This window comes from Schistocerca nitens, chromosome 7 (genome assembly GCF_023898315.1).
Source record: "Schistocerca nitens isolate TAMUIC-IGC-003100 chromosome 7, iqSchNite1.1, whole genome shotgun sequence".
NCBI lineage: Eukaryota > Metazoa > Arthropoda > Insecta > Orthoptera > Acrididae > Schistocerca > Schistocerca nitens.
Window position 1 is genome coordinate 201127428 of NC_064620.1, and position 144179 is coordinate 201271606.

The window sequence follows — 144179 nt, forward strand, 5'->3', positions numbered from 1 at the left end:
GTTATGTGCTCGAATGTGGAAGACGACAGCTGCAAGAATTATCGGGGAATTGAGTATCGCACTCACGAACCCTGTCAGCACCAGGAAGGGAGCTCTGTGAGCAGGGAATTGTGGAACTAGCTACAGTTCCGAAACCACTAGTCAGTGACGCAAATGCCCGTAACAGGAAAAATTGGTGCTGGAGCCCATAATGCCCGGACTATGGGGCAATAGAAGAAAGTCGTCTGTTCGGATGAGTATTGTTTCACACTGTTTCCAACTTCTGGTCGAATTTGCGTCCCAAGAGCGAAACATGGAGGGGCTCTGTGGTGATTTGGGTAAGGTCGTATTTCTGTCAAGGATTATGTAATCATTTTGGCTGATGAGCTCCATCCCATAGGAAAATGTTTGTTCCCAATGCTAATGCTGTGTACCAAGACGACAGGGCCCCTGCCCACACGACTCGCATCGCCCAGGACTGATTCTGTGAGCACCAGGATGATATGTCGCCTCTCCTCCCGCCGCCATGCTCGCCAGATCTCATTATTATTAAGCTTTTCTGGCCTACTATAGAGAGAAGGGTGCGCGTTAGCAATACACATTCGTCATCGTTACCTGAACTTGCCACTAATTTGCAGAAGGAATGGTATAAGAAAACCCTGGAATCATGCAGGACCCGTATTTATCCATTACGAGACCACTGGAAGCTGTTTTGAACGCCAAGGGGTTTCCTACACGCTATTAGGCATCGTAATATGTTTTTTTTTTTTGTTTACATATTTTTATCCTTGACCCGTGTTTCCCGTTGTCGTAACCATTGGCTCTGAAAGTGGGTCCGCCCCAACAGCTGAGTGGTCAGTGCGTCGGACTGTCCTGCCGAGGGGCCCGGGTTCGATTCCCGGCTGGGGCGGAGATTTTCTCCAGGCTCTGAAAGTGGGTCCACCCCAACAGCTGAGTGGTCAGTGCGACGGACTGTCCTGCCGAGGGGCCCGGGTTCGATTCCCGGCTGGGCCGGAGATTTTCTCCAATCGGGGACTGGGTGTTCTCTTCATCATCATCATCATCTCATCCCCATCGACGTGCAAGTTGCCAAAGTGGTGTCAACTCAAAAGACTTGCTCCAGGTGACTGCTCTATCCGACTGGGAAGCCCTAGCCACACGAAATTTCCATTTCCATTTTTGAAAGTGTCTTGCACCACTACTTCTGTGTGCCTGCTTTGTTAACGGATGCAGGCCGCTTTGGTTGGTGATTGGAGTTGGCTTCTAAGTATTTGTCAGAAAAGGTAGATTTCCTATGCGCTCTGTGGCCGAGTGAGCTATTGCACATCGCCAAAGGGAAGCACGCCGGTCGAAAACTTTCCAATGTGAACTGAATATTGACATGCTGTGGACTAATATGGCGGCGGAAGTTACGCAGTTATTTTACACCATAAGGCCAGATGACAACGGTGTCATCTAGGTACCGTAGGCAGCAGTTGGGGCGCATCGATGTGGGCTGCAACACTGATTCTTTGAACGTCTGCGTATGGATGTCTGCTGTAATTTCTGTGGTCGCGGGAACCCTTGGTAGCGCCACTCCTCTGACTACGTCTTGGTTTCGTGATCATTAATGTGGAGCTAGATTTCATTTATAGTTGGCAAGAGCTCTAATGTCCCTCACATAGCTCTAGTTGGTAGAGTCCACACCCGTGGAAGGCAAAAATCTCGGGTTCGAGTATTGATTCGGCACACACTTTTAATCTGCCTTGTGATTCCGTACCAGTGCATACGCCGCTGCAGGGTGAAAAATTCATCATGGGGATCTAGTTTATTGTTAATAATGAAACCAGAATACTCTCGGCAGTTATGCAGTATCTTGTCTATCATTTTACCAGGTATCATTTACCAGGTATCATTTTACTAGGTATATCAGTTTATGCATATGATTACTTGTTGCTGGATTCGTGGATGTTGTGGGGCGCCCACTGCAAGGTTCAATTTCGACGGTGAAATTTACAATCTTTAAACGAAACACCCAGATTTTGAGAACGCCATAGGAAACATACTCGTACTTCTCCTTCAATGTTTGTGATATCTCAGTGTAAATGTCTGTTGCAGATTTTCCCTTGACAAACAAAAAGTTCAGGGCACCTCGTAACTAGCTTGTGCCTTTGCTATCTCACGTTCTTTGTTCTTCCTCTCATGATGTTATAGCTCTGCATGGATCTTAGCCTTTTGAACAAGTTTCCTCTATTCTGTCCTCTCCAGCGCAGTTCTCTGCCATCATCTAACTGACAGATTTTATATCTTCTTCAACATCGTCTATACACCGATTTCTTAGCTTTCCTCTCTGTCTTCTCCCTTTTGACCTCCATTTAAAATCATTTTAGGTGTTCTTCCGATATCCATCTAAGGATACGTCGAAACCAAACTATTCTCCTATTTTTTATGTTCTTACAACCTCAGCTCTTTGTATAAGGCGATCCAGCTCAGTTTTCGTCTCAGATCTCCAGAAACCATTGTTATGCTGAACTACTCATATCATTACATCATTGACGTCGATTTGCAGTAGGGTTTTGGAGCATATACTGTATTCAAACATTATGAATCACCTCGAAGGGAACGGTCTATTGATACGTAATCAGCATGGTTTCAGAAAACATCGCTCTTGTGCAACGCAGCTAGCTCTTTAGTCGCACGAAATAATGGCCGCTATCGACAGGGGATCTCAAGTTGATTCCGTATTTCTAGATTTCCGGAAAGCTTTTGACACTGTTCCTCACAAGCGACTTCTAATCAAGCTGCGGGCCTATGGGGTATCGTCCCAGTTGTGCGACTGGATTCGTGATTTCCTGTCAGGAAGGTCGCAGTTCTTAGTAATAGACGGCAAATCATCGAGTAAAACTGAAGTGATATCAGGTGTTCCCCAGGGAAGCGTCCTGGGACCTCTGCTGTTTCTGATCTATATAAATGACCTGGGTGACAATCTGAGCAGTTCTCATAGGCTGTTCGCAGATGATGCTGTAATTTACCGTCTAGTAAGATCATCCGAAGACCAGTATCAGTTGCAAAGCGATTTAGAAAAGATTGCTGTATGGTGTGGCAGGTGGCAGTTGACGCTAAATAACGAAAAGCGTGAGGTGATCCACATGAGTTCCAAAAGAAATCCGTTGGAATTGGATTACTCGATAAATAGTACAATTCTCAAGGCTGTCAATTCAACTAAGTACCTGGGTGTTAAAATTATGAACAACTTCAGTTGGAAAGACCACATAGATAATATTGTGGGGAAGGCGAGCCAAAGGTTGCGTTTCATTGGCAGGACGCTTAGAAGATGCAACAAGTCCACTAAAGAGACAGCTTACACTACACTCGTTCGTACTCTGTTAGAATATTGCCGCGCGGTGTGGGATCCTTACCAGGTGGGATTGACGGAGGACATCGAAAGGGTGCAAAAAAGGGCAGCTCGTTTTGTGTTATCACGTAGTATGGGAGAGAGTGTGGCAAATATGATACGCGAATTGGGATGAAAGTCATTGAGGCAAAGACGTTTTTCGTCGCGGCGAGATCTATTTGCGAAATTTCAGTCACCAACTTTCTCTTCCGAATGCGAAAATATTTTGTTGAGCCCAACCTACATAGGTAGGAATGATCATCAAAATAAAATAAGAGAAATCAGAGCTCGAACAGAACGGTTTAGGTGTTCGTTTTTCCCGCGCGCTGTTCGGGAGTGGAATGGTAGAGAGATAGTATGATTGTGGTTCGATGAACCCTCTGCCAAGAACTTAAATGTGAATTGCAGAGTAATCATGTAGATGTAGATGTAGTCCATAGAATATGCGCAGAACCCTGCGGTCAAATATCCTGAGCTGCTACTCATCAGTACTCGTTAGCGTCCATGTTTCACATCCGTAGGCTACAAATGGCCTGTGACCTTATAAATTTAAAGTTTGAGTCTTCTATATAATAACTTAAAGGCCAACAATTCCTCAAAAGTATGGAAACATCTATTACCACTTAGGATGCGCTGTTTTATTTCAGTTGACGTGGAATTTGGACATGGAGTATGTCCTATTAATGTTTGAACCCACATAGTCAAAGTTCTGCACATGTTCAAAATTAAAAGCAGCTGCTAGTAGGTTAACGAAGTTATTCTTTTCCTTCCTGGTGAAATACTTGTACATAGTCTTCAACTTCACGTTCTGCTTGGAGTTAAAAATAGTTATAACAATAGGAAAGCGGATCAAAGACGTTAATACAGATCTGAGGGAAATGGAAATAACTAAGGAAGAAATAGGAGACAGAGAAAAGTTCAGAACGAAAGTAGAAAGTTTCAGGGCTTTACATAAGACCACAAAGGAAGAGACAGATGCATTGTGGACAGAAGAAAGAAGAATTAAAAACTGCTAGAAAGGAATAGAGGAGAAAAGAAAGAAGACATAATTTATTTAATGTGGTCCTCTGTAGGATTGACCAATAAAAAAGAGGAAATGTGTGACAACTACAGAGTTACGTAAGACTTAATCGAGCTTTCATATTGTACCAAAATTATTTTTCAGTTTGAACGGAAACGTGTCAAAGTTAGTTCCTCCTCGACCACAAAATCGAAATTGCACTAGACAGCTTACGCGACAGGTTCATCTTCAGTAACGAACACGAACACAAAGAAGATGAACACTAGGACACAAGGTAATAACGTATACAAATCCGTCTAAAATACATACAGCTAAACTTAAGGTAATTAAAGATCAGGGCGCAAACATCATCAAGCGTCGAAGTGCAAACAAGATAATGACGGGAGTGAAAGGTGATATGGTGAGGAAATAACTTTTTAATGGCTGTTTAGATAACAATGGTAATAATAATTACAAATCAAGTTCAAAGAAATAGAAAACAGAAAACCTGGACTAATAGATGAAATTGATTCAGCGTTAATTAAGTACGGAGACGATTACTGCCATATCTGATTTCAACATCTTGTTGAAACATTGTGGCAAAGATGTAAAATCCCAAACCCGTGGAAGGCGTCAGAAGTCATCTCTTTGTTAAAAACTAGCAGCTCGTTGAATTCTGCATACAGTGTCCATTAAAAACCGTTGAACAGTAACAGTTCTACCTCAGGCATTTTTCCAAGATGATTAAAGGGAGTTTAGAAAAGGATATACCTGTAGCACAAAATTTTTACAGTAGAACGACAAAAGAGCTTTGATAGATTTTTCAGAAATTTTTCTGTCGAATATATCAAACAAATTATGGTCAATGGTGAGTGCCAGTGGCTATCAACGCGCCTCATAAGCTCTTATGCTTGTATCATGAAATAAATACAGTACTAAATACAAGGGAGAATAGGACAAATGAGATAACAATCAATTAAGGAAGAAGACAAGGGTGTTCTCTCTCATCCACTCAATGTCGGTGCATTGAGACACGACCATTGAACTGATGTAGTTATGAACGTGATTCATCCGATCGGGCGACACGTTTGCATTGATCCACAGTCAAATCTTGATGAGCCCCGGCCCATTGCAATCCTATTTGACGATGCTATAGGGTCGACAAGGGAACCCACAGTGGTTGTCTGCTGCGGTGTTTAACAGTGTGTGCTGGACCCTGTGCTCTGAAACACTTGTGCCTGCACTAGCATTATACTAAACTATGTGATCAAAAGTATCTGGACACCTGGCTGAAAATGACTTACATGTTCGTGGTGCCCTCCATTGGTGATGCTGGAATTCAGTATGGTGTTGGCCCGCCATTAGCCTTGATGACAGCTTCCACACTCGCAGGCATGCGTTCAATCCGGTGCTGGTAGAATGGCAGCCCATTTTTCACGGAGTGCTGCACTGAGGAGAGGTATCGATGTCGGTCGGCGAGGCCTGGCACGAAGTCAGCGTTCCAAAACATCCCAAAGGTGTTCTACAGGATTCAGGTTATGACTCTGTGCAGGCTAGTTTATTACAGGCATGTTATTGTGGTGTAACCACTCCACCACGGGCGATGCATTATGAACAAGTACTCGATCGTGTTGAAAGATGCAATCGCCATTCACGAATTGCTCTTCAAGAGTGAGAAGCAAGAAGGTGCTTAAAACATCAATGTAGGCCTGTGCTGTGATAGTGCCATGCAAAATAACACGGGCTGCAAGCTCCATCCGTGAAAAACACGACCACACCATAACACAATTGCCCCCGAATTTACTGTTGGCACTACACACGCTGGCAGATGATGTTCACCGCGCATTCGCCATACCCACACCCTGACATAGGATCGCCACATTGTGTAGTATGACCCGTCACTCCACACAACGTTTTTCCACTGTTCAGTCGTCCAATGTTTACGCTCCTTACACCAACCAGGGCGTCGTTTGGCATTTAGGGCGTGATGTGTGGCTTATGAGCAGCCGCTCGACCACGATATCGAAGTTTTCTCCCGCCTAACTTTCATAGTACTTGCAGTGGATCCTGATGCAGTCTGGAATTTCTGTGTGATTGTCTGGATAGATGTCTGTCTATTACACATTACGACCCTCTTCAACCGCCGGCGGTCTCTGTCAGTCAACAGACGAGGTCGGCCTGTACGCTTTTGTGCTGTACGTGTCCCTTCACGTTTCCACTTCACTATCACATCAGAAACAGTGGACCTAGGGATATTTAGGAGTGTGAAAATCTCGCGTTCTGACGTGTGACACAAGTGACACCGAATCACCTGACCACGTTCGAAGTCCGTGAGTTCCACGGAGCGCCCCATTCTGCTCTCTCACGATGTCTAATACTACTGAGGTCGCTGATATGGAGTACCTGGCAGTAGGTACCAGCACAATGCACCAATATGAAAAACGTATGTTTTTGTGGGTGTCCGGATACTTTTTATCACATAGTTTATGTCCGCACATCTGCTACAGACCGCTATCTATTCTGCCTCACAGACCAGGCAAGCAACTGACCTCTACGACATGTGATGAGGCGTGGACGTCCAACACGTTGTCGCCTACTCGTGGTTTCACTGTCCTTGAGTCACTTTCCGTAGATGTTCACGTCAGTAGCGTACAAACAACCGACCAGTCTCGCGGAGATGCTCATTCTGAGCCTCCAAGCCATAACAATCTGGCTTTTGGCAAAGTTTCTCTATATGCGGCCCATATTGTCGCTAGACTGATTGCCTTTTCGTCTCTGCTCTGCCTATATACTTTCTCTAACGCGTCACGTGTCTGCAGCACCACCAGATGACGAGATTCATGTCGGACGATCTGGGTAGCCAACTCGTTTCCACGAATTATCCGGAATGCTCTTCAAATGAATCACGAACAGATGTGGCTCAATGACGTGGGTATCGTCATACATAAAAATTTCATAGTTGTTTCCATTGAAGTGGATCATTGTGGATTAATGTGTTTAAACGATCTTCATCAAGGTCTTCCTGTACGTGGAGAGTTCAAAAAATGGTTCAAATGGCTCTGAGCACTATGGGACTTAACAGCTGTGGTCATCTGTCCCCTAGAACTTAGAACTACTTAAACCTAACTAACCTAAGGACATCACACACATCCATGCCCGAGGCAGGATTCGAACCTGCGACCGTAGCAGTCGCGCGGTTCCCGACTGCGCGCCTAGAACCGCTAGACCACCACGGCCGGCCTACGTGGAGAGTCACTAATGTCAAAACGACTCTCTTTACAAGGAGAAAACAATTTCTTGGCGTGCTCTGGCCAATGGCATTATTCCCATACACGGCGCAAATGTTTCTGGCTGCCTCTGTTGCTGTCACCCCTCTCCTGAACTCAGACAGAAAAATGTGTTGGAAACTTTTTGATTTCTCCACGTGGCACGCCATTTTCTAGTGTCCACAGATCCACTCACTATCCCAGAATCACAAAATGACAACATGTAAACTCAAATAGCAACATTGAACTACAAATAAATAATTACAATCAATAAATAAGCTCAAAGCAACCGAAATACCAACGTGCAAAACAATTACGCTACGAACTTGTGCACCAACCTAATAGATGGAGTTATAGCACCAAATGAACTGTTATTTTGTCCAACATTTTTCTTTAGAGACAGAGCATCCGCAACTACCAGTATTTTTACTGAATGGCAGGACTTGTTACACCAAAATCTCCCTACGACCGATTTCGGCTCTTAGGCTGTTTTCAAGTATTCGAAACCGGACAAGAGGCACCCCTCAGTTATTTGCAATGCACGAGATGCACGAGGGGGAATTGTTGGTGGCAGTTATTTGCTCACGAGTTGTGGCGTCTGAGGCGCTGGGACGTGGGCGAGTCTTGGCAGAGGCTCCTCCCTGGCGACATTGCATCAGGCACTCGGCGAGTCACGGCCATTGCGCCGTGCATCCGGCACGCTCTGCATCTGCAGTGCGTATTCCCGTGGCGCGGCCAGCAGCAGGGATCTGCTGACGCTTCGCCGCTTGCCTGGCTCCAAAATACACAGCCGAGCACGCTCTTCGTAGAACAGTGGAGCCACGTGCGTGTCCTAGGCTATAAAGCGAGCCCCATTTCACAACTCGCCACCATCTCTCTGTTGTACCTCGTTATCTTGGAGCAACACAGTTGACGCTGACAAAAGATGACGCGTGTCTAGACACTGAGAATACGAAAAACGTTGTTCGTCGTTGATATTCGAGAGCTACAGGACGTGTTTCATGCCATTTGTACGTATATCGTAACGAAAATGGAATCAAGTTATCGAACGAAATGAGTTTAGATGAGGTTCCGTACCAAATATTACATACGTATTCAGACAACAGAAAAACTGGCAGATTAAAACTGTGTGCCGGATCGAGACTCGAAGTCGGGACCTTTGCCTTTTGTGTGTAAGTGCTCTACCAACTGAGCTGCCCAAGCACGACTCACGGCCCGTCCTCACAGCTTTACTTCCGCCAGTACCTCGTCTCCTACTTTCCAAACTTCACAGAAGCTCTCCTGCGAACCTTGCAGAACTAGCATTCCTGGAAGAAAGGATATTGCGGAGACATGGCTTAGCCACAGCCTGGGGGATGTTTCCAGAATGAGATTTTCACTCTGCAGCGGAGTGTGCGCTGATATGAAACTTCCTGGCAGATTAAAACTGTGTGCCGGACCGAGACTCGAACTCGGGACCTTTGCCTTTCGTGGGCAAGTGCTCTACCTTACTATTGTGGGAATGCTAGTTCTGCAGCGGGGCGTGAGTCGTGCTTTGGTAGCTCAGTTGGTAGAGCACTTGCCCGCCAAAGGCAAAAGTCCCGAGTTCGAGTCTCGATTTGGCACACAGCTTTAATCTGCCAGGAAGTTTCATATCAGCGCACACTCCGTTGCAGAGTGAAAATCTCATTCTGGAAACAGAAAAACTGATTTAACAACACAATTAAGCATAGGATTCTCTTTCCATATATGGACTATATATGCCCAAACAAATACTTTTTCAGTGGAGTACAAGAAATTTTGCAGGAGAAACTTTTGACTTGAATCTCAACTACAACTGTGCTGTCAGTCAAGCATCTTGTGCATTAAGAAAACGATCAAAGGTTTTTTATAGAATCGTTATTCACCACTTCGTAACTTACAGTTTTACTGAAGAGTAAATGAATGTCATTTTTCCAAAAATAATGTAGTAACGTACATTGTTATTCTTTCTGAACGGTATTGAGTTATTTATAACACATTCCCTGAAAGGAATCAAACAATGGAAATTCCAGGATGGAATATAACAATGTTATGAGAAAGATATCACCATATAACGGAGATGGTGAGTCGAAGATGCCCACAACAAAAGGACTGTCAGAAAGTGAGCTTTCGGTCAACAAGGCCTTTGTCTAACTTAGACAACACACACTCATGCAAACGCAACTCACACACACATGACCACAGTCTCTGATAGCTGGAGCCAGACTGAAGAATGTACTTTGTATTCCTGAAAGAATGTATTTACAGTCTGATGCTGCATATAAGATACTTAACTACTTAAACAGCTGTCTACAAGACCATCATGGGAAAGCATTGCATTATTTTCTTATCACACAATTTGCAATGTAGAAGAAAGTACTTAACGACGAAATCCACATAAGCAATAACTCTCTGATCATGTTAGCCACTAAAACAATGACAAACAGAGATCTGAAACATAACCAGAATAAATAATCAATGAATATTCCTCACTCCCCTTCTCTCTCTCTCTCTCTTTCTCTCTTCTCTCTCTCTCTCTCTCTCTCTCTCTCTCTCTCTCTCTCACACACACACACACACACACACACACACTCACACACAAAACAAATGAAAAGTATCAAACGACATACACAATAGAAACAAAAAAGGAAAGATAAACACACAGCGACAGTTGTCAACAGTACACACCGTAAACACTCACATGTTGATCACAAAATGTAAAATGCAAGTGATACAAGCGATGTGTTATAGCAAATGTGGGTGAATGAAATCCAGAACTTGGCCAGCTGGAGCATGGAGACTAGTGAAGGCATCTCCAGGACCACACATGGGCTAACAACGCTGGAAATCGTAACACAGAACGATAATTTCACCTCACGAAATTTGTGATACAAAAGCTGATTCTAATCTGAAAAACAAGAGAAAAACATGGCAAAATGTAACATAGTAATATGTTGTAACTACCACATAATACACTTATTACACACTACTGGCCATTAAAATTGCTACACCACGAAGATGACATGCTACAGACGCGAAATTTAATCTACAGGCAGAAGATGCTGTGATATGCAAATGATTAGCTTTTCAGAGTATTCACACAAGGTTGGCGCCGGTGGCGACACCTACAACGTGCTGACATGAGGAAAGTTTCCAACCGATTTCTCATACACAAATAGCAGTCGACCGACGTTGCCTGGTGGAACGTTGTTGTGATGCCTCGTGTAAGGAGGAGAAATGCGTACCATCACGTTTCCGACTTTGATAAAGGTCGGACTGTAGCTTGTCGCGATTGCGGTTTATCGCATCGCGACATTGTTGCTCGCATTGGTCGATATCCAATGACTGTTAGCATAATATGGAATCAGTGGGTTCAGGAGGGTAATACGAAACGCCGTGCTGGATCCCAACGGCCTCGTATCACTAGCAGTCGAGATGACAGGCATCTTATCCGCGTGGCTGTAACGGATCGTGCAGCCCCGTCTCGATCCCGGAGTCAACAGATGGGGACGTTTGCAAGGCATCAACCATCTGCACTAACAGTTCGACGACGTTTGCAGCAGCATGGACTATCAGCTCGGAGGCCATGGCTGCGGTTACCCTTGACGCTGCATCACAGACAGGAGCGCCCGCGATGGTGTACTCGACGACGAACATGGGTGCACGAATGGCAAAACGTGATTTTTTCAGATGAATTCAGGTTCTGTTTACAGTATCATGATGGTAACATCCGTGTTTGGTGACATCGCGGTGAACGCACATTGGAAGCGTGTATTCGCCATCGTCATACTGACGTATCACCCGGCTTATGGTATGTGGTGCCATTGGTTACACGTCTCGGTCACCTCTTGTTCGCTTTGATGGAACTTTGAACAGTGGACGTTACATTTCAGATGTGTTACGACCCGTGGTTCGACCCTTCATTCGATCCCTGCGAAACCCTACATTTCAGCAGGATAATGCACGGCCGCATGTTGCAGGTCCTGTACGGGCCTTTCTGGATACAGAAAATGTTTGACTGCTGCCGTGGCCAGCACATTCTCCAGATCTCTCACCAATTGAAAACGTCTGGCCAATGATGGCCGAGAAATTGGCTCGTCACAATACGCCAGTCACTACTCTTGTTAAACTGTGGTATCGTGTTGAAGCTGCATGGGCAGCTGTACCTGTACCCGCCATCCAAGCTCTCAGTGCCCCGGCGTATCAAGGCCGTTATTACGGCCAGCGGTGGTTGTTCTGGGTACTGATTTTTCAGGATCTATGCACCCAAATTGCATGAAATTGTAATCACATGTCAGTTCTAGTATAATAAATTTGTCCAATGAATACCCGTTTATCATCTGCATTTCTTCCTGGTATACCAATTTTAATAGCCAGTAGTGTATTTCTTGATGACTCATGTTGTATCCTACCAACCTAACACTTCTTTTAGTCAAGCTGTGCCATACATTTTTTCACCCCGTTTCGATTCATTATATTCTTATTAGGGTTTCGATCTACCCACCCAGTGTTCGGTATTCTTCTGTAACTTCACGTTCCCTGTCTACCCACCCAGTCTTCGGTATTCTTCTGTAACATCACGTTCCAAAAGCTTTTATTCTTTCTTTGTCTGAACTGTTTATCATCCACATTTTATTTCCATGCATGGATACACTCTAAACAAACTTCAGTTTATATTCGATATTAAGAACTTCATTTCTTTCAGAAACGCTGTTTTTGCTAATATTTGTTTGCATTGTAGATCTTCATTTCTTCTACCCAAATAGAAAAACTCGTCTACCTTTTCAGTTATTGTCTCTCTTTTACGCCCTTTGACTCCTTGTAACTGCAACTGGTTCCTTTCCTTTCTATATTTTACCTCAGGTGACTCAGGAATTCAAAGAGTGTATTCCAGTCGACATAGTCAAGAATTTTCTAAATGTACAAATACTGTAACTGTTTTTACCTTTCTTCGAACTATGTTCTAACAACAGCGCCTGCTTGTCATCACCGATTTCTGCCAAATCCATGGTACGCGCGAGTCTTGACCAGAAATGGAAGTGGCGGAGATGCGAGATGGCAAAGTGTTTGAAAAAAAAAATTGGTGGTGGTCGGGGGAGGCATGAGTCATTTACATTAGCGACGAAAATAAGTTGCCGGTGGCGCGGCGGGAGCAGTGCAGAGCAGTATTCTGATGTCATGGGATCGAATCCCTCTGTGGACACTTTTTTTTACGTTACTTGCACTGCAAATAAACCGAGATGATGTACATTGAACTGTGTTTGATGAAATCAAACCCTGCGTGGAGGAGAATAAATTCTTTCTGTTGACTCGTATGGAGCACAAACTGGTCCACAATTACACAACGAGAGTTTTCAAGATGAAAATGGGTTGCCATCCTGCAGTATTAAAGAGATTCCCCTAAAAATCATCCCACTAGTGTTTATTTTCATCGTCACGTAAAGAATTTGATGAAAGGCTTCAAAATTGCTCTTAACTCGTCGAGACAGAAAAAAGAAATCACATCCGGAGGAGACTGGACCGAAATAGTTTCCGCTGTACGCCTTCAGATATCCACCCAAATACTTGGGGAAACCATGCGTTAGGCAAGGTTTGCTACCAGAGTGTGCGATGAGAGAGCATCTCTTGTGAATGTAGACCAAGTTTATTTATCTACAGAAACTTTAAAACAACCATGTAATTGAAAAAAATTGACATTTAGATGACGAGAAAATTAGTGCTCCCCCTGTTTAGTTTATATTACCTCAGGATGTGTAAATACATCAAATGTGAAGCAATTAAACCGTCTAATTTTATATAAGAAGTTGTCTTGTACATACTACAACCCTTCCTGGAAAACAATTGGTAACCCAAATTTTCATTTTCCATTCCTTTTCATGCCTTTTATGAAAATATTGATGAGTACGATATACTGAAATTTATTTCGGTGTATTTGCAGTGTGTGTAACGTAAAATTTGTGATAAAAAGTTTCCGAATAGATAGACGAACTCACGATCTTCGGTTTACTGTTCTACATTCTTTCCCATACGCCAATCATTTTCTGAAAATTACGCTAACATAAATGGCTCATGCCTCGCCAAACCCCCGCCAAAAAGCTGTTTTTTTTTTTAATTTTTTTAACGGTTGGCCTTCTGGAGCATCCACTTCTGTCAGTTTCATTTTTGGCCAAGACCTGCACGTATCTTAAGTTTGGATTACATCAGTGATAACGAGTAAACGAGTAAACGCGGTTCCGTTGTTAGTCGTACGGTCAGTACTGCTTCACGTGTATGGCACACAGCTTCATTGTTACGTACAAAAATCTTGATGAGTAAGTGGTACTTCACCTTTGGAAACAACTGACAGTGATTTGGTTGCGGTATGTGGGCTGTGCGCCAGCATTTGCCGCGTCTAGGACTGCAGCAGCTGTCTGCCAAGAACAGTTTGTTGACTGTGTCTGCCGTCAGGTAAAAAAAACACCACGCTAGAATATTCCTCGCCATTTATTCCGGATAATCGATATCAGTTTTAATATTCCATGTTAAACAACTGAATTGACAATGAGGGGTTCGAGCAAGGGTTCCTTGCCATGGTAAAAGATAACAAAAAAGAAGAGGTTCCTTGCCATTAAAACAAAAGCATTATTACACTGCTGGCCAAAAGCGGGAGGGTTAGTAAATAACGAAATTTTATTCATCGTGCGCAGGCAGCATGGTAGGAAGAACACGTGACTGAATTTTCATGTGAATTGGGGGTATATAGTGTAATACACAGAGCTGACACACTGGCCACAACAACGGCTCTTACTTTGCTAGGCTCTCAGGCCAGCTGGCTTTGGATGACACATACAGCTGCGTCATTCCAAGCTGCTGGAATTCATCAGTCGTAATGCCTGGTGAATGAGGGCAATTCATGGGCAGATGTTTTCAGTGGGTGAGAGATCTGGAGAACATGCGAGCCAAGGACGCCCTCTTTACCGGGGTAGATCAGTAACGTGCAGTGGTGCATTATCTTGTAGAAAGGAAACGTCATGGAGATAGTGCGAGCCGCTGATCTTAACACGCCGGAAATGTAACGACTGCTGACCAAATTACCCGCTATGCGAACGAGACGCGATCCTGTTTTGTGCTCAGTGGTACAATACCATCACTTTGGTTCTGGGCCCGTATGACGACGACGAATAATTCGATTCTCTTCGGAGTCAGTATCACGAAATCAGTATGAGTTGTGAAATTTAAAAAAAATTGAAATAAGTGTATCATGTAAGAAAATAAGAGAACGATGACTCGTTTGGAAAGATGACGTGGTGCAAGTCCTGTGACGAGCGTTGACGTTGGACGCGCTACTATTCGGCGCGCCTGCTTCTAGCCTATGTACCTTGGCGCGAAGGGAACCTGTATCAGTGGTCGCCGTGGTGACAATCGGCGGTGCTCCAACGTCGTTGCATAGTTCAAGGCGATACTTATTGCACAACATACAAGCCCATTTCCTGGCTCAAGGTATGTAATATCCCTGTACGAGGCTGTATGGCTAGGCAAGTATAAGGGGAGCATTCAATAAGTAATGCAACACGTTTTTTCTCGTCCAATTTCGGTTTAAAAATGCAGAATTTTTGTGGGACGACTTGGAATATTGCCGCTTCAGCTCCTATGGTTTCATGAAGTTCCGATACGTGACAGCGCAATATATAGCCTTCAGAATGCCGTCTGTAAACGAAGGTGCGTTCCAAGCAGAGAGCTGCCATCGAGTTTCTTTTGGTGGAAAACCAGAGCATCGCAGATATTCATAGGCGCTTGCAGAATATCCACGGAGGCCTGACAGTGAACAAAAAGCACGGTGAGTTGTTCAATGAGACGCCTGTCGTCATGGCAACGAGGTCGCTTGGATCGATACCGGCCTCAGTCACAATGCGCTCCAATTTCAAAAGTGGGCATTCCTTTCAAGATGTCCTACGTCAGGGAATTTTATCTCGCACGCAGTTACGTCTTGGAGGCGGCTACATATCGGGACACGTCGGCTCGTCGGACCTATGAAGCTCTCCTAGGCTGTCCACCAGCGCACAAGCTGGAAATACGAATGCCAACGGTCGTCTGGAAACAGGTATAGGCTAATACTAACAACCCATTCCTGCCATCAGACATCAGTTCGCTGTGGTACAGAGTCGTTAATGACACCTTTGCGACTAAGCAGCGACTAGCAGACATTCACCTCAGTCAGACGAACGAATGCAGCCAGTGTGTAGATACCGACACCAGAGACCACCGTACAGAGTGCCGCTACGCGTGGAGAGTATGGGAGTTATGCCGATTGACGGTGGGGCTTATCAACCGAACTGCACCTCCCAGTGTGACACCAACGTGGATTCTCTTTCCTGACTTTAAACTGCACCCAAGAACGAAGTGCAACGCGGAGGCTGGCTACTGGGACACACTGCCTACGCCATTTTTGAGTTGCAACAGAGTGACGCCGTGCAGTACATGGCCTACATGTGGGAATGTCATCAACGATTGCACCGTTCACCGAAGTACAGCGAACATTTTGCCAACACTTTATCAATTGCGTTACTGTGTGAATATCAGAGGATGTTTCAGTTACAGTGAGTACTTTCGCTAGAAGTATCTCTTTATTTCTCTTTTCTCATGAGAGTTTTCCATTTTCTCTTACTTTCTTACATGATAAACTTATTTCAATTTTTGTTTAAATTTCACAACTCATACTGATTTTGTTCCATAAAAACACAGGAGAACTGCCGTGAGTCTGTAACATCTTGCCACGATATTTCGGCACAAAGTCTTTTGGCCATCTTCAGGTGAGTACAGCTGTAGAAGTACTGGCGAATACGCGCTGAGCTCTGCTATTTAAATCCAAAGGGGGCTGCATTGCGCATGCGCTGCGCATGTACTGCTTAGCGTGCGCGTTCACAACTCCGTGCGCTGCGCCTGGCGCCCTCCGCGGTGAAAACTTGGCATTTCGATATCAGATCGATCTTCATCTGCATACCGATAACTACGTTGACTACGAAGTTTCTCTACAACAGGATTCCAAGCGGAATTTAACTGGTAACCGCTATCTCGATTGATAAGAGTTTCGCTGTCTGACAATTTTATTTCTATGGATTCATTTATAATTGAACTCCAGAAATTTGATGTTCAAGCCACAATTTTTGTATCATTGTAATTCATAGAGTGGCCAGTAGAAATACAATGTTCAGCGATTGCGGACATGGTAGGTTGGAGAAGGCGAGTATGCCGCTGGTGTTCCACAATACGTTCCTGCACCGTTCTTGTTGTCTGCCCTATATATGACTTGCCGCAATCACACGGAATCTTGCAGACACCTGATTGGCGTAGGGCCAGGTCATCCTTAACGGATCCCACCAGTGATGATATTTTAGGAGGAGGGAGAAAGATGACTCTAACTTGATGATTCCTCAATATTCTACCTATCTGTGACGGGATGTTCCCAATGAAAGGTAGATAAGCCGTTGACATGAAGATCTCTTCTTCTTCCTTGTTGCGTCGTTTGTAGGACTGCATAGCTCTGTTCACTTGCTTAGTTGAAAAACCATTCATCAGGAATTCTCTTTGCAGGTGTTTCAGTTCCGCTTGAAGATGTCGACGTCAGAAATAGTATGGGCACGGTGGATTAAAGTTTTAAGGACACCCATTGTTTGTGCTGGATGGTGGCAACTGGTAGCTTGCAGACACAAATCTGTATGGGTAGCTTTCCTATACACCGAATGACCAAGTGTGTCATCGTACTCAACGTAGTTATCGGTATAAAGATGAAGATCGATCCGATATCGAAATGCCAAGTTTTCACCGCGGAGGGCGCCAAGCGCAGCGCACGGAGTTGTGAACGCGCACGCTAAGCAGTACATGCGCAGCGCATGCGCAATGCAGCCCCCTCTGGCTTTAAATAGCATAGTTCAGCGCGTATTCGCCATTACTTCTACAGTTGTACTCACCTGAAGATGGCCAAATGACTTTGTGCCGAAATATCGTGGCAAGATGTTACTGACTTACGGCAGCTCTCCAGTGTTTTTATGGAACAATCAGTACGCCGGGAAAGTTTCAAACATCACATACTGATTTTATTAGAATTGTTACCAAAAGCTCTCTGTGAATAACTTGTCACACATTTCAATTGTATTTGATTTAGTTCTGTTTTCTTTAAAGGATTTCGATTATGTAAGATATTGACCTGTTATTCAAAATTACATTTTTCTGTTCCTGTATTGTTGTAATGATGTTATGTTCATAAATAAATTAATGAATTAAAAAAAAAAACATTTCCGATCTCCCGCGTGCCTGCGGGCCGGACACATCTGTGATTTTTGGAATGTTACAACATGTGGGCACACTCACTTGAGGTGATCGACGGATCACAGACACCTCGCTGTTCAGCTGGATGTCTCTGTTGGTAGTGCTGACCAACTCATCCACCTGTTGGGGCATTTAAAGGTGTGTGTCAACCGGATTCCTCGCCACCTAATAGAAGACTTCCATCTGTTTGGCCCAATGAAGAATGCACTCAGTCGTAAGCACTAGGTGAGTCAAGGGAAGACGATGGCTCCGCCGTGGTGCTATGTGGGCATACAGGTCCTCGCAGGTAACGTGGCACAAAACCGTCACATTGAACGGAGATTATGTTGAAAAATATGGCTTTGTAGCCAAAATAGTGGGGAATAATAAGGTGTATTGCACCACGAATAAAACCAACTTGTCTTCAAAAGAAAAATGTGTTGCACTGCTTACTGAATGCCCCCCTTATGTCTGTCATCTCGGATACGAGTCGCGCGGGACCTCTGAGATCCTGTGTGATGTTGAGTATAATTCTGTTGAACCCATCGATTCCATATCCGCACGGCAGTCGTGAGATTGGGACAACGCTATCAGAAGTAACGTTTAATGCACTACTGGCCATTAAAGTTGCTACACCAAGAAGAAATGCAGATAACAAACGGGTATTCATTGGACAAATATATTATACTAGAACTGACATGTGATTACATTTCCACGCAATTTGGGTGCATAAATCCTGAGAAATCAGTACCCAGAACAACCAACTCTGGCCGTAATAACGGCCTTCATACGCCTGGGCATTGAGTCAAACAGAGCTTGGATGGCGTGTACAGGTACAGCTGCCCATGCAGCTTCAACACGATACCACAGTTCATCAAGAGTAGTCACTGGCGTATTGTGGCGAGCCAGTTGCTCGGCCACCATTGACCAGACGTTTTCAATTGGCGAGAGATCTGGAGAATGTGCTGGCCACGGCAGCAGTCGAACATTTTCTGTATCCAGAAAGGCCCGTACAGGACCTGCAACATGCGGTCGTGCATTATCCTGCTGAAATGTAGGGTTTCGCAGGGATCGAATGAAAGGTAGAGCCACTGGTCGTAACACATCTGAAATGTAACGTCCACTGTTCAAAGTGCCGTCAATGCGAACCAGAGGTGACCGAGACGAGTAACCAATGGCACCCCAGACCATCACGCCGGGTGATACGCCAGTATGACGATGGCGAATACACGCTTCCAATGTGCATTCACCGCGATGTCGCCAAACACGGATGCGACCATCAATATGCTGTAAACAGAACCTGGATTCATCCGAAAAAATAACGTTTTGCCATTCGTGCACCCAGGTTCGTCGTTGAGTACACCATCGCAGGCGCTCCTGTCTGTGATGCAGCGTCAAGGATAACCGCAGTCATGGTCTCCGAGCTGATTACTCCATGCTGCTGCTAACGTCGTCGAACTTTTCTTGCCGATGGTTGTTGTCTTGCAAATGTCCCCATCTGTTGACTCAGGGATCAAGACGTTGCTTCACGATCCGTTACAGCCATGCGAATAAGATGCCTGTCACCTCGACTGCTAGTGATACGAGGCCGTTGGGATCCAGCACGGCGTTTCGTATTACCCTCCTGAACCCATCGATTCCATATTCTGCTAGCAGTCATTGGATCTCGACCAATGCGAGCAGCAATGTCGCGATACGATAAACCGCAATCGCGGTAGGCTACAATCAGGCCTTTATCAAAGTCGGAAACGCAATGGTACGCATTTCTCCTTCTTACACGAGGCATCACAACAACGTTTCACCAGTCAACGCCGGTCAACTGGTGTTTGTGTATGAGAAATCGGTTGGAAACTTTCCTCATGTCAGCACGTTGTAGGTGTCGCCACCGGCGCCAACCTTGTGTGAATGCCCTGAAAAGCTAATCATATGCATATCACAGCATCTTCTTCCTGTCGGTTAAATTTCGCGTCTGTAGCACGTCATCTTCGTGGTGTAGCAGTTTTAATGGCCAGCAGTGTAGCTCACGATCTTGCTGCTGTCGAATTCTTACACTTGCTGGAAACCTTTATTTTTTTACACGAGGCACAGCACGATCTTCTCACAAGTAACCAGCATGTAATGGAATTTCCGGATAAAAAAACCTTCTCTGTAATCTTTCCATATATACAGACTGCAGATTTAATTACTCCCAACAACTTTGAGACGCTGTGCAGGAATGCTAATCATTTGATGTAAGCATGTATTATACTTCATGACGTTTGATGTTCGTCACATGCTGTTTTCCTGGTGTTGCAGATTTAATGATCCTCGATGTATCAACAAGTTTTGAGTTTTTCTCTTGATGACATTTGTACGAAGACATTGGAGGCTGCTCGGCACATTGTGCAACTCTTTTCATTTAACGCCACTTCGGCGACTGCCCGTCGACAATCATGAAGGTAATTCAACATCCACTCTCTAAAAGGATAAAATCTCCGCCCTACTCGGAAATCGAACGCGGGGCCCCATGATTTGGAGGTAGGAACTCTAACTAGACCACGAGCTTCGAGATTGAGTTTCGTAGAGGAGGTCGTTCTTAAGTGCCCGAGTTTCTTCTTCTGTTGCAGTGCAATCCTGAAATCATTTCGTTATTCTTTACAATTTATGAGAAAACCTTTGTCGTCTCCGGTGGATCTTTTCTGTGAACTTCAGTCATCTCTTTCGTAATAAAGTGTACATCTAATTTCTGACAACCAAAAATGTATGTAACCTATTGATTTATTTATACATTTATTTTATCTGGCAAGCAAGAATAGTTGACGATGTTAACTACCATTGTACAAAAAATGCATTGGCAGTTAAAAGCCCGACAGCTTTGATATTTTTTCCTATTCTATCATGCAAATTCCTTCTTCTATCTTGGAATTCATAACAAATTTTTCTGATATTAAGAATCTTAATAAAATTTCAGTTTGGCGATAGTTTTCAGCAGCTGTTTCTCTTTTCGTGTGCAGATAACGAGTCAAGAACTAACTTCCCGTATGGGAATCGATGTCACTTTTTTCATTTAATTTTTTGAAAACCATTGATGCCGCAGCTGACTTGTGAATTTTAGCTAATTATGCAGACAACAAAGGAAACGGCAGTCTCTTCAATTGCGAAACAAAAATTCTTCTTTGATTTTTGTTAGACTCGAGTCTCTGTCTTGCGGATAACCTCTGTACATCTCAAACAAATGTTTTCATTCTGAATTAAGTCTTTATCTACTGACATTGCGACTTCATTTTACCTTAAACTGTGTACAGCAGTTATACGAACACGGTGTGCTGTGTATCCCTGCGAGCCTTATTTAGCGAGAAGATATGAGATCTCATTTTATCATTAGATAATGCAATGCAATGAATATATTGACAGCATATGGACGCTAAAGCGTCGCGGGACACCCGCTGGTGGCAAGTGAGAGTTAGTTCGGAAGTGAACAAGATTACCACCAGAGACGAGGTCATTAGAGAAGGATCACAGTTTGGAACTGGAAAGAAATCAGACTTGTCTTATTCAAAGGAAACGTCCCAGCATTTGTATAAAACGTTCTCGGCTTATTTGCCGCGTCAAATCAGGGTAAAATCTCTATATTTCGATGAAATCTTCCATCGTCTTTGTCAGGAACAACTGACTAGCGTGGTGTTAAAAAAAAAAAGTTCAAATGTGTGTGAATTCCTAAGGGACCAAACTGCTGGGTCATCGGTCCCTAGACTTACACACTACTTAAACTAACTTAATCTAACTTATGCTAAGAACAACACACACACCCGTACCCGAGGGAGGATTCGAACCTCCGGCGGGAGGCACCGCGCAATCCGTTACATGGCGTCTCTAACCATGCGGCCAATCTGCGCTGCCATAGAAAGGTTGTGACTGGTCGGCGTACGTTATCGTTACGTCATATTATCATAGATCATGTTCATGACAGCAGTGGTGATGTCACCGCAGTAATTGTTAGGAGAAACACTGAAAATTTTAGCAGCTGTAGCACATAAATCACCTTCAGTGCATGGACGTTAACAGGGAGAAAACTGAAAATCTGGCACTTGGTTTCGCTGGAGGAAACTTGTTGACCGATATGTTACTTCCGAGGAGAACGCGGCAAGTACCATAACCCGACTTATCAGAAACTTCGCTCAGTGGAAATGGGGAATACGTACCTCAGCTTATCCGCAGATAGTCGACCATTTCTGAAAAAACGACTGTCAAAGTTTTCAAGGTAATTTCGAGGTACTTCATGTGTCTTTTACCACGTGATATTGTCGCAGGAGATGGTGACACAGTGGTTAGAGTTACGGCCTGTTAATTGTGCTGCCCATGTTCGAAACCCGATTATTACTTCAATTTTTGTTTTTCAGTTATATACTCATATCTGCGGAAGATTACAACACGAATGTTTTCCAGTGTATGCTGATACAACGTTGTCCTTATTCGTCTACTAATTGTATGTCATCTGAATTAATTAAAAAAAATAATGTGAAAATTATTTAAAATTGTGTTCGGTGAAATCCCTGAAGTATATCATGATTCATAACCAATTGCAAGCGTCAGTTTTCGGAAAAATGATCCGTTATGCATGGTTTGCCGAGAAATTATCGTCAGCGGGCGAAATCTTCAGCAGTGTTAACGACATCTCTTTCCCGGGTGAGATTCATACGAAGAAATGTCTCTGTGGCAAACATACTTTCGCACGATTTTCATGGTGTTCGGAATATCTGTGTTTCGAAAGTTTCTACGATCAGGTATGCACCAAATTTTGCTGAAGAATAAAAATATGAATGAAGTATAAGAACTGATATGAGAATGAAATATCAGAGCATAAAAATTTAAAAAGATTGTAACCCCTCAACATAGCATATATATATATATATATATATATATATATATATATATATATAATTAACGTACAGCCGGCCGATGAGGCCGAGCGGTTCTAGGCGATTCAGTCTGGAACCACGCAACCGCTACGGTCGCAGGTTCGAATCCTGCCTCGGGCATGGATGTATGTGATGTCCTTAGGCTAGTTAGGTTTAAGTAGTTCTAAGTTCTAGGGGACTGATGACCTAGACGTTAAGTCCCATAGTGCTCAGAGCCATTTGTAACATTTTTTAATTAACGTACAACACTTAATGTAAAATCAAGTTGTAATTTTACAATTAATATAACAACTTTGTATCCCCGTAATTCGATAAGAAGCATTCGTGCAGTAACCTTCAACGGGCACTGGTAGATAAATGAAAATTATAAAAATAGAATAAAATGAAATAAATAAAAACAACAATCAGGTTTCGAACACGGGGCGCAAAATTAAGAAGCCTCAACACTAATCATGGAGTCAACATTTCAACTGTGAGTATTGTACCATGACAAGCACATAAAGTACCTCGAAAACTTTGACCGTGGTTTTTCCAGGATCAGTCGAGTATCTGTTTATAAGTCAAAACATTTGTTCCGTATTTTGACTCCTTCTCCATCGCGGAAAGTTCCTGGGAAATCGGGTGATGGCGCTTACTGTGTTCTCCTCGTTAACACGGAGGTAGTAAGTTTAAGTAACACACGCGATCCACAGGTCAAACAAGGCAGCAAGTCTTCTTCACACACACACACACACACACACACACACACACACACACACAGACACCACTCACGTTTGTTCCGACTGACCGACTACTGCCTACAAGGCAGAACGACGGGCGACCTACGATCCTAGGATATGTGATCAGGATGTCACCAGTTCCTCCAGTAAATGAATCCGGATGATGCCGCTACGAGTTTAGTCAAACAGCTTCCCAGTTGGCCTCAAGAGGTTGAGTGGACCACATTCCAGACCCCTCTACCTTAGAAAATTCGAGATACCGGTAACAAAACCTGCTCCTTCCGCACCAAAGGCAGCGACACCGACTATTCGGCTACGAAGGCCAGTGTTCTGTAAATATTAAATTCGAACGCATTTCATCCTTTTCACATTTCCCTCTACTAATAGCTTCGTATGATGCGGGGTTTTCAAGTAAAGCATCATTTGTCGCCGTTAAATCGATGGTACCCTAAGTAGCCAGCTCCTAACGGAAATATTGTAGCAGTTATAGGAAGACATTGCCCTAGACATAAGGTAATCCATGTAGTACCAAAATGGTACACATAGTCCATTCTGTACACATATTTGTAGACCGTCTCAACAGAACATTTAGAGGTCGTTCGAGAGGTCGTCTTGAGAAATACAATATAGTCTGCAGTTGGACTTTTACCTGAAGGGGAAGTTACAACAAGAGATCTGCAACAAAAACAAAAGACAAAAAATGCCGTATAAGCTGCAATACGCGCAGGTGAAATACAACGTGCATTATTGTCTGTCGGAAATAGCTTTATAACATGTATTATTGCTCAAGATTAACGTTTTGAGCACTTGATCTGACAGTCATAATACAGGGAATGGACAAAAATATGGAAACACCAAAATCACAACGCATTACAATGCCTCATACGGTGCAGCAAACCATCAGCATTCAGTCATATTGGTATGGATAAATAAAGATCCAGGAAATGTTATGCCATTCTTTCTGTAAAGTATTGGTGGATAGCAATCTGTCCAAAGTAGAACACAAAGGCTCAATAATGTTGAGATCCTACGAGTGAAGCGCCAAGAGGAGATGCGACTATTCATCCTCGTGCTCACAAAATTAGTCTTGGACGATGCAAGCTATGTGAACAGGAGATCTGTCGTCTTGGAACTCAGCGACACCACTGGGGAACAAACAGTAGCATAGGGCGTAGGATGGACTTTATCAGCCAAAATGTTCACATTATCCTTATCAGTATTGTGAACTTGCAGAGTAAACATGGGGCTGATGGAATACCGCGATATGGCTGCACAAATCATCACCGGACCCTCGCCATGTTTCACTCTTGCGTTATAAGCTCACCCAGAAGTTGAAAACAGTGCGAAACAAGACTCATCCGACAAAATGATGGCCTCCCATTGCTTCATAGTCCCGTCTTTACTAACTCGGCACCACGTTTTTTTATTAAAGTCATTTGCATCACTGATGGGTGGTTTTGGAATTCTAGCTTACGCTGTAATTCCAGGCCTGTGGAGCTCCCTTGGTGTTGTTTCGTGTTGACAGGTTTTACGAAAGCGACATGAGTTCTGCAGTGACTTTTGCACCTCTTTCCATCATATTTTTCGTCACAGTTCTCTTCAAGGACCATCTGGCACGATCAGGACTATCTGCCACGATCACTCAACGCACACTTTCGTCCGAGCTGTAACTCGGCGGATGACGTTTTTCAGCTTTCCCCTTACGCGTTGTAATTTTCCGGTGTGGTACCGCTTGAAACACCAAACAGTTCGGCTACCTTGTTTACAGACGCATCAATCATACGAGCACCACAGTTTGCCTGTGTTCGAATTTTCTTAACTCTGACGTAATGCACCCACAGTCACGTAGGATACTGTTCTGATGACGACTGATACTTGCAACGTACTGAGGAAGTAGAACACCAGCAGGTGTGCCTTTCGTGGTCAAACAACACCGCCAGCTACAGGCTTCGCTAGCATGTCCATTTATGTTCAAGCATGTGGTCCTCTGGCCGTGCGGTCTGACGCACGGCTTTCCGGGCGGGAAGGAGCGCCTGGTCCCCGGCACGAATCCGCCCTGCGGATTAATGTCGAGGTCCGGTGAGCCGGCAGTCTGTGGATGGTTTTTAGGCGGTTTTCCATCTGCCTCGGCGAATGCGGGCTGGTTCCTCTTATTGCGCTTCAGTTACACTATGTCGGCGATTGCTGCGCAAACAAGTTCTCCACGTACGCGTACACCACTATTACTCTACTACGCAAACATAGGGGCTACACTCGTCTGGTGTGAGTCGTTCCCTGGGGGGGGGTCCACCGGGGGCCGAACCGCACAATAACCCTGGGTTCGGTGTGGGGCGGCGGAGAGGTGAAGTGGACTGCGGTAATCGTCGTGGGGTTGTGGACCACTGCGGCTGCGGCGGGGACGGAGCCTCTCCGTCGTTTCTAGGTCCCCAGTTAACATACAATACAATGCATTCCTCATTGTGTACCCACGTTTTTATTCTAACCCTATGATTAACACACGGGACGTAGGTGTTTCAGTTTTTTCCTACATTTGATGCAGTAGGGCAGACGTTTCTCTGATCACTTTTGCCTGACTGCGGGTCAGGGGTTTGTGGCGCTGTTGTATTGGAACTGTTTGATCAAGTTGCACAGGTAATACGTTAATGAAAGTCTCTTCGGAGGTTCTTTCAAATGACGAGAAAAAGGTATGTAGCTCCAACTTTTTTTGAAAAGGTGGGTGACATAATTCAGCAACTTTAAACGTATTTTTTTTTGTCTGTGCTTCAGAACGTGCTACATTGTCTTCGATAACTTTCGTAAAACTGTACCTTGATGTAGTTGCTCGTTTTTGGGTATTTGGGATGGTCTTCCGGCTTAGCCGCCTCACCTTGTATTGGCTGTCACTCTCGGGACTATTGAGGAATATTGGCACCTCCCAGCAGTGTATCTTAGTGGCTCGTCCCGACCTACACCAGTATCCACAGCCAGAACGAAGCCAACGACCGAGCTCGCGCTGCCTGTGCGAAGAGACACGGCCCACGCGCCTCCGTCACTTCCACAAGGATCAGTTTATGGGCCATTGTACTGCCAGCTACAAAATGTGTATAAAACTTGAGAGTTTTGTTGTACGTCGACTTTTCAGACTACAGCAGCTGTTGTCTGATCGCCTGTCGAAAGTAGCAAGGAAGAAACGGAAAGGAAATTTCAAAATGCGAATAAAAGTGCAAGAGAAAACAGACACTAGCATTAAAATCTTCAGCCGATAGAATCATTCTGGGTCCGCAGCTCGTGGTCGTGCGGTAGCGTTCTCGCTTCCCACGCCCGGGTTCCCGGGTTCGATTCCCGGCGGGGTCAGGGATTTTCTCTGCCTCGTGATGACTGGGTGTTGTGTGATAGGTTAGTTAGGTTTAAGTAGTTCTAAGTTCTAGGGGACTGATGACCATAGATGTTAAGTCCCATAGTGCTCATAGCCAGAGAATCATTCTGGTTGAGAGAAATAAACGCTGTTAAACGGAAAGAACAGCCTAGTTATGAGAGAAAATTTCAAATAACAGAAGACGTTAACCATCTGAGTGGTTTCAAGCAGCCCGCCACTACTTTCTGTCCTGCGTCAATCTGTTCATGACGTACACACTCAACTTACCAGTTTCGGTCGACTCTTTGTTTTTTGCCCTCTACGGATACCTCTAGTTCGATAAAAGTTAACACATGTTCTGTCATCCTGTTCCATCTTCTGATCAGTGTTTTCCGTGTATTTCTTTCTTTGTCCTTTCTGTGAAGGGCCTCTTATTTCTTATTTTGAAAGCTTGCCGCTCGTCATTTGCCTTGTTCTGTTGAGCTTATTCATCGTCTATTTCTCATTAAGTTACCGTGTTTGCTGCTCCTACTAGAAATGTTCTTTGATCAGATTTGTAAACATCAGGCCAGAAGCAGGTGTTTGGGCTACAAGTGTACACAGTGAATACCACGGGGCACAAACATGAATTTGGCATTACTGAGACACGCACGCGGCTCCATTTGTATTTTTCTTATTGATATGAAATGGTTATTATTAATAAAGGGGATAAGCCCCCCGAAGTAGGATACAATCTGGCATAATGTCATAATTTGAAGGCTGATTAACAGTTTGAGGAGCCGGCCGCTGTGGCCGAGCGGTTCTAGGCACTTCAGTCCGGATCCGCGCGAACGCTACGGTCGCACGTTCGAATCCTGCCTCGGGCACGGATGTGTGTGATGTCTTTAGGTTAGTTAGGTATAAGTAGTGTAAGGTGTCAGGCAAACCCAACACATTCCATGAAAACCCTGACATGATAAGCAAATCCAGTAGTATGTTACATAGCTCCGAATAAATCGTTACATTAAATTAACCAAAGTAATACGAATAATGAGTGAGCAAATGGAATACCACAGACTAACACTAAACTGCCTAAATGCATGTCATACCTTCCCACCATGGGACAGACGCAGTTTCGAGGGGAGAAACGAGAACAGAAGCCGAGAGCAGAACCGTGTTAAGCTGGAAGGCCCTACGATAAGGGACGGACGGACACCCACGTCGCCAGCTAACCGCTAGGACCACACCACCCGCAAGTTTTAGCGTGAGACTTTTTCGCGTCTCTGTTACGTCAAGACCACCCCCCAGCCAATGTTAAAAGCTAGAGCCCTTCAGAAGAACAGTATAGATCTTACGATAACACAAAAAGGGCTACACCACCCGCAAGTTTTAGCGTGAGACATTTTCGCTTCTCTGTTACGTCAGGACCACCCCCCAGCCCATGTTAAAAGATAGAGCCCTCCAGAAGAACAGTATAGATCTTACAATAACACTAAAAGGACCACACCAGCTGCAAGTTTTAGCGTGAGACTTTTTCGCGTCTCTGTTACGTTGCAAACTTTAAAAACATTGCCCCACCACGAAAAGTATAACGTTTCTCATTGGATGGACAGAATTTTTGTAGGCAGAGCTTAAGGTTAACATTGAGACCTTGATTGGTCAGATGAAAACACAGCCAGATTGTTTTTTTAAACCAACTTCGGTAAATTGTAGTAAGGAGAAGTTAGGAGAGAGTTGCTTCGGAGACAGCGAGGTGAGCGGAGCTGTGCTGCCTGCCACTCCCTGACGAACACCGACAAGGTAATGACCGCACGCGATGCCGCATAACAGTGCATAAAGCTTCACTCAGAACTGCAGAAGTCTCATCTGTTACACCCCCTTTTTGCGTAATAATAGTGTCGATCGTCAATTAAAGCTCACGATATTCACATTTGCCACTTGAAGTAAAAATCTGAAACGCGATGATTTTTCTGTTATATAGTTATTGAGAAGCCACATCAGCCACTGTAATTTACGACAAGTTAGATAAGTAATTAAAGATAATTGAGGGTCACTGTAGACCATTTTGATGGTTTTCTCTTTTGTGAAACTTAATGTAAACCTAGATTATAGATGTGATATGGCATAGGCATCCTTCGATCCATTGTAGAACTTGGAAACCCATTCAGGGAATATTCGTTCACATTTTTGTTGAACGCAGTTGGTTTTTACCATCCTGTATTAAAACACTTCCTTTTATCAATAGTGCAATTTATAAACGATGTTTTGTGAGTAGAATAAAATTTCCAATGGTAAACGTAACTGCTTTTTCGACGTTATTTTACCAGCTAACTAAAAATAGGAAAGCCTTGAACCCCTTCCACTAAATTTAGTTAGTATTAAGATTCTTTTACAGGGAGTGCAGTGGAGCTGACGCTGAAATCATTAAGTATTTGGTTATATCATCGCTAGTCTCACTGAAGTCTTCTGAATTCTACATGTCATGTGTGGTCTGACGTCTCCTTACCAGCAACAGGTCCCACGTTCAAACTAGTCAATTCCCTAAAAAACACGCTCAGAGCGTCGTTGCGCGAAAGTGGTAGGGAGACACGATATAGAACAAACAGACACCACGCAGAATGTTAGAGTAGTTCTAAGTGTAGGGGACTCATGACCTCAGATGTTAAGTCCCATAGTGCTTAGAGCCATTTGAACTATTTTTTGAACACTTTGAGGAGACTAAACATCTAAGGTCATCAGTCTGTAATCACCATTCAGGACGGAATATACGTGCATCATCCGCCTACGTTTAGAATTCGACCTACAGAGAGCCGAACGGAAACACCTTGGTGTTAATTCAGGATTGCTTGTGGGAACCTGTGAAGCGTCAACGGCGCTAGTAAGTCATTATTATAGTCCAGTTATTTATTCACACTGTTTATCAGTGCTCGTTCTAAAGCAGCAGCCTCGGCCGTTGCTCATTCAGTACGCGTTGCATTCTAGCCGACGTCCGTCGAGTCAGCTCAGCAGTTAACGCGCCCAGACGAAGATGTCACCGACCCTGCCGCGTCGGTGGATTGCCGGCGAGCAGGTGCCCGGTAGGAAGCGGTTCTCATGCTCACTGCTGGAGTATTCTCTGTCACACTCAGAATTTTACGATGACCCCTGATGATCCATCCGCGATTTACCTGGTGTCGGTAGCCATGTGGTTGGCTGATCTCTTCCCTGCCCCTGGTAAGTTTCAACACCCAGAGTCGCCTGAGTGTTGAACAGGAACGTGGACGCAAAGAGGCTCTGTTGCTGGCTTCCACACGGCAGTTCTGTGCTGGCAGCGCTATGCAAAGTTGTTTTATCAGGAGATAATTCAAAATGGTTCAAATGGCTCTGAGCACAATGGGACTTAACATCTGTGGTCATCAGTCCCCTAGAACTTAGAACTAGTTAAACGTAACTAACGTAAGGACATCACACACATCCATGCCCGAGGCAGGATTCGAACCTGCGACCGTAGCGGTCACGCGGTTCCAGACTGAAGCGCCTAGAACCGCACGGCCACACCGGCCGGCTGTCAGGAGATAGTCAGTTCCTTCATCAGCAGATGGTAGACAGCGAGCAGCACGAAGTTCAATCAGTTCACCATCTTGAGTACTTCTTCGGCTAGTTCATAGACTGTGATGGAGCCTCTAGGACACATATTCACTACAGTAATCAAGCAGTCCGCAGCTCGTGGTCTAGTGGCTAGGGTTGCTACCTCTGAATCACGGGGTCCCGGGGTCGATTTCCGGCCGGGTTGGGGATTTTCTCTGCCCGGGGACTGGGTGTTTGTGTTGTCCTCATCATTTCATCATCATCCTCATCATTCGTGACAATAGCTAGATTGGACTGTGAAAAAAATTGGACTGTGAAAAATTGGTCTTTGTATGGGCGCTGATGACCGCGCAGTTGAGCGCCCTACAAACCAAACATCATCATCACCAGTAATCAAGCTATCGAGAGCTGTTACTGGGAATGCCATCGAGCCCATTCAAGACAAGAACTGGAGAGCTGGCGGTGTTAATAGGGATCTGGCATGAGGCTACGACACAAGGCTTCGTTTGTAATGGCCACATTTGTTCTCCTTATTCTCCTTTATTCACTTAATAGGCTGTTAACGTCTGTGTCAGTTTCCCGCAAGGTATTCTTATGAAAGAGAGTTTCTTGTAGCATGTCTTAAGAGCTAAAGAATATGCTTGCCTCGCTTCCATTGGTTTCCTTTCTGCTGAATGCATATCCTCACTCAACAGATAGTGTCATATCAATGACCTGACCACCTGCTACATGCTGACTCATTTCCTACTTCTGTCTCTGGAATGACTTGAGTTTGCCTGAGACAATGTGAATGAATTTTAATAAACAATTTTCTAATTTCTACCCATAAGTATTCTGTGCTGTAACAATCTTTTGTGCAAGTGTGAGAACGTGTTCTAAATGTCTGCATAATATGTATCTGAGGGGTATTTGGGAGGAAGGGGAGATTAGTGTTTAGGGTCCCGTCGACAACGAGATCATTAGAGACGGAGCTCAATCTTGGATTAGGGAAGGATGAAGATGGAAATTGGGCGTGCCCTTTCGAAGGAACCATCCCACCATTTTCGTTAAGCGAGGGGTGTTTGGGAAACCACCTAAAAACCGCATCCAAGCTGGCCAGGACTCCAGACCAAGCCGATAATCCACGAGGCGAATTCGATCCGGATCAGCACGTTAACACGCACCACTGTTCGGGTGAGTGTAATGTAAGGGAGTTTCCTTAACTTTGAAGCACAATGTTAGTATGTCGATAACGTGTAAGCTGAACAAAACGGACAATGGGTTAACAGTGATATGACGAACCAGGCGGCCTTTAGGCGTGACGGTGAGTAATATGCATGGCCCATCGCTACGAGAAAGAATTAATACATTTATCTCTTTAAGCACCCATGACTTGGGGCAGTATCAAGCGGCGCAAGAGAGACAATGAGGGGATAAACAAGGAAAAAAAATCATTCGCGCATCATTTCGCATGCACGGTAAGAGTAAAACACGATTCCTCACCACGGCTAGTCATCTCACAAGGGAGAGTGTTCCCTCATTCCATGGGCAGCCACGAATTTTCTAAAAGAAGTTAGATCGAATTTTGAGAAACTGAAGAAAATTATAAAAGTATGTACAGGGTTTGGACAAAAATATGGAAACACCACGAGAAATGTCCGCTTGAACCTAAAATGAACATAGTAGCCAAGCCTGCAGGTGGCACTATTGCATTTGACCAAGATCGACACCCGTGCTCTGCCCTCAGTACGTTGAAAGTGTTATTCGTAGTCACAACAGCGTCCAGCGTAGTTGTGAGTGCACTATGTCGCAGCTTAATAAATTCAGTACTGGGCAGATTGTTGCTGCGTGCATGGTGGAGCTTCAGTAACCAAGTTAGTCGAAGTGTTTGGTGTTGTTGTAAGAAACGGTATAGAAGATTTACAACGCATAGGGGGAAAGCAGAAAAACATCGGGCATCGGGCGCTAAGTGACAACGAGGACGAAACTATGTGGCGTTTGATCGCATGAGATGGTCATTGCAGAGGAATGTGACGAAAAATGAGCGGACAACAGCTTTAAATGTAACTGCAGAACTGAATGTCGCACTCGCAAATTTTACTTTCTCAACTTGATCCACTTTTTTATATTGGTTTTATTTTGCAATGGGATGTTCTGGGGTTCGTCAGCGGTCGTGCAATTTGCTTGCCACTCTCACGAAATCAGCAAAACAAGCAAAACTCTGCCAGCGATTTCATGGCTTCAAAAAAATTAATGAGATCTCTGCTCATTGAATAATTATTCATACGGAATATAACAGTCAAATCTTTCCACTGAAAAGTTCTCAAATTTATGTCAATGGTGATAAATGTATTGCAAGGGATCGCCAGCACAATGAGAATTTAGATTAAAAGAAACAAATGTGACTGAACAAATTTATGAAATTTTCAGTAATAAAGGGTCGTTTGGCCAGAGCAGTGTGCGATTTGCAGGGGGGGATGGGGGGATTACCCCCCCCCCCCCCCCCTCTGCATCAGACCATCCCGTTCTCTGGTTTTAGTTGATGCATCCCAACCTGGGATGTTTATTTCCCACGCACTGGAGTAAAACTTTACATATCATTTAAATTTGTGGAGCCGAACACTGAAAGTTTTTAGTAAGTCTTACTATTAATACTATTCATATGTTTCAGTTTTCTAACATCAGAATAAGTACAGCTTTTCACAAATGTGCCTCTACTTTTTGAATTCCTCTCGTTTACCTGTATGTAGATGATTTTGTAAATAAGCTTTACCTATAATGTACTTTTAAAGATATTGCATTGGGGCTTAATTAAAATAATAAAAAATGCAAATAATTTTAATTTTTTGATTTAGTAGCTGTCTGTTCGATTACGAAGTCTCGTAAACGGTTGGCCCTGACTAGTATTATTACGCTATCTGACTGCATAGAACAATAACAAAGAATGAAATGGAAATTTTCATTAACACAATTAATTAATTAAGTCCCCAGCAACTATAAAACCTACGAAACCAAAGCACAAGTATAACTGTTCTGTGTGTGGAAGTATGACTCAACGTACGCATCTGGCACGGTTCTTCTTCAACAACACAAGAAATTTTAAATATCATTTATACTGAATTAATTAAAGGAAATAAAAATACCATAATTACTCAAGAAAACCAGAATTACACTCTAATCCCAGAACACAAGCCAGATGCTTTGTTGACTGAACCTGTAATGAAGCATTATTTACGACATTAAATAATGAAAAATAAATCAAGTTTCGTTACCTTCATATATTGACCAAAATCACTCTAATCATTACAATATATCTCCACACCGACTCGCTATTACCACATCTCAACAAGAACTTTTCAGTATCACATCTCAGCAAGCACTGCCTACTAGCTCATCTCAACAAACACTCCTCACTACGACATCTCAGCACTGACTACCACGAGTTCTCCCAAAGCACTGCCCACTACGAGTTCTCAATAATCACTGCCAGTGGAGGCGGCGGAACAATACTCTCTAGCGCGATCTCTGGCGCTGTGGTTCAGTGTAGCCACCTTTCAATATAACAAGAGATGGCTTTTCTGATAGTGCATACGCGTGAATAGTGAGTTTCGGCATTAACATGTATTTATAAATAGCTGTTTAACCATGCGTAACGCCACGGTCCAAGCTAGTAACATATATAATTCTACTAAACCCCTAAGACATCCCCCCCCCCCCCTCCCACTGGTAAAAGCACAAATCGCACCCTGGCCCAGAGCAATGAAGTTGAGCGAAATAAGTTAAATGGGTCCCTTTTAATTAATCTAGTTTATTTAGTTGATGTAGAATACAGAATATAATCTGATGTCAACGATACTCATAAGAAGTAGAATTTGTTGGAAGGATGGTATAACAAGAAAAAGTTAGCTTGACACTAACAATCGTGGAATCTTAACTATCCACAAAATGCTCAAAGATTCAATAACTTGGGTGAGCAACACTGTTAAACTAATTCTTAACGAAGCTTCTTCACAAAGAAGATCGATTTATGAAACCAAACAATTGATTGTTAACACACAAATTACCATGGATAATACCCAAATTATATACGAGCAATTGAAACTAATAACAAGGAAGACAGCTAGCGGAAGTGCTAGGAACGTTTCAATGCATCTGAACAGTTCACGAAACTGTTGAAAACTAAATTCATGTTTGAATTAATAACACACAGATTACGGTTTAAAGTTATGAGTTGCTCAGAGGTAAAGAGACTGCGCTGCTGCGAAATTGTGACCCTTACTCAGACAGTAAACCCTTCCAAGGCTGCAGGCCAGCGTCTCGTCGTTCGAAAATCGGACCTCGCGGACCCACGCCGATCTCCACTCTCTCTATCACCACACTGCTCCAGAACACCAGGTCCTCGATGGAAGAGTCTGTTACGATAACCAGCCTGACAGGCCAGGATTTCTGCTTCCTGCACAAATGGCAGGGCAGAAACCACTATAACTCTTGAACAGCACCCACTGTGTGTTCCTTAGCTGTCTGAAAGTTGACACCCGAACTGCTTACTCGTCGCCCATTCGATAAACCAAAAATAGAGGAGGGTGTCTGCTGTAGCTCCCAGAATACGATTAGTTCTCACGCGGTGGAAGCACTCGATGGAGGAGACGCATACTTCAACTCCCTGCAGTGAGGGCAGATACGTCACGCCTGCGAAAACTTCCAGGATACAACGGAACTTCCTGGCTTCAAATGGTGCGCTGTGTTTTGCCGGCAAACAAGAAGGGCTATAGGCGTCCTGTGGGTTCTTGGAATTTCGCGACCCTTGGGAAGCTTAGGGAAAGAAGCCTGCGTTCCGAAGCGACCAACCCTCCTAGGTACGATGTTGACGCTTGAGCATATGTTATAACTTGGCTCAAACAATCACCACATGTGTCTGTTCTCCCAGCACAGTTAAAGAAGCACCAGTATTTTCAGATAGACTGAAGATCACCTAGCGACATCTAGCAGACCAGTTATGTTACACCCTGTCTGCACCAAAAACGACATGAAGGGAGCTTCATAAGCTGGGAACTGCAGGCTCCAGGGCGAACTCGAATCCCAAAACCACACACCAGAGACGCAGATGTCCGTAATACGAGAATGTGATGACGAAACCATAAGACCTAGTCTATGGAGCAACAGTTGGATGGATCATGGTTGGTTGGTTGGTTGTCTGGTTTGGGGGAGGGGACCAGACAGCGTGGTCATCGGTCCCACCGGATTAAGGAAGGATGGGGAAGGATATCGACCGCGCTCTTTCAAAGGAACCGTCCCAACATTTGCCTGAAGCGATTTAGTGAGGTCACGGAAAACCTAAATCAGGATGGCCTAAATCAGGATGGCCGGAGGCTGGTTTGAACCGTCGTTCTACCGAGTGCGGGTCTGGTGTGCTAACGACTGCGCCACATCGCTCGGTGATGAATCTTGTTTCACACTTCTGGCCGAGTTTACGTTCCAAGACTGAAACATATCGAGGGTTCAGTGATGATTTGAGCTGCCATATCGTGGTATCCCATGGGCCCCATGGTTGCACTGCAAGGCCACATTACAGATGAGGATTATGAGACTATTTTGGCTGTTTCGTTTCATCCCATGGTAAAATATTTATTTCACAATGATTTTTCTAGTTCCAAAGCGATAGGGTCCCTGTTCACACAGCTCTCATCATCCAGGAATGGTTTCATGATCACAAAGATGAATTTTCGCACCTCTCCTGGCCACCACAGTTACCAGATTTCAATATTATTGAGTCTTTGTGGTCTAGTTTGGAGAGAAGGGTAAGTGACCGCTTTCCACCTCCATCATCGTTGCCTTAACGTACAACTACTTTTACTTTGTGCGAAGACTTGAAAACCATACAGGACCTGTATTTACCCATTTCGAGGCGTCTGGAAGCTGCTTTGAACGCCAACGGTTTTCCTGCACTTTATTAAGTTTGGATTCCGTAGAAATGTTGGAACACATGAGGCAATACTGACCCCAAGACTTATCTTAGAAGACAGATTAAGGAAAGGCAAACCTACGTTTCTAGCATTTGTGGACTTAGAGAACGCTTTTGACAATGTTGACTGGAAAACTCTCTTTCAAATTCTGAAAGTGGCAGGGGTAAAAATACAGGGAGCGAAAGGCTATTTACAATTTGTACAGAAACCAGATGGGAGTTACAAGAGTAGAGGGGCATGAAAGGGAAGCAGTGGTTGGGAAGGGAGAGAGAGGGTTGTAGTCTCTCCCCAATGTTATACAATCTGTATATGGAGCAAGCAGTAAAGGAGACAAAAGAAAAATTCGGAGTAGGAATTAAAATCCATGGAGAAGAAATAAAAACTTTGAGGTTCGCCGATTACATTGTAATTCTATCAGAGACAGCAAAGGACCTGGAAGAGCAGCTGAACGGAACGGATAGTGTCTTGAAAGGAGGATTAAGATGAACATCAACAAAAGCAAAACGAGGATAATGGAATGTAGTCGAATTAAATCGCGTGATGCTGAGGGAACTATATTTGTAAATGAGACAGTTAAAGTAGTAAATGAGTTTTGCTATTTGGGGAGCAAAATAATTGATGATGGTCGAAGTAGAGAGGACATAAAATGTAGACTGGCAATGGCAAAGAAAGCGTTTCTGAAGAAGAGAAATTTGTTAACATCGAGTATAGATTTAAGTGTGAGGAAGTCATTTCTGAAAGTATTTGTATGGAGTGTAGCCATATATGGAAGTGAAACGTGGACAGTAAATAGTTTAGCCAAAAACGGAATAGAAGCTTTCGAAATGGGGTGCTACAGAAGAATGCTGAAGATTAGATGGGTATATCACATAACTAATGAGGAGGTATTGAATAGAATTGGGGAGAAGAGAAATTTGTGGCACAACTTGACTAGAAGAAGAGATCGGTTGGTAGGACATATTCTGAGGCATCAAGGGATCACCAATTTAGTATTGGAGGGCAGCACGGAGGGTAAAAATCGAAGAGGGAGACCAAGAGATGAATGCACTAAGCAGATTCAGAAGGATGTAGGTTGCAGTAGGTACTGGGAGATGAAGAAGCTTGCACAGGATAGAGTAGCATGGAGAGCTGCATCAAACCAGTCTTCGGACTGAGGACCACAACTGCAACAACTTTAAGCATGGTAATGTCTGTGCTGTTTCCATTTTTTATGTTTTTTCCCCGCCACCTGTAGGTATTTGTTCCCCGTGGAAAACGACATGTTATTCGCCGAGTAAATAACTTAATGTGCTCATTGGCGAAACAGAAGTACATGCACCTCCTCTACGTAGATTTCACACATGGTTATCGTGGTACCAACATTCGCAGCAGATGTTCGCTTATTTTGTTTGATTAAGTGCAAGGAAATGGAAACTTTTAGCAATTAAACTTTCGACGAGAAAAAGTGATTATGATGGACTCGTTATCACTCGTGGTGGCCATGAGGAAGAAAAAATTTGTATTTCACGAATTTTCACGAAACTTGATTAAAACTGGCTTATTTATTTATTTACTCGAGTCAGACACATACACGTAGGAGTCTACAAATGTATAGTTTCAAGCAAGGAAATAAGATGAATTTATATTTAACACTCATGAAACGTTTAAATCAAATAGTTTTCATCAAGAAACGAGCAGTTGCAGCATTTTCTTGTGGCTTTAACAACTCCTCCACGTTGTAAGAACCAGGGCAACGATGCCACAGACGTTTCGTTGGCGCCACATTCACACAGTGTTGCCCCTTGTAAGTATCAGCATGTCGCTAGGTTGTTCTTTGATTTGCCAACGCCCATTCGTCACATGTTCAGTGATCTCCAGGTTGTTGTCCCTTCGGTTTCTGCCTTGTAAGCAATACTTATTACGATTGCCCACGGTTACGTCTATGTAGTGGGGGTAACGTCTTTTCTTCGATTTTCATGCTTTCGGCATTAAAATTGGTAATGAATGCATTGTTAAATAAGCACAGAAGGCACATGTATCTGAAATTTGCTGGACAAGCGACTGGGTTAGAAATCATTCAATACCACGTGGGGAGCCATTGAACAAAGCGTCAAAACCCTAACATAACAATTCGAATCAACTTATGCAGAGGTAAACTAACATTGAACGAACCGATGAGCCTCACAACAAACTTATTCCGGAGATCAATTTAGATAGGCATGACCACACCGTTTTACAACTTGTCGTAGCGGCAATTCGGATCAGATAAAAGCGCCCTCGAGTGGTTCTCATTATCTATAGTCAAGAAATTTTAAAGAAGAACAAACACAATAATTCTCTCTAACATTGCACATCTGAAAGAAAAATGTTTAACATTACGATTACTAATAAACGATACCATAATACCTAGATCCAGAACGTATGCGGAGTGTTCACAAACATACGATCCAATACTCGCGGCCGCAGACCAAATACCACGTATCAGTTGCAGAGGACTTGCCGATGAAAAGTTGGTTGAGGTTTGTAAGCCAAAGAGGCACCTTGTAGCCCCTGGCCAACACAAGGGTCCGAATGCTAAGCCGGCCGCTGGTGGCCGAGCGGTTCTGGCGCTACAGTCTGGAACCGCGCGACCGCTACGGTCGCAGGTTCGAATCCTGCCTCGGGCATGGATGTGTGTGTTGTCCTTTAGGTTAGTTAGGTTTAAGTAGTTCTAAGTTCTAGGGGACTAATGACCTCAGCAGTTGAGTCCCATAGTGCTCAGAGCCATTTGAACCATTTTTGAACCGAATGCTAAATTGTCCTTGGTATGCACTATGGATGGAGACAAATCTCTGCTTACTTCCATCTCTGGTTGATAGAACTACTACATCGTGATACAGGTCATTGGAACAACAAAAAGTTTTATGGCGTGATAAGTCGTAGATAAAAATGGAAGACCAGATCAAAATTAGTAACCAATAAAGTACTCGGCTCAAAACGGGTGTAAGACAGTATACAGTCTCTAGCCAGTGCTGTTCAATTTATACATCGAAGCAGCAATGTAGGAAATAAAAGAAATGTGAAAGGACATAAATGATAGGAAATAAATGATAAGATTCGCTAATGACATTGCTATTCTCAGTGCAGCACCTGTGGAGCAGAATGAACAGTCCAGTACCTAAGGAATACAAATTGAGAGAAAACGGAAGAAATACGAAAATAATGAGAAGTAGCAGAAGAATTGAGGACCACAAAGTAGATAAAGTTAAGGAATTCTGCTACCTGGGAAGCAAAGTACCACCTGATGGACGAACCAAGGAGGATATAAAAAAGCAACCTAGCAGAGGCAAATAGGGCATTCCTAGCTTGAAGACATTTACTAATATCAAATATTGGCCATAATTTGTGGAAGAAGTTTCTGAGAATATACATTTGGCACACATCATTGCATGGAAGTGAATTATTGACTGCAGAAAAGCTGGGAAAGAAGAAAATCGAAGAGTCTGAGATGCGGTACTGTAGAAGAATATTGAAAACTAGGTGGAGCGATAAGAAATGAAGTAGTTCTCTGTAGAACCCGCGAGGAAAGGAATAAGTACAAAACACTACTAAGAAGAGGGGACAGGACAACATCACATTTGTGTTGATACTAGAGGAGCTGTAGGGGGTAAAAACTGTAGAGGAATATAGCTAACAAATAATTATTGAGGACGTTTGTGTAAGCGCTGCCCTGGAGTTGAGGACATGGGCACAGGAGAGGAATCATCGTGGGTCGCATCCAGCCTCTCATAAGACTGTCATTGTACACTTAGCAAAGAATATTTAATCGTAGTTTTAAGCAAATCATTTGGAATTACCAGCATCCTCAACGATCCGACCTGAATCCCACGACTGTGCCTAGGTCGAAGCAAAGCTTTGGCATCATGTCTCATCAAATCACCCAAAAACCAAGCAACAACTATTTATCTTGGCTCATGACGTAAAAAAAAAGAAAGAAAACAAATCCCGCTTTCAGAGTTTCAGAATTTACTGCAAAGACTAGCCAAAGATTAAACACTGTAGCTGTAGTAAAAGAGCATCCTGTGCTCCGTTAGTTATATGGTCAATGTCTTTGGAATGAACAGCTGCTTGTCTCATCAGACTTTTAGCTGCGTAGTGAATGTGTGGTTGCATAAAATATCTTCCGATTTCTTTACATAGTTTTGTCTGAGTAGACCATGTTCGCAACGAACATCTGCGCATCTTGTTTACAGTAGTGAAACCTTACAAAACTAAAACCTTCCAACCACAATGCAGCATTCGCATGGGGCTATATAATTGTTTTGTGAGTGCAGAATGTTTTCTGGCTAAGACCAAATTTAGTAAATTTGCTTTTAAGATATTTTTTCTGCCTAGTGCTATTATTTCGGATGTTATAAAAAGGAAAAAGGTCGGCATGAAGTAGCTGGACAGAACAGTGGCTTCCGATGATCACAGTACAGATCTGTCGAAACGGGTAGTCAGTAAAAAGATTAACAGAACAATATAACGATACAGATAACCCCAAACATATACACCACAGTTCAGTTACATTGGATATACTTAATGCCAACTATGTATTTAAGTTGGTTGGTTTTGGAGTGAACGGCTGCGTATCTGACGATGGCGTCCTTGAGAGAATGGAGTTTTACAGAAGGGTGAAGAATACAATGCTCAACATTTCGAAACGTGAAACAAGTGAGGATCTACCCTTTATTTTCACTGGGGATGAAGCATTTACACTGTGAGATGAATTCATGAAACAGGAGAATTTGACAAAGGACACTCGCCAACTACTTCTTGTCAGTGACTCGAGGACTTGGGGAAAACGCCTTTGGAATTACAGCCGTTTCATTAAGAATTTTCCACACTCTCATCGCCTTGAACCAGAAAACATAAACAACGTTGTAATGGCATGCTGTATTGCGCAATTTCTTGCGACAAATATGTGTTTCTGTTTACATAGTGGCACGGATCTTGAAGCTTCTGTTGCTGAGAAAAATCCTGTAGCTCGATTAGGAACAGGACAAAATAAAAATTGTTCAAATGGCTCTGAGCACTATGGGACTTAACTGCTGTGGTCATCAGTCCCCTAGAACTTAGAACTACTCAAACCTAACTAACCTAAGGACATCACACACATCCATGCCCGAGGCAGGATTCTAACCTGCAACCGTAGCGGTCGTGCGGTTCCAGACTGTAGCGCCTTTAACCGCTCGGCCACTAAAAATTGTTCTTCAGTACCTAAGCTTGTTCGAGAAATGTTTGTTTCATTTTACAATAAATACGACTGAGTGATTTGAATTCTCTTACGAACATTGAAATGAGATGTGTTTATACTCACATCAAAAAAAGTTCCGAGAGTTCCGGAACATGTACAGAAAATTGGAATAAAGATCAACATAAACATTATTTCCGCACTTTTTACTGCTCATGAAAACCACACATTGCATGTTGTACCGCCATACAGCGAGACCTTCAGAGGTGGTGGTCCACATTACTGAACACACTGGTACCTCTAATACCCAGTAACACGTCCTGACTGTATCCGTCGTGGCATACTATCCACAAGTTCATCAAGGCACTGTTGGTCCAGATTGTCCCACACCTCAACGACGATTCGGAGTAGATCCCTCAGAGTGGTTGATGGGTCACGTCGTCCATAAACAACCCTTTTCAATCTATCCCAGGCATGTTTGGTAGGGTTCATGTCTGGAGAACATGCTGGCCACTCTAGTCGAGCAATGTCGTTATCCTGAAGGAAGTCCTTCACAAGATGTGCACGACGGGGGTGCGAATTGTCGTCCATGAAGACGAATGCCTCGCCAATATGCTGCCAATATGGTTGCACCATCGGTTGGAGGATGGCATTCACATATCGTACAGCCATTACGGTGCCTTCCATGACCACCAGTGGTGTACGTCGGCCCCATATAATGCCACCCCAAAACAGCAGGGAACCTCCATCTTGCTGCACTCACTGGACAGTGTGTCTAAGGCATTCACCCTGACCGGGTTGTCCCCAAACATGCCTCCAAACACGTCTCCGATGATTGTCTGGTTGAAGGCATATTCGAAACTCATTGGTGAAGAGATGTGATGCCAATCCTGAGCGGTCCATTCGGCATGTTTTTGGGTCCATCTGTACCGTACTGCATGGTGTCGTGGTTGAAAGATGGACCTCGCCATGGACGTCGGGAGGGAAGTTGGGCATCAAGCAGCCTATTGCATACAGTTTGAGCCGTAACACGACGTCCTGTGGCTGCACAGAAAACATTATTCTACATGGTGGCGTTGCTGTCAGGGATCTTCCGAGCCATAATCCCTCGGTAGCTGTCAACCTCTGCGGTAGTAGCCCCTGTGCGTCCTGAACGAGGCGTGTCATCGACAGTTCCTGTCTCTCTGCATCTCCTCCATGTCCAAGCAACATCGCTTTGGTTCACTTCAAGACGGCTGGACACTTCCCTTGTGACCTTCCTGGCACAAAGTAACAATGTGGACACGATCGAACCGCGCTATTGACCGTCTAGGCATGGTTGAACCACAGACAACACGAGCCTTGTACCTCCTTCCTGGTGGAATGACTGGAACTGATCGGCTGTCGGACCCCTCCGTCTAATAGGCGCTGCTCATGCTTGGTTATTTACATCTTTGGGCGTGTTTAGTGACATCTCTGAACAGTCACAGGGACTGTGTCTGTGATACAATATACACAGTCGACGTGTATCTTCAGGAGTACTGGGAATTTGGGTGATGCAAAACTTTTTTTGATGTGTGTATATGTATATTGTATATACACAGAAGCGTCAAAGAAACTGGTATAGGCACGCGTATTCAAATACAGAGATTTGTGAATAGGCAGAAGGCGGTGCTGCAGTCGGCAACGCGTATATAAGACAAGTGTCTGGCGCAGTTGTTAGATCGGTTACTGCTGCTACAATGGCAGGTGATCGAGATTTAAGTGTGTTTGGACGTGGTGTTACAGTCGCTGCACGAGCGATGGGACAAAGCATCTCCGAAGTAGCGATGAAGTGGGGATTTTCCCTGACGACCATTTCACGAGTGTACCGTGAATATCAGGAATCCGCTAAAACATCAAATCTCCGACGTCGCTACGGCTGGAAAAAGATCCTGCAAGAACGGGACCAACGACGGGTGAAGAGAATCGTTCAGCGTGACAGAAGTGCAACCCTTCCGCAAATTGCTGCAGATTTCAATGCTGGGCCATCAACAAGTGTCCGCGTGCGAACCCTTCAGCGAGACATCACGATATGGGCTTTCGGAGCCGAAGGCCCACTCGTGTACCCTTGATGACTGCACTACACAATGCTTTACGCCTCGCCTGGGCCTCGTCAACATCGACATTGGACTGTTGATGACTGAAAACATGTTACCTGGTCGGATGAGTCCCGTTTCAAATTGTATCGAGAGGGTGGACGTGTACGGGTATGGACACAACCTCATGAAACCATGGACCATGTTCAGCTAATCTCCTGCATCCATTCATGTCCACTGTGCATTCCGACGGACATGGGTAATTCCAGCAGGGCAATGCGACACGCCACACTTCCAGAATTGCTGCAGAGTGGCTCCAGGAACACTGTTCTTAGTTTAAACACTTCCGCTGGCCGCCGTACTCACCAGACATCAACATTATTGAGCATATCTGGGATGCCTTGCAACGTGCTGTTTAGAAGAGATCTCCATCCCCTCATACTCATTCGGATTTGTGGACAGCCCTGCAGGATTCATGGTGTCAGTTCCTCCAGCACTACGTCAGACATTAGTCGAGTCCATGCCACGTCGTGTTGCGGCACTTCTGCGTGCTCGCGAGGGCCTTGCATGATATTAGGCAGGTGTGCCATTTTCTTTGGCTCTTCAGTGTGTTTTTGTGGTTTGACGTAAGACAGCATTAATCATAAAATTTGCTTTCTTTTGTACAACTATATTTGTAACGTATTTATACTTGACTACAGTATATTAATTAAATTAGTATATTACAATCACATAGACAAAGTGACACACACTATGTTGTGGTGGTTGGTCCATGTTTGATACTGATGGCTGTGGCAGTTCTTGATCTCGTAGGAAGGACAGCAGACCATAATACCGCTAAGCTGGAATGTACACCTCATCACTTCCAAATTCTGAGCGCTTAGACTGCTGAACTTCTTTTCAGTTTCCTTTTGTACGAGCTCCGAATGTTGACCATTCATTACAATGATCCGCATCATGTTCGAAACCAATTTCTTGTAACCTGAATTTTTTATTACTATCACTACATTCTCTAAAGGTTTTTTAAATTACTGGTACCAGTCACAAACTTTGTTGACTATTGTATTATTTATTTATTTAGCGGCATATTTCGAGGGAATACCTCATCTTCAGGCTAAATGACATTACAAAAACAGTTTTACAATAACTTCATAGTGATGTTACATAGTCTTTTCGTAAATGCTGTGGTTATCCTGTGGAAGAAGATAAAACTTAGTAAGAGGCGATGTCACTTTGGAAGCTGAACTGATGTTTGCATGAAAATGTTTTGTAAAGGTCACTCGCTTTGTTCTTCTGGCGTTCCAACACAACGAGACTGCCACGCCAGAAGAACAAAGCGAGTGACCTTTACAAAACATTTTCATGCCAACATCAGTCCAGCTTCCAAAGTGACATCGCCTCTTACTAATTTTTATCTTCTTCCACAGGATAACCACAGAATTTACGAAAAGACTATGTGACATCAGTATGACCTTACTGTAAAATTGTTTTTGTAATGCCATTTAGCCTGAAGATGAGGTATTCCCTTGAAACATGTTGCTAAATAAATGTTGTTGTTATTGTGGTCTTCAGTCCAGAGACTGGTTTGATGCAGCTCTCCATGCTACTCTATCCTGTGCAAGCTTCTTCATCTCCCAGTACCTACTGCAACCTACATCCTTCTGAATCTGTTTAGTGTATACATGTCTTGGTCTCCCTCTACAATTTCTACCCTCCACGCTGCCCTCCAGTACTAAATTGGTGATCCCTTGATGCCTCAGAACATGTCCTACCAACCGATCCCTTCTTCAAGTCAAGTTGTGCCACAAACTCCTCTTCTCCCCAATTCTATTCAATGCCTCCTCATTAGTTATGTGATCTACCCATCTAATCTTCAGCATTCTTCTGTAGCACCACATTTCGAAAGCTTCTATTCTGTTTTTGTCTAAACTATTTACTGTCCACGTTTCACTTCCATACATGGCTACACTCCATACAAATACTTTCAGAAAAGACTTCCTCACACTTAAATCTGTACTCGATGTTAACAAATTTCTCTTCTTCAGCAACGCTTTCTTGCCATTGACAGTCTACATTTTATATCCTCTCTACTTCGACCATCATATAAATAAATAAGTAATACAATAATATACAATAAATAAGTACAATAAAAGAATAATACAATAAATTATTAACACAATAGTCAACAAAGTTTGTGACTGGTAGCAGTAATTTAAAAAACCTTTGCAATTTCTTAAGACAGTTACGGTCGAAAAATAGTCAAAATGGCTTCAAACTACGTTCTCCGTTAAACACTTGATAATGGTGCATACAGTTATAAAAATTCAGCCATAAATGCAGGAGTATAATCTCACGAAGAATTACTCACAGCTACACGTCAGAAACAGCAGCACAGCACAACGCTACGTCACTAAAAACAAGTATGAGGTTTTTGTCTGCAGCATCACCTGCGTATCATTTACTGTGTATGCTCAAGACGTGGATAGATTTGCTTGGACATGGTTTGCATCAATTCAAGCACCGCCAGAATTTGAAGTCGGCGATTAATTTACACTCAACGATTGGTCTGTGCGAACACTGTCTGTACTGACCAATCAGTGCAAATATCTCAGCGCATAAAGCACCCTTAACATTCCTCAAGAATAATAACAAACGAAGTTCTTCCACTCCGGAATGTAGTTCTTAGTCGAGCAGTGAGCAAACTGTTACGTACTCCTTGTACAGCAGTTTGAACCATGAATGACTTACGACAGGAAATTTCAAAAGTGGTAGTTCATTTCGCAACCTTAAATGGTAAGCACAAAATTGTGGATGCACTACCAAGAAGCGACAGAAAAATCAGTTAATCATTTCGAAATCTTTGCGCGTCAATTCAAAGACATTCTCTCAATATGTTAAAAGCAATTCATCTTTTTGTTTACGAAAAGACTGACAGATTCTTGATCTAGTATATCCTCTGTTTAACCAGATACTGTTCAATATTCATCAGTGAGCAGCGTATTTCGCCCAATTTTGTCGTGCCGCTCACACGCAGAAGAGAACGGAGTTGTTACGAAACGAACAGTACCCCCGCGCGGGAACTGCTGCACTCGCCAGCCACTTCCTCTGTTCCCCCACTCTTCTGTAAAGGTCTCGGCGTGGCAGTGGAAAACCGAGAGAGAGAAAGAAAGGAAGAGAGGACGAAGAGAAGGGATACGAACGGCCAAGCTGCGTCCCTGAACCCGGCAGCCAGCAGCATGCCGGAAGAGAGATACAGCAGCGCCACGGCGAACAGGTGCGGCCGACTGGCACTTTGGAGGCCGGAACAGCCTGCTGCCTGCGTCGCGGCCATCTTGTGCGATTATTTTCCACCAAAGAATCGTTTGAACATATCATCTGGTTACAATATGTTCTTGCAACAAAAGTGGTTACACGCCAGTTCTTTCAACGTGGTACGTTTGCTTCATAGATTGCATGCAGGCGCTACGTCTGTAACACGGAAAATACACACGCAACTCTTTTTTTTTTTTTATTTCTGTGGCTTGTTAAACTTAAATTCTCCAGTAAGGAAACGGTCTTATGTTATTGTCTTCTCAAATTTCGATTCAGCCGGGTTCCCTTCCAGGCGCGATGGTACTGTACGTACGAAATGCGTTGTTAGAGGGAATTTTCATTCACGGTTTCTCAGGGAAACAAGCGCGAATCGCGGAGGGAGGAGAGTCGTAATTCATTACTGGTCATTCCCCTTCCCTCCCCCTCCCTCTCCTCCTTACCCAACCCCGCTGAAATGGACCTTGCTTCAACTGTGCTAGCAAGAAATAATAAAGTTTACAATCCGTGCGCCCAGGATAGGGAATTAAATGTGAAGCAGATCTTATGAAAATAAATTGGAATACGAAGTAGAGACAGAATCTGGGAACACAACTTTAAATGGCATTACTGTCATTGGTAAAATAATAAGAGCAATCTGTATCACTGAACAGCTAACCCGGTTCGGGAACAGGATTCAGTCCCCCCGCGGTCAGGGAGGGAATCCTATCCTCCCGTTCAGAGCGTGTAGTAACATACATACTTCTAACTGAAGTTGTAAAACATTTTTCTGTCATAAGTAACAATAAAAGAATCTGATTATCCTGTTGTTGCTTAAATATAAATTAGTGGTTTCTGCACCAGTATGGTCTGATTTAACTCGAATAAATTCCATCACCATTGTTTTTTTTTATATATTCATAGTCTCTTTCAGCACACTATCCATTATGTGCAACTGATGTTCCAAGTTTTGTATGAAACTGCATGTCTCTTTACATCAACATCTGCATCCATGGGCGGTGGCAAGGAGGGGGGAGGGGCTGTGGGGGCTATAGCCCCTCCCTCCCAAATGGAGTACCGTAGTACACTGGATAAAATGACTTCAGAAATCAGCGAATATATTACTTCAAAAGATTCACTCATTTTTTTCTAACGATGTAGCAATACAGGTTGCAATGTATCTCAAATACATTTTAACAAAAGAACAAGAGCGGCAAATGGCTTGCTATCTAAACCAATACATATGATTTAACTTACAATGAGCATCTTATTATTTATTAATATACATTGGATGTACACTTACAATAATCAAGAAAGCTAAATATGCTGGGTATGCTTACCAACACTTAAATTCCTGACCCCAGACAAAAACTTCAAAATCGCTGGACATCTGGGTCAAATCATATTGTTTTTCAGGGCACACACATTCTGTAGACACGTTTCTACCCTGGACTCCAAAACTGTTACCAAAAACTACTTTAAGCAACACCAAATTTTACCAATTTGTCGATGGAGGACCCCCAACTCTCCTTTTGTTACCCCCCCCCCCCCCCCCCGCCATTAGATCCACCCCTCTCCACCTTGACCGACTTCTAGAATCGCCCCTCTCTGCATCTATGCAAACCATTGCGAGGTGGATAGTAGAGGTTATGACGTCCCATTGTGGCAATTGAATCACTGATTGGAAAAAGGAAGAGAGTGGAAGGAAAAACCAGTAATAACGCGGAAAGTACAGTTAAAGTTTGTAATTAGTCGAATAGAGAAGACCGTCCTGACATTCTTCTGTTTTCCACTCACTAGTGTAAGAAGTATCACCAGATGTCGGGCAAAGAATGTTACAACAATGCTGCTAAGTGGCACTTACATTGTTTCAGTTTTACTGTTCCAAATTACCGTCAGTGTGTTTACGTTCATAGACTCGTAGCATAATGAGTGAAAGTGACTCTGGAATTGAAAAAATGCACGGGAAAAGAAGAAGTGTAAAAATGTAGAAGACTATGTCAAACAAAGACGCAAGAGAGCTAGATCACTAGGACAAGAACACATAACCTCTAAAGGATTAGTTGTGCCAGCTAAACGATCTTGTCCACCATGCAAGTAAGTTTTATATAAATGTTTTCGTGTGATATTTGTCTTCATTTTACTGTTAAATATTTAAGTGAAGTATATTGCATCTTGCTCCAACATTCGACATTTGTGAAGAAAGGTACATACAGATTCTTTGTTATGAAACAGACCGAAAGAATACAGGTACGTCGCAAAGCATTTTGCATTTTGCATGCTATGAGTGATAAGGCTGTTATAGGCTTAACATCGCTCCTTGTTAATGGCCAGTCTCCAGATGACCGTAGAGGAAAGCATACTATCAGGGACATACAGTTGAATCTGATTTCATCGCTAAGACTGATAATCATATTCGATCTTTCCCAACCCACCAATCACAGAACAGTGGCAATAGAATTGTATATTTGGATTCCAACTTAAATATGAAAAATATGCACGACTTCTTATGTGATAAAAACCCAGAACTGACAGTGAAGTATGAATATTATCTCAAATACTCCAATGAAAATTTTCATTATAGATTCGGTCGCCCACAAGTAGATGTATGTTCTGTCTGTGAGGACCTTCTAGGCAAAATTAAATCTCCATTCCCGAATGAAGTTGCAAAACGAGTGCCTGTCGCAGAATTGATGTTCCAAAAGCGATGAGCATTTAAGTTTTTTCTAAAACTTAAAAAAAAAACAATAAGAGGTGATAAAACTGTGTGCTGAAAGGAATGGTGTAGTCGACTGGGTGTTTGATTATATGCAAAATGTTCCCCTTTCTTGTCTTCCTGTACAGGAAATGTTCCGCTTACAAAAACTGTGGCTTTTTGTATTTGGAATCCATAACCTGAAAGACAATACAGCACAGTTTTACTGCTACCATGTAGGACAAGGCAATCGAGGTCCAAATGAAGTGTGCACATTTCTCAATGACTACATAAGTGGACTATTTGACTCAGTGAAAGAATTATAAGTGTTTAGTGATTCTTGTGCAGGCGAAATAAAAACAACACGGTCGTACGGTACCTGATGTATCTCGCAATGACTGGGAAATTTCAGATAATTCAGCGTTATTTTCCTGTTGGAGGTCTCTCCTTCCTCCCATGTGATAGTGATTTTGCCGTAGTGAAGAGAGTCATACAACAACAAGATAGAATCTACTCTGTCAAATAGTACATTGAAATGATAGTTAATTCAAGAAACACACTGAATTCTTTTCAAGTCAAGATTATTGAACATAAAGATATTATTGACTTTAAGGAATGGTAGTCACACCACTTTAAAAAGTCTTCATTTTCTATAAATTGTCAAGGAAAGGAAAGATTTTCGCTTGCTAAATTTCAGCATTTGATCTGTAAGCATCAGAATCCAGGGTATGTCGTCTGTTCCAAATGGATAGATGGACTGCTTCTCAATACGTACAGGATTTTTAAAGGAAAACAAATACCTGATTATACCAGAACTATGGGATAAAACAATAACATTCCTATAAATACGAAGAAGCTGCAAGATCTTAATAAAGTAATGAAGTACATTCCATTAGAATATGAAGTTTTTTAATAACATTCACCAGGAAATAATGATTTCGAGTCTGATGGAGAAGATTAGGGCTTCCAAAAAGACAACATAGTACAATCTGATGAAGAAGATTAAAAAGTGTTAAAGAATATTGTACGTTATTTTTTTTATATTGTATCACAGTACATTGTTGTTCTTCAGTGTTTTGAAATGGTTAGTAACATAAATAAAAATAAATCGATGTGTAAACCTATGTTACTGCGACATTCTTTGCAAACTCCCCACGAGAGGATCATTTATTGGAAAAAGGACGAATGTCCACCAACTTCCAACCAAGCTTCAAAAATATTTACGTAGTGTGCAGGAACGACTTATCACTGTGTACAGATAACCTAGTTCCACAAGTTTGCAATGGATCACAAAACTGTAGGAACAATATTGTAAGTGTTAACAAGTTGTTTTTTAGTTTTCTCTAAACAGAGGTGACTGGACTTTCTTCCTTTTTCAATCAGTGATTCAATTGTTAGGGCTTTTTCCACGTCCCATTCCACTGTTAGTCCTATTTGGTACGGGTCCCACACACTTGAGTAATATTCTAGGATGCATCCCACGAGTGTTTGGTATGCAGTCTCCTTTGCAGACTGATTGCATTTCCCAAATATTCTACCAATCAGCTGCAGTCTGCCACCTGTCTTACTTGCGACTGAGACTATGCGATCGTTCCACTTCATACCCTTAGAAATTGCTACTCCCAGGTATGTATTTGAACTGATCGATTTCAGCTGTGACTCACTGTTATTGTAGTCCAAGGATACTACGTCTTTCTTGATTTTGTGAAGTGCACAGTTTTACTATTCTGAACATATAAAAGAATCTGCTAATCTTTGCAGCACTCTGAAATATTAACGAGATCTGACTGAATGTTTGTGCAGTTTCTTTCAGATAGTACTTCACTGTAGATAACTGCATCATCTGTGAAAAGTCTGAGGTTATCATTAATCTTGTCTGCAAGATCATTAATATACAACATAAACAGCAATCGTTCCAACACACTTCGCTGTACACACCCAAAGTTATTTCTACATCTGTCAATGACTCTCCATCCAAGGTAACAAGCTCCGTCCTTCTTACCAAAAAATTCTCAATCAAGTCGTTCGTCGTACTTTTGATAACAGGGGTAGATGTGGTACTAAGTCAAATGCTTTTCGGAAATCTGGAAACCGTGCATCTACCTTACAGACTTGAGTAATGGCTATCAGTACTTTATGCGAGAAAAGTGTGAGTGGGGTTTCACATGATCGATGTTATCGGGATCAATGCTGGTTGGGACGGAGCAGGTCAAGATACAGCATTACATTTGAGCTCAGAATATCATCTAGGATCGTACAAGAAATGGATGTCAAAGATATTGGCCGCTATCTTCGTGATCAGTTCAACTACCCCTCTCTTAGACTGGTGTGACCTTGTCTGTCATTCAAATACTGGGTACGGACTTTTTTTTTTTTGTACAGGGATCTGTAGTTAAAAGTGGGTTTAGCTCAGACGCAAATTCAGTATAAAATCTACTAGCAATTGGATTCTGGAGCTTTGTTCAATTTTAACGATTTCAGCTGACACTAATATACATTTACTCACCCTCTCAGCAGCGCGGGAATTAAATTTAGACAATATTCTGGGTTTTCATCTTTAAAGGAATGTTTTGAAACGGAGTTAAGCATTTCTGCATTTGCTTTGCGACCCTCAATATCAGTTCCTGTTTCGTCCTTGAGTAACTGCACACTAACTTTGATGCCACTGACAGCCTATATGCACGACCAGAATTTCTTTGGGTTTTGTGAAAGATCTCAACAATTAGGTGGACGATTAGTGAAAGATCCTGTATTTTCTGCAAAATAGAAACTACTCAGCTACGGTACCCAGCGATAGTCGTATGCTTTGTTTTACATCTATTATGCAGTAGTCTCTGTTTTCTTAGAAGTTTCTTAATACTGACGATACGTCATGGAGGACCTCTCCAAGAGCAAACTGATCTACTGGGTACATATCTGCCCAGCGCTTGGCCAACTACTCTCTTAAACTTGAGCCTTAGTTCCTCTACGTACTCCTGTCTTGAGTTAAAAATTTGAAGTTCGTCATTGATGAACATCAACAAAAGCAAAACGAGGATAATGGAATGTAGTCAAATTAAATCGGGTGATGCTGAGGGAATTAGATTAGGAAATGAGACACTTAAAGTAGTAAAGGAGTTTCGCTATTTAGGGAGTAAAATAACTGATGATGGCCGAAGTAGAGAGGATATAAAATGTAGACTGGCAATGGCAAGGAAATCGTTTCTGAAGAAGAGAAATTTGTTAACGTCGAGTATAGATTTAAGTGTCAGGAAGTCGTTTCTGGAAGTATTTGTATGGAGTGTAGCCATGTATGGAAGTGAAACATGGACGATAACTAGTGTGGACAAGAAGAGAATAGAAGCTTTCGAAATGTGGTGCTACAGAAGAATGCTGAAGATAAGGTGGGTAGATCACGTAACTAATGAGGAGGTATTGAATAGGATTTGGGGAGAAGAGAAGTTTGTGGCACAACTTGACTAGAAGAAGGGATCGGTTGGTAGGACATGTTTTGAGGCATCAAGGGATCACAAATTTAGCATTGGAGAGCAGCGTGGAGGGTAAAAATCGTAGAGGGAGACCAAGAGATGAATACACTAAGCAGATTCAGAAGGATGTAGGTTGCAGTAGGTACTGGGAGATGAAGAAGCTTGCACAGGATAGAGTAGCATGGAGAGCTGCATCAAACCAGTCTCAGGACTGAAGACCACAACAACAACAACATTGAGATATCACTCTACTGCTTCTTTATCTAGCTTCCTGAACATTACTTCATTCAGCTTGTTTGAACTGCCCTTTGTAATGTGTACTTTGTTGCTAAATCGCCTCATGCTCACTGATGCCAGCATCAAAGTGGACATCCTCAAAGGGGTCACGTCTATTTGTTGCCACGAGATCTAGTATACACTGCCGGAAAAAAATTAGTATACCCTTTTAGAGGTTTCCAATTCACTGAAGATTTATTGTTGTAACAGTGCATATGGAATACATGAAATAACTACATTTACAAATCAATAGCACAAGCGGTTCTGAGGTACCAGGTATCAGTCCATGCTGAGACACCCATATCTACATCTACGTGATTACTCTGCTATTCACAATAAAGTGCCTGGCAGAGGGTTCTTCAAGCTGTCTCTCTACCGTTCCACTCTCTAACGGCACGAAGGAATAACGAGCACTTAAATTTTTCTGTGCGAGCCCTGATTCCTCTTATTTCATCGTGATGATCATTTCTCCCTCTGTAGGTGGGTGCCAACAGAATGTTTTCGCAATTAGAGGAGAAAACTGGTTCAAATGGTTCAAATGGCTCTGAGCGCTATGGGACTTAACAGCTGAGGTCATCAGTCTCCTAGAACGTAGAACTACTTAAACCCTGTGAGACCTTAACTTTTCCCGGCGAATCGAATGTTCAAATAACTTGGTCAGACAATCAGGACTGGTGTATTGAACATAAGCGTCACACACGCTTACAACAGCCGAGCAAATCCGCTATTGCAGAACATTGCCTTGACACCGGTCATCCTATGGAATACAACAACACGGAGTTTCCGGCTTGCACGTCCAGCTATTGGGATAGTGTTATTAAGGAATCTGTTGAAATCAGACTATCAAGCAACCTTATTAACTGAGATGGTGGATTTTGTTTAAATGCAGCTTGGAATCCGGCTCTGTCTCTCATCAAAATAACAGAGGGACAGAATTGGTGCTACCTCACCTGTTGATTAATAGCAAGTATCGATATTTCTGATGTTGGTTATCTTTGGTTGTGTTGACACTTCTTCTGTGTGTGGTGTCTTCCTTGTTTCTCCTCTGTGAACCGAGGTATTAAATTTGCTTGCACATTTTTTCTTCCTTGCAATTGTGCCTTGAGAATGGCAGGGTGTGCTCCTGTCGAAATATCGACGGCGTTCGACGACGTCACCCGGCAGCAAACCCGTAAGTTATTTGTACTTAAACCTAACTAACCTAACGACATCACACACATCCATGTCCGAGGCAGGATTAGAACCTGCGACCGTTGCCGTCGTGCGGTTCCAGACTGAAGCGCCTAGAACCGCTCGGCCACTCCGGCCGACAGAAAAATGGTGATTGAAATTTCATGAGAAGATCCCGTCGCAACGAAAAACGCCTTTCTTTTGATGATTGCCACTCCAGTTCACGTATCATGTCTGTGACACTATCTCCCCTATTTCGCGATAATACAAAACGAGCTGCCCTTCTTTGTACTTTTTCGATGTCATCCGTCAGTCCCACCTGATGCGGATCCCACACCGCACAGCAATACCCCAGAATACGGCGGACAAGTACTTGGTGTAACCATCAAGGGATGATGAATGCTGTCCTGGGATAAGGTATGCCACACCTACTCGACCTGTTCACATAGTTCTGTTAGAGTTGTTGGTTGACGAGTAGCACGAGTCACTTCTCGTCCCGTCATATCCAGCACGTCCTCGATTGGAGACAACTCAAGTAGTTGCTGTACGTCTTGCAGGGTACGTTGAGTTTCACCGGCAGTGTGTGGGCGAGCGTTATCCTGTTGGAACAACACATCACCTTCCTGTTACAAGAACGGCAGAAGAATGTGGCCTAACAACACTCGGCACATACCGAACGCTGGTTAACGTCTCTTCCAGAAACATCTAATGTGAACAGTTGTAGCTTATCGACCCCTACATCATGAGGACTGGGGTGGGGCCGGTGCGTTGGACGAAAGCAGTCTACGAGACAGCGCTCTCCAGGTCTACGTCGTACAAGCGAATGACCATCACTTGCGTGCAGACAGAACTGCACACGGACACTGCTTTCATCGCTGAAAATTACAGCACGTCATTCCATCTTCCAAGTGATCATATGACTGCACCAGTCGATGCTTCGATGCTGAGGTGTGAGTTGAAAGGAGGCGAGAGGTGTGCGTGCCTGTAGTCCCACCTCTAATAAACGGTTCGCAAAAGTTAGTGTTGACATGCCTGAGATCGTGAGCCCTGTTATCTGTGTTTCCACGGCTGCCCCTTGCAGTACGATGACCCTGGCGGGCGTCTCTGCTGTGTGGACGTCCAGAATCTCGTCTACCGGTGTGAGAGTGTTCACATGACCACTGATAGCAGCATCGTTGCACAACCAATATGCGGTCTCCTTTACAGGTGTACCACTCTTTCTAAAATTCTGCCAATAAACCGAGGGCGATCATTCACCTTCCCTGCCACAGTTCTCGAATGCTCGGTCCATCTTCTATTGCTTTGCAACGTTACTCCCAGATATTTAAACGACTTGACTGAGTCACACAGGTGTTTCAAAAAATTTCACCCGATTTGCCAATATTATGTACTTTACGTTAGTGGTTTCCAGTCTAGTGGTAATTATCCATTGAGGGAGGAAAAGTAATTTTCTGAGTGGTAAAAGCAAAGGGATTTAAATTTTGAATCAGTAATGACACTAAATTATTTTTAAAAGATCATCACTACACGGTGAAACTAATCATGCTACAATAGCCTTTGTTACCTTACCATTGAATACGAACATTGTGTAAATTACTTTGGCTGTATGTGATATCAATTTATCTCCTCCAGCTGCATTCATGTTCAGCCAGCCTAGTTGCAGAATTCAGGCTCTGCATTTGCTGAGCATGTACTGAGTGACGGTCACAACTTCCAGCCAGTGTCCCATGTACTTCACTTAGCAAACAAAGGCCATAAACTCAACCTGCTGGAAGCCCTGGAAATTAACAAACATCTTGCTCACAGTCCAGATCTCATACTATATGACCAGACACAGATCAACACTTCCCTGTCCTAAACTTCGTATAATCATCTTTGTTGTTCATTACTTCCCACACTCTATCTTCCTACATATTCCCATTTTCCTGTATTCATTAAGTTGTTTTGTTTTGTTGAAGTTGTCTTTGTATTCCACATAGAGTGTAGTTTCAATAGTTAAGGCTTTCTTTTAACCGGTACTTGTATTACTGTCCATGTTTAACACCCCTTGTAGTTGTCTCATCAAATACTGTTCATATTTTACTTTGCTCATTTATTTAATGAAAACTGTTACACAGCCACTGCTTTAATTATAATGTTAATGTTAAAATGCAATACCACCACACTCTCAAACTGTAGGTTCTCTCAAACACCTCCATTTTCCTGCATTTATTTATTTCTATTTATCTTATTGATATTGCTTAAGTTCCTTATGTATTCTGTATTTACATTGATAACTGTCTCTTCTTTTAATTGGTTGTGTATCACTCTCCATGTTTCATACCTCCTGATGCAGCCTTGTCTAGTACTAATTTTATTTTATTTTATTAGTTTTGTTTATTAATAAAAACTGTTATGTAGGCATGCTATTCCTATTTTGTCCTAAAGGTTTTCCTGTCTACTCCATTGTTATTTATGTACTGTTCAGTTTTTACTTTTTCATTGCAAAGATGTTACTTACTGTATGTTTCTACTTCAGTCTAGATGTACTACTTCTCTTCCAATGTTGTTTGCTAACATTTAACTTCTTTGGTGAAAATACTCAGTAAATGTCTGAATATAGTCTTGTAAGCCGAAAACCGGTTAACAATAAAAGTAATATTGTAGAACAAAAGCAAACTGATGCTTTTCATGTATTACTAACAGAAATGGCTTTGTGTGCAGGTACGTTATCGTGCTGAAAGAACCAGTCCCCTGCCTGCCACAAATCAGGTCTTTTTTTGACGAATACTGTTGCACCATCTTCTTAAAACTCCCACATAAAAGATTTGATTGCCTGTCTGATCAGGGGGAACAAACTCTGAGTGAACTATGCCATCAGCATCAAAAAAGCAAATCAGCATTGTTTTGATGTTTGATTTCACTGTACGACATTTTTCTGGACGGGATGACGATGACGTCTTTCATTGGCTTGACTGTTGCTCTGTTTCCAGGTCGCAACCGTAGTACCATGACTCATCACCCTGTTGTCTCAAAGAACGAAATATTTCACCTCGAATTTCCTTTTGATTGTCAGCGAGAACCAGAGAATCGAACTTGGCAGCAACCCTTTTCATTCCCAAATCTTCCGTTAAAATTTCGCTGAACCGAGCTCCAAGATAATCCACTAATCTCTGCACAATTGTCTATCGACGGTCTGTGAGCACAAGTTCTCCAATTTTTTTCAATACTTTCGTCTATTCGGGCAGTTGCTGGACGTCCAGAACTAGGTTTTTCCCATAGGATCATCTTGGAAAACTGTTTTCAACATTAAAACAGTTTCAGCAGCATATTTATCGAGTAGAAAACAAAATTTTACAGCTGCACGTTGTTCACTTAAACTTGCCATCATAAAAAACGATGCAAGAACAAAAACAGTTCTAACAAAAACAATCACTGCGAATGAACAGAACAAGGCAGGTCGGCAACACAGGCGGCACTGAAATGGTAATGAGTAGAGAGCCGGTATACAGAGTGTGTGGCCTTAGGTGAAGTTGCCCGTGATTGGTTGATTAGCTTTGGCACCATTTTTCTGCCAAACGTCTCTCGCGCTTCCTATGTTAGCCGTGCTTTTGAGTTGAAGTTCAGAGGACTTCTGGAAACGATTAAAAAGCATTTGAATTATTGAGAGGCTTGTTATGCGTTGTGCATGCATGTTCGATTTAGTTGTATATCGTTTTTAGTACGTAACTAGCGCTTGCGATCTCAAATACGAGTTGAAATAATGAATCGTTTTGTGATGAAGTCAGTAGGCCTACATGTTTGAAGTAAACAAGTTAGTAATTGTATAGTATTGTTTCTGACATCTCTAATTCGTTCTGCAGACGTTCGTAAACGATACCAGGTTGTGCTGCATTTGGTTGTTCCAATAGAGTCGAAGGTGGGTTTCGCATGTTAGCGTTTCCACGCAATGAAGAAAGACGAAAGCAGTAGGCTACTATATTATAGCTGTAAAGAAAGGCATTTAACGAATGATTTCGCCATATTGTGTTGTGCTTTTGATTCGGTGAGTGTGTACTCCACTACTCCACTACTGGCCATTCAAAAGTCCCGCCCGCAGTTTGGCAGAAAAATGGCCGCCGTATCGTCAGGTTGGCCACTCTCTCCCTATACAGGCTCTCTAGTAATGAGTTGCTCTGTACACACCTAGCGGCAGAAATGCGTACTACACAAGCTCCGCCCTAGGCAGTGTTATTCGCTTTATTTAGTACCCCCTCGTACATCGAGCAGTTCATCGGAAGCATCTTCCGCTAGACATCTCACACCTGATTTGGATCTACTAGTCCTTGGCATGTTAACACCAACGAATGAAAATCACAAAGTATCTGATAACTGTCGGCGAATAATTGCTGTATATAAATTATTACTGAAACTACAGCTAACTCCACAACGTAGCAACAAAAGTACACAAAAACGTTAACAATGCCCCTGTCTCAAAACATGAACTTCCAAGAAAGATACGAATGTATTCTGCAGAAAGTTACACAGGAATGAATATTCAATGTAACATTCACTACAACTCACTACCTAACTATGTACCACTGCAGGCCAAAAGTAATGTTCAGTGGAAATAAAAATTTAAAAGATAACAGCTTCTCAAAAACATCAAGTAAGCTAAAAACTTTTATATTACGTTGTTGCACAAAATTATCTTTCTTCCTTACAGTGCTATACAATGCGCAAACACTTTCCTTATTAGTAATACATGAAATATAAGCAAGAAAATCAGAGCGCATCAGCAATCTTTCATTGTAAATGCAGGTGCAGAGAAGAGCCTTTTCATCTAACTACGGAACCAAAAGCTACCAATAAGATGGTATCTCGGCAGAAAGTTCGACAGGTGAAACTAATACGCTTAAACATGGTAAGTGGAAACTGTGTGTGACAAAATCTTTCGCTAGTAATGTGAGAAAGAATGCTTTTATTCGATTGATGCATAAGTTCGTAGCGTTTCTCCGTAAGTTTAATAAACACAGCAGATACACATGGCAGAGATTTTATTCGGTACTACTATATTCTCCTTCATTATTTACAACAGACTGTCAACGCTGGGGTAACTTTTCGATTCCGCGACTGTAGAAATCACGCGCTTTTGAGGCGAAGAACTCGTTCAGTCATGTTCGGAGCGCATTTTCATGTTGTTTGACAGAGAGCGGAAAAAGCGAAAATCTGAGAGCGCAGGATGAGGTGACTGAGACGGGTGCGGAATGACCGTCCAACCCAACTGCTGTATACTGGTCTTTGTCCATTTAGCAGAATGCGGGTGGCCGATGTCGCGGAATAGCATCACTTCACTTCATGCAGTCTTCCTGGTCTCGGACAGCATCTGCAAGACGCCTCAGTTGTTGACAATAAATGTCAGCAGAGATGGTTACGCCACGGGGGAGCAATTCGTAGTACACCATACCGTCGCTGTTTCACCACATGCATAACATTATCTTTTAAGGATGCGTGCAGGTTTTTGTAAGGGGAGTTGCTGCTTTTTTTGGCCTCAGTCATACGGTTCAAATGGCTCTGAGCACTATGGGACTAAACATCTCAGGTCATCAGTCTCCTAGAACTTAGAACTAATTAAACCTAACTAACCTAAGGACATCACACGCATCCATGCCCGAGGCAGGATTCGAGCCTGCGACGTAGCGATCGCGCGGTTCCAGACTGTAGCGCCTAGAACCTCTCGGCCACTCCGGCCGGCTGGGCTCAGTCATTCCTTTCTTTTTCTTATGTTAGCATAAAGACATCATTTCTCGTCACCACTAAGGATACGGTATAGGAGTGATTGGTATTGTCCACGAGCCAATTGATGACGAGCAGAGATGCATATATGGCCACCAACTGGTGTTTGTGATTTTGGCTTAGAGAATGCGCTATCCATATCGCTTTTTTGAGCCTTCCCCATTGCAGATGCAAATGTCGCACGCTGGTGGAATCATCACATTTGCTAGCTCTCGAGTACACTGACGTGGATCTTTGTTGATTAATGCGCTTAAACGATCTTCTACAAACCCCCAAGGCATTCCTGAACATGGAGAGTCATTAATGTCAAGGCGATCCTCCTTACAATGAGAGAAAGCCATTTTCTTGCAGTGCTCTGTTCAACGTCATTAACCCCATACATGGCGCAAATGTTTCTGGTTGCTTCCGCTGCTGTCACGCCTCTGCTGAACTCAAGCAGAAAAATTTGTCGGAAATGTTCCAATTTCTCTACTTGGCACTCCATTTTCTAGCGCCTACAGCTCCACTCACTTCTCCAAAGGACAAAATGACAACGTGTAAACTCAAGTAGTTACAGTGAACTAGAAATAAAAAAATGACGGTTGGTAAATAAACCTTTAGCAGCCGGAATACTAACATGCAAAACAAAAACGCTACGAACTTGTGCATCAACTTAACAAATTCCGATTATACAGTCGCCCATGTGCTCTGATCTAGAGAAGGCTTTGCTGTCCTACTTTTGAATACGACCATTGACTGTGCAAATCACTTTCGATTCGTGTAACACCAATTAATCTAAACTGAATCTGACTATTTGTAAATGAAATTAAACACAAATAATGATTATCAGTAGTACATAGAAGGGCATCCTCATCAAACGGTCGCCGCGCGGGGTAGCCGCGCGGTTTTGGGCGCCTTGTCACGGTCGACGCGGCTCCCCTCGTCGGAAGTTCGAATCCTCCCTCAGGCATTGGTGTGTTTGTTGTCCTTAGCGTCAGTTAGATTAAGTAGTGCGTAAGCTTAGGGAACGACGACCTCAGCAGTTTGGTCTCATAAGACAAATTTCCAATTTTCATCAAACAGTCAGGCACAATGACTAACGTCTGCGTGTTGAAACGGTGCCCTGTTAGAAAAACGCATCTACTGAATTGTATAAAATCTTGCAAATATACAGTTCTTAATTTCATCGGAGAAAGTCCGTTTAGGCCCTACGACTGATTGTTACATGTGCAACTGATAACTCAATTCTGCTGTGTCTTGTCCAGTCGTATATAGTGTTCTGCACTGTATGATCCTGAAATAAATCACTGGGCGGCTAATCGCCTTGTCATTTGCTTTAGGCTGCTTTGCCAAATGAGTATTTTGCTGTCCTGCCAAAAAATTGCAGCTAGCTGCCCACGTAGTCGAGCAAGGCGTGAGAGTGCAGTAATATTCCACTGGTGAGCCAAAACGTTATGACTTCTGTCCACCGCGACGTTGGATGCCTCCTGATGGCGATGCAGACACGTGACGCGGTAGCAAGAACGTGTAAGAGGAGCAGACACGGACGGGCAATCACCTGAGTGAAGATATGGGCTGCAACTGGGGAAATCCTTTGAAATAAGCGACTTTGACAAAGGGCAGAGCCTGTGAACAGGTATCTCGGAAACGGCGAAGCCGGTCAAATGCTCACATGCTGCTGTCGTGATCATCTACAGAAACGGTAGCAAGACGGTGAGACTACCGCAAGGCGCCAAATGGTTGGACGTCCACGACTCTTCACAGAACGTGGCGTTCGGAGGCTTGTCTGCTCTGAAAAGCAGGATAGAGCCTGATCTGTGGCATCTCTGCCGAAGGAGCCTAATGCTGGTGCACGCACAAGTGTTGCTGAGCACACCATTCATCGTACATGTTGGACACGGAGTTCCGCAACAGATCACCCCTACATGTTGACCCTACATGTTGACCCAACTACGTCGTCAGGTATGATTGCAATGGGCACGGGATCATCAGGATTCGAGCGTCGATCAATGGAAACGTGTCGGCTCTTCGGGTGAATCTCATTTTCTACGCTTGGTCGGTGGTGCTCTCCACAAACGCCGTCGTCGAGTTGAATGGCGGTTCGAAACGTGCCGGGCTCCACGGGTGTAGGCTGGTGGGAGCAGTATTTTGCTACGGGAGACATTCTCCTGCGCGTGCATGGGACCTGTGGTAGTAACCGAAGACAAGCTGACAGGTACCAACGACCTGCATCCCTTCATGTGTGTGTGTATGTGAGAGAGAGAGAGAGAGAGAGAGAGAGAGAGAGAGAGAGAGAGGTTTGGGAGCTTATGGGCGCCCAACGGCGAGGTTATCAGCGCCCTGACATTGATTAAGGGGCTCCGGAAAGGCTCAAAATCATGAAAAGTTCAATTTTTACTTTTTTGCGTTTTCTGAATCTGCAGACTATTACCTTTTAATACACTCCTGGAAATTGAAATAAGAACACCGTGAATTCATTGTCCCAGGAAGGGGAAACTTTATTGACACATTCCTGGGGTCAGATACATCACATGATCACACTGACAGAACCACAGGCACATAGACACAGGCAACAGAGCATGCACAATATCGGCACTAGTACAGTGTATATCCACCTTTCGCAGCAATGCAGGCTGCTATTCTCCCATGGAGACGATCGTAGAGATGCTGGATGTAGTCCTGTGGAACGGCTTGCCATGCCATTTCCACCTGGCGCCTCAGTTGGACCAGCGTTCGTGCTGGACGTGCAGACCGCGTGAGACGACGCTTCATCCAGTCCCAAACATGCTCAATGGGGGACAGATCCGGAGATCTTGCTGGCCAGGGTAGTTGACTTACACCTTGTAGAGCACGTTGGGTGGCACGGGATACATGCGGACGTGCATTGTCCTGTTGGAACAGCAAGTTCCCTTGCCGGTCTAGGAATGGTAGAACGATGGGTTCGATGACGGTTTGGATGTACCGTGCACTATTCAGTGTCCCCTCGACGATCACCAGTGGTGTACGACCAGTGTAGGAGATCGCTCCCCACACCATGATGCCGGGTGTTGGCCCTGTGTGCCTCGGTCGTATGCAGTCCTGATTGTGGCGCTCACCTGCACGGCGCCAAACACGCATACGGCCATCATTGGCACCAAGGCAGAAGCGACTCTCATCGCTGAAGACGACACGTCTCCATTCGTCCCTCCATTCACGCCTGTCGCGACACCACTGGAGGCGGGCTGCACGATGTTGGGGCGTGAGCGGAAGACGGCCTAACGGTGTGCGGGACCGTAGCCCAGCTTCATGGAGACGGTTGCGAATGGTCCTCGCCGATACCCCAGGAGCAACAGTGTCCCTAATTTGCTGGGAAGTGGCGGTGCAGTCCCCTACGGCACTGCGTAGGATCCTACGGTCTTGGCGTGCATCCGTGCGTCGCTGCGGTCCGGTCCCAGGTCGACGGGCACGTGCACCTTCCGCCGACCACTGGCGACAACATCGATGTACTGTGGAGACCTCACGCCCCACGTGTTGAGCAATTCGGCGGTACGTCCACCCGGCCTCCCGCATGCCCACTATACGCCCTCGCTCAAAGTCCGTCAACTGCACATACGGTTCACGTCCACGCTGTCGCGGCATGCTACCAGTGTTAAAGACTGCGATGGAGCTCCGTATACCACGGCAAACTGGCTGACACTGACGGCGGCGGTGCACAAATGCTGCGCAGCTAGCGCCATTCGACGGCCAACACCGCGGGGTCCTGATGTGTCCGCTGTGCCGTGCGTGTGATCATTGCTTGTACAGCCCTCTCGCAGTGTCCGGAGCAAGTATGGTGGGTCTGACACACCGGTGTCAATGTGTTCTTTTTTCCATTTCCAGGAGTGTGGATATATAATTTATTCAATTCCGAAGACTACAACTATTTTTAAAATTTTTTTGAAATGTGTTCTACATGGGCGTGACCCACTGTGGGGCTGTTAAACTGCTGTCAAATGGTGTCATTATTAACGTCCGTGTTCATCAGGTACATTTTAGTGATGTGAGATAAAGTATGTGTTGTGGCTAACCTGTGATGGTTCAATATATATCGCTGGTGTGATTGTCGTTTGTTTCATGTTTATTTACTCTGTCGTTATCTCGAAAATATTCGTAATTAATTCTGTTTCTTGAGTCTCTGTTTTGTTGAAGTATAATAATGAGTATAAGTAAAGTTATTAGAAATCCTCTGAAGGCTTTTAAGAAAAGGAGAAATGTTGGAAAGCCAAAGGTATTTAGAAATATGGGAATGAAGATAGGTTCTAACATGGTACGAGCGATGCTTGCTTTAGACAAGGAACGCCTTCGGCCTGCAGACAGGGCTGTAAAGAGTCTAGAAATACAAGCAAGAGTAAACAGGAGGAGGAACAAGAGGAAGCTGGAGGAGGAGTTTGCAGAGCATGAAGATAATCCATCCTATGGACCTGGAATGCACTAAAAAGTTAATCCAATCTTTGTCGCTCGATTCACAAAACTTTTATTTTCTCATACTAATTACATGTTTTCTAAGGATCTTCCAAACATATTTGTTTCAAACTTTCAGTAAATGTTACACAGTACCTTCTGCATAATTTAACACAGCCTTTTTCCAAAAAACTGTATATTTTTGAATATATAAATAAAAAATTGCAAAAAAAATGTTGTGAATTTTCATTACAATTGAAAAAAAATCATCTTTCATAACTGAACTAAAATTTTGTAAAATCCCTGTGTTAAGTTGTAGCCCATATTCCAATAAATAATCTGTAAAAAGTTCAACTTCCTACCTCAAATACTTTGTGAGGAAAGATGTAATTTATAAGCGTTATTTTAACATTGCAAGCGTAGGGCGTTCCGGAGCCCCTTAAAGCAAACGAATGTGGAGAAGAACGAAAACAGTCATACACGCATGCACACGTAACGATCACACAACGACTCTTTCGCACAGGCCCTCGCTTGATGTTTCCCCCGACGGCGATGTCGTCTTTCGGCACTATAATTGTCCGAGTCTCGGAGCCAGAACCTTGCTACAGTGGTTTGAGAAGCATTAAAGTGAACTGACATTGATGTCTCGGCGACCAATTTCGTGTGATGTAAATGCCATGGAACCCACCTGGGGCGCTATTGGTCGCCATCACTGCTTACGCAAATCAGCGGCCCGTTATTTACGCGAATAACATGACCTGTGCGCAGATATCTAATGCCACATAACTCCACAAACCTGCCAATAAACTATCGGATTCCCGATACGTAGAATTTCGTTCCAAAGACGGAAAAACAAGCTATTAAGCAGGGCGTCATAATGTTTCGGCTCATCAGTGTACAATTTGCGCTCAAACTGTGAGGATGAACTTCAGTGAAACGTTTTGCAAATGCATAAAAAGGTAGTTTTGAAAATGAATGAAAAGGTTATTTTGAAACAAGTGATATTCCTATCTTCTTTATAACAAGGAAGTGAATCACATTAATATGAGACTGTGATTTTTCCTTAGGATTATTACATGCCTTGAAAAGTAATTCCGGCTGTCTAAGGCGCTGCAGCCATGGACTGTGCGGTTGGTCCCGGCGGAGGTTCGAGTCCTCCCTCGGGCATTGGTGTGTGTGTTTGTCCTTTGGATAATTTAGGTTAAGTGGTGTGTAAGCTTAGGGACTGATGACCTTAGCAGTTAAGTCTCATAAGATTTCACACACGTTTGAGTATTTTAGTAATTCCCACCAAACATATTTAAGTTACATAAACTTTAATGTTTACTCTTCATATGAAATACTTTTGACTGAAAGTGGGGTGACGAATAATAATTAAGATTCTGAACACGTGACTGATAATTCATGCTCGATATCAAAACGTAGATATTGTCAAACGCAACGTAATCTTTACATTGTAATACTCCGTAATTAGAGCTTGCAACAAATAAGAAATGTTTCCTTCTTATCTTTTTACGAATGTGTCGTCTCTCTATGAAATCGTCTCAGAATCATCCTCTACTCTCTGTAGCACCAAGGAACATCTCAAATAAAGTTTATTCTGTATTCGGCACGTCGGACATCGTAGTTCGTCACTGAGCGACGACCCAACACGCTCTGTCTTTGCAGCCGACTCAATCACTTTCGTTGTCTACTAATAATACAACGTTTGGTAGCCAAAGACTACGTATTACTCAAGTTTTTAGAGATCCAAAGACGTTCATAGCGGCAAACGTTCCAAACAACCATTTCTTCACCTTCGAACTGGTGTGCAGAATTTTAGGACGAACGTAACTTTGACACGATGTGTCACTGCCAACTAACATAGCTCGATGAAACTTAGACCATACACAGAACTACTACAGTACAGTAAAGAAGGTAACTGACAGAAATACGTAATGAGACAAACAGAAGTGACACTACTATGCCAGGACAATAATTACATTGAAGCCACCGCGATTCATGGTAGTCCCCTGGCCATTACAAGGTGCGGGACAGGGTTGTTAATAGGGTGTATGATCACCATGGACGGCAATACAAGCCCTGCAGTATGTTCCCATGCTGGCCGCAAGGTTGGTAAACAGTTCCTGAGGTAGGGCATTCCATTCCACCTCCAGTGCATTCCTCCAACTGCTGAAGGTCGTTGGTGCATGGGAACGTGCTGCAACACTTCTGCCCAACGCTTCCCATAGTAGGTGCTCTATGGGATTTAAGTCGGAGGAACGGGCAGGTCAGTCCATTTGCCGAATACTCCTATCCTCTCGTTCCAAGAGATCCTTCATCTGCGCTGTTCGATGCGCTCACGCATTTTCATCCATAAATCGAATTCAACCGCGAATGGACCCTGATATGACATGATACGTCAATTGGAGTGGCAATTATTAAAACAAAGGCGTTTTTCGTTGCGACAGGTTCTTCTTATGAAATTTCAGTTTTCTCCGCCGATTGCGAAAACATTCTGTTGGCACCCACCTACATAGGGAGAAATGATAATCACGATAAAATAGAAATCAGGGCTCGCACTGAAAAATTTAAGTTCTCGTTTTTCCCGCGCGCCGTTCGAGAGTCGAACGGTAGAGAGACAGCTTGATGGTGGTTCATTGAACCCTTTGCCAGGCACTTCATTGTGAATAGCAGAGTAATCACGTAGATGTAGATGTAGCACATGCACAGGGGGAACGAGGACAAAGCCACAATAACTTTGACCGGTGAGTGTACTGTTTTCATAGATCTGGATGTCAGTATGTCCATGCAACGTCATGCCTTCTCACATCATAACACCTGGACCACCAAAACCATCACGTGTGACATTTTTCCCGCATGCACTGCGTGTTTCCACATCTCGCCATGTGAGAGTATGCCCACGATTGTTACTTTAGATTTTAAGTTTAGCACACCAGTTTATTTTCACTACTTACTAATTTTGTAACACTGATTATGTTAGTTACCTCTTTTTTTGTTTTTTTTTTTGTTTTTTTTTTGTAGCTTGTGAAACGAATGTATGCACAACTACACATATACATTAGACTTTGTACCATGCATCTGTGACAGTAAAATTGAGACATACGCATCGCATACGTTTAAATAGCTCATGAAAAGGCTTTCTCCGAGTTCTAAGTAGGTCCTGGAATAGACTAGAAATTACTTCATTATTCACTTCGCAACAATAATCGAAGTGAATGATACCACAGCGCAACAGTAACTACGTGATTGTTATTTCACTGCTGTAGGGCCTATACTGTATTATTATTATTATTATTATTATTATTATTATTAGAGGCATTGGTCAGACACGCAGACGGAGATGCTTCTGGAACTCAAATGGGAATCCCTGGAGGGCAGGCGACGTTCTTTTCAAGAAACGCTATTGACAAAATTTAGAGAACCAGCATTTGATGCTAACTGCCGAACGATTCTACTGGCGCCAACATACATTGCACGTAAGGACCTCGAAGATAAGATTAGAGAAATTAGTGCTCATACGGAGGCATAAAGACAATCGTTTATCCCTCGCTCTATTTGCGAATGGAGCGGGAAAGGAAATGACTACTAGTGGTACAGGATACCCTGCGCCACACACCGTATGGTGGGTTATGGAGTATTTATGTAGATGCAGAAGTAAATGTAGAAAGTACTGACTGCTGAAGCTTTCCAGTTTCTGCCAGTTCAGAAGCACGGAGGCAAGCAATCAAGCGATTTACAAGCAACAGGCCCAAGCATAATGGACTCATTTTAATTTGGCCGATTTTAAATAGGGTGCAGGATGTGGCTAAAGCAATTGAAGCTAGGGAGGGGAGTAGTGCAAAGGAAGCGTGCGTGCTTTGTAACAAGTCAGGAATACACACACACACACACACACACACACAGACACTTTGTCCTGCTGCAACGCGATGTCGGCTTCATAATACGGATTTGGCAGTGTTAATTGCAGAGGGTGGCCGGATGCCCTTCCTGACGCCACCCCGAACCCCCCGATGTACCCCAGCTGTCTGCGTCTAGGGTAAGGCATGAAATAGTGCGAACGTTTTCAAATGTCTGTGAGTCGTGTAACTGGGGCGGAACTTGGAGATCAGCCAGGTATTCACCTAGCGGGATGTGGAAAACCGCCTAAAAACTGCATCCAGGCTGGCCGGCATACCGGCCCTCGTCGTTAATCCGCCGGGCGGATTCGATCTGGGGCCGGCGCGCATACCCGAGTCCAGGAAGCAGCGCATTAGCGCTCTCGGCTAACCTGGCGGGTATATATCATATATATGTATTCGTGATTGACTCATTAGTTCGCGGTTGCTAAGACCTAAGACACTCATACAAACTAAACATCAATTGTCTTGCGTCATTTTAAGATTGAAAGTGTTAGAAGAAAATTCTTTTTCATTCTGCGGTTTAGTTAGGTGCTAATGGTGATGATGGTTGGTGGGAGGGCAAAGGGTACTAGCTAATATCTGATTGCATTGAGGGGTAATTGTGTCAAAAGGTTGGGAACCAGTGCTCTGCACGAATGAAGGCAGGAACTTGGAGTACATTTTAATTCACACGTCGAAAGCAAAAGTTTATCTTGGCACCAGCTGTAATTTGCCGCCGAAATTGGTTACCGGTGATGTCTCCGTATTGCGGCTAGCTCGGTCCGTCGCTCGTTTGTTACCCATTGTGCGTCGAGTCGAGATGGCGGTAACACAACAACAAAAACAGTTTTGTCTTTTCCGTTACAATAGGTGTAATTAAGTTACAACTGTGTGGCGAGATTTTGGTGGAGAGTGCGGCACTGCACATTCTACAGCCCAAAGCACTCAGCGATGGCTCAAGCAGCCTCAAGACACTGGTTGTTTGTGTAAGTGGAAATCCACAGGTCGCCCCCGTGTGCTGGTTCAAACCGTAGAGCACTACCCACTATGTTTTACACGTAGTCATAGAAATTGACATCCCGCGCCAGCCGTGAGTTAGCTATTCCCCATTTGTCTGTCTGCAGTGTATTGCGTCGAAGTTCGTGTTCTAGACCACATCGGATCCAGTAGCTGAAAGCTCGTAATGATCGTCGTCAACAACAACGGGTAGACGTAAAAAAAAAAAAAAAAAAACCTCCAAAATAGAAGTTTTATTGCCCAGATCGCAGCTGATACGTATCCTGATTACTACTTACAGCAAAGTTATACTGCCATCTTCAGATCTGTAAGTGTTATAGATATGTTACAAGGTTTATAATTATCATAGGTAATTTCGAAAAAAAGTTAACTCGGTTTTACGACCGTCGCGTACGTGAATTATAAAGCCCCACGTTTGTAACATTGCCATCTGGCCATTGAAAACATTGAGGTAAACTGTGAAATTAAAAGTATTACGTAAAAGAAAGCGCTAAAGCGGTTATGGTGACTCCACCGTCACAGACTAAAATAATGTTTACCTCATAGAAAAGGCACTCCCATGCGACACTAAGTACACTAAAATAAAAGCCATAACTGTATCAGCAAGGAGGCGTCAAATACATAAGACAGAGCACATCCATTGCTGCCGGATTTGTATATGTTGATAACCAGCTCCGTACTGCCGGAAAGTTGTGAAAAGAACTGCATGGTACTACAGAGTACCACCAGGTGGCAGCAGTCTCGTACATAATAACACATAACGTAGGGACAACGTAAAGCAATATACAAAGTAAACCAATTTGTTTACATCCACACCAAGTCTACGAAATTATTGCAGCATTGAAGAGCATGCAGTAATTTTTTCGTTATACTGATCGAAAAATAATTTACATTTTCGTTATGTTTGAAAAGATCTCATGGGATAATACAGTCTGCAGTTAAAATACAGTGGTAGCAGTATATATACCTTTAATACTCATATATATATATATATATATATATAACACAAAAATAAAGAATGTTAATATATATGACTTCATTCAATTAATAAATCTTCTTGAAGATAGCAGAACGAGTATGAGTACAGACGTGTATAATATTGACAATGTTCACAGAGGCTAGAGCTATGATATCTGTGGTCAACATTTTATAGCAGATGCAGCATGATGATAATAGCAACAACAAACCAACATTAGACAATATGGAAAGATTCTTAACAAATGCATTAAAGCTGTTAACGTAATTATAATGTAAGCTGTGGTAAACCAGGACATATCTCATAAAAGTCTTAACTGGGCTATGCCAATGTTCGAATATACCTAAAATGCTGAGTAAACAGTCAGATATGAAACCTTATAAAACTGATTCAAAATTGTCAATATTACTTGAATAACAAGCAGAAAGTTGACTAAAACGTAAAAAAGACCAAGTACCTAACCAAGGCAATAATAAAACATTATGGGCAGTACAAAAATGTAGAGAAAGCCAATCTAACAATAGGGTTATTTGTTAAGGGGCTACGTGTAAAGTACAACACAATCTGCAGTTAAAATAGAGTGATAGCAATACATACATATGCACTTGTTAATAACATCTGAGGTCATCAGTCCCCTAGAACTTAGAACTACTTAAACCTAACTAACCTAAGGACATCACACACATCCATGCCCGAGGCAGGATTCGAACCTGCGACCGTAGCGGTCGCGCATCTTACCCTTACTTTCATTGATCTATTACCTAGACGTATTCATCTTTTGGATTTGCAGCTCTTGTATTTCTTCCGTGTTTACAGTCAAAATTATTAGATATAGGCTCCACCTTTTATGCAAAGCACTGTTTTCTCTTGTTACCCAAACGAGTTTCAGCACCTCTGTGACATCAGTCGATTTTGTTCACTGAACAACTGTAAAAGTGAAAGTATTTTAGGTTGTAACTAATCTAAAAAAATGAGACAGAAAGACAGATTTTGTTCGGTTTTGTTCTTTCCTTGACTTAACATTACGTGATTTTGCAGGACCATCTGTGTTGTGTCCGGCCCTACTAGCTTGTCATCTGCAGACCAAATGATGTAAATGTGAATTTTACCAGCTAGTTAACATATCCCTTGATTTTTAAAAACATGATTTTGGTGTGGAAAAATGTTTTGTGTGTATATTCGTTAGTCTTTACTTTTGCTGTGACTGATCCTTCCTCTTTCTCGTTCCGAGGGCATTGTACACACATATTGAATGCACTCTGCGTATTTTCAGTTTTGCAATCGTCTTTTCACTTCCCAAAACGTGTGTACTAGATGTTGTGTACCCTAACCCAGTCGGAATTTATTTGTTCCCGAATTAGTTCGGCAAGTAATTTGAATTTTATTTACTTTTGTCTCTCTTTTTCCACGTGTGTGATAGAGAGACAGCGCGCGCGCGGGCACGCGCGCGCTTGTGTGTGTGTGGTCGTGTGTGTGTATGTGTGTGTGTAAGCTCCTTTAACTGTTTGTGCTAATTTTAACTGTAAACACGGAAGAAATACAAGAGCTGCAAATCCAAAATATGAATATGTCTAGGTCACAGATAAACTGAAGTAAGCATAAGATGTAGGCTACCGTGTGGATGACAATATGAACACAACAGACTTTGCAATATATATAAGTTGTACATCATCTCGATTCCGAGAGTTCCGGAACCTGTACAGAGAATTGGAATGGAGATACATAAACATCATTTCCGCCCTTTTTATTGCTCATGAAAACCACACATTGCATGTTGTACCACCATACAACGAGACCTTCAGAGGTGGTGGTCCAGATTGCTGTACACACCGGTACCTCTAATACCCGGTACCTCTAATACCCAGTATCTCGTCATCTTGCATTGATGCATGATTGTATTCGTCGTGGCGTACTATCGACAAGATGCCGGCCGGAGTGGCCGAGCGGCTCTAGGCGCTTCAGTGTGGAACCGCGCGACCGCTACGGTCGCAGGTTCGGATCCTGCCTAGGTCATGGATGTGTGTGATGTCCTTAGGTTAGTTAGGTTTAAGTAGTTCTAAGTCTAGGGCACTTATGACCTCAGATGTTAAGTCCCGTAGTGCTCAGAGCCATCTTTATCCACAAGATCATCAAGGCACTGTTGGTCAAGATTGTTCCACTCCTTAACGGCGATTCGGCGTGTATCCCTCCGAGTGATTGGTGGGTCACGTCGTCCACAAACAGCCATTTTCGATCTATCCAGGGCATTCTCTATAGGGTTCATGTCTGGAGTACATGACGTTATCCTGAAGGAAGTCATTCACAAAATGTGCACGATGGGGGCGCGAATTTTCATCCATGAAGACGAATGCGTCACCAATATGCTACCGATATGGTTCCACTATCGGTCGGAGGATGGCATTCACGTATCGTACAGTCGTTACGCCGCCTTCCATGACTACCAGCGGCGTACGTCGGCCCCACATAATGCCACCCCTAAAACATCAGCGAACCTCCACCTTGGTGCACTCGCCGGACAGTATGTTTAAGGCTTTCAGCTAGACCGGGTTGCCTCCAGACACGTCGATGATTGTCAGGTTGAAGGCATGTGCTAAACTCATCGGTGAAGAGAACGTGATGCCAATCCTGAGCGGTCCATTTGGCATGTTGTTAGGCCCATCTGTATCGCGCTGCATGGTGTCGTGGTTGCAAAGATGGACCTCGCCATGGACGTCGGGAGTGAAGTTGCGCATCATGTAGCCCATTGCGAACAGTTTGAGTTGTAACACGACGTCTTGAGGCTGCATGAAAAGAATTATTCAACATGGTGGCGTTGCTGTCAGGTTTCCTCCGAGCCATAATTTGTAGGTAGCAGCAGCGGTCATCCACTGTAGCCCTTGGGCAGCCTGAGCGAGGCATATTATCGACAGTTCCTGTCTCCCTGGATCTCCTCCACGTCCCAACAACATCGCTTTGGTTCACCTCGAGACGCCTGGACACATCCCTTGTTGAGAGCCCTTCCTGGCGCAAAGCAACAATGCGGATGCGATCCAACAGCGGTATTGGCAATGTAGGCAATGTTGAACCACAGACAACACGAGCCTCGTACCTCCTTCCTGGTGGAGTGACTGGAACTGTTCGCCTGTCGGACGCCCTCCGTCTAATAGACGCTGCTCATGCATGGTTGTTTACATCCTCGGGCGGGTTAGTGTCATCTCTGGACAATCAAAGGGAATGTGTCTGTGATACAATATCCACAGCCAACGTCTATCTAGAGGAGTTCTGGGGGAACCGGGGTGATGCACAAATTATGATATATACGAGGATGACGTCAATATGGAAGTTGTTGTTGCTGTTGTGGTCTTCAGTCCTGAGACTGGTTTGATGCATCTCTCCATGCAACTCTATCCTGTGCAAGCTTCTTCATCTCCCAGTACCTACTGCAGCCTACATCCTTCTGAATCTGCTTAGTGTATTCATCTCTTGGTCTCCCTCTACGATTTTTACCCTCCACGCTGCCCTCCAGTACTAAAGTGGTGATCCCTTGATGCCTCAGAACATGCCCTACCAACCGATCCCTTCCTCTAGTCAAGTTGTGCCACAAACTCCTCTTCTCCCCAATTCTATTCAATACTTCCTCATTAGTTATGTGATCTACCCATCTAACCTTCAGCATTCTTCTGTACCACCACATTTCGAAAGCTTCTATTCTCTTCTTGTCCAAACTATTTATCGTTCACGTTTCACTTCCATACATGGCTACACTCCATACAAATACTTTCAGAAACGACTTCCTGACACTTAAATCTACACTCGATGTTAACAAATTTTTCTTCTTCAGAAACGCTTTCCCTGCCATTGCCAGTCTACATTTTATATCCTCTCTACTTCGACCATCATCAGTTATTTTACTCCCCAAATAGCAAAACTCCTTTACTTCTTTAAGTGTCTCATTTCCTAATCTAATTCCCTCCGCATCACTCGACTTAATTTGCTTTTGTTGATGTTCGTCTTATACCCTCCTTTCAAGACACTGTCCATTCCGTTCAACTGCTCTTCCAAGTCCTTTGCTGTCTCTGACAGAATTACAATGTCATCGGCGAACCTCGAAGTTTTTATTTCTTCTCCATGGATTTTAATACCTACTCCGAACTTTTCTTTCGTTTCCTTTACTGCTTGCTCAATATAAAGATTGAATAACATCGGGGACAGGCTACAACCCTGTCTCACTCCCTTCCCAAACGCTGCTTCCCTTTCATACCCCTCGACTCTTACAACTGCCATCTGGTTTCTGTACAAATTGTAAATAGCCTTTCGCTCCCTGTATTTTACCCCTGCCACCTATAGAATTTGGAAGAGAGTATTCCAATGAACAATGTCAAAAGCTTTCTCTAAGTCTACAAATGCTAGAAACGTAGGTTTACCTTTCCTTAATCTTTCTTCTAAGATAAGTCGTAGGGTCAGTATTGCCTCACGTGTTCCAACATTTCTACGGAATCCAAACTGATCTTCCCCGAGGTCGCCTTATATCAGTTTTTCCATTCGTCTGTAAAGAATTCGCGTTAGTATTTTGCAGCTGTTACTTATTAAACTGATAGTTCGGTACTTTTCACATCTGTCAACACCTGCTTTCATTGGAATTGGAATTATTATATTTTTCTTGAAGTTTGAGGGTATTTCGCCTGTCTCATATATCTTGCTCACCAGATGTTAGAGTTTTGTCAGGACTGGCTCTCCCAAGGCTGTCAGTAGTTCCAATGGAATGTTGTCTACTCCGGGGGCTTTGTTTCGACTCAGGTCTTTCAGTGCTCTGTCAAACTCTTCACGCAGTATCATATCTCACATTTCATCTTCATCTACATCCTCTTCCATTTCCGTAATATAATATAATATAATATAATATATAAGATGATCACCAACAAAAGCAAAACGATGATAATGGAATGTAGTCGAATTAAGTCGGGTGATGCTGAGGGAATTAGATTAGGAGTTTTGCTATTTGGGGAGCAAAATAACTGATGATGGTCGGAGTAGAGAGGATATAAAATGTAGACTGGCAATGGCAAGGAAAGCGTTTCTGAAGAAGAGAAATTTGTTAACATCAAGTATAGATTTAAGTGTCAGGAAGTCGTTTCTGAAAGTATTTGTATGGAGTGTAGCCATGTATGGAAGTGAAACATGGACGATAAATAGTTTGGACATGAAGAGAATAGAAGCTTTCGAAATGTGGTGCTACAGAAGAATGCTGAAGATTAGATGGGTCGTTCACATAACTAATGAGGTGGTATTGAATAGAATTGGGGAGAAGAGGAGTTTGTGGCACAACTTGACAAGAAGAAGGGACCGGTTGGTAGGACATGTTCTGCGGCATCAAGTGGTCACCAATTTAGTATTGGAGGGCAGCGTGGAGGGTAAAAATCGTTGAGGGAGACCAAGAGATGAATACACTAAGCAGATTCAGAAGGATGTAGGTTGCAGTAAGTACGGGTAGATGAAGAAGCTTGCACACGGCTGTAACCACGCCACAACACCTAGGCACGTCAGTCCACAACAGCTCCCGAGCCGGCGCAGTCGACAGCATATTTGGTAGCTATGGGACGGCCATTGACTTGTGTCAACAACTTCAATGTAAGACGAGGACCCACAGTCCAATATACTTTTAATTCTGTTTTACTCTATGGACTTCCCAACTATTGGTGATGGTATTTTGTCTTTTTAGTCCGTTTAATTTCATGACATAGATTTTACAACCTGATGATGAGAGCATTGTCTCTTGAAACGCGTTGTTAAAATATGTATAAGAATCGCGGTTGAATGCTAACAGTGATAACCAGTATAACGACAACTGCTACCTCGACTCCATAATGGATTATATAAAATCGTTAGTGTCAGGCGAGACATTGAGGTTAGTGTATAAATACAAAAATTTAAGACGTAAGTTATTAAAAACTGCCGCAAACATAAACTTTAATAAAGAATGTGTTAAGAATCATGTTATCCCAAATTATGTGAAGTTGAAACTTTGTGATTGCAAGTCATGGGCGGGACGACTAGCTGTTGAGAAAGCAAAAAAGTTTTGGATACGTGCAGAAATTAAACATCTGTATTAAAGGAAGACTTAATTAAAACACAAATAGTTCAAGCTTAGACTAAGGTCAAGGAAATATTACCGATGAACGTATGGGAAGAGGTTACATGTAGACTTCACAAAATACTACAGAAGGAGTTTATAAAGAAACAAGAAAACAAGATAAAAAACTTCGTAAATTAAATAATAACACGCGCGAAGACGAAAAAGATCAACAACAAAGCCTTTCGTCTTTAGACTTTTACCCACGGGTGGTTAACAAAACGGATATTGTATTTGATAATACAGAAGTAGAAATGTTAAATAAGGCATTAAAGTTTAATATAGAGCCGTCATTTAACAAGAAGGTCGCGAAAGAAGTAATTGCCCTCACTAAAATGACAACAGAAATTGCTAAATTAAATAATAATGAAACAGCGCATGTCGGTCATAAGCTACATAAAATAGTAAAAAATGAACTAAATAAGAGAAATAGTGTTAATCATAAGACTAGAGCAGACCGACTAACTGTCGATTCAATAAAAAAAAGCTTAATGAAGTGAAAGCTATTGCCACGAAAGCGGATAAGGGGAATACGGTCGTAATATTAAAAGAGGAGGAGTACGTTTCGAAGACCTTAGCGTTTTTTGTCGAAAATAGCATTACGGAAATTCCGAAAGACATAACAGCCAATTTCCAAATTAAACTAAAAAATGTTCTTAAACGCACGCACTTCCTGCTGACAGAAGCCGAAAAAAGAAGATATCATGAATCCAACGGCCCCCAAATTAAGATCACAGGTGAAGATACATAAAGATCTGCATCCGGTTCGTCCGATTGTTAACGGTCGAAATAGTCCAGCATATAAAATAACGAAAATGTTGGACCAAATTCTGAAAAAGACTTACGTGTATAATAATAATTATTCGGTGCGTGATAGGTGAAATTAAAGATACACCAGTCACTGACACTTCCCGTTTGGTTTCGTTGGGTGTTAAGAACTTATACTCCAGTGTTCCGGTTAACGAAACTATAGAAATCATTAAGAGAAATTTCCTGAAATACGGTAAAATTTCAACGCAAGAGACAATTGAATTTATTGAACTCCTACAGCTCATTACATGTTTTAATTATTTTACGTTTCATAACAAATTTTATATTCAGGACGATGGGTTAGCCATGGGGTCCAGTATTTCAGGAACTATGGCAGACATTTTTATCAATGACCTTGAAGATAAAATTCTAAATTCTGACGATAACATTATGGATGAAATTGTTTATTACAAGCGTTATGTAGACGACACTCTGTTACTTGTCGATGGTTCCCGTGAGGACATTGAGGAAATAGTAAAAAAGTTCAACGACGCACATAATAAAATAAAATTTACCGTGGAGTATGAAACTGAAAATTTTTTACAGTTCCTGGACCTGAATATAAAAAAGCAGGGCAACAAACATGCGTTCTCCGTTTATAGAAAACAAACTACGACTGATGCCGTGATCCCGAATGATTCATGCCATCCGCAGGCTTATAAAGAAGCTTCTTTCCGTAGTCTCGTGCATAGGGCAGTCAATATACCTATGAGTGAAAAAGATAGGGAGTCTGAAATTAATACCGTTAAGAGAATAGCGATGAATAACGGTTGCAGAATAGATATGGTTAAAAAACTGTTACGGAAAAGTAATAAGCGCAAAAAGAATAAACCTGATGGAGAGAAAGTGAAAATTATCACGATGCCATACTACGGAAAAGTCTCACAAAAGATAGCAAATATTTTTAAGCCATACGATGTCAAAATAGCTTTTCAGACTAATAACCTAGTGAGGTACAGCCTTAAGCACGATATTGGCGAGAAGAGAAATAATTTTGAAAGATAGGGAGTTTATAAGATTCAGTGCAGAACTTGTGATGCAAAATATATAGGGCAGACAGGAAGATCATTCGCGATCCGGTATAAAGAACATAAAGATGCGTTCAGGTTAGGGAATTGTGACAAATCAGCTGTTGCGAACCATATATATGAAACAGGCCATCCCCTTAATAGCATAGAAGACAACGTAGAAATATTGCATGTAGAAAAGAAAGGGAGGAAACTTGATTTACTAGAGGAATTCGAGATAGCTATCCATGAAAAGAAACAAAGCAATATCCTAAATGTACAAGATAACTTTAAAGAAATGAGATTTTTTAGCTGGTTTTTTGAATTATTTTAGGGCAGGCATGCGACTTTAAACTTGTAGCATGTCAATGACGGAGTTGCGAGAGGCTAACGATGGCAGACCAATGCAATAAGGAAATGAGGCGCCCAATAGCATAGCGTTACCGTCAAGCACACGGCTGTAACTACGCCACAACACCTAGGCACGTCAGTCCACAACAGCTCCCGAGCCGGCGCAGTCGACAGCATATTTGGTAGCTATGGGACGGCCATTGACTTGTGTCAACAACTTCAATGTAAGACGAGGACCCACAGTCCAATATACTTTTAATTCTGTTTTACTCTATGGACTTCCCAACTATTGGTGATGGTATTTTGTCTTTTTAGTCCGTTTAATTTCATGACATAGATTTTACAACCTGATGATGAGAGCATTGTCGCTTGAAACGCGTTGTTAAAATATGTATAAGAATCGCGGTTGAATGCTAACAGTGATAACCAGGATAGAGTAGCATGGAGAGCTGCATCAAACCAGTCTCAGGACTGAAGACAACAGCAACAACATGCTGTTTGTAGTAGCTTACCCGTACTCCTATTTTTTTATTCATTATTAAACCTACTCCTGCATTACCCCTATTTGATGGAAGTTAAAAGAACGAAAAACAAGTACTACCTATTGTATTGTATAGAGGGTACGATAGGTAGCCCGAGGTCTGGGTCATCTAGACCTCATGGTATCTCGTTGCCGGTATTATATTATGCAGCCATTGTTGGGTTAACATAATTTGTCACAGAAATACATGGAAAGTAAACAGGAGCTAAACCATGTCAGGTCAGTTTTTTATATACTGATATAGAGATAACTGCCATTGTGACAATTTCAGGTAATTACAACAATGAATAGAGTTTCCCGAATTCATTCTGGGCGTAGAGGTGGGAGGTAACCCTTTCCGTTCAGATTTACTGTTCAGTAACATAAGTGGAAATGTGAACCGCAGCAACTTAAGAATACGAGGAACTCAGTAGTCATATACCCAAGTCGTGCACAAAAGAGATGACGTACCTTCACGTGTTCCTGGGACATCACTCTTTTTTGCGGAAAAGACGGTTACAGGAATCACATACCTGAAAGATAGGGTTTTTTAACAATTGCGAGGATCTACCGAAACAGTAATAGGAAGTACCATCAGGTTATGTGAGCATGTAAATAAAAGGTTTTCGCTTGTAAAACCGGATACTCATTTCGAAAATAAAAAGCTTCGTAGTCCCATGCGTAAGCTAAAACTCGGCACAAGTTTCTATCTTTACTCATGTAGAAGGTGATGTCTTGAGAATTCGGATGTCTTGTATCTTTATGGGTGAAGCGAATAGGTCATTGCCTGTCAGTCAGGCAACCCACACTACTGTTGTGCATGTCATGTGAACCGATACCCAGGCTGATGGCATTATCGTAAGACAACAGGCCCAGAACAATGTGAAGTTACCATGGGCTAAATCTCTACTTCATCATGGATTCATTTTCTGGACTGCTGTATCAGGTAGTGACGTGATTGTCTGTCGGTTGGTACAGTGATGGTTATTCTTCATCAAGTGGGTTATGGAAACAAGTAAAAGAGACCTGTCAGACACAAATCTCACGTATGCTAAAGTGATGGGTAGTCCTTTAGAGTCAAGCAGTTGACGGATGACTCACACTCTGGGCACAGGCTATATCACTCAAAATTTTTGGTTTCACAACACAGTCACTAAAATACTAACGTTGGAAACCTGATTTTTTCGTGTGCACAAGGGATAGCAAGAGGGGGCATCTGCTCTTCCCTCCCTTCTTTCACAGTACAGAGATTTTATTCGTTACAGAATTCTCATCCACTTATAGAAGTGAGTGGATAATTCTCTGGGATAAGTTTTGTCTTGTCATCTACAAAATTTTGTTCCTGTGACATGACACATCTTAAGAATGAAAAACACATTTATATAAAAAGTGGTAATTTTAGAACCTTGCTGTGCTCCTAACATACACTCTCAGTAATTTATTCCTCAAATTAAGGCAGATATTTGATACTAGGCGACTTCCTTTGGCTAGGATTTCCCTCTTCCCGTATATTAGTCATCTTTTATGTCCACCTTGCTTTGTCCATCATGTGTTATTACGCTTCCAAGAACACAGCATATCTTCACCTCATTTTCATATTGATCACAAATTTCGGTATTAAATTTTTCGCTAACCTTATCTCTCTTATTTCTCATTACTTTCGTCTTTGTTTGATTTACCCTCAGCCCATATTCTGGACTCATTCCATTGAACAGGTCCAGTAATCCATCTTAACATTCACGGATGGTAGCAATGTCGTTAGTGAATCTTGCCATTGATATCATTCTGAATTTTAATCCCAGTCTAGAAACTTTCTTTTATTTCCGTCACTACTTCCTCGTTGTATAAATGGGAGCGATTATCTGCACCCCTGCCTTACAGTCTTTTTGATCTGAGCACTTCGTTCTTGGTCTTCCAGTCTCATTGTTCCCTCTTGGTTCGTGTTCATATTATATTTGATCATATTATATATATTTTCCTGTAGCTTACTTCCATTTTTTCGGAATTTCGAAAATCTTGCAGCGTTGCACATTGTCGGACGATTTTTCTAGTCAACAAATTCTGTGAATATGACTTCATTTTTTAAAGTCTGTCTTTCCCTGTCAAGCGTAGCGTCATAACTACCGCCATGGTACCTTTACCTTTCCTATGCCAAAGTAATTATAACCCAGAAGATTCTCAATTTTCTTTTCCATTCTTCTGTATGTTATTGCTGTCAGCAACTTTGATGCATGAGCTGACCTGATTGTACGATAGTTTTCACAATGCTCTGTCCTTGTTATTATTGAGATAGATTGGATGAGATTTTATCGAAGATATGATGGTATATCTCCAGTGTCATAGATTCTAGAAACAACTTCGATGTCTTCTGCCTTACTGGATCTCAAGTTTTCAAAAGCTTGGTTAAACTCTAAGACTGGGCTTCTGTATCTTCAATATAGACTCCCATTTCTTCTTCTGTCACTTCTCTTAGAGAACTTCAGTGCGCTTTTTACACCTATCCGCTCTCTCATCTACGTTTAACACTGGAATTCCTCTTCCATTCTTAATGCTGATGGCTTTGCTTTTAATTTAATCAAAGGCTGTTTTGACTTTTCTGTATAATGAAAATGTGATCCGAAGACAAACAAGATTTCTTTTTCGATTTCTCCCCATCTTTCATGCAACAATTTCACTTCCCTACACTTTCTATTTATTTCATTCCTAAGTGACTTATATTGCTGTTTCCCTGTTGAGCCGCGGCCTCTGGCGTAAGGGTGTTCGACTTGCATCGCTGATATCGATATACGGCTGTCCTGCTATCTTTGACTGCTCCCCCGGCGGGTGTTCCGGATGAATGTGTGACGAGGCAGTCTCTGCTTGGCGTTCAACGAGCCAACTTGTTTTGAAAACAAGCCCGTGTCCCTAAACGTGGTGCATGGGCCTCGCCGTGCTCGCCGCCCTTGTCTTCTGGCGCACGCCGGATGTACGGTGTCGATCATTGGGCGCCTTGACGTGCAAAATTGTGGTGGTTCGACGTCTCACGCTGAGCAGCTTCCTAGCTCGTAATTTGCAAGCTCCAAGTTACGTATGACTTTTATTCTGTGTTTAACTCAGAAGATTGCTGAAACTTATTGTGGTATGGGTAGCTGCCGGAGATGGTTCTGAACTTGGTTCCACAGTGGCTATTTTAAGGAGGCTGATGTTCCTCATTCCGTTTACGATCATCCGTGGAGTGTGTGTTTTAAGTGGTTTTCATGCAAATTTTAACTTGTTTCAGGACATATTGTCCGCTTTGGAACTGGCTGCGGTTGTGTACGTGCCCGACAGCCGTAGAGTTTACAGTTTAATCATTTGTCACGGCAGCATTTGGTATGTTTATTTAATGTTGAAAGTGCCTTAAGGCAACTGGAAGTGATCTCTAAGTTTCCTGCTAATTTACTGGTAGACGGGTAATGTTAAGAGTATTGCTCCTTAAGAATTTGGGGGGCGCTCTTATTATATATTCCAGTGTGGCTGTGATTTGACCTTGTTTCCATTGAAATTATTTCTGCTGCAGGACATTTGTTAAGACTGCTCGTTCCCTGGCGTCGGCGAGGTTATGGATTCTTGTCATGACCGCTCATTGTGGGGCCGGTCGGATTATACAGGGTGATTCAAAAAGAATACCACAACTTTAAAAATGTGTATTTAATGAAAGAAACATAATATAACCTTCTGTTATACATCATTACAAAGAGTATTTAAAAAGGTTTTTTTTCACTCAAAAACAAGTTCAGAGATGTTCAATATGGCCCCCTCCAGACACACGAGCAATATCAACCCGATACTCCAACTCGTTCCACACACTCTGTAGCATATCAGGCGTAACAGTTTGGATAGCTGCTGTTATTTCTCGTTTCAAATCATCAATGGTGGCTGGGAGAGGTGGCCGAAACACCATATCCTTAACATACCCCCATAAGAAAAAATCGCAGGGGGTAAGATCAGGGCTTCTTGGAGGCCAGTGATGAAGTGCTCTGTCACGGGCTGCCTGGCGGCCGATCCATCGCCTCGGGTAGTTGACGTTCAGGTAGTTACGGACAGATAAGTGCCAATGTGGTGGCGCTCCATCCTGCTGAAATATGAATTGTTGTGCTTCTTGTTCGAGCTGAGGGAACAGCCAATTCTCTAACATCTCCAGATACTGTAGTCCAGTTACAGTAGCACCTTCGAAGAAAAAGGGACCAAAAACTTTTGCACAAACACCCATTCTCTGTAAACTGTTTATACCAACGTTTAATACACCACCTATCAGGAGGTTTAACACCATACTTCGTTCGAAATGCACGCTGAACAACTGTCGTCGATTCACTTCTGCCGTACTCAATAACACAAAAAGCTTTCTGTTGAGCGGTCGCCATCTTAGCATCAACTGACGCTGACGCCTAGTCAACAGCGCCTCAAGCGAACAAATGTACAACTAAATGAAACTTTATAGCTCCCTTAATTCGCCGACAGATAGTGCTTAGCACTGCCTTTTGTCGTTGCAGAGCTTTAAATTCCTAAAGTTGTGGTATTTTTTTTGAATCACCCTGTATATAAATATATACCACCTGCTATGTGACCCTCTGCACAAGCCATGGGGAGTGAACGCTCGTATTGCCTGCCGGCCGTAGCGTTATTGCTTCCAAACACTACTATGGGCCTTAATGCTGTTCTCTAAAGTTAAGTGCAATGTGGGAATCATTGAGTCATTATGTCCGTTAGTTAAGTGAGGCCACATTGTTAATATTGACGTTTCTGTAAGTCATTTTATTGGTTATTACTAGCCCTTCTTATTTAACACTTATGTTAATCATTTGTGTATCTTTAGTGAACGTGCAACTTGTTATTATTCCTGTGTGCAAGTTTAGTGACCTTGGTTGGCCCACTTTGTATTTTTAGTATAAGTATGTTTCACTGTGGGCCTTTATGTGGGCAGTTCAGTTTTATTAAGCTTTAAGATCTCATTGTTCTTTATGAAGCTGTGGTATTATGTGGCTGTGTAACTTTGCTTGGAAGTGTATAGTGTTATTAGTCTCTTGAGACATGGGTAAACAAGAACGGTTGTTTGTGACTGATTATTCAACGTGCTTACTATGAATGATTTTGACTGCTGTCGCAAAATAATATGATTCTTATTCGTGTTTATGTAATTCAATCAAAGTGAAGATTTGTGTATTGCATAAGTAAGAGGACAAATGTCCGAATTGAAGTTTATAATAAAGTCTGCTTTGAGTCAAATTATCCATTGTAAAACAATCACAAGCTTGTCCATCACCAGTGATCCCGGGCTTCCTATTTCCTTTAAATAACTGTGGTGAGATTGTAATTTTGATTTTCTAAAGAATTGGGTAGTACCACGGTCCACCTGTCTTTCGATTAACGTTTTTGTACATCCTTCTTTTGTCGATCAAGGTTGATTTGCAGTTACATTCTTTGTGTGTACATTTCTTTGTTCAGCTCCTGTGATAACCCTTCTTCGAGGTGTCCATTCCTCTTCGATTGAACTGCCTACTGTGGTATTCATTACTGCACTGTCTACGGCGTTAGAGAATTTCAAACGCTTATCGTCGTTCTTCATCGTCGTACCTTGGAATACTTTGCATACTTCATACCTTAGTCAGCAGTGTAACGGAAGTTTAATATTTTTATTATTCTACTGCGAAATGGTTGCATATGTTTCATGAGCATTTCAGTATTTTTCTGAAATTAAAAAAAATTGCTCCCGAAAAGTAACATTTTCCAAATCTCAAAAACGGTTCCAAGGTACGACAGGTCATGTACGTGGGAAAAATCTTCTTCTCGAATGTAAAAGATTGCAGTCGAGAAAATCTTGTCGGCACTGTATTTAATAGTCTATATGTTACATTATTAGTCTACTACATACCAATAATCAGTAACTGAAATCAAATTAAGTGGAAATATTATAAAAAAAAACAGTTAGACTTTAACGTTTGTGAAATAGAAGCTAATGACAGCTGACACAAATTTCCATTTACAAGAAGGGCAAAGTTGTTAAAACATGAAACGAACTCAGATCAGTTGCAAATAACACGCGTTCCATAGTAAAAGACCTCTTTCCATTTCAAGGAACAAGATGGTACACGGCCGACAAAATATGGCTTAACCGTTCACATGTGATGTAACTAGTTTTAAAAACATACAGAGTTTTACTCACCATAAAACTATGTTATTGGAAAATAAACAATATCCTCCAAATAGCTTTCATATATTATACAACACTTAATTTGTAGAACTCATAATATTTACAGACGCTGTGCAAAACACAGCCCCATGTCACCTAATAACAGTAGACAATGGCCGGCCGCAGTGGCCGAGCGGTTCTAGGCGCTACAGTTTGGAACCGCGCGACCGCTACGGTCGCAGGTTCGAATCCTGCCTCGGGCATGGATGTGTGTGCTGTCCTTAGGTTAGTTAGGTTTAACTAGTTCTAAGTTCTAGGGGACTGATGACCTCAGAAGTTAGGTCCCATAGTGCTCAGAGCCATTTGAGTAGAGAATGCCGGAAACTACTTACGGTGGTTTCTAGTGGCCATTCATTCATGTGATTCTAAAATCACTCATTCGATCGAACCACCGACCAGGAAACATGAGGTGTTCCTAGATACATTACCCTCTAGGAACAACACTCGCCCCAGCTTCAGTATCCCACTTCTTTCCTCGTAGATTCCTCCGCATGATACTTTCAAATATCAGCCATTTCTTCGTCATTACTAAACCGTGCTCTGGATCTATATCAGCGCCTGTTACTCTTTACAATCGTTTATCTGATTTGGAAATCTCACCTTCACCATGATGTAATCCTGCTACCTGGGATCTTCCCATGTCTCCAGGCCGTTTCCAAGTATACTCCCTCCTCTTCTGACTTTTGAACACTGTATTCGCTGTTACTAGCTGAAATTAACTGCAGAACTCAATTAACCTTTCTCCTCAAACATTCCTACCATCTTCTACCCTAACTCATTCTTCTATTTCCATACCTACTTCAGCGTTCCCGTTCCCCGTATCATTTCCCTTTACATACTGTGTTACTCGTTCTATGTCATCATGTACTTTTTCTGTCTCCTGCTGGTGACATCGGCATGTATACCTGAACTATATTTGTTGGGACTGGTCTGCTGTCCTATCACTCGATTGTTCACATTAACTCACTCTCTACCTTACCTTCTTATTCATGCCCAATCCTACTTCTTTTATAACAATTTCTGCTGCTGTTATTATAACTCTATATTCGTCTCACCAGTAATCCTTGCCTTCTTTCCATTTCACTTCACTGACCCCTCTATATCTACACTGAAGCGCCAAAGAAACTAGTATAGGCATGCGTATTCAAATACAGAGATATGTAAACAGGCAGAATACGGCGCTGCGGTCGGCAACACCTATATAAGACAACAAGTGTCTGGTGCAGTTATTAGATCAGTTACTACTGCTACAACGGCAGGTTATCAAGATTTAAGTGGTGTTAAAGTCGGCGTACGAGCGATGGGACAGAGCATCTCCGAGGTAGCGATGTAGTGGGAATTTTCACGTACGACCATTTCACGAATGTACCGTGGGTATCAGGAATCCGGTAAAACATCAAATCTCTGACATCGCTCCGGCCGGAAAAAGATGTTGCAAGAACGGGACCAACGACAACTGAAGAAAATCGTTCAACGTGACAGAAATACAACACTTCCGCAAATTGCTGCAGATTTCAATGCTCGGCCTTCAATAAGTGTCAGCGTGCGAACCATTCAGTGAAACATCATCGATGTGAGCTTCCGGAACCGAAGGTCCACTCGTGTACCCTGGAGACTGCACGACACAAAGCTTTACGCCTCATCTGGGCCCATCAACACCGACATTAGGCTGCTGATGACTGGAAATACGTTGCCTGGTCGGACGAGTCTCGTTTCAAATTGTATCGTGCGGACGGACGTGTACGTGTATTGAGACTACCTCATGAGTCCAAGGACCCTGCATGCCAGCAGGAGACTGTGGAATCTGGTGGAGGCTCTGTAATGGTATGGGGCGTTTGCAGTTGGAGTGATATGGTTGCCCCGATACGTCTAGATACGACTCTTGCAGATGACACGTATGTAAACATCCTGTCTGATCACCTGCATCCATTTATGTCCATTGTGCATTCCGATGGACTTGGCCAATTCCAGCAGGACAATGCGACACCCCGCATGTCCAGACTTGCTACAGAGTGGCTCCAGGAACTCTTCTGAGTTCAAGCACTTCCGCTGTCCACTATACTCCCCAGACATGAACATAATTGAGCATATCTAGGATGCCTCGCAACGTGCTATTCAGAAGATATCTCCACCCGCTCGTACTCTTACGGATTTATGGGCAGCCCTGCAGGATTTATGGTGTAAATTCCTTGCAACACCATTTCAGACATTAGTCGAGACGATGCCAAGTCGTGTTGCGGCACTTCTGCGTGCTCGCGGGGGCCGTACACGATACTAGGCAGGTGTACAATTTCTTTGGCTCTTTAGTGTAGAATGAGCGTGGTATTTCCCATTTTAGATTTTCTAACTTCCCTCTCACATTGAAACTTCTAACTGTATACTCCGACTCGCAGAATGTTTATTACTCAGTCTTTTCCTCATGGTCACCTCCCACTTGGCAGTACCTTTCTGGAGATCTGAATTGAGCTCTAATGTGGAACCTCTTGCCCATGGAGAGATCATCATGACTCTTTTTCAATTACAGGCCACATGTCCCGAGAAGTCACAATATAAATACAGTTGTTTCCACTGCCTTCTGCGTTGTTATTCTTCACCCTTTCAATGACAGTATGCCACTTCAAGGGCAAGACTGTGCCTCGAACCTCTAGCCGCTCCGCCGACCTCTTTGACAAGGCAGTTGATGATTTTTATTCGAAAGGCTTGATAAGGTCACCGAAATGAGAGGAAGCAACATTATGAACAAAACACAAATGAAACACTGGCGGATTCAAACGTGGCAGAGAGAGTGGGACGCATCCGACAAGGGCCGCCGAGTACACTCTTTCTTTCCTGACGTACGCGAACACTTACAACTGAAACATGTCGACCCAAGCCGTTGGATGGTCCATTTCCTGACAGGCCACGGGCCTTATCCGATACATTTAAACCTCATGGGACTAACTAACGATGAAATATGCGGTTGCGGAGAAACTGGGACACCGGAACATGTCACACTGCTATGCAACACGCTTGCGCAAGTCAGACCTATACACAACGACAGTGACATCACCAGAATAATCCTGATGATTGGAACACAATAAATAGCGTAGCAGATGTTGTATCGAAAACACTGCATGAATAATGCAAGCGCCAGAACCCATATGGAGGGAGGCGTAGACAAGCACAAACAGTACAACAAGCCACTTGGGAAGACACAAGCACGACCACAGATTCCGAAACCGAGGAAGGAACCAACATACTAAGTGAACATGACTCAGAAGGGATCAACACGTAAGGGATCCAAACCAACAACGTATAACACTGCATGGCACAACACAGATACAAACAACACAACAGGCAGTAACAATCATATAACAAACAAACACCGAGACCACGTACTAAGATTCTAGTAATGACGTAACGTCGCTTGGGAGAAGACGGCTCGGAGAACTTTTATTCCGAGTCTCCTACTCCCCAACGACTTATTGCATGGTGTTTAAAGTATACTGCACACAAGCAGTAATGTATTATTCGTCTTATTATGTGTAGATAGAGGTAAATTCTCTTCTCGATTTAAAGCTAGAATGAATTAATTTTCTACATCAAACGCATTTTCTGTATAAAGTACGCTTAAAACTAAAAAGTAATATATTAAGTTATTTAAGGGATAATGCACTCAAGTAGCAATGAACTACATTCTTTTTCTACTAACAAATTTACAGACATTAAAATTCATGTATTCCATGTATCAAATGCTCAGTCAGTATATAATCTGTATAATACAAAGTATATACATCTAAGGTATCACATAGAATATACCGCAACTACCAACAATACGACAAACAAACAGCTGCTGAATGTCATGTAGTGTCCTGACTTGCAACACTCCCAGTGATATGCCAACACACACAAAAACAGTAAACATACATAATCACAAGCCATTTCAGATGAGAATAGCTCGAGGTTCTACTGAGACCTTCTCAACTGAAATAGGTAGAAATAGGCCATTACCAACCAAAATGCTACATAGGCTATATTACACATCCAGATACTGTATATCACTTCCCTCTACATATTGCAAATTATTTCCAACACACTCATTGTATTATTTTTTTTTTCTTTGACATCCGCATGTATAAATTACATTATCATCAGCTAGGCAGAAGCAAATTGTATAGAACCATTTTAACAACTGTTAAGCACTCAGTTCGCTGTAACCTTAGAGAAATTTTTATATTGTTGTTGTTGTTGTTGTTGTGGTCTTCAGTCGTGAGACTGGTTTGATGCAGCTCTCCATGTTACTCTATCCTGTGCAAACTTCATCATCTCCCAGTACCTACTGCAGCCTACATCCTTCTGAATCTTAGTGTATTCATCTCTTGGTCTCCCTCTACGATTTTTACCCTCCACGCTGCCCTCCAAAACTAAATTGGTACCGAGCGAGGTGGCGCAGTGGTTAGCACGCTGGACTCGCATTCGGGAGGACGACGGTTCAATCCCGTCTCCAGCCATCCTGATTTAGGTTTTCCGTGATTTCCCTAAATCGTTTCAGGCAAATGCCAGGATGGTTCCTTTGAAAGGGCACGGCCGATTTCCTTCCCCATCCTTCCCTAACCCGAGCTTGCGCTCCGTCTCTAATGACCTCGTTGTCGACGGGACGTTAAACAACACTAACCTAACCTAACCTACTAAATTGGTGATCCCTCGATGTCTCAGAACATGTCCAACCAACCGATCCCTTCTTCTAGTCAAGTTGTGCCACAAACTTCTCTTCTCCCCAATCCTATTCAATACTTCCTCATTAGTTATGTGATCTACCCATCTAATCTTCAGCATTCTTCTGTAGCACCACATTTCGAAAGCTTCTATTCTCTTCTTGTCTAAACTATTTATCGTCCACGTTTCACTTCCATCAATGGTTACACTCCATACAAATACTTTCAGAAACCCTGACATTCTCTATACTCGATGTTAACAAATTTTTCTTCTTCAGAAACGCTTTCCTTGCCATTGCCAGTCTACATTTTATATCCTCTCTACTTCGACTATCGTCAGTTACTTTGCTCCCCAAATAGCAAAACTCCTTTACTACTTTAAGTGTCTCATTTCCTAATCTAATTCCCTCAGCATCACCCGACTTAATTCCACTACATTCCATTATCCTCGTTTTGCTTTTGTTGATATTCATCTTGTACCCTCCTTTCAAGACACTATCCATTCCGTTCAACTGCTCTTCCAAGTCCTTTGCTGTCTCTGACAGAATTACAATGTCATCGGCGAACCTCAAAGTTTTAATTTCTTCTCCATGGATTTTAATACCTACTCCGAACTTTTCTTTTGTTTCCTTTATTGCTTGCTCAATATACAGATTGAATAACATCGGGGATCGGCTACAACCCTGTCTCACTCCCTTCCCAACCACTGCTTCCCTTTCATACCCCTCGACTATTATAACTGCCATCTGCTTTCTGTACAAATTGTAAATAGCCTTTCGCTCCCTGTATTTTACCCTTGCCACCTTCAAAATTTGAAAGAGAGTATTCCAATCAACATTGTCAAAAGCTTTCTCTAAGTCTACAAATGCTAGAAACGTAGGTTTGCCTTTCCTTTTTTATGTATTTTTTTATATTATTAAAAAAAAAGCGTGAACGACTGTATACCAATAACATTGTAATACTGATAAGTTTTTGCTGTTGGATTCAGAAGCATCCGACCTACCTTACATTTCAAGGCAGTGCGTTGCTCTTTAATGTTAATGAAATAAACAAATAAATATTCGAAACTTAAGCAGAGCCTGGGTTCGAACCCGATTCCTATGCAAATATGATACCGCTAGCCTACAGGGAACCACCATGTAGGGACGACGTGAACATCACTGCGGGCCATCTGCCTCGTTTCATGCTCGATGTGTAGCCGCGAGGCTAAGATGTCGTCCAACAAGATAACTGTCCACGTCACAAAACCAGAATATTCCTTCTGTTGTTTGTGGAGCATGGCAGTGAACTGATGACTTGCCACTATATTTACGTGGTCTGAACCAAACGAAACACACATGGTACGCTATCGGGCGCCCGCATCGCGCCCGCAAATCACCAGCCCCTAATTGATGTGATGTGTGCATAGCCATATGGCGCCATATGCATTCGGAAACCCGCTAAAGACTTGTCGAATCCATGCCATTGAGAAACGCTTTTGTATTGGTTTCCAAAAGTGGACCAACACGCTATTAAGCAGGTGAGCATAATATTTTGGCTCAACTGTGCATATCTGTGGAGAAACGCAACTTTAGAGCGTTTTGGTTAATATTAAATTCTTCATATTTGTGTCTTTTGTTTTATCCTACATTTTTAAAACACTTCATCAGTTTCTTTCAACCATTATTCTCTCTCATCCTACAGAGTGACCCAAAAGTCCCTTAACATTTGAAAACGCGCTAATTTAGGGAATAACGTAGGTAGAGAGATGAAAAAGATATATATGCCTGAACTGATACGGAGCTTAACTGAAACCAGAAACATGTACAATAACTGACCAACAGACGGCACTGCACAGCAAGTCTTTATTGGCACCGATGGGTATCGGGCCTGAAATGAGTTGTAGAGGTAGGTGGAGTCTGATCATCCATAGCCTTGCTGACAAACACCTTCTGGATGCTACGACTTTTATGCAGGATCGGGCTCCATATTGCTTCACGTGCGAAAGATCTCTTGCGCAAATTGTTTGGTGAGGAACGTCTGCCGAGCTGCCATGTCCGTCATGGTTGGCTTACCAGGACCCCAGACCCAAGTCCGTATGATTATTGGTTGTCACATTACCCGAAGTCGCAAGTGCACGTAGAAGTCCGATTTCATTGGGGATACTAAAAGACAACATCCCAAAGCATTTTTTAACGACACCTCCTGGTATGCTGTACAGTGCTGCTCACAACATTGTCCTTTAACTACAGGTAATTTTAGTGAATGACGGTCGACATGTTGAGCATTTGTTATAAAGAACATTGTCTTTGCTAAAAATCAGTTGTTTTGCCAATTATTAGTTTTGTATCATACAAAGAGGTCCGCCCCGATAGCTGAGTGGGTGCCGGCACGGTAGCTCAGCGTGTTCGGTCAGAGGGTTAGCTGCCCTCCGTAATAAAAAAAAAAACTGAGTTAATCGATCAACAACGAACTTAAACGGATGTCTTACGACGTCCGCTTCGAGCAGATGCAACGAACAAAAGCGAACAAAATAAGACTAAAAATAGTGGGCAGCGCGACAGAATGTCAGTTCTAATCGCCCGGGTTCGATGCCCGGCTGGGTCGGAGATTTTCTCCGCTCAGGGACTGGGTGTTGTGTTGTCCTAAACATCATCATTTCATCCCAATCGACGCGCAAGTCGCCGAAGTGGCGTCAAATCGAAAGACTTGCACCCGGCGAACGGTCTACCCGCCGGGAGGCCCTAGTCACACGACATTTATTTATCATACGAAGCGCTACCCTTTGGTCATTTTGTGCACTTTTTTGGTTCCAATAAAACCTCATGTTATTTCAAGTTCGTGAGTCAATTTTTACCTCTCTACCTACATTATTCCGTGAAGTAACGAATTTTCAAATGTTAACTGATTTTTGGGTCACCCTATATATTAGTTTCAAAAGTTACCCACGTTTATACGCATACTCCAAAAGTCACCGTATGGTGCATGGCGGAGGACGCCTTGTACCGCTGCTAGTCATTTCCTTTCCTGTTCCACTCGCAATTAGACCGAGTGAAAACGACTATGTATATGCCTCTGTATTAGGCTTTTCGTGATCCTTATGCGAAATATATGTTGGCAGCAGTAGAACCATTCTGCGGTCACCTTCAAATGTCGGTTCTCTAAATTTTCTCAATTGTGTTTCCCGAAAAGAACGTCGTCTTCTCTTTCACATTTGAGTTCACGAAAAATCTCTGTAATGCTCACGTGTTAATCGAAATTATCCGTAGCAAATTTAGCAAGTCGCCTCTGAATTCGTTCGAAGCCTTCCTTTATTACGACCTAATGCGGATCCCAGACGCTCGAGCAGCAAGTTCAAGTGTGTGTGAAATCTTATGGGACTTAACTGCTAAGGTCATCAGTCCCTAAGCTTACACACTACTTAACCTAAATTATCCTAAGGACAAACACACACACCCATGCCCGAGGGAGGACTCTAACCTCCGCCGGGCTCGAGCAGCACTCAAGAATGGATCGCACTAGCGTTCTAAACGCGGTTTCCTTTGTAGGTAAACTATACTTTCTTAAAACTCTCCCAGTAAATCGAAGTCGACTAGTCGCCTTATATGATACCGTCCTTACGTGCTCGTTTCATTTTATATCGTTTTGTGATGTTACTCCTAGAAATTTAGTCGATGTGACTGTGTCAAGCATCATCATCATTAGTGTTTTCACTTGGTAACGCTCCCCGCTCTTCTGTCCTCTTCCATCTTCTTTAGGTCCACGAAATTTCCGCTGACAAATCTAGTTTCACTGTTGTGGATTGTTGGGTAGAGCTGAAGCGCATTTTTCAGCCTTTCAAAGTGTTCGTTGTTTAGTAAACAAACAACGACCTTGCGTGATCTTGTGTGGGAGAAACAATTTCATTGAGGATTTCTTCTCTGTCTAAAATTTCATTGGACAAACAGCCAATCCTGAGAAGAATATTGTGTCTGGAAGAGGCGCATTACCAACGCTGTATTCGAACATTATGGGATCGTTTCTCCTACTCATATGTGTTAACTTAAATTTTTCTACATTCAGAGCAAATTTCCGTTCATTACACCAACTAGAAATTTTGTCAAGTCATTTTTCATCCTGCCGGCCGCGGTGGACGATCGGTTCTAGGCGCTACAGTCTGGAACCGCGCGACCGCTACGGTCGCAGGTTCGAATCCTGCCTCATGCATGCATGTGTGTGATGTCCTTAGGTTAGTTAGGTCTCAGTAGTTCTAAGTTCTAGGGAACAGATCACCTCAGAAGTTAAGTCCCATAGTGCTCAGAGCCATTTGAGCCATCTTGCATCCTCCTACAACGACTCAGTGACAACACCGTCCCGTACATCAAAGCATCTTGTAAACATGACCCTTTATGCAAACACAGGAAGCATGTGTATAGATAGCACTAGATAAATAGAAAAGTGAATCTTGTTCTCCATACGATTAGTTATTTCTGACAACGATGCTCACCGAGCATTCGAATGTAAGACAGTGCTTTCGTGGCGTCTCCGAAGACTGGAAATCTGGTTAAAATCCTGATCAAACTCGGACATAAAGCAAGTACTTAGCGTGGAGTAAGAAATCAATAATGAGCCTAGTAATGTTTCAGACAGAGTGTACGGGCCAGAAATTTCACTCTGGGATTCTGTATTCTACCTCTGCACACAAGCCATGGCAGGTCGACACCGTTTCTTCCAAATGGTTCGCCACGTAACAATTTCCAAAACATCACATTTTCTAGACATTCCATCACATCAACCGAACATTGCCAGTGAAAACAGACAGGTCTAGGAGCTACAATACTTGAGCCACATGTTTTGAGCACATGTCCAACTAAGCAGGACGAAATTTTAAATTCTTCGTCTCCTAACATTTCGCGATTTTCCACCTGTTTCAGACACAACATTCTTCAAAAGATGTAAGAGGCTATTTTGACTGTTTGCCCAATGTAATTTCCGACAGAGAAGAAATCATCAGTGAAATCGTATACCACATACAATATTACGGAATGTCGTTTATTGTTTCCTAAACAATGAACATTGTGAAAGGCTGTAGAATGTAGTTCACCTCTGAAACGCAGCTTTAAATTGTATACCCAAGGGCTATGAAACGGTAGAACTAGATTTGTACTGTACTTTATTAAAAGCATCAGGATAGGTTCAGCGCATAGAGGCGTACCAATTCCTCTGCAATGAAATTACACCGTCACTGGTCATGTGAAAAGGAAATGAGCCAGCACAGGAAGATGTTTTAGTGCTACAAACTTCCGTCAGCCGGTGTCAAGTGCGTGTATTAGAGAGGTGACGATATATGGAGGAGCAAAGCAGGTCCGGGAACACCAATGAAGAGCGTTTGTGGTGAACGAGAAGCTGTGGAGGCCAAGGGAAACAAGAGGTAGCAAATACTTCCGGCTTAGTGGTGTAACTAAACAGACTTTGTGGCTGTTACTGCCAGTGTATTGTAATTAACGGTCGTTGGCCTTAACCGCAGACGGTCGGGCGCTTCGCAAGGATATTACGTGACTTCGGGTCAACTCTGTTATCGTGCCATTAGCTGATATCGTGAGCGTAGTTTCTTACAAAAGCAAGATGGGCAGCATTATTTCTACTCAACTGTCCACACCCACTGTCACCATCGGCGGCGCCAGCAGCGAGAGGCAACGCCCGTAAGTTGCTGCTTTATTAATACCACCAGCGCGAAGCTGACATTCTGCCTTCCTCTTCCTCTCTTTCCCTCCATTCCTCCTACATTGCCTCTAGTCCTCCCCACTCTCAATCCATCTTCTCTCTCTCTCTCTCTGTGCAGTGTCCACCCCTACACGTCCGTTCGGCGTCCCTAGGAGAGCATCGGCCGTCGGCAACGCTCTGCGCATGCGCAAACGGCGGCGTGGCGCTGGATATAGTACGACCTTTCCGCGGCTAGATGGCAGGCGCGGTAGCTGCCGCGGCGGGCCACTGCGATCGCGTACCATTTGCATTCCAGCGCCCCTGGCCGTTGCCGCTCTGGTGGTTTCTGTGCGCCTCGCGTCAACAGGGCTCTCTTCCAGTCATGGCGGCGAGGCTAGCGACCGTCACGGGAAGCGGAGCACGGCGTGAGAACATGCCTGCAGAACTCGCCTTGACGAGCCAAGGTATGCGAGACCCACTTGGCGAAAGAATACGTATAACGACTGGACTTGCAGTGGCAACAAAGACACACTGTAGCCAACAATGCACTGCTAGCATGTCATTAAATCGATAGTATTCGGCAGTTGTCTTTAACAGACAGCCGTGGTCGAAAAACAGCCATTACGGCTCTAGGTTATATCAGAAATGTTGTTTTTCTGCAAGACTTTGAGGCCAATCTTCGGCGCTATGTTATAACAATCGAATCCAGTAGATAACGGTAGATTCGGTTCTTGGGGGTAGGGAGCTGGGAGGGGTTTCTCTCAGTGAGTCTCCACACTCTGCCCTCCCACTCTTAAATATATTGGTCACCAGGGGCTGTTAGAGGACATTTCCATGTGAACAAAACACCGTTTCCCATCCCCACCCTCCCCCTCACCACACAAGTGGTGAGTCCACTGGACCTGACGGGATACCAATTCGATTCTACACAGAGTACGCGAAAGAACTTGCCCCCCTTCTAACAGCCGTGTATCGCAAGTCTCTAGAGGAACGGAAGGTTCCAAATGATGGCAAAAGACCACAGGTAGTTCCAGTTTTCAAGAAGGGTCGTCGAGCAGATGCGCAAAACTATAGACCTATATCTCTAACATCGATCTGTTGTAGAAATTTAGAACATGTTTTTTGCTCGCCATGTCATTTCGGGAAACCCAGAATCCACTCTGTAGGAATCAACATGGATTCCGGAAACAGCGATCCTGTGAGACCCAACTCGCTTATTTGTTCATGAGACCCAGAAAATATTAGATACAGGCTCCCAGGTGGATGCCATTTTCCTTGACTTCCGGAAGGCGTTCGATACAGTTCAGCACTGTCGCCTGATAAACGAAGTAAGAGCCTACGGAAGATCAGACCAGCTGTGTGTCTGGATTGAAGAGTTTTTAGCAAACAGAGCACAGCATGTTGTTCTCAACGGAGAGACGTCTACAGACTAACGTCTGTAACCTCTGGCGTGCCACAGGGGAGTGTTAAGGGACCATTGCTTTTCACAATATATATAAATGACCTAGTAGATAGTGTCGTAAGTTCCATGCGGCTTTTCGCGGATGATGCTGTAGTGTTCAGAGAAGTTGCAGCATTAGAAAATTGCAGCGAAATGCCGGGAGATCTGCAGTGAATACGCTTAACATACACAAATGTAATATATTGCGAATACATAGAAAGAAGGATCCTTTATTGTATGATTATGTGATAGTGGAACAAACACTGGTAGCATTTACTTCTGTAAAATATCTGGGAGTATGCGTACGGAACGATTTGAAGTGGAATGATCATATAAAATTAATTGTTGGTAAGGCAGATGCCAGGTTGAGATTCATTGGGAGAGTGCTTAGAAAATGTAGTCCATCAATAAAGGAGGTGGCTTACAAAACACTCGTTCGACCTATACTTGAGTATTGCTCATCAGTGTGGGATCTGTACCAGGTCGGGTTAACAGAGGAGATAGAGAAGATCCAAAGAAGTGCGGCGCGTTTCGTCACAGGGTTATTTGGTAAGCGTGATAGCATTACGGAGATGTTTAGCAAACTCAAGTGGCAGACTCTGCAAGAGAGGCGCTCTGCATCGCGGTGTAGCTTGCTGTCCAGGTTTCGAGAGGGTGCGTTTCTGGATGAGGTATCGAATATATTGCTTCCCCTTACTTATACCTCCCGAGGAGATCACGAATGTAAAATTAGGGAGATTAGAGCGCGCACTGAGGCTTTCAGACAGTCGTTCTTTCCGCGAACCGTACGCGGCTGGAACAGGAAAGGGAGGTAATGACAGTGGCACATAAAGTGCCCTCCGCCACACACCGTTGGGTGACTTGCGGAGTATAAATGTAGATGTAGAACCTTAGACATTATGTTAGGGTTGTTTTTCCTTTTAGTACTATACACACATTCTCTGCAACAGAAATAATTTCTGAATCTTAGCCCACTATCAAGTAGCAAAAGAAGAAACAATTAATTTTCATTTAAGGTAGTTCCTGGAATCTTCATTTACAGTGAAAGCAGGAAGAGCTAGACCTATTGTATTGCTCTAGCCTCAATGGAACTACACTCCTGGAAATTGAAATAAGAACACCGTGAATTCATTGTCCCAGGAAAGGGGAAACCTTATTGACACATTCCTGGGGTCAGATACATCACATGATCACACTGACAGAACCACAGGCACATAGACACAGGCAACAGAGCATGCACAATGTCGGCACTAGTACAGTGTATATCCACCTTTCGCAGCAATGCAGGCTGCTATTCTCCCATGGAGACGATCGTAGAGATGCTGGATGTAGTCCTGTGGAACGGCTTGCCATGCCATTCCCACCTGGCGCCTCAGTTGGACCAGCGTTCGTGCTGGACGTGCAGACCGCGTGAGACGACGCTTCATCCAGTCCCAAACATGCTCAATGGGGGACAGATCCGGAGATCTTGCTGGCCAGGGTAGTTGACTTACACCTTCTAGAGCACGTTGGGTGGCACGGGATACATGCGGACGTGCATTGTCCTGTTGGAACAGCAAGTTCCCTTGCCGGTCTAGGAATGGTAGAACGATGGGTTCGATGACGGTTTGGATGTACCGTGCACTATTCAGTGTCCCCTCGACGATCACCAGTGGTGTACGGCCAGTGTAGGAGATCGCTCCCCACACCATGATGCCGGGTGTTGGCCCTGTGTGCCTCGGTCGTATGCAGTCCTGATTGTGGCGCTCACCTGCACGGCGCCAAACACGCATACGACCGTCATTGGCACCAAGGCAGAAGCGACTCTCATCGCTGAAGACGGCACGTCTCCATTCGTCCCTCCATTCACGCCTGTCGCGACACCACTGGAGGCGGGCTGCACGATGTTGGGGCGTGAGCGGAAGACGGCCTAACGGTGTGCGGGACCGTAGCCCAGCTTCATGGAGACGGTTGCGAATGGTCCTCGCCGATACCCCAGGAGCAACAGTGTCCCTAATTTGCTGGGAAGTGGCGGTGCGGTCCCCTACGGCACTGCGTAGGATCCTACGGTCTTGGCGTGCATCCGTGCGTCGCTGCGGTCCGGTCCCAGGTCGACGGGCACGTGCACCTTCCGCCGACCACTGGCGACAACATCGATGTACTGTGGAGACCTCACGCCCCACGTGTTGAGCAATTCGGCGGTACGTCCACCCGGCCTCCCGCATGCCCACTATACGCCCTCGCTCAAAGTCCGTCAACTGCACATACGGTTCACGTCCACGCTGTCGCGGCATGCTACCAGTGTTAAAGACTGCGATGGAGCTCCGTATGCCACGGCAAACTGGCTGACACTGACGGCGGCGGTGCACAAATGCTGCGCAGCTAGCGCCATTCGACGGCCAACACCGCGGGTCCTGGTGAGTTCGCTGTGCTGTGCGTGTGATCATTGCTTGTACAGCCCTCTCGCAGTGTCCGGAGCAAGTATGGTGGGTCTGACACACCGGTGTCAATGTGTTCTTTTTTCCATTTCCAGGAGTGTAGATCGCCACTGTAATGTTGTAGCTTCAATAAAAATGTGTTATAAGTTGAGTGGAAGGTGAATCACAATTAGGGTGTCATATGTTCGGGTTTCCCCGGATTTGTCCTAGTTTTCGGGGCATCCAGAGGCGTCCTGATGTCTTTTTTACAACTGTGCGGAGTAAACCAGGATCTTTTTTGTGACTAGAGAAATTCGATAGATTGGAAATAAGTAGATTATAATGAACGATAAAGTTCACTAAAGGAGGACTGGCACGAAGGTAATTTCGTTAGTTTTATATTAAAAATCTGGCGGCAAGGTCATTTGGACGGCGTCCTTTACACACATTTTCCATAATTCTTTATTGAGAACAAGAGAAGCCACCGACAATCAACGACTGCTTGCTCCGCGCCAGACTGTTGTGCATAGGGAAGCCGATTGTGTAAGTGTATGTTTCACTCCAGAAGTCCGTGTCGCAAACATAGCATAATGTCTCGGGTTCTTCGACAGACGTTCGTCTGATGATTTTACTGACGTTTCGCCAACACGAGTGGCTGTCATTGTCAAGGCTTCATCCTCCATTCCTGGTGGTGAACTGGAGCCGAGATCGCGGCCGCAGACTACACTATGTGATCAAAAGTATCCGAACTCCCCCCCCCCCCCCCTTCAAAAAAAAAGAATCATACGTTTATCACATTAGGTGCATTGTGCTGCCACCTACGGCCATGTACTCCATATCAGCTATCTCAGTGGTCATTAGACATCGTGTGAGAGCAGAATGGGGCACTCAGCGGATCTAAGGGCTTCGTACGTGGTCGGGTGATTGGGTTTCACTTGTGTCACACGTCTGTACCCGAGATTTCCACACTCCTAAACATTCCTACGTCCATTGTTTCCGATGTGATAGCGAAGTGGAAACGTGAAGGGACACGTACAGCACAAAAGCGTACAGGCCGACCTCGTCTGTTGACTGACAGAGACCGCCGACAGTTGAAGAGGGTCGTAATGTGTAATAGGCAGACACCTATCCAGACCAGCACACAGGAGTTCCAAACAGCATCAGGATCCACTGAAGAACTATGACAGTTAGGCGGGAGGTGAGAAAATTGCGGCTACTCGAAAGCAACACATCACGCCGATAAATGCCAAACGACGCCTCGCTTGGTGTAAGGAGCGTAAACATTGGACGATTGAACAGTGGGAAAACGTTGTGTGGAGTGACGAATTACGGTACACAATGTGGCAATCCGATGTCAGGGTGTGGGTATGGCGAATGCCCAGTGAACGTCATCTGCTAGCGTGTGTAGTGCCAACAGTAAAATGCGGAGGCGGTGGTGTTACGGTGTGGTCGCGCTTTTCATGGAGGGGGTCATCCTTCGTTGTTTTGCTTGGCACTATAGCAGCACAGGCCTGCATTGATGTTTTAAGTACTTTCTTGCTTCCCACTGTTGAAGAGCAATTCGGGGATGGCGACTGTATCTTTCAACACGACCGAGCACCTGTTCATAATGCACGGCCTGTGTCGGAGTGGTTGCCACAGAGTCCTGACCTGAATCCTATAGGACACTTTTGGGGTGTTTTGGAAAGCTGACTTAGTCCCAGGCCTCACTGACCGACGGAGATACCTCTCCTCAGTGCAGCACTCCGTGAACAATTGGCTGCCATTCAACAAGAAACCTTCCAGCACCTGACTGAATGTTTGCCTGCGAGAGTGAAAGATGTCATAAACGCTGAGGGTGGGCCAACACCATACTGAATTCCAGCATTAGCGATGGAGGGCCCACGAACTTGTAAATCATTTTCAGCCAGGTGTCCTGATACTTATGATCACATAGTGTATGTACCCGGCGCGCCAATGTCAGAGGGCTTCTCCGCGGTCATTACCCAAGACCCATAAGAACAACGTTCTACTAACACCGATTGTTAGCGCTCCTGGCTCACCGACGTATAAACTGGCGAAACACTTAGCCTCTCTCCTCCAGCCTCACTTGGGGAAGACGGACACATACATAAAGGACTCACGACATTTCATCGAGAAGCTGAAGAAACTAAAACTTGCACCAGACGACATCCTGGTCAGCTTTGACATTGTTTCTTTGTTTACGAAAGTGCCACTCAGTGACTCTCTGGAGCATATCGGTTCCATTTTCCGGCAAGACATCACAAAGCTCTTTCGTGCATATCTCACCACGAGCTATTTCACGTGGAATGGCGATTTCTACGAACAGCTGGAAGGCTTCGCCATTGGTAGTCCTCTTAGTCCAGTGGTGGTCAACTTCTTCATAGAACATTTCGATGCACAGGCACTGGACTTGGCGACTTGTAAAACTAAGGTGTGGTACAGATACGTCGATGATACTTTCGTTTTGTGGAGCCATGGTGAAGAACACTCGGTGACCTAAGACACTTGAACAGCCTGCATGTCAACATAAAATTTACCATGGAAGTAGAAAAGGAAAAAAAAACTACCATTTCTAGACGTGCTGGTCACATGGGATGGCGAAAACCTGGGACACAGCGTGTATCGGAAACCGACACACACGGGCTGATACCTGCACAAACTATCAAACCACCACCCGAACCAGAAAAGAGACATGATCAATATGCTCGTAAAGCGAGCCGCAGCACCTCAGACACGAAATGCAGCACCTGGAAAGTATGCTGAGAACAATGGGTACTCCACAAGTTATATTAGAAGTGTAACAGAGCCAAACACTCGGCGAAATGACCAATCAGGAAAATAATTGTCGGGTTCGGCATTTCTGCGATACATTCCCAGAGCGACAGACAGAATCAGCCATATACTGTGCAAACACTCTGTAAAGACGATTCATAAACCGATGAAGAAGATCAAAGTGCCTTAGATTGGCAAAGGACCCACTTGCAATGTGGGGAATATACCGCATACCGTGTACATGCGGAACAGTTTATGTCAGAATGGGATCAAATGGCTCTGAGCACTATGGGACTTAACTTCTAACGTCATCAGTCCCCTAGAACTTAGAACTACTTAAACCTAACTAACCTAAGGACATCACACACATCCATGCCCGAGGCAGGATTCGAACCTGCGACCGTAGCGGTCGCGCGGTTCCAGACTGTAGTGCCTAGAGCCGCTCGGCCACCCCAGCCGCCTATGTTGGAATGACTGGATGATCAATCAACACCAGGATTAAAGAACATACGCGACATTGCAGGTTGGGGAAGGTGGAGAAATCGGCCGGTGCAGAGCAAGCACTGTGTGAGACCGACCACGTAGTAAAATTCGCAGACACGGAAGTTCTGGTTGCAGAGAAGCACTATCACGCGTTCTTGTTCAGAAAAGGTATTGCAATACAAAACCACAGGAATAGCTTCAACAAGAAATAAGAAAGCCTTAAGGTAAGCGGATCCTGGCTTCCCGTGCTGCAGCGAACGAACGTCGCAGGTAGCAAGAGGAGAACCGCACCGGAAATGACCACGGAGAAGCCCTCGGACGTTGCGCGCCAGGTACATCTAGTCTGCGGCCGCGAGCTCGGCTCCAGTTCACCACCAGCAATGGAAGGTGTAGCTACCACCAGCAATGGAGGGTGAAGCTTGGACAGTGCCAGCCACTCGTGCTGGCGAAACGTCAGTAAAATCATCAGACGAACTTCGGCCGAAGAGCCCGAGACAGTAGCCAATAGGCAGTTTGTCAACAAGTGGCCACGAAAGCCTTAACGATTTTGTATACCATAATGTGACCACCCGTCAAAAGCTCGGGTCACTGCGAGACGTGCAGGAAGGGAGTCAATGAGGTTGTGGAAGGTATCGACAGGGATGTGGAGCAACGCCGATTCTAGTGAAGTGGCCAGCTGCTCCACGTTTCTCGGTTGAGGATCACTGGCGTGTACAGCCCGTTGGAAGTGGTCCCACAGACTCTCTATTGAGATTAATGGCCAGGATAGTACAGTAAATTCTTTCTGGTGCTCTTCGTTCCATGCACGCACACTGCGGGTGGATGCCATCCTGCCGAGGAAAGACAAACTGTATGTAGAGGTTGTAATGGTACTTGAATTACGTAACCATTATAGCACCTCACCTCAACCTCTCGATACCAGCAATAATCTACTGTGTTTCTGTAGAATAGTTAACATATTTCTGTGACAACATTCAGATTTGATTTCATTAATGTAGAGGTACTTTGATACATCGATATGTTTATATTCCAATGATATTATTCTTATGTGTATTCTTTCCTCTGTCACTATGACCTTTGACGTACTTGTAACTCTGATTTTTGGGCGCGTAAGCGGTTATTGGAGAGTCAAGTCTTGATCGTCATGTTGAAAAAACGCAAATTGTAGTCAGTTTATGAAATGTGAACTTCAACAGTGAGGAAGATATTCTCATGTATGTTTTATGTTGTGAAGTGATATAGCAACAAAAGTAATGAAAAGAAGTGTAACTTAAATTAGGAGCGCTGATTACTATTTTACATCATCATTGTCCTAACTTGCAAAAGTTTAATCTTCAAGAATAGTTTATGAAACACATCTATAAAACTTTTGAATATCGCAGAATAACACCTAGGCCTCTTTGCATTCGAGCTTGGTATCATCACCACCTAGATTGTCGACGATTGAGCCACGAGTTCACAACGAGACCAGCGTGGGAAACACGAAAAGATGAGTGCCTAGTTTATCCATTATTTCATGAAATGACTTTATTAACTGTGCTCTAATGACACCTGCCACATAATATAACTTTGTTGTTGCCCGAAAATGCAATATTTAGCAGCGTGAGCAACACTAAAATCATAATTAATTTTTGACCTTTGTTGTGGTAGGGTTGTTAGAAGGTGTTCATAGTCCCCAATGATAGATACATAATTGTGTTGATCCAGTGTGTCTCCCAGAATGATGAGATCACCCTGGGAATGCCCTCTCGGTTGGCCCAATCTGACAACTGTTGCAGGGTGCTTGCTTGCAGACGTTTGACGCCGTACACGCCAACGGCCATCTGTCCGATAGGGTATGAAACGTGATTCATCCGAAAAGGCCACCTGTCACCACTCAGTGGATGTCCACTTGTGGTACTGGCTTACAAATTCCAGCCTTGGTTGCCGATGAACAACAGTCAGCATGGATGCACGAAAAAGCGCACGCTGCGGAGGCCTGTACAGCAACGCTCACTGAACGATCGTTGATGAGATACTGCTAGTAGATCCATGTTTCATTTAGGCGGTCAGTTGCTCGACAGTCGCACGTATATTCGCAAGTACACATCTCCCAAGCTGTCATGCGCCCCTGTCATCTGTGGGCCCGTGGTGCACCACAGTTGTTTCGGAGCTGATTTTGGATAGCGCCAGTTTGCGATGCACGGCTTACTTTAACCACAGCAGCACACGGACAGTGTTTCGGAAATGCTTCCACCCTTGGCCCGAAAGCCAATGATCATGCTCTTCTGGACGTCAGATAAATCGCTCTGTTTCCTTATTACGCCAACGACTGCACCGTTTTCCGAGTTCTCCCGACACGCTTTATGTACCCTCCATTGCTAGTGCTGTCACCTGCTGTCTATGAGAGGACATTGGACGTTGACGTGGAACATAGGCGGTGGTCACGTTAATGAGACTGGATATTTCGATACTGCAGTACAACGACTTAAAATAAGTTTCTATCATTTCTATTCGTTAAGATTTATTAACTCGTTACGGTTTTATTTCTATCTCTCGCCTGTTTCTTTTATTGTACACTTGCTAATTATCACACTGTCAAGTGCTCTAAAATTGCAATAACACCAGCCACGGTCTTGTTTCCACATGCAAAATGGCAAAACATATGTACGAGGCATGTTTTTTAAGTAAGTACCCCCTTCACCCCCTGTCCCATCCCCGCCCCCTGCCACGTCTTCACTGTTGTGTCCCCCCTACCCTCCATCTCTACACCCTTCATCTCCTTTCCCAAGGTGGCTTCCATCAACTCCCCCCCCCCCTGGATGATGCCCTCTCTCCCTCCATTTATCCCTCCTATCAACTCTGATCCTCACCCCCCTCCTTTCCTCTGTCCTTTTCCTGGGCTCCCTCTCCCCCCCTTCCATCCTCTTTTTTCCCCACCTACCCTCTCTCTGCCCCCCTTCTCTCCCCAGAGTCCTTTTGCATTTCCCTCCTCTGCCTTTTCCCATTCCCTCTCGTGTCTGCCCTGCCCCTCCCCTACCCCCCATGAGTCCTCTCCCTCCTTTGGTTCCCCCCCCCCCCCGCCCTTGCGTTTTTCCTCTCCTATCTCCTTGTTTTCCACCTCATCTGTCCAGGTCCACCCCCACCCCCCCCATCTACCCTAGGCTACGGTGTGTCCTCTTTGTGCCAACATTTTAGTGCAGTGTTTACAGTCAGTGTTCAGTGTTGTGAGTCTTTTCCGAAGTGCTGTGAATGGACATCATACTGTCGATGGGTGTGATTCTATATCTCTTGTGAACACAAACCAGACTGTCGCCATGTTTTTTAATTGTCTGTCTACTATGTTACCTGCCTGCTTCCAGTGTCTTTTATTCGCTTTGCCAACCCTTTGCTTTATGTTTTAACTTTCCACAATTTTCCGCCGTTTTACAATTTAAGTCACCATTTTATCACCTGCTTTTATTGTTTCTTTACTTCTTCTTACGTTTTACAAAGTCTGTAGGCTGCAGAGCAGCGTAATAAGCTGCTGCCAGCCCGCCCCCATCAGGGGGAATTTTAATTCAATAAAGAAAAAAAAACTAAGTAAGTACCGTTTTGAAATTAAAAAAAGACGTGCTAAGATATCTCAATAATTTTATTTTTACATGAAAGGCTGTACCTTAATCTACTTTTCTACATAATTTCTGTCAATATTGAAGCTCTTGTCATAACATTGTGCCAGTTTTTTTATACCCTCCTCATAGAAGTCTGCCGCCTGGCTTGTTAACCACTGTATCACCACTGTTTTGACTTCGTCATCGTCATGAAGACGCTGACCGCCCAAGTGTTCCTTCAAGTGCAGGAACAGATGGTAGTCACTGGGCGCAAGGTCGGGGCTGTACTGAGGATGATCTAGAGTTTCCCATCGAAAAGATGTGATGAGATCTTCGGTCTGATTCGCCACATGTGGACGGGCATTATCTTGCAGCAAAACGATGCCCTTGCTCAACTTGCCACGTCTTTTGTTCTGAATTGAACGGCGCAGATTGTGCAATGTCTTACAGTAATCTGCTGCATTGATTGTCTCTTTACGAGGCAGAAATTCCACAAGCAATACTCCTTTTGTGTGATGCAGTGGTTAAAAAGTCAGGTGGCAGACTTGTATGGGGAGGGTATTCAAAAACTGGTACAACGTTATGACAAGTGCCTCAATATTGACGGAAAGTATTAAGGTACAGGCATTCATGTAAAAATAAAATTATTGAGATATCTTAGCACGTCTTTTTTTAGTTTCAAAACGGTACTTACTTAGAAAACACGCCTTGTATTTAATAGGGATCTGCAAAACAAATTTCCATTGTTAAAAAGAGGAAATTATGACTGTGCGCGTCCAGGAAAATAATCCGATTTGACCCAAATGTCTCGCGTTTCCCAAGTCTTTGTCCGGTGTCGGCAATTTAAATGATAACTGTCCTAACCACAGTTAATAATGGAAACTGACACGTATAAATGTATACGATAAAGAACACAAGGCTTCCTGGAAACGTGGCTCTGGAAACGAGCCGTTTGCGGAATAACTGCGACTGTTTGGTGACAAGCGACTTCTGACTTCAGTATTCAGTATTGCAGGGGCGTATCCGGTGTTCGTTTCTGGAGGGGGTCACAGGTCACTGTGTTTATGTCTCTGTCTCCACCACCTCTGTCTCCATTTTCCCTCACTTTTAACATGCCACCGATGTGTTCAGTTTTAGTAACAATAAAATACGTAAATTGTATTAATATAATAATAATAAATTGATTAATTATACATGAAATATGTGAAATATTATATACGAAATGCTATAATGTAATAATAACAATTTGTTTACATCAGTGCGTAGTACGAGGGCATTTCGAAAAGTAGCCGACCGGTGTGGCCGTGCGGTTCTAGGCGCTACAGTCTGGAACCGAGCGACCGCTACGGTCGCAGGTTCGAATCCTGCCTCGGGCATGGATGTGTGTGATGTCCTTAGGTTAGTTAGGTTTAATTAGTTCTAAGTTCTAGGCGACTGATGACCTCAGAAGTTAAGTCGCATAGTGCTCAGAGCCATTTGAACTTCATTTCGGAAAGTAAAGATACAATGGCTCGCAGTCCTTAACTAGAACATTTATTTAGAAAACGTCAGTTACATCTTATTAACTGGATTATTTGTTATTTTTCGACATAATCACCCACGTTATCCAAACATTTGTTAAGTCGGTGCACAAGCTTTTGTATCCCATAGTCATAGAAGGGTGCCACCTTCATCATCGTGTAATGATTTTCCACCAAGATGTGACTTCAGGTAATGGAATTCATGGAAGTCGGTGGGCGCACGGTCCGGCCTGTATGGCAAATGGTCCAATACGTCCCATTTGAATTGTTTGGGTAGTGCTTTGGTTAAGAGCGCTGTGTGGGGCCGAGCGTTGTCATGAAGCAATCGGACTCCACTTGTCAGGATTCCCCTGCGTTTGTTTTGAATTGCCCTTCGAAGAGATTTCAAAGTCTGGCAATATGCAGCAGCATTAATTGCCGTTCCAGGAGGCATAAATTCCAACAGAAGAATGCATTGTCTGTCCCAAAAAGCCGGCCGGAGTGGCCGTGCGGTTCTAGGCGCTACAGTCTGGAACCGAGCGACCGTTACGGTCGCAGGTTCGAATCCTGCCTCGGGCATGGATGTGTGTGATGTCCTTAGGTTAGGTAGGTTTAATTAGTTCTAAGTTCTAGGCGACTGAAGACCTCAGAAGTTAAGTCGCATAGTGCTCAGAGCCATTTGAACTTTGTCCCAAAAAACAGAAGCCATGATTATCTTCGCTGAAATCGACGTTTTGCATTTCTTGGCTTTTGGTGAATTCGAATGGCGACATTGCATTGATTGTTGCTTGGATTCAGGTGTATGGTGATAAACCCACGTCTCGTCACCTGTCACAATGTGATCAAGGAACTCATCACGTGCTTCAGCATAGCGTGTGAGGAAGTCGAGTGCAAAGCCCATCCATTTCTTCTTGTGTTCTTTCATTAACAGTTTTGGAACCCAGAGCGCGCACAATTTCCTGTACCCTAACTTGACAGTCACAACGTCATAAAGAGTTGTCATTGACACGTCCGGTATGATCTGATGCAATTCTTTCAATGTGAGACGTCTATTCGCACGAATTGCTTCCTCCGTTCTCCGAAGAAGGGCATCAAAGATCACAGATGGCCGACCTGTTCTTTGTTCGTCATGAATATCGGTCCTACCTTCAGAGAAATGACGACACCATTTCGTTACATTTTGTCGATTCATAGTGTTCCCATAAACAGAAACAATTTCTTTGTGAATATCCGCTGGTCGCTGACCTTTTGCATGAAGAAAACGTATGACGGAGCGCACTTCGCTTTTGGCGGGATTCTGAATCGGCGCAGCCATTTTAAACACGACCTACTCCAACCAGAAGTAACGTTCAACTGCCGAACGACCACGTGGAGAAAGCTAACGGTTCAAGGTTAACACAAGTGTTGACAACTTGCTCGCCAAAAGTCTTCTGTTCCTCTGGCGTACGGTGTATCTTTACTTTCCGAAATACCCTCGTACAATGCTCCACTATAAAGGCCAATAAATTGCAGTTCAGAGAAATATTACTTCTGAAAAAGTATGGTCCAAACATTTGAGAACTACACGTATGACAGTTTATTTAACTGTTAAAGGATCTTCGGTAATGTGTAAGAGGTCTACTAAAGTGAGTGCTTGTACCACCGCTTGTCCGGCCTCCTCTGGAGTACTGCTGTGCGGTGTAGGATCCAAATCAGATGGGACTGAGGGAGGCCAGCTCGTTTTGTATTGTAGCAAAATAGAGGAGAGAGTGCCACGGACGTGGTACGTGCATTGCGGTGGCAATCATTACGACACAGGCTTTTTTGTTGGGGCAGGATCTTCTCGTGAAAAGTCAATCACCATACTTCTGCTCCGATTGCGAAATTATGTTGGCGCTCAACTACATAGGGAGAAATTATCATAATGACAAAAAAAGAGAAATCAGAGTTCGCACAGGAAGATTTAAGTGCTCATTTTCCCTCGCGGCGTTCGAGAAATACACTACTGGCCATTAAAATTGCTACACCATGAAGATTACGTGCTATAGGCGCGAAATTTAACCGACAGGAAGAAGATGCTGTGATATGCAAATGATTAGCTTTTCAGAGTATTCACACAAGGTTGGCGCCGGTGGCGACACCTACAACGTGCTGAGATGAGGTAAGTTTCCAACCGATTTCTCAAACACAAACGGCAGTTGACCGGCGTTGCCTGGTGAAACGTTGTTGTGATGCCTCGTGTAAGGAGGAGAAATGCGTACCATCACGTTTCCGACTTTGATAAAGGTCGGATTGTAGCCTATCGCGATTGCGGTTTATCGTATCGCGACATTGCTGCTCGCGTTGGTAGAGATCCAATGACTGTTAGCAGAATATGGAATCGGTGGGTTCAGGAGGGTAATAGGGAATGCCGTGCTGGATCCCAATGGCCTCGTATCACTAGCAGTCGAGACGACAAGCATCTTATCCGCATGGCTGTAACGGATCGTGCAGCCACGTCTCGATCCCTCAGTCAACAGATGGGGACGTTTGCAAAACAACAACCATCTGCACCAACAGTTCGACGACGTTTGCAGCAGCATGGATTATCAGCTCGGAGACCATGGCTGCGGTTACCCTTGACGCTGCATCACAGACAGGAGCGTCTGCGATGGTGTACTCAACGACGAACCTGGGTGCACGAATGGCAAAACGTCATTTTTTCGGATGAATCCAGGTTCTGTTTACAACATCATGATGGTCGCATCCGTGTTTGGCGACATCGCGGTGAACGCACATTGGAAGCGTGTATCCGTCATCGCCATACTAGCCTATCACCGAGCGTGATAGGGTGCCATTAGTTACACGTCTCGGTCACCTCTTGTTCGCATTGACGGCACTTTGAACAGTGGACGTTACATTTCAGATGTGTTACGACCCGTGGTTCGACCCTTCATTCGATCCCTGCGAAACCCTACATTTCAGCAGGATAATGCACGACCGCATGCTGCAGGTCCTGTACGGGCCTTTCTGGATACAGAAAATATTCGACTGCTGCCCTGATTTCTCAGGATCTATGCACCCAAATTGCGTGAAAATGTAATCACATGTGAGTTCTAGTATAATATATTTGTCGAATGAATACCCGTTTATCATCTGCATTTCTTCTTGGTGTAGCAATTTTAATGGTCAGTAGTGTAGCTTGAGCGTGATTCGATGAACCCTTTTGTCAGGCATTTAATTATGAATTGCAAAGTAATCATGCAGAGGTATAATGTCATAATCTACACAATATCAAATCTGTGTACTCACAAGTACTTCACTCAGCATTACGACCGCATTCTATAGTTCAATTCTTTATCTTGGCGGTTCGCGCATGCCCGCCCTTACGCGGGAGATTCCTGCGTTGCCAGTTGCAAGCGCCAAGAGAAGCAGCGCCATAGTATAGTTCACAAACTTACGTTTAGGGGGAGCGCGCAGTTTATGAAGTAAAGCCACCACGGCCGCATGAACCCTTTCACTGCTACAGAGACGTGCTCCCCGCACAGCGCGATTTTGTCATCACTGCACTGCTTGCCTGTGCAGACACATGGTGTTTCGACTGCTTTAACACACTTCATCATTCGATTTTACAAAAACTATTTGGCCCAAAAATTTGATTTATACACATCTTCTTGACTGATACCTTCCCCCCATAAATGACTTAATTTTGTTTCGATTTTCAACTTAATTATTGTGCAGCATTAGATGTAAACTATTGCACTAGATTTTGAAGAGTCTGCAGAGGTAAAAGTCCATAGCTTATACTTTCCGTATGGTCGATTTTAGTTGCCACTAGAAATTTAAAAAAATGACATTCAAACGAATAAAATTCATGAAGTAAGACACCTCCATATTGTTTTTAAATATTCACGTAGCAGCCAAAAACGTTAACCATTACACTAACGCAGCTCTTCATGCAATAGTTCTTCCTGAGGACTTTAAAATATCACGCAAAATACCGACAAACACTGTTGGTATGACTATGAATTACTCACGTTTCGTCGAAGTACAATAGGAAAAAAACAATTACCGCTGTTCTTTATTGCGAAAAAGGGGTTAGTGAGAATGATACAAACACCTTTCCTTGCTATCGCCTGAATTAGGAGGATTATTGCTTGTTTGGTTTAATTAATTAATGGAATATGAAGCAATTGGTATAAAGAATGCTTTTTCCAAACTTTCTATAAAAGAAAGTCTGCTTTCAAGACATTGCTTTTGTTCAATTACTTTATTTATGACTGAACGTTTCTAAAACTGAAGACACTCGTCCGTGCTCTGCATTGCAGTCGCGCTCTGGCAAGTCGTTCTTTGTTCATTGGCTTACTGTGTTTTGTGACGTCAGATACGCAGAAGGAACCTAAACTCGGCCGCCGTCGTAAATGATGCACACTTTAGTATACAAATTGTCACTATACGAGTGTGTAAATGAGGGGACTGTTGATTATTTCAGTCCTTTTCGCCTGCATCCGGGAAGTCTGTTTTCCTTCTTCTTCCTTCTTGTTATCGTAGAACCTCCCTTTCTGTCTTCAACTTTACGTCGTTTGCCAAAACGACTGTACCGAGCGAGGTGGCGCAGTGGCTAGCACACTGGACTCGCATTCGGGAGGACGACGGTTCAATCCCGCGTCCGGCCATCATGATTTAGGTTTTCCGTGATTTCCCTAAATCACTCCAGGCAAATCCCGGGATGGTTCCTTTGAAAGGGCACGGCCGACTTCCTTCCCCGTCCTTCCCTGATCCGATGAGACCGATGACCTCGCAGTCTGGTCTCCTCCCCTAAAGCAACCCAACCCAACCTGGATCGACTGTGCGCTCACTAACCGTGTCAGGTTTACTGCGTTCAGCAGGTAGATCAGCGTGTGCGTCGGCACCTTTCCCCTCTGGAATGTTACAAGTTAGAGTTTTAGACCGCAAGCCCAAACACCTGAGCGGGCCTTTACGTATGCAACTGAAAAGTATCCGATGTAAAATGTAAGTGTTGTAAGTTCTACAAATCACTGCGATTTTCGACACTCTTAGTTTCCATACTACTTTGTTCTCCTGAACTTAAACCCTCAAATTTGAAATCTGAGATACAAGTTATGTTCAAAAAGTAACGCGAATTTTGTTATTTCTCACGTTGTATTAGTTTGATACGTGCGATTTTTTCGTTGTTTCCTTGATAAATACGACTGAAAATTATCTGAACAGAGTTAGCGTTATCGGACATTCAGTCCATTGTGAGCTATCAAAAAGGATAGACGTGAATTACATCTACATCTACATCTACATTTATACTCCGCAAGCCACCCAATGGTGTGTGGCGGAGGGCACTTTACGTGTCACTGACATTGCCTCCCTTTCCTGTTCCAGTCGCGTATGGTTCGCTGGAAGAACGACTGCCGGAAAGCTTCCGTGCGTGCGCGAGTCTCTCGAATTTTACATTCGTGATCTCCTGGGGAGGTATAAGTAGGGGGAAGCAATATATTCGATACCTCATCCAGAAACGCGACCTCTCGAAACCTAGACAGCAAACTACACCGATGCAGAGCGCCTCTCTTGCAGAGTCTGCCACTTGAGTTTGCTAAACATCTCCGTAACGCTATCACGCTTACCAAATAATCCTGTGACGAAACGCGCCGCTCTTCTTTGGATCTTCTCTATCTCCTCTGTCAACCCGACCTGGTACGGATCCCACACTGATAAGCAATACTCAAGTATAGGTCGAACGAGTGTTTTGTAAGCCACCTCCTTTGTTGATGGACTACATTTTCTAAGGACTCTCCCAATTGAATCTCAACCGGGCACCCGCCTTACCAACAATTAATTTTATATGATCATTCCACTTCAAATCGTTCCGTACGCATACTACTTGATATTTTACAGAATTAACTGCTACCAGTGTTGGTTCCGCTATCATATAATCATACAATAAAGGATCCTTCTTTCTATGTATTCGCAATACATTACATTTGTCTATGTTAAGGGTCAGTTGCCACTCCCTGCACCAAGTGCCTATCCGCTGCAGATCTTCCTGCATTTCGATGCAATTTTCTAATGCTGCAACTTAGTAGTACTGGCGATTATTTATTTTGTATAAAAATGAATTGGAGAAAATTTATTAACTTTTGCTTTAAGAACGAAGTAAAATGCAACGAAGTTTTAAAAATGATAAATATTGCGTATGGTGGGTTTGCTATGAGCAAAACAAGGGGTTACGTGTGGTATAAGCGTTTCGTAGAAGGCCATGAAGACATTCAAGATCAAATGATCAATTCATGGAAAAAGTGAAGGAGTAAAAATGAACGATTGGCGAACCAGAATCGAAAAGTCGCTGATGATGTTTGTACATAAACTGGCTCGTGCTATGACATTTTTGTTAATATTTTACTCAGGAAACGTTCGACAGAAAAATTTGTTCCAAAATTGTTTAATTACGAACCAAAAGACTGGCGAAGGTCAGTAGCTCAGGAGTAGCTAGATGATGTCAAAAATGATTCGTAACTACTGTAACGTGTCATAACAGGTGATAAATATGGGTGTTTGGACATGACGTCGAAACTAAGGCACAATGGTCCCAGTGAAAAGCATTCTGGATCTCCAGCACAAAAGCTCGTCGGATAAGTCGGTCAAATATGAAGGTTACTTACCTGGTGCTCTTTGATGTTAAAATTATAGTGCATCGCCGGACTGGTGGCCGAGCGGTTCTAGGCGCTACAGTTTGGAACTGCGCGACCGCTACGGTCGCAGGTTCGAATCCTGCCTTGGGCATGGATGTGTGTGATGTCCTTAGGTTGGTTAGGTTTAAGTAGTTCTAAGTTCTAGGGGACTGATGACCTCAGAATTAAGTCCCATAGTGCTCAGAGCAATTTAAACCATTTTATAGTGCATCATGAGTCGAATGGTCAACAAACAATACTCCTTACTAGGAAAACCTGTTTCGTACCTCCCTCTAGGCGATCGAAGATGCATGCGAAGTAGTCCATTTCTCTGCACCCGATAGGTGGCGTAACAAACCATGGCTTTTGCATCACGATAATGCAACTACTCACTCTTGCCCGCTTGTTCGTGAGTTTTCGGCCAAAAGAATACCTCAATGACGCGTTAACATCCATTTTCCCACGCACCACAGATTTTTTCTCTTTGCAAAACTAAAGAAATCTTAATCTTTACACTGAAGCGCTAAGGAAACTGGTATATGCATGCGTATTCAAATATAGCGATATGTAAACAGGCAGAAAGCGGCGCTGCAGTTGGCAATGCCTATATAAGACAACAAATATTGGGAGCAGTTGTTAGATCGGTTATCGCTGCTACAACGGCAGTTTATCAAGATTTAAATGAGTTTGAACGTGGTGTTATAGTTGGAGCACGAGCGATGGGACACAGTATCTCCGAGATAGCGATGAAGTGGGGATTTTCTCGCACGACCATTTCACGAGTGTGCCATGAATATCAGACATCCGATAAAACATAAAATCTCCAACATTGCTCAGGCTGGAAAAACATCCTGCAAGGACGGGATAAACGACGAATGAAGAGAATCGTTCTACATGACGGAAGTGCAACTCTTCCGCAAATTGCTGCAGATTTCAATGCTGGCTCATCAACAAGTATCAGCGTGCGAACCATTCAACGAAACATCATCGATATGGGCTTTCGGAGCCGAAGGCGCATTCTTGTACTCTTGATGACTGCACGACACAAAGCTTTACGCCTTGCCTGGGCCCGTCAGCAATGACACTGGACTGTTGATGACAGAAAATAGGTTGCCTGGTCGGACGAGTCTCGTTTCAAATTGTATCGAGCGAATGGACGTGTACAAGTATGGAGACAGCCTCATGAATATTTAGACAGGTACGTGCCGAGTAAAACTGTGAGGGACGGGAAAAACCCACCGTGGTACAACAACAAAGTTAGGAAACTACTGCGAAAGCAAAGAGAGCTTCACTCCAAGTTTAAACGCAGCCAAAACCTCTCAGACAAACAGAAGCTAAACGATGTCAAAGTTAGCGTAAGGAGGGCTATGCGTGTAGCGTTCAGTGAATTCGAAAGTAAAATTCTATGTACCGACTTGACAGAAAATCCTAGGAAGTTCTGGTCTTACGTTAAAACAGTAAGTGGCTCGAAACAGCATATCCAGACACTCCGGGATGATGATGGCATTGAAACAGAGGATGACACGCGTAAAGCTGAAATACTAAACACCTTTTTCCAAAGCTGTTTCACAGAGGAAGACCGCACTGCAGTTCCCTCTCTAAATCCTCGCAGAAACGAAAAAATGGCTGACATCGCAATAAGTGTCCAAGGAATAGAAAAGCAACTGGAATCACTCAACAGAGGAAAGTCCACTGGACCTGACGGGATACCAATTCGACTCTACACAGAGTACGCGAAAGAACTTGCCCCCCTTCTAACAGCCGTGCACCGCAAGTCTCCAGAGGAACGGAGGGTTCCAAATGATTGGAACTGTGGGTAGTCCCAGTCTTCAAGAAGGGTCGTCGAGCAGATGCGCAAAACTATAGACCTATATCTCTGACGTCGATCTGTTGTAGAAATTTAGAACATGTTTTTTGCTCGAGTATCATGTCGTATTTGGAAACCCAGAATCTACTCTGTAGGAATCAACATGGATTCCGTAAACAGCGATCGTGTGAGACCCAACTCGCTTTATTTGTTCACGAGACCCAGAAAATATTAGATACCGGCTCCCAGGTAGATGCTATTTTTCTTGACTTCCGGAAGGCGTTCGATACTGTTCCGCACTGTCGCCTGATAAACAAAGTAAGAGCCTACGGAATATCAGGCCAGCTGTGTGTCTGGATTGAAGAGTTTTTAGCAAACAGGACACAGCATGTTGTTATCAATGGAGAGACGTCTACAGACGTTAAAGTAACCTCTGGCGTGCCACAGGGGAGTGTTATGGGACCATTGCTTTTCACAATATATATAAATGACCTACTAGATAGTGTCGTAAGTTCCATGCGGCTTTTCGCGGATGATGCTGTAGTATACAGAGAAGTTGCAGTGGTAGAAAATTGTATCGAAATGCAGGAAGATCTGCAGCGGATAGGCACTTGATGCAGGGAGTGGCAACTGTCCCTTAACATAGACAAATGTAATGTATTGCGAATACATAGAAAGAAGGATCCTTTATTGTATGATTATATGATAGCGGAACAAACACTGGTAGCAGTTACTTCTGTAAAATATCTGGGAGTATGGGTGCGGAACGATTTGAAGTGGAATGATCATATAAAATTGATTGTTGGTAAGGCGGGTACCAGGTTGAGATTCATTGGGAGAGTGCTTAGAAAATGTAGTCCATCAACAAAGGAGGTGGCTTACAAAACACTCGTTCGACCTATACTTGAGTATTGCTCGTCAGTGTGGGATCCGTACCAGATCGGGTTGACGGAGGAGATAGAGAAGATCCAAAGAAGAGCGGCGCGTTTCGTCACAGGGTTATTTGGTAACCGTGATAGCGTTACGGAGATGTTTAATAAACTCAAGTGGCAGACTCTGCAAGAGAGGCGCTCTGCATCGCGGTGTAGCTTGTTCGCCAGGTTTCGAGAGGGTGCGTTTCTGGATGAGGTATCGAATATATTGCTTCCCCCTACTTATACCTCCCGAGGAGATCACGAATGTAAAATTAGGGAGATTAGAGCGCGCACTGAGGCTTTCAGACAGTCGTTCTTCCCGCGAACCATACGCGACTGGAACGGGAAAGGGAGGTAATGACAGTGGCACGTAAAGTGCCCTCCGCCACACACCGTTGGGTGGTTTGCGGAGTATAAATGTAGATGTAGATGAATTCTTGGACGCTGCATGCCAGCAGGGGACTTTCCATGCGGGTGGAGGCTCTGTATTAATGTTGGGTGTGTGCAGTTGTAGTGCTATGGCACCCATGATACGTCTAGATACGATTCTGACAGGTGACACGTATGTATGCATCCTTTCTATTCAGCTGTATCCATTCATGTCATTGTGCATGCCGACGGATTTGAGAAATTCCAGCAGGGCGATGCGACAGTCCACAAGTCCAGAATTGCCGCAGAGTGGCTTCAGTAATACTCTTCTCAGTTTCAACGCTTCCGCTGGCCACCAAATTCCCCAGACACGAACGTTATTGAGTATATCTGGGATGTCTTGCAACATGCAGTTCAGAAGATTTATGGACAGCCGTGTAGGATTCATGGTGTCAATTCCCTCCAGCACACTTCAAACATTAGCTGAGTCCATGGTTCAAAATGGTTCAAATGGCTCTGAGCACTATGGGACTCAACTGCTGAGGTCATTAGTCCCCTAGAACTTAGAACTAGTTAAACCTAACTAACCTAAGGGCATCACAAACATCCATGCCCGAGGCAGGATTCGAACCTGCGACCGTAGCGGTCTTGCGGTTCCAGACTGCAGCGCCTTTAACCGCACGGCCACTTCGGCCGGCAGCTGAGTCCATGCCACGTCGTGTTGTGGTACTTCTGCGTGCTTGCGTGGAACGTACACGATATTAGGCAGGTGTTCCGGCTCTTCAGTGTATAAACACAGATGAAATGAAAAGCGCATCACGGAGACAGCTGAAAGCTATACCAAATATCAAGTTCCAGGGTATGGAAAAAGTGCTGGCATAGGTGTGTAATATATAACGGGGAATAGTTTGAGTGGGATAACGGTGATGCAGAGGAACTAATAAAATTATTTCGGAAAAAAGAAAAAAATCCTTTGTTTTTTGAACACTCCTGCATGACATCCATGGCCCCGTGCCCCCTCTTTGGATCCGCACCTGCAGTTTTGTCCTAGTTAGTAAAATTTATTAGAAAATGTAAACTTTTCGACTAAGTCCTCATCTCATTGGGCTCAAATTACAACCATGTCCTAACCTACTTTGCGACATGTTGGGGCACATGGACGCTTTACTGCTGATATAAGACCATATCTAACGCACGAATGTGGCCCAAGATGGCTAGATGGAGCATAGCCTGTATCTTAGCCTCCAATGTCACCTGACCTCAATCTTCTGGATTTTTCAGTTTGGGTCTTCTCAAAAGCCTAGTACATACATCTTCATAAAGTTAAAATGTAGGGCAGCGACGTAAACGGCCTTGTCAGAATTTCCAGAGTGGTGCGGGGCTGTTTGAAAGAATTCGTAGCTCTCTGCAGAGACGAGTGCAGTATTGCCTGCAAATGTCGTCACGACATGCGGAACAGCTACCTTAAGAGGTACGAGTGTATGATAAACTGTAACATGTAAGGTGGTGAAGTAGTCTTGTATTTAAGTGAGAATCGGAATGCAATTTGAGCCCAGTTAGATGGGTTACTGAATCGAAAAGTTTACATTTTAAATACATTTGTACTAATTTCGAAGAAACGACCGACGCCAGCCTCAATGGGGCACAGAAATAATTAATGCAAGCATTATTGCCTGGGCTATCCAATACGCTTCCCAGCCCACATAAATTCTCAACTTGTCACACGCTAGTAGCGTCCATTGTCCACGTACTTACACGGAGCGAGTCCTTTATTCTCGCAAGAGCGTCGGACCCTGCCGTATGGAGAAGAACTAACACTCGTTACAACAAAATGAACAAATACCAAATACATCACGTTGTTCAGATGAAACGAAAGTACATGTTCAGAACATAACTGTCAGGAACAAACTGGTTGTCCTAGTAAGGTGACGTCATAAAGCGTTCATATTTATAGACTTGCCAACAGCATTGTTATACTGTGTATATATGCCTTATGCCTGGCATACGGACGTTAATTCCCTTCTGTTGAATATGTGTATATTTTAAATTGTTGTATAACCGTAGGTTAGTAAATCCTCGTAAAACTTAACGATTCCAGTTGGTACTAATTCGCGAGTCCAGTCATCTAGTATTGTCAGTATATGGCGTCAAACAGGGCATTTTGTACTTAATTTGTATGTGACATACCATTGGAGACCTTTTCACCGTAATTAACTAGTACATAAACTACAAATTATGGCTTCCTCTGAATAAAATATATGGTAATAAAACTTACAATGGCTTAGTAATAAAGTAACATTTTCTCCCCTGAACTGTTCTAGCGTTAAATTACTGTTATTGTAAATAACATACTGTAGTTTGTTTTACGAGCGCCACCTTGTACAAATGGGTTCAAATGGCTCTGAGCACTATGGGACTCAACTGCTGTGGTCATAAGTCCCCTAGAACTTAGAACTACTTAAACCTAACTAACCTAAGGACAGCACACAACACCCAGCCATCACGAGGCAGAGAAAATCCCTGACCCCGCCGGGAATCGAACCCGGGAACCCGGGCGTGGGAAGCGAGAACGCTACCGCACGACCACGAGATGCGGGCCACCTTGTACAAACCAATGCCTCCTACGGATAGTGATGTCACCTTAATAGCACCACCACCCTGCCTCTTACAGTCATGTACTCGACATGTACTTTCACTTCATCTGAATAACGTGGTGTATTTCGTATGTGTTCATTTTGATGTGCACAATGTTTCTTCATCTTCATACAGTATGTTATTGCTGTACAAAATTTTTATTTCATGACAATGTATTCTTTATTTTCAGAATGTCTGATGATGGGTAAACCAGAAACGCGCTATAATAAAGTCAATTGTTCACCAACTGACGACATTTCATTGAGTGACCTATCCAGCATTTGAGCAGTACTGTTTAACTCAGGCATTATGACTGCACGATTCCTACATGAATTTCTCTGGCACTTTCAATGTAATACATCGCTTCAGCATAGCTTCCAAAAAATTGCAGTACATAGAAATACGTCATCTGTAAACTAATTGTCCGCAAATCTGAGAGGTAGATATAGGGCAGCGTAATTAGCTCCAAAAACCGAGTTGCTTTCCAGAAATTAGTGGAATTCTGAAAACTGTTTCAATCACTGAACTAGGCCGCTGATATAAATTCTCTGAGATTGCCCCAGTTTCTGAAGGGAGCTTCAGCAGTGATGAAAAGTAAACCTCCAAAATTTCGCAATCTTTTTTTTCAGATCCCTGCGAAACTAAGGGCTTAATCGGAAAAACCAAGGTTACCAAAAATGTAGAGCATTGAATTCTCTATCGATTGAGTACAAAATCTTTGCTATTTCATAAAATTTTGCTATAGAAAAGCTACGTCAGAAAATAGAATCTGCGAAATGACTAGTTTGATGCGAAATTTTATAGGAGAAAAGTTGTAGAGCATCGGATTCTGTTTTCTAAAAGTCAAAGAAAGTGACAAAAAACGTAGATGGTAAGTAAATATAGCCATTATTGAATTATATAGGTTGTATCAGCAAAAGCGTGTAAAAATTTAACAGGATGTAGAGGATGCTCCACTGAATAGTTTGAGGTAGGTAACCTGGGATCGGAGAAGCCAGCTAAAGGAGATAATAGGAATCACAGTACTGTATAGTTTTTATGACAATAGTTACAGTTAACTGCAAATACCATGCTTGACGCAAAGAACTACATTTGTACCGTATGTTACGAAATGTACTGAAACTCGAAAAAGATTCTGATATACCCTGACAAATATCCCTGGTGTGTTTCGAATCACATCACACGCAGCTACAATTCTGGCAACTAATTCCACCTCCGTATCCACTAGGGTCTCATACGCAAGTGACTTTAAATATGGTTCAAATGGCTCTGAGCACTATGGGACTTAACATCTGAGGTCATCACACCCCTAGAACAATAACTTCTTAAACCTAACTAACCTAAGGACATCACGCACATCCATGCCCGAGGCAGGATTCGAACCTGCGACCGTAGCAGTCGCGCGGTTCCAGACTGAAGCGCCTAGAACCGCTCGGCCACATCGGCCGGCTGACTTTAAATATCCCAATACGAAATAATCAAGGGGATTCAGGCCAGGACCTGAATACGACCTCACCTTCCAGTCCAGCGACCAGGAAAGACAGCATTGAGATAGCTGCGGACATCCACACGGAAGCGAGGCTTTGCACTGTTATGTTGTATCCATATCCTCTAACGAACAGCCAAGGGGTCAATGTAAATACGATAGAACGGACAAGTAAAATAAACAAAACAAAACCTGCATCATGACTTCCTAGTAACCAGGCTCGTCCCCCATGCAGGAAATAAGGATTGTACACGTAAATAAACAGCACAGTGCTTGTAAACTTGTATGCATGTTAGTTGTAAATAAGCTGGTGAACTATAATGCTATACACAACGGTAGACAAGTTTACTTCCATATCTCGTTAAGCTGGCTTCTCCGACCCCAAGTTCCCTACCTCAAATTCTTCAGTGGAGCATTATCTATGTCCAGTTACATTTTTGCACGCTCTTACGGAAACAACCTGTATGTAAATCACATGATTAACGACCAACATCGGCTATCTACTTTCACTTGTATGGTTTCTTTCAGTGTTCACTCCTGTTCATTACTTTTCACTAACATCATGCTCTGCCTACGTATGCATGCGGACACAAAAATCTGTGTTTTATAAGTTGTTTGATGCCTTTAAAGACCGCACAAAACCGAGTGCGTTGTAGATGGAGGATTTCTGTTGTACAGAGTGTCAAAATAACTACTTTTTTTCATAATTACAAAGTAGGTATATTACATCAAGCGTTGGTATGGCAAGAAGGTCACGTTTATGTTTGATGGATACCGGGATGTGACAAGTGGCAGGAGCACGAAATCAGCTGAGCGGCCTCTCAGAGTGGCCAGAGAAACTGCACCAACTGTCACATTTAAGAATCCTGGCAAAAGATACGTTTCTGTCGAACAAACAAAATGAACTCTGTGTTGTTGTCGTTGGGAAGGGCGCTGACCCAGACCCCTAAATTTCAAGTTGTTTCAAGTTTCGAATGACATCCCTTCAGTGGCTCAGTGGTTGCGATACAACTTCGTCGTTTTTCGGTAAAGGAAAACTGAAACTTCTCAAGGCACTGATGAAGAAAAACAGCCTTCAGAAAGCAGAAGATATACTCAGTAATTCTAGTGCTACTGCTGATGAGACTGGACAGAAGTTCAAAGCAGCCCAGTATTGCGAAGATTAAACGAAGTAATTAAATGTGCTTCGATATCAAATCTTTGAAAAGTATGTGTCGAAGAGATTCAAGCTCACCTGTTTGCCTCCTGCACCTGGTCGACAGCATTCCCTGAGAACGTATTTGCAGGTGCAAGCTTGCAGAAACCAACGCCCTAGATTCCCTGCAATGGGCTGGAAACTTCAAAATTCGGCCTCTTGCCAGTTCTCACCGTTAAAGAAGCGGCACCTGCGGAATTGTTGAAAACTATTTACTGCACTTGTGCCACAGGGTACCATGGAGTGTGTACCTGCAGGAAAAATAGCATTAAGTGCACCACCGCTTGCAAACTATGCGAAGGCCAATCTTATACCAGTTTCCAAATGACATGCCCAATTACTGGCACTAATGACTGTGGCATAGATAATATCATTTTGAGAGAAGGAAGAAGAGATCCCACAGAGGATACGCATACGGAAGAAATGGAAGAATTAGAGTTCATGTTATTTAGACGCTCATCTCCGAAGCATGTAATAAAGTAATACGGCAAAATAAGGAAAAACAGAGGGTGTAAATAGTTAAACATTGATTTTTTCTCTAAGAGACTTTATTTTACAGTACTAATTTAACGCAATTTTATATGATCTTACGTAACTCAGTTTATTGTTGTTCCATAAAAACACGGGAGAACTGCCGGATGTCAGTAACGTCCTGCCACGATATTTCGGCGCAGAGTCTTCCGGCCATCTTCAGGTGAGTATCACTGTAGTAGTACTGGCGAGTACTCGCTGAGCTCTGCTGTTTAAAGCCATACTGAGGTGACATTGCGCATGCGCTGCTCAGCGTGCGCGTTCATAACAACTCCGTGCGCTGCGCGTCGCGCCCTCCACGGTGAAAGCTTGCCGTATCGATATCAGGTCGATTTTCATCTTTATGCAGATAACTACGTCGACTACGAAGTTTCTCTATAACAGGATTCCAAGCAGAGTTTAGCTGATAACCGCTATCACGACTGATGAGAGTCTCGTTGTCAGACAATCTTATTTCCACAAATTCATTGATAATCGATCTCCAAATGTTTGATGTATGGACCAAACTTTTTGTGTTGTTGTAATTCATGGAGTGGTCTGTGGAAATACCATGTTCGGCGATTGCGGATTTGGTGGGTTGGAGAAGACGAGTATGTCGTTGGTGTTCCACAATGCGTTCATGCACAGTTCGTGTTGTTTGCCCCATATATGATTTGCCGCATTCACACGGAATCTTGTAAACACCTGATTTACGTAGGCCCAGGTCGTCTTTAACTGATCCCACCAGTGATGAAATTTTGGAAGGAGGCCGAAAGATGACTCTCACTTGATACTTTCTCAATATTCTGCCTATCTGTGAAGAAATATTCCCAATAAATGGTAGATAAGCAGTCGACCTGAAGTCCTCTTCCTCTTCCTTGTTCCGCCGTTTGTAGGTCTGCATCACTCTGTTCACTTGCCTAGTTGAAAGGCCATTCTTCAGAAATTCTTTTTTCAGGTGTTCCGGTTCCGCTTGAAGACTGTCTGACAACGGGACTCTCATCAGTCGTGATACCGGTTATCAGCTAAACTCTGCTTGGAATCCTGTTATAGAGAAACTTCGTAGTCGACATAGTTATCTGCATAAAGATGAAAATTGACCTGATATCGATACGCCAAGCATTCACCGTGGATGGAGCGACGCGCAGCGCACGGATATGTTATGAACGCACACGCTGAGCAGCGCATGCGCAATGTCACCTCAATATGGCTTTAAATAGCAGAGCTCAGCGCGTACTTGCCACCCTCCCCCTACAGCAGAAGACATCATCCGGTTCCTCACCATCGTCCTGCAGAACATCCACCCCTTCCAGCGCCCCCACACACTCCAGCAGATTTCCCTTGCCGCCCACTCTGTTTTCCACTCAAACAACTACGCCCCACTTTACCTTCACCCGCCTAGACACCCTCGTTTAAGCCCCTCTCTCCCCTTCCCACCCCCAACCTCATGGCGCGTCAACGGTATCGTCTCCTCTACCTCAACATTCGCTCCCTCCATGCAAACAAATACCTCTTCATGCATACCCTCTCCCAGCACCAAATTGACTCCTTCATCCTTAATGAAACCTTCCTCCAACCCCACCATGTTGTCCGCACCTCCCCTTATCTCCTTCACCGCACTGACAATCCCCTTCCCCTAGCCCGAGGCGGGGTCGCTATAGGCCACCTCAGGCATCTCCCTGTCCGGCCACAACCCCTCCTCAATGACCCGACTGAATACCTTCTCCTCAGCCTATTTTTTCCCTCCCTCACCGTCACCTGTGCCACTATCTATATCCGCCCCACAGCTCCTCTCCCCTTTGACTTCCTTTCCCATGTTGACCGTACCTTCTCCACCTATGTGATCGCCACTGACCTCAACATCCACAGCCGTGACGCCGCCACCCTTCGGCGGTGACATCAGTTCCTTGCCACCCTCCATGGTGACCTTGTTCCTCTCCCACAGCACACCTGTCTTGAAAGTAACTCCACCCCCGATGTTATCCTCGCTTCCCCCAACCTCCTTGGTCGCATAACCGTTGATGTCCTCGATCCCATCAGTAGTGACCATCTCCCTGTCCTTCTCACCATCTCCTCTACCCGTCCCGCCACTGCAGCCACCCGCCCAGCTGCCCCTCCAAAGTCTGTCCATGACTACCACAGTGCCAATTGGGATGCCTACCGGGAATCCATTGCCTTACAGGTCGAAAGCCACCTCCTCACCTTCCACCACCCTGATGACATCACCCATGCCTCTTCCTTCCTTCAGAAGACCATCACTGACGCTGTGGAGGCTCATGTCCCTACCAAACTCATCCACCCTCACCGCCCTACGCTTCCTCCCAGGCCGTCCTTCTTCTGCAGGCTCTACCGCTCCTTCCTCCGCACTTGTGACTGGGATACTCTCACCCACCGCTGGCAATTATAACGACATATCTGGAACCTCCTTAAAGCAAAGAAACGCCGGGACTGGCGCCAGACATGCACATGCCTCAACTCCACCCTCCCTGTCAACTCCTCCAAGTACTGGTCAGCCTTCCACCGCCTTACTGGTAGCCATCCCACCCCACATTACCCCATCCTCCATAACGATCGACCCTTTCCTGACAACCTCAGTAAGGCTAACCATTTTGCTTCCCACCTATCCAAGGTCTTCTCCATTCCTGACGATCCCCATTTTGATTACTCCCTCTTCCCCACCGTCCTTGACTGCACTTGACACCTCTGTCCCCCCACTCGCCCCTAGCTTCCAGAACTTGGATCGGTTACCCCCCTCAGACATCAACACTCCCATCACCACACAAGACATCACACTCGTCCTCCACTCCAAACGCAACACCACCCCTGGTCATGATTGCGTCACCTACCGTCACCTCAAGGGATCCCCTCCATCCTTCCTGTCTGTCCTTGCTACCCTGTACAATGTCCTCCTCTCCACTTGATTTTACCCTGACCGGTGGAAGGCTTCCCGTGTCCTGCTGTTCCCTAAACCTAACAAACCCCCCTCTGATACCTCTTCCTATCGTCCAATCTGCCTCACCTCCTTGTTCAGTAAGGTCTTTGAGGCCATCCTCTCTTGCCATATTCACCGCCACCTTAACCAGCACTGTCTCCTTCCTCTTACCCAATGTGGCTTCTGACCTTCCTTCGCTGCCGACGCCCAGCTCCTTAACCTTACCAATCTTCTTTCCCTCCAACTTAACTCCCGTCACTCCGCTCTCTTTGTTTCCCTTGATCTCCAGAACACCCGCGACCGTGTCTGGCATCCTAGGCTCCTCTTCAAACTCCAGACCTATGCTCTCCCCATCAACTTCGTCCGTCTCGTTGCTTCCTTCCCTCCTATGTGACTATCCACAATTTCAACTCCCGTACTTTCTACCCCTGTGCCGGCGTGCCCCAACATTCTGTCCTTTCCCCTCTCCTCTATCTCCTGTACACTGCTGTTATGACCAAACCTCCCCCTCCTGTTCATCTTCTCCAGTTCGCTGATGACACCGCCTACCTAGCCCTCTATCCTACCATTCAACGGTCCCAACGTACCCTCCAAACCCACCTTGACCAATTCACCGCTTGGTGCAACCAGTGGTTCCTCCGTGTTAATCCCTCCAAGACCCAGGCGATCATCATAGGCCGCACCACCCACACCTTCTGCCTCCATGATTTCTACCTCACCATTTATGGCCGTCCTATCCACCTTACTCCTACCCTCAAATACCTTGGCCTCACACCCGACCGCCACCTTACCTGGACTCCCCATCTCCTTACCATCCAAAACAAAGCTCACAACCGCCTCCGCCTCCTGAAACTCCTGTCCGACCAGACGTGGGGTCTGCATCCTTCCACCATCCTTCACACCTACAAATCTATGATCCGCCCCATCCTTTGTTATGCCAGCGTCGCTTGGATATCCGCCCCTCCCCAATTCTATAAAGCCCTCCAAATCCTCGAATGCCATGCACTCCGCCTCACCTTCCGCATCCGCCTTCCATGCCCCATGCGCATCCTCTATGACCTCATCCCCTTCACCCACCTTCTCCTTTTCCTTGAACACATCCGCACACTATATATTGTCCGCCGCCTTGATCCGCCTCACCCCCTGGTGTCTCCCTTCCTCTCCACCCCCAACCAGCTGCCGTGCCTTTACCGTTGTGTCCCTCCCTCTCTCCATCTCCACACCCTCCATCTCCTTTCCCAACACAACTTCCACCATCTACTCCTCCCGGATGATGAGCTTCGCCCTGACGTCTACCCTTCCTACCAACTCTAACCCCCTCTTCCTGCCTCCTCCTCAGGGCTCCCTCTCCTCCCCCTCCCTCCTCCTGAGCGGCTTCCCCCTCCTACTCCCCCTCCATCTCTTGTGCCTCCTTTCAGTGTCTCTGCGCTCCCTCCTGCCCTGTCTTCCCTTTTCCTCTCCCACCCCACGTGTCTCCCACCTTTTCATGAACCCACGGTTGCCGCTCCTCTCTTCATCCTGCCGCTTCCCGAGCTGCCCCATGCTCTCCCCTCCTTTTCCATCCTCTCTGACCTTTCCCTCGGCAGGTCTCACCTGGTAGTTTTATCCTTTGTTGTGTGTGCTCCAAGTGGGTTATAAGTGTGTTGTTGCGGAGTGTTTTTAATACTGTGGCCAACTTTTAACCTGTGCATGCGCATTCAGTGTCTTCTCTGTGTTTTAAGAATCGCCAACTGTGTTTTTTAACTTTCTGGTGACTTTTTTAACTGTCCCCCATGAACGTCTCCATGTCAGTGTATTTTTACCTCCATTTTCTCCCCTTACTCTGTTTTTTGTTCCTCTTTTTTTCGCCTTATGATGTAACATTTTATTCTTATTTTAGTTGTCATGTCACTCGGCTGAAGAGCGGCGGATTGTGCCGCTGACAGCCCTCCCCTGCCCATATGGGGCAGGGGAATGAAATCACAATAAAGAAAAAAAAAGCGTACTTGCCAGTACTACTACAGTGGTACTCACCTGAAGATGGCCGGAAGACTCTGCGCCGAAATATCGTGTTAGGACGTTACTGACATCCGGCAGTTCTCCCGTGTTTTTATGGAACAATCAGTACGCCGGGAAAGGTTTGAACATCACAGTTTATTGTTGACTGAATTAATTTTCTTCTACACAATCTCTGTTCAGCGCGACGGCCTTACACCACCTTACTGGGAGGGCTTGTATGCCCACATGGTAACACCCTCCCCATCTTCCACGTACTGTTTTCCTCGGCGTGCAGTCTTCATTGGGTCAAAAATATGAAAGTCGGAAGGTGCGAGATCAGGACTGTACATTGGATGAGGAGGGGCAGACCAATGAAGTGTTGTGAGTTCCTTCTGGGTACGCAGACTTGTGTGAGGCCGCCATGTTATCCTGAGCTGGATGCGGATATATAGATGCATGTGGTCAGCACACTGCTCTCCTGGTCGCTGTCAGTTTTCGTGATCGGAGTCGCTGCTTCTCACTGAAGTAGCTCCTAAATTGGCCTCACAAAGGCTGAATCCACCCCGCTTGCCAACAGCACTCTGCAGACTTGGATGGTCACCCATCCAAGGGTTAGCGAAGCTCGACAGTGCTCAACTTCGGTGATGTTATGGGAACCGGTGTTACCATTGCGGCGAGGCCATTGGCTAAATAATTTTACAATAGTAATTAATTAATGATAATTTAATAATAATTAATAACTCTTATAAATGTAAACATCATAATTGGCCAACTTAACTCCTTGCTATAGAGCGACAAAATTACAATGAAAACGAAGGTTTTGCTGTATAAATTAATCGTGGAAAGTATCGTTATATATGACGCTGAAATAAGGGAGCTAACCAAAAACCAGACAAATAAATTGATATCACTTGAGACGAACTTTTGGTGAAGAAATTTTGCGATCTTCAGGCTGGAAAACGTCAGAAATGACACAACACGGGAAAATGTACGACTACATCTACATCTACATTTATACTCCGCAAGCCACCCAACGGTTTGTGGCGGAGGGCGCTTTACGTGCCACTGTCATTACCTCCACTTTCTGTTCCAGTCGCGTATGGTTCGCTGGAAGAACGACTGTCTGAAAGCCTCCGTGCGCACTCGAATCTCCCTAATTTTACATTCGTGATCTCCTCGGGAGGTATAAGTAGGGGGAAGCAATATATTCGATACCTCATCCAGAAACGCACCCTCTCGAAACCTGGACAGCAAGCTACACCGCGATGCAGAGCGCCTCTCTTGCAGAGTCTGCCACTTGAGTTTGCTAAACTTCTCCGTAACGCTATCACGCTTACTAAATAACCCTGTGACGAAACGCGCCGCTCATCTTTGGATCTTCTCTATCTCCTCCGTCAACCCGATCTGGTACGGATCCCACACTGATAAGCAATACTCAAGTATAGATCGAACGAGTGTTTTGTAAGCCACCTCCTTTGTTGATGGACTACATTTTCTAAGGACTCTCCCAGTGAATCTCAACCTGGTACCCGCCTTACCAACAATTAATTTTATATGATCATTCCACTTCAAATCGTTCCGCACCCATACTCCCAGATATTTTACAGAAGTAACTGCTACCAGTGTTTGTTCCGCTATCATATAATCATACAATAAAGGATCCTTCTTTCTATGTATTCGCAATACATTACATTTGTCTATGTTGAGGGACAGTTGCCACTCCCTGCACCAAGTGCCTATCCGCTGCAGATCTTCCTGCATTTCGCTACAATTTTCTAATGCTGCAACTTCTCTGTATACTACAACATCATCCACGAAAATCCGCATGAAACTTCCGACACTATCTACTAGGTCATTTATATATATTGTGAAAAGCAATGTTCCCATAACACTCCCCTGTGGCACGCCAGAGGTTACTTTAACGTCTGTAGACGTCTCCCCATTGATAACAACATGCTGTGTTCTGTTTGCTAAAAACTCTTCAATCCAGCCACACAGCTGGTCTGATATTCCGTAAGCTCTTACTTTGTTTATCGGGCGACAGTGCGGAACTGTATCGAACGCCTTCCGGAAGTCAAGGAAAATAGCATCTACCTGGGAGCCTGTATCTAATATTTTCTGGGTCTCATGAACAAATAATGCGAGTTGGGTCTCACACGATCGCTGTTTCCGGAATCCATGTTGATTCCTACAGAGTAGATTCTGGGTTTCCAAAAACGACATGATACTCGAGCAAAAAACGTGTTCTAAAATTCTACAACAGATCGACGTCAGAGATATAGGTCTATAGTTTTGCGCGTCTGCTCGACAACCCTTCTTGAAGACTGGGACTACCTGTGCTCTTTTCCAATCATTTGGAACCTTCCGTTCCTCTAGAGACTTGCGGTACACGGCTGTTAGAAGGGGGGCAAGTTCTTTCGCGTACTCTGTGTAGAATCGAATTGGTATCCTGTCAGGTCCAGTGGACTTCCCTCTTTGAGTAATTGCAGTTGCTTTTCTATTCCTTGGACACTTATTTCGATGTCAGCCATTTTTTCGTTTCTGCGAGGATTTAGAGAGGGAACTGCAGTGCGGTCTTCCTCTGTGAAACAGCTTTGGAAAAAGGTGTTTAGTATTTCAGCTTTACGCGTGTGATCCTCTGTTTCAATGCCATCATCATCCCGGAGTGTCTGGATATGCTGTTTCGAGCCACTTACTGTTTTAACGTAAGACCAGAACTTCCTAGGATTTTCTGTCAAGTCGGTACATAGAATTTTACTTTCGAATTCACTGAACGCTTCACGCATAGCCCTCCTTACGCTAACTTTGACATCGTTTAGCTTCTGTTTGTCTGAGAGGTTTTGGCTGCGTTTAAACTTGGAGTGAAGCTCTCTTTGCTTTCGCAGTAGTTTCCTAACTTTGTTGTTGAACCATGATGGGTTTTTCCCGTCCCTCACACTTTTACTCGGCACGTACCTGTCTAAAACGCATTTTACGATTGCCTTGAACTTTTTCCATAAACACTCAGCATTGTCAGTGTCGGAACAGAAATTTTCGTTTTGATCTGTTCGGTAGTCTGAAATCTGCCTTCTATTACTCTTGCTTAACAGATAAACCTTCCTCCCTTTTTTTATATTCCTATTAACTTAAAGACAATAGTATCGATACCATGGATAGCAAAATATTAACTTCGTACAGCCACCCACAACGAACAGGTGATACCGACGGCCAAAAATAGTCTGTGAATGCACACTAACTGAGCGAAAAAACGTTGAAGACCAACTAGAAGTAGGATACAAAAAGTTAAAGAAGAAAGGAGATATGACTGACAGGAAACAACGGAAGTTGAGAAGCGGAAGCCGACGACTCTCGTACAAAAACCGCATATATACCGAACTCTTACTGTTATGTATTGTCAACCAATATTTCTTAACTTCACCCACACATGTTTGTGTGTTAAACAAGAAAATTTTGTAGTAGAACCGCATTTCCATAACTGTATGTCAGGAAGCAAACAAGGACAAAAAGAGAGCTTCCGTTGAATACGAAGTTGTATAAAGGGAGCTGAGACGAACGGGTAACCATTCTGGCGACGGGAAAGCCACTGACATAGGTAATTTCGACAAAGGGTAGGTTGCTACGGCGGCTAGAGAATATGTGAAGGGACGACGCTTTCATCTTTTACAGTGCTACTACAGTGGGCATCTATTCTCATAAGTCTTGTCCTGCTGTAAATACCACATGTACCCTGAGGACCTCCAGTCTTGACCTACTGCAAATATAACATGTACTCCCATGAAGGTATATTAAGTGCAAAACCAACAAACCTGAAGAAAGTTTTCGAGAATCTCATTGCCAACCTGAGTGCACTATCAAAATGGGCGCAGGCTGTAGGGCTAAAGCTCAACCCATGCAAAACCCAAGCGGTACTGCTACTTCATTCTAGTCTTTAAAAAAAAAAAAAAACTCCTGACTGGTTTGATGCGGCCCGCCACGAATTTCTCTTCTGTGACAACCTCTTCATTTCAGAGTAGCACTTGCAACATACTTCCTCAATTATCGGCTGGATGTGTTCCAATATCTGACTTCCTCTACAGCTTTTGCCCTCTACAGTTCCCTCTAATACCATGGAAGTCAGTCCCTGATGTTTAACAGGTATCCTACCATCCTGTCCCTTCTCCTTGTCAGTGTGTTCCATATAATCCTCTCCTCTCCTATTCTGTGCAGAAATTTATAATTCCTCACCTTACCAGTCCATCTAATTTTCATCTGTAGCATCACATCTTAAATGCTTCCATTCTCTTCATTCCAGTCTTCCCACAGTCCATGTTACACTACCATACAATGCTGTGCTCCAAACGTATATTCTCAGAAATTTCTTTTTCAAATTAAGGCCTACGTTTGATACTAGTAGAGTTCTCTTGATCAGGAATGCCCTTTTTGCCAGTGCTAGTCTGCTTTTGATGTCCTCCTTCCTCGGTCAGTCATTGGTTATTTTGCTGCCTAGGAAGCAAACTTCCTTAACTTTATCTTCTTTGTGACCATCACTCCTGATGTTAAGTTTCTCGCTGTTTCATTTCTGCTACTTCTCATTACTTTCGCCCTTCTTCGATTTAGTCTCAGTCCGTATTCTGTACTCATTATACTGTTCATTTCATTCAGCATATCACGTAATTCTTGTTCACTTTCACTCAGGATAGCAATGTTATCAGCGAATCTTATCATTGATACCCTTTCACCTTGAATTTTATTTCCACTCCTGAACTTTTCTTCTATTTCCATCATTGCTTCTTCGATATAAAGATTGAAAAGTAGGGGCGAGAGACTACTTCCCTCTCTTACACTCTTTTTAAACCGAGAATTTCGTCCTTGGTCTTCCACTCTTATTATTCCCTCTTGGATCTAGTACATATTGTATTTTACCCCTATTTTTCTCAGAATTTCGAACAGCTTGCACCGTTTTGCATTGTCGAAAGTTTTTTCCTGGTCGACAAGTCCAATGAACGTGTGTTGATTTATCTTTAGTCTTGCTTCCATTATCAACCGGAACGTCAGAATTGCCTCTCTCGTGCCTTTACCTTTCCTAAAGCCAAACTGGTCGTCATCTAACACATCCTCAATTTTCTTTTCTGTGCTTCTGTATGTTATACTTGTCAGCAACTTGAATGCATGGGCTGTTAAGCAGATTGTGCGACAATTCTCTCATTTGTCAGCTCTTGCAGTCTTCGGAATTGTGTGGATGATGGTTTTCCGAAAGTCAGACGGTATATTGCCAGACTCATACATTCTATACACCAACGTGTATAGTCGTTTTGTTGCCACTTCCCCTAATGATTTTAGAAGTTTTGATGGAATATTATTAATCCCTTCATCCTTAATTGATTGTAAATCCTCCAAAGCTCTCTTAAATTTTGATTCTAATACTGTATCCCCTACCTATTCTAAATCAACTCCTGTTTCTTCTACCATCACATCAGATACAATTTCCCCATTATAGAAGCCTTCAAGGTACTATTTCTACATATCTGCTCTCTCCTCTGCATTTACCAATGGAATTCTGTTTGTACACTTAATGTTACCACCATTGCTTTTAATTTCACCGAAGGTTGTTTCTGACTTTCGTATATGCTGAGTTAGTCCTTCCGACTATCATTTCTTTTTCGGTTTCTTCACATTTTTCATGCAGCCATTTCGTCTTAACTTCCCTGCACTTCCTATTTACTTCATTCCTCAGCGACTTGTATTTCTGTGTTCCTGAATTTCCCTGAACATTTTTGTACTTCTTTCTTACATCGGTCAGCTGAAGTATTTCTTCTGTTACCCATGATGTCTTCGCAATCATCTTTTTTGTACCTATGTTAACTGGAATACTCTCTTTCAAATTCTGAAGGTGTCAGGGGTAAAATACAGGGAGCGAAAGGCTATTTACAATTTGTACAGAAACCAGGTGGCAGTTATAAGAGACGAGGGGCATGAAAGGGAAGCAGTGGTTCGGAAAGGAGTGAGACAGGGTTGTAGCCTCTCCCCGATGTTATTCAATCTGTATATTGAGCAAGCAGTAAAGGAAACAAAAGAAAAATTTGGAGTAGGTATTAAAATTCGTGGAGAAGAAGTAAAAACTTTGAGGTATTAGTATTTTGCAGCTGTGACTTATTAAATTGATAGTTCGGTAATTTTCACATTTGTCAACACCTGCTTTCTTTGGGATTGGAATTATTATATTCTTCTTGAAGTCTGAGGGTTTAGGAAATGAGACACTTAAAGTAGTAAAGGAGTTTTGCTATTTAGGGAGTAAAATAACTGATGATGGTCGAAGTAGAGAGGATATAAAATGTAGACTGGCAATGGCAAGGAAATCGTTTCTGAAGAAGAGAAATTTGTTAACATCGAGTATAGGTTTAAGTGTCAGGAAGTCGTTTCTGAAAGTATTTGTATGGAGTGTAGCCATGTATGGAAGTGAAATGGACGATAACTAGTTTGGACAAGAAGAGAATAGAAGCTTTCGAATGCTGAAGAATGCTGAAGAATGCTGAAGATAAGGTGGGCAGATCACGTAACTAATGAGGAGGTATTGAATAGGATTGGGGAGAAGAGAAGTTTGTGGTACAACTTGACTAGAAGAAGGGATCGGTTGGTAGGACATGTTTTGAGGCATAAAGGGATCACAAATTTAGCATTGGAGGGCAGCGTGGAGGGTAAAAATCGTAGAGGGAGACCAAGAGATGAATACACTAAGCAGATTCAGAAGGATGTAGGTTGCAGTAGGTACTGGGAGATGAAGAAGCTTGCACAGGATAGAGTAGCATGGAGAGCTGCATCGAACCAGTCTCAGGACTGAAGACCACAACAACAACAACAACAACAACATGTTTTTCTTTCCAGCTTTTGTGATTTCCACTTTTAGAGATGATCATTCCTCTTCAACTCTACTGCCTCTTGAGCTATTCTTTATTGCTGTAACTACAGCCTTAGAGAACTTCAAGGATATTTCGTCATTCCTTAGTTCTTCTGTAAACCACTGCTTTGCGTATTGATTCTTCCTGACTAATACCTTAAACTTCAGCCTACTCTTCATCAATACTAGATCGTGTCTATATCTGTTCCTGGGTACGCCTTACAATCCACAATTTAGTTTCGAAATCTCCTGCTGAGCATGATGTAATCTAAATGAAATCTTCCCGTATCACCCGGCGTTTTGCAAGTACATCTCCTCCTTTTGTGATTCTTGAAGAGAGTATTCGCTATTACTAGCTGAAATTTATTACAGAACTCAATTAGTCTTTCTCCTCACCCATTCCTTGTCACAAGACCATATTCTCCTGTAACCTTTTCTTCTACATCTTCCCTTACAACTGCCTTCCAGTCCCCAATGGCTATTAGATTTTCTTCTCCCTTTGCGTATTGTACTACGCTTTCGATATCATCATATACTTTCTCTGTCTCTTTATATTCAGCTTGCGACGTCGGCATGTATACCTGATCTATCGTTGTGGGTGTTGCTTTGATATCGATTTTGACAAGAATAACCCTATCGCTGAACTGTCCGCAGTAACAAACTCTCTGCCCTACCTTCCTATTCAGAAAGAATCATACTCCCTTTGTACCATTTTCTGATGCTGTTGATTTAACCAGAAATCCTTGTTTTCTTTTCATTTCATTTCACTGACTCTTACTTTATCTAGATTGAGCCTTTTCATTTCCCTTTTCAGACTTTCTAGCTTCCTTACCCCGTCCAAACATCTAATAGTCCTCTTCCCGATTCTTAGAACGTTATCCTCTCCTTGGTTATTCAATCCTTTTCTCGCGGTCACCTCCACTTTGGCAGTCTTCTCCCGGAGATTCGTGGGGGACGATTCCGAAATCTTTTGCCAGTGGGGAGAGCATCATGACACTTTTTCAATTACAAGCCACATGTCCTGTGGATACACATTATGTGTCTTTAATGCAGTGGTTTCCATTACCTTCTTCATCCCCATTCAGTTGATCATTGCGGATTCTTCCGCCTTTAGGGACACTTTCCCACCCCAAGGGCAAGAGAGTGTCCTGAACCTTTGTCTGCTGCTCCGCCCTCTTCACAAGGCCCTTGCGAGAATGAGGGTAACTTCTTATGCCGGAAGTATTCGGACGCCAAGGTTGATTATTAGTCATAATTTAAGCGGTGAAGTTTTGATCATGAATGAAAGACGGTACTTTTTTTGAAAGGAACCTTCCCGATACCCAAAGGTAGGGGAGGGGCAAAGTGGGCAGGGTTTGCAACCCGACGTCTGGCCACTATGTCCCGTTCCAATCCTCCAGTAACGAAGGAAAGCGTCTAGGAGACCCCTAATCAAACACTTTTTTTTTTTTTATTTCTGACTGATTCGATGTGGATCGCCAGGAATTCCTTTTCGGTGCCAATCTTTTTATCTCAGAGCAGCACTTGCCACTTACGTTGTCAGTTATTTGCTGGATATACTCCTATTCCAGTCTCTGACATCCTCTACAGTTTTTATCCTCTGAAGCTCTCTCTAGTACCACAGAGATTGTCCCCTGATGTCTTAACAGGTTTTCTATCATCCTGCCCATTCATCTTGTCACTGTTTTCCATATCATTCTTTCCACACTGATTCTGTGGTGAACCTTTTTTGCCTTATCAGTCCATTTAATTTTCAACATTCTTCTGTAGCACGTCTTCTTAAATGTTTCAATTCTTTTACTTTCCCGTTTATCACAGTCCTTGTTTCATTAACATACAATCCTGTGCTACATACATACGTTCTCAGAAACTTCTTTAATGAATTAAGGCTTATATTTGACACTAATAGACTCCTCTTGACCAGAAATGCAGTTTTTGTCAGTGCTAGTCTGCATTATACGAGGCCTGTTCAGAAAGTAAGCTCCGATTGATTGCCAAATTGAAACCACAGTGAACATCAGAAATGTTTTACTTGTAACAATTAGCTACACCTTTCAGCTACTTCTCTACGTAGTCGCCATTCGGACTTAGACTTTTGTCATAGCGTTGTACCAACTTTTCAATAGCCTCATCATAGAAGGCAGCCGCCAGTGCTTTCCGCCAATTCCCCACGCTGGCCTACACCTCGTTGTCTGTGTCAAAATGTTGTCTTCAAAGACAGCGGTTCATGTGACCAGAGATGAAACTCAGGGGGAGACAATTGCGGACTGTATTGTGGGTAATCTCACATTTCCATTTGAAAACGATGCAGGAGCATCTTCATTGCCCCTGCAGAATGCGGCTGAGAATTGTCTTGAAGAAGAAACAGCACGACAGTTATGTAATGTTAGCTGCATAGCTTCAGGCGAAATTTCTCACCAGGCCCTCGTACTTGGCGGCAGACACTATTTTCTAGACATCTTTACGCACTCACTGCGAGCTCAGAAATGAGAAGAGCGACGTGATGCTAACTGGGGTTATACTAGAGACACTACCCAACACATCTGTGCAAAGCTTTATCGGATTTTCATAGTCGTTTCCATTTCGCGACCGATCGGAGCTTACTTTCTGAACGCCCCTCGTATGTTCTCTTCGCTCCGTCCATCCTGTGTTATTCTGATGTCTAAGAAGCAGAATTCCCTAAATTTGTCGACTTGGTGATCCCCAGTTTTGATGTTAAGTTTCTCGCTGTTGTCAATTTTGCTACTTCTCATTGCTTACGTCTTTCTTCGATTTACTCTCAATCTATATTTAGCACTCATTAGACCGTTGATTTCATTCAGTAGATCCTGGAATTCTTTTTCACATTCATTGAGGATACCAATGTCATCAACGAATCTTATCATTGATATCTTTGTTTGAATTTTAATCCCACTCTCGAACCTTTCTTTTATTTCCATCATTGCTTCTTCGATGTATAGTCTGGACAGTAGGGGCGAAAGACTATACCCCCGTCTTACCCCTTTGTAATACGAGCACTTCGTTCTTGGTCTTTCAGTCTTATTATTAATAAGTTTTCCCCTATTTTTCTCATAACTTCGAACATCTTGCACCATTGTACGTTGTTGAACGCTTTTTCCAGGACGACGCATCCTATGAACATCTCTTGACTTTTCTTCAGTCATGTTACTATTATCACCTGCAATCTCAGAACGGCTTCTCTGGTGCCTTACGTTTCCTAAACCCAAATTGATCGTTGTCTAACATCCTCAACTTTCTTTTCCATTCTTCTGTGTATTGTTCTTTTCAGCAACTTGGATATGTGAGCTATCAAATTGATTGTGTGATAATTGTCGTACTTGTAGGCTCTTGCTCTTGGATGACGTTATTCCTAAAGTCTGACGGCTATCGCCATCTCATAAATTATGCACACCAACGTAAATAGTCGTAGTGTTACATATATACCAATGAGTTTAGAAATTCCGTTGGAACGTTATCCATCCCTTCTACTTTATTTGATATTAAGTCGCCCAAAGCTTTTTCAAATTCTGAACCTAATACTCAATCCCCTATCTCTTCCCTGTCGATTCCTGTTTCTTCTGCTATCACGTCACCAAACAATTCCTTCCCCTCAGTGTACTCTTTCCACGTACTCTCTCTGTCCACTGAATTTAACCGATTTCCAACACTCTTAATATTACTGCCCGTTTTTTCATTTCACCAAAGGCTGTTTTGACTTTTCTGTATTCTGAGTCAGTTCTTTCGACAGTCATTTCTTTTCGATTTCTTCACATTTTTCATGCAGCCATTTCACTTTAGTTTCCCTGCATGACCTATTTACTTCATTCGTAAGTGACTGATTTTTTCCCTGAACATTTTTTTTCTTCCTTCTTCCCTCGATCAACTGAAAGATCTCTTCTGTCTCCCATGGTATCTTCCCAGTTATCTTCCCGGTAGCTATCTTGTTCTTTTCGACTTCTGTGATTTCCCTTTTCACTCTTTTTCAACTGAACTGCCTATTGACTTATTCCTTATCGCAGTATTTATGGCCTCAGAGAACTTCAAGCGAATCTCTTCATTCCTTAATACTTCCGTACCCCACTTCATTGCGCATTGATTCTTCCTGACTTTTCTCTTAAGCTTCAGCCTACTCTGATCTTGTGTACATCTTACAATTCAGTATCTCATTTTAGAGTCTCTGATCATGATGTAATCTAGCTGAAATCTTCTCGTATCTCACGGTTCTTCCAGGTAGACGTCCTCCTTTTGTAATTCTTGGATAGAGTATCCGCTACTACTAGTTGAAAATTATTATAGTACTCAATTAGTCTTTCTCCTCTCTTTTTCCTACTATCAAGCTCATATTCTCCCATAACCCTTTCTCCTACTCGTTTCCCTACAACTGTATTCCAATCTCCCATGACTATTAGATTTTCATCACCCTATACGTACTGAATTAGCCTTTCAATGTCATCGTATACTTTCTGCATCTTTTCTTGCGACGTCGACATGGATACCTGAACCATTGTTGTTGGTGTTGGTTTACTATCGTTTTTGGTGACAACAACCCTATCACTGAACTGTTCACAGTAACTCACTCTCTGCCCTGTGTTCCTATTTATAACGAATCCCACCCCTGTTGTACCATTTTCTGCTGTTGATATTATCCTATACTCACCAGACCAGAAGTACTTGTCTTCTTCCCATTTCACTTCCCTGATCCCCCACTACATTTAGATTGAGCCTTAGCTTTTCTCATTTCAGATTTTCTACCTACTTCTGACGTTCCATGCCCCGACTCGTGGAACGTCATCCGTCCCTTATTTATTCAATATTTTTCTCACGGTTACCTCCCACTTGGCAGTCTCCTCCCTGAGATCCAAATGGGGAACTAGTTCGGAATGTTTTGCCAATGGAGAGATCATTATGACTCTTTTTCAGTTACAGGCCACATGTCCTGTGGATACAAATTTTGTGTCTCTAATGCAATGATTTCCATTGCCTTCTACATCCTCATGCCGGTGATCATTGCTGATTCTTCCACCTTTTAGAGACAATTTCCCACTCCTGTCCGTTGGTCCACCGGCTGGAGTGGCCGAGCAGTTCTAGGCGCTTCAGTCTGGAACCGCGCAACCTCTACGGTCGCAGGTTCGAATCCTACCTCGGGCATGGATGTGTGTGATGTCCTTAGTTTAGTTAGATTTAAGTAGTTCTAAGTTCTAGGCGACTGATGACCTCAGATGTTCAGTCCCATAGTGCTCAGAGCCATTTGAACCATTTGTCCGTCCTCTTTGACAAGGACGTTCGCAGAATGAGGGTGACTTCTGATGCTGGAAGTCCAAGCAGTGGCTAGGTTCGAATCTGGAACCGAGACGTTTTGCTTACTAGTCAAAGACCATACCACTAGACCAGAGATGCCCAAGCAATAGCGAATTACAAATTCACAGGTCACCTTAAGGCAACATGCAAAGTAAAACAAGAGCTATCGCAGGTCCCATGGAATGCTAGGTGAATGTCACCAATACCACAATACGGCCTCCTGGCTTGCGTCCATGACGCTGTTCGTATCTGGAGTAGTCGTTCGTCTGGCATACCGTGACACAACCATCGTCTAGCTGTAGGCAAAAATTTGATTCACTTCACCATCTCGATGATCCAGTGCTTACTGCAATAGTAACTAGTGGTGACGTTGGGTGCCATGGAAACACATAGGGGTCATGTTCCCATGTCCAACAATGTGGGCTGAACGGCGTGCTCCGAATCACTTGTGGCTGCACCAGCATTGTATTCTGTCGTCAGATCTGACACAAATTGCCTTTTTACACTACTTTGTAGAGCGGGCAAACCTTTTCCTTCTACGTCCAATACTTGTCACCTAGTCGTGGTTTCACCGCCCTTCACGCACGCGACAGTACAGCCCACCAGCTTCGCCGTTTACGAGATGCTTGTCCCCGAGAGTCGGGCCACATCGCTCTTCCCTCTATCAAAGTCATTTATGTCAGTAGATTTCCCCCTTTTGTGGCCGGGATCGTCATTAGTATGATCCCCGACTCGTCTCGTGTCCGCTCGTATACCTTTTTAGCATCGTAAATTCATAGGCTTCCAGGTCCGACGTCAGTGTCATTAATCTTTGGCATGAGTAAGGCCACTGCAACACACGCGAAAAGTAGGTTTATTTCGCCATTTTTAGTATTGTGTAAGATGACGCGGCGGTACAGCCACGAGGATATTAATGGTGTCTTTGTACTAAGAAAAGCCGCTACTAAACGGCAGAAATATCGGTGTATTTCAGTATTTTAAGTAATTTATAAGTTGGCGTGGCAGTGTAACCAAAAGGGTATAAATAAGATTTATTTACCGTGTTAAGTGCTCGCAAACAATGAAACGTCCCCTTAGAAAAATTTATACATGACTGTGCTTAAACTGACACACAATATTTTTTAGCGCAACGCAATCTGACTTTCAAAAATCTCTACAAAAGAATGGCCCTGACTAACATTAACCTATACCTTTCAGAAATCACTTACCTCACAAAAATCTTCGTTACTCGAACTACTGCAATACAGCGAGCGCCACTACTGCCAGCTAAATAAAAGATTCAAACTACGGAAGGCACTAACTACTGATAGGCATAGTTAGCAAATGAAAGATTTTGATAGAGAACAAACAATGTATTTACCTTAATAATGTTGAAAAATCGTAATATACATAGCAGTTCATGACATCCAGTCTTACAAATTTCAAAACTCCGCCATTTCTCTTCCCATATCCACCACTGCTGGCGGCTCACCTCCAACTGCGCAACGCTACACGCTGTTCACATCCAGCTGCCCAACACTACAATGGCAGACAACAATGCAAACTAGCCACAAACTGCACACAGCACAGCCAGTAATTTTCATACAGAGCGCTACCTAACGTTGCCAGTAAGAAAACATAAACAGCCTACTTACATAGCCCCCATGCTCCCCACAAAAAATTTTACAAATTGTTTTGGGCAGTGGCCACTAATGATTTGATAAAATTTTTCATAATTACAATAACAAAGATGTCAAATACACACATTTATTGATACAATGTTGGTCAAAAGCTAAAATTTTCTCACAGTCCATAAAGACAGTCCTGATCATTCATCACAGTAAAATTGCAGTGTTTTTCTCAAAGTCTGAGCAGTAAAAGAAAATGCACATGGAAGTAGTGGATTTCCAAGCAGTCTTGAAGAAGTAGTGTTGTCCTTCCAACGGAAAGACAGTGCTGACTCTCGACATGCCGACAGGTAATGGGCCACAACAGAGCAAACCCACCGCAGAGTCAGTCGAAGTTTTGAAGAATACTGGTAGGTAGGTCATCACAGAGCAGACCCACTGTTGTCCTGGTAGAGATTATGGTATTGGTGGGCCACCAGAGGTGCAGACCCACTGCAGTCCTTGTAGAAATAATGGTACTGGTGAGTCAGCAAAGGTGTAGACCCACTGCAGTCCTTGCAGAAATGGCCAGCAGCCATCTGTTGTGACTGTGCAGGTGCACAATCACCATTGAAGAGTCTTGCGGATAGTATAGCAAGTCCATAACCACCACTTGTGCACTCACAAAGTTTTTCGAATTGTCCTTAGAACCAGCAATGCTGTTATCCAGTCCTTTGCTGAATTATTAACACACGTGCAAACACTAACAGTCCCTACTTCTCACATATTGTCCATATACTATGACCAACAGCACGTGTGCAGTGAAATGTAACTTACAAGTTAATAATATGATGAACTGGTGTCAATTACAATTTTATGACATAAGAATACAATTACAAAGGTACAAAATACATCATTAAAGAACATAACAATACAGATAACATTTGTAGTACAGGCTTTACAAAAGAATCGAAATAACATATACATCAGTGTTACAGGAATTATTACATAAGTACATACATAAAAGATCAGAATAACTTTTGAAACATCAACTTCACACATGAGCAACAAAACAGAACAGATAAATAATGTCTAAACATCTTTACAAAGTAAATAACATATTATTAATGCAAATTATATTTGAGGATAACAGTATTCCTCATCATAGTGAATGTAGCTTAGTATTAGAAGAGAAAAAAATTCTATGAAACAGTACACAGAGACAGGAAGAAAACAAATACACAAGGGTACACAAAAACATAGGGGGATAACACAATGGAAAGGACAGGGTTCGTTTTCAGTGTAACATTTGGTACTGCAGTATTTTGCAAACAAAACCTTTTTTGTTCTTGGAGATCTCCCTTCGTTCATCATTATTCCCAAAAAGTCCTATCTATCTATCTGTCCTATCTATCTGTATTCTAACCATATTTCTTTCAAAATAATTATGGCTCATTGTACAATACTCATTTTGGCCCAAATCGTTTTCATATAACTTCTCAATGCATTTCTTCCAATTTATCACAACTCGTTCTCACATATAGCCTACCCCATCTTAAGCTAACTTAAATCTACTGAGCTCAGATGCTAAACTAAGGGACGAGGCAATGCAGCAACAAAAAACAATTAACACAAACAGCAATGAAATAAATGGAAATTGTCAAAGCAAGCTACAGTAAATCTAAATTACCAAGCAGTGCCACATTACAACTAATATGAGCCAATGTGCAGCAACAAGAAAAATAAATCAGTAGTAAAACTAGCTTAACAGAGCAATACAAAGTGAAATTTAGTAGCACTATGCCTGGCAAACAGCAGCAGCAAATGCAATAACTTATATCTAAACATGACAAAGGTCAAGCAGAAAAAAATATTGCACTACAGACAACAATGCAGACAAGGGAAATGTATATTTACAT